We start from the raw sequence: 121,896 nt of genomic DNA on the forward strand, positions 1-121,896 counted from the left end.
ATTACCTCACTAGTTTTTATTGGATCTAGATTTTACACGTAAATGGGTCTATTATGGTTGATATGGATCGAGTATTCGCTTTTTTTAGGTATTTACTCATTTCTGCTTTTAAAATCCTTTGCCCTATATAACAGATATTCTACTCAGATCCAGTGCATCCGTTACCCTATGTAAGAGATAATCTACTCAGATCCAGTGCAGGTTCACCAACTTGAATAAAATGAATCGGGTTGTTTGGATATAGAACTCTAACCCATACTATAATTCCAATTTGTCAATTGTTTTCTAACTTGAATTGGACTTGGGCTGGATCTTGGTGTATCCAACTTTTCACTTGAGGGTAGGGGTGGGCAACAACCCGCTAGGCCCACGGGCTGGCCCAGCCCGACCTGCTATGTGCAAGACTTGGGCCTTCATTTTAGACCCAACCCCAGCCTGATCCAAATGTATATATTCAAGGGCTATCCTAACCCACTTAGGGCCATTAGTCTAACGGACTGGCCGCTGGCCGAACATTCGACAATGGGCCGGCTCAAACAGGGTCTAGGCATGGCCCGGCAATTGATGGGCTGGGTTTGACTAGGCCCAGCCCAGTCACCCACCTGGTTCATTAGCGGACTGGACTGGCCCATGGACCAGCCATAATTGATAGGCCCGGCTTGAGGAGGCCCAGCCCAGTCAACGGCCTGGTTCATCAGTGGGCCGGGCAGTTACCTACCCCTACTTGAAGGCATTTGTGTCATGTGACATGGGCAGCCCGAACACCCTCGTCTGGGAAGCAAGAGTCAGAACTCCCCCCCCCCCCCCCCCCCCCCCCCTTTCTGGGACAAAATGCATGAGGCTGGACATTTTTCGTCCCCACTCCATGCGTTCATAATGTGGAGGGGGAGAAGGACGCACTCTTCCCAGTGGGGCGAGTTTGTCCGCTCATTCAAACACCATGGGCTACTGCATTCAGGACTTTCGACAAAAGCAGGACCCAAGCGTTACTTGTGTCCTACTTTGGCAAGACACCCATGTCCCACGTTTGATCCGAAATGCGAGATATCCATTCTTGGCAGGAAGCAATCGTTCTGATAGCCAATAAAACGTGCCCTATATTCCATTGGATCTTACAAAGGGAACGCCTAGCACGTATACCTTTATATATGGGTTTCTACATCCATGTGTAATGTGGAATGGGTTCCACTTGAACTGACTAAAAGGTTTTATTAGATTTCTTAAAAAGCATGGTTGGCAAGCTCGCCAGTTTAACTCAATTTTTTTTTTTTTTGAAAAGCAAGCTGGGGTTAGGCAGACTCCTACCAGTTATACAACTATACCATTGGGTTTTGAACCTGCAACGTCCCAACACAAGGTGACTTACACTAGCTGCTCCTACCAGACAAGCGGAACCCCAGTTGGTCCAACTCAAGACTTTGCCAAGGATCCAATCGGTCCCTGATCAAGGGACTAGGTTGGGGACATGGGAAAGAGAAACCTAAGTTTTTTTCCAGGTTATCTAAAAAATGTGGAAAAGACTAGAGAACCTTGCTTAATGAGAGATGAAGAGAGTTTACGCAAGCTAAATGATGGCAAAGCTCTGGTGGAGGTTTGTTTAGCAAGCATTTTAGAGCCGAGGGGATAGCGTAGTTGGAACGGGCAGTTAGGGTTCAATTCTCGTGGGCGTTATTTCCCTTGCGTAAGCCGAAGCCAGTGGCTCCCTGAGGTGAACGGGTGGTTCAGCAGATGATGAACAATGCCTTAGAAGTGAGAATTAATAGGCATCTGTTTGATCTGAATTCAGTGGATTTCTATTTCAAGTTTGAGAAGTGTGTTTGGACCTCGAAAGAGCGCGTCTACACTCCGATGCACCTTGAGAAACTTGGGGACCTTGGTCATGATCCGTAGGATAGGAAGCTGGGTTTACGCTTCCGGATTGGTTTTCCTGTCATTTTGAAATATTGATGTAACTGGTAGGGGTCTGCCTAACCCCACTTGAAAAGCAAGTTATATGTTCCCTCCGGAACACACATGTGTGTGTTCTCGGGTCTGAATGAGTACCACATATGTAAGCACGTGGGGCTCATTTCTTCGTGTGTGTCAGCATCACTTAGCATCAGAGTCTGGTGCGTTTGCAAAGACTTAAGTACCCTTTCTTGCATTAGCGTCATAAAATGATGTTTCAAGTAAAGGACAAAAATGTTCTCCCTCCAGAAAGGGTTAAAATCATCATCGTTTTGCCCTAAAGAGTAAACTTCTCTGCTTTAACAAGAGCTCCTCGCAATATGTCGCCCTAAACGTTCTGGATCCCCTTTTGGTGATGCACCATCTGTTGTAACAGGAGCTCCGATTGATGACACACCATTTGTCGTCGGAGCACCTTTTGTTGTCGTCTGCTGTCGTCGGAGCACAATTTGTCGTTGTTTGTTGTTGCCAGAGCACCCTTTGTCATTGTTGTCGTCTATTATTGCTAGAGCACCCTTTGTCGTCGTTTGTTCATGAGAAATAGTTGAACTACCAGAAAAATCAACATTTTGTCTATTGTTCATCATGATACGAGGGTACAAACATCGAACTGAGTAGACAGAGAATAGTGATTTACAGCAGAGATAATAATGACAACGTCAAACTGAGTAGAGTAGCAATTTATAATAGAAATCAGATAAGCGATTAACGATTTACAGTAGAAATCAAATCAGAGAGTAGCGATTTATAATAGAAATCAGATAAGAGGGTAGCGATTTACAATAGAAATCAGATAAGAGAGTAGCGATTTATAGTAGAAATCTCAAATCAGAGAGTAGTGATTTACAATAAAAATCAGGTCAAAGAGTAGTGATTTACAATAGAAATCAAATCAAAAAGTAGTGATTTACAGTAGAAATCAGATAAGAGAGTAGCGATTTACAGTAGAAATCAAAACAGAGAGTAACGATTTACAGTAGAAATCAGATGAGAGAATAGTGATTTACAGTATAAATCAACTCAGAGAGTAGCGATTTATAATAAAAACCAGATAAGTGAGTAGCGATTTACAGTAGAAATCATATCAGAGAGTAGCGATTTACAGTAGAAATCAAATCAAAGAGTAACGATTTACAGTAGAAATCAGATCAAAGAGTAGCGATTTACAGTAGAAATCAAATCAGAGAATAGTGATTTATAGTACAAATCAGATTTTTACTGTAAATCGATATTCTCTGATTTGATTTCTACTATAAATCGCTACTCTCTGATGTGATTTCTACTGTAAATCGCTACTCTTTGATTTGATTTCTACTGTAAATCGCTACTCTTTGATTTGATTTCTACTGTAAATCACTACTCTCTTATCTGATTTTTATTGTAAATCGCTACTCTTATATCTGATTTTTACTGTAAATCGTTATTCTCTAATTTGATTTCTACTGTAAATCACTTTTTTCAACAGAGAGAGAATAAAAAAAAAACACGGCCACTCAGAGAGAAATCTTATTGCTCTTTTCAACAGTTACAAGAGAGAAAGAAAATAAAGAATTTATAAAAGGCAAGGGCGACAACCCTAAACCTAAACAAGTTGGGTCTGATTCATAAGAAACCGAGTCTCAAACATAAGCCCAAAAAATATTCTTCCGGAGGGGCGCTGCCAAGGATAAGGATATGCATTCATTAAAGCAAGAATCATTCCAAACTACATGGATCAAGGCTCGTAGTGATTACTGAGGTGCACTCCAACAACCTTGAATCTCTTGTTATTCTTTCAATAAAAAACAGAGCAACATATGAGCCCATCATTGTATTGGAAATTGTAGTACTCCATCAACTTCTAGTCCCAAAAATATAAACCCTAGGGTAGATCTAAAAATTACTCACTTATTATTTGTGAATGATGTTCTTCACTTCTGCAATCTTGTTGAGGATTAAGTACGTGTTGTTAAACATATCTTGGCTGATTTTGAGAAGGTGGCAGAGATGAAAATCAACAATGAAAAACTTGTTATAGTCTCACTAAATATTAAACATGCTTTAGTAGAAAGAGTTGCAACTGTTTCTGGTTGGCAGTCTTCCCTTGAAATACTTGGGATTACCACTTTGCCATTGTCTATTAAAATCCTATTTGTGCCAATTGTTGGTTGAAAAAAACTAACATCGTATGGACTCATAGAAAACTAAGATGTTCTCTTATGCTGGAAGGGTATTGTTGATCCAGAATACTCTTTCAAGTATCTCTATTTTTTTGTTGTCTTTTAAGCTCCCAAAGAAAGTTATTGACCAATTAGAATCCCTATTCAGGAATTTCCTCTAGCAGGACTTAGTCTGGAAAAAATCACATCTAGCTTCTTGGGAATTGCTTTGAAAACCAAAGGGAGAAGGAGGTACGGGACCCGCGTCGGGGGGAGCCCCCAGACCCCCCTTTTTGCAAGGGCAAAGACTTTGAATCAGGCTCCACAACTCATCAGGTAGGAACGAGAAGGCGGTCATGTGTTGTAACACAAGCTAAAAACAAAGGCGAAACGTGCAAATCTATTTATGGTGAGCGAGAGGACATTTTCATCCAACACATATCTATCTTATCGGAGGATATTTCTATCAAAATCATATCTACCTTTTTTATATGTTATTTTATTATAAAGTCATCGTGGGCAACATTGGCATATGAATTATTGTGGATCCCAAGATATTCCTCCGTACACACAAGAACACGCGAATTTGTGTTTCGGGGAGAACACACACCACCTCCAGCTTGCCATTCCAATAAAAGAAAGTTTACACAAAGTGTTTAACGTAGCAACAAGGAGAAACACTAAATTTTGGGGTGCTCTTAAAGGTTTAGAGATGCATACTGACATACAACATTAGGTTTTGAAATAGCAGAAACCTCTAAGAAAGGAGACTGGATCCTGTAAAATGTTGGGTGAAATTAGCAATCTCACCAAGCGTTTACAACCCCAAACCCCACCACTTGTACTTGTAGTTCAGTACAAGTGAGACCCACAGAGGGGTGGGGTTTGTGATTGTAAATGTTGGGTGAGACCCAGCGTTTTACAGGATCCGCTCTCCCAAGAAAGATCAACCCCGAAAACAGTCTGATGTTGTTTCAAATGTATTTTATTTTGGGTTGTTGTTGTAATATGTTGCATCTTCAAGATGCATTATATGGACATGATACAACTTCTTGTATTGAACCATAATTTTTTTTTAAAGGCAAGCTGTGGTTAGGCATACCCCTCACCAGTTATTATTCATAGTACCTTTGGGTTTTGAACCTGCAACTTCCCACCACAAGGAGATGTGCACTGACAGCTCCTGCAACCACGCGGAGCCCCAGTTGGTTGTATTTAACCATAGTTATCAAAAAACAAAATGGATACGGAACTAGAAGCTTATGAAATACTAAAAGTAAACACATAAAAAGTAATATGAAACGAGAATATAAAAGTAAATAAGAAACTATATGAAAACTAGGGGAGGGTGTTGTGTGTTCTCCCCTGAAGACGCATTGTTTTCTACCGTGTGTGTTCGGGGATCCGAATAAGCACCATGTATATAAGCACGTGGGGCTTGTATTTCTATGTGTGTCGACATCACTTAGCATCGGAGTCCGGTGTGGTTGCAAAGACTTAAGTACCCTTTCTTGCTATTCTCGCCATGAAACGACGGTTCAAGAAAAAAATAAAAATGTCCTCCATTCAAAAAAAGGAAAACGGCGGTTCGAGAAAAGGATAAAAATGTCCTCCATCCATAAAGTCGAGGATGATGTTAACTCTTCAAAGTCCAAATAGTGAAACGAATCTGAAGCTCTCTCTCTTTCTTTTTCGTTTGAACTTTTCATTGTCATCTTCTTCTTCTTCCTTTTCCGTGAAACACTGTAAAACTCTCTCTCTCTCTCTCTCTCTCTCTCTCTCTCTCTCTCTCTCTCTCTCTCTCTCTCTCTCTCTCTCTCTCTCTCTAGAGAAGAAATTAAGGGAGGCAAAGAGCCGGCGATCTGATGGTGATCATCGTCCTCTTCCTGATAGCAGTGACCGGAATGCTGCCCTCGTCCAGTGGGCAACCGACTACGGCGGCCCCTCCGTCACCTTCGAGGGACACTTACAACAGAATCTTCCTCCAGTACACCTACAACAGAGTCTTTCAAAGTACAATCTGTCTACCCCTACGTCGGCAATACTTTCGATCAGGGCTATGCCTTCTAGGCCACCCTAACGCTGCTCAACACGGGTGTTCGCGCCCTCAAGTCCTGGCAGGCATTCGTCGGGTTCTCGCACCATGTTCTCCGACAGAACCCACCTCCCAGCCAATGTCGGGAATGACACGTTCCTCTCTGGCTTCCCCGTCATGGACCTCAAAACTCCCATCGGGACGGCTGGCGACTACAGCTTGATCACAGCGAAGATTGTGCTCAAGGAGGCGGAGTTCGGCATCGCGATTTACGATTTACACACAATAGCGATTTACGAAAATCGTATAGAAAAAAAAAGGAATTGCTAAATCGAGTAGCGATTTACGAAAATTGCGTAGCAAAAAAAAACAATCGCTAAATCGCGTTGCAAAAAAAAGGCAAATCGCAACGTGGTTTTTGTAAATCGTGTAGCGAAAAAAAAAAGAAATTTTGTCCTTTTCTAGAATCGTCGTTTCATGACACCAATGGCGGGAAAGTGTGTTACGAAAACCATGAGTAAGAAACAATTGAAGGAAACAATAAACAAGAACGATCAAACAAAACACAACGACACACAGATTTATGTGAAAAAACCTCCCCTCAAATCCGAGAAGAAGTAAAAAGCCATGGCCCCCCAGAGAAAAAACTTTATTGTTCTTTTTCGACAGTTATAAGAGGGAAAGAAAAGAAATAATTTATACAAGGCCCCAAAAAAATTTCTTTTGGGGGGCACTGCCCCCCTGAGACACTCGCCAGAGGCGGCCCCCCTTAGACCCTTGCCCGTTGAACGTGCAGCAGGACACGCGCCGGGGGGAGCCCTCGAACCCCCTCTCCTGTAAGGGCAAAAACCCTTAATCAGGCTTCACAACTCATCAAGTTGAATCATGCTACAGTCAATGTGCAGGTCAGTTAGCGTTTGTGTGACAAGAAACACATCTGATAGGATGTGACAAGAAACGCTAGTGGGATAAGAGATAATCGAACCTAAAATTGTGTGCATTCCTTTCCTTCAACACTGCCCACCCTGTAAAATAGGTCCAACAATGCCAAACAAACTTCCGGAGCCTCGCAAACTGTCCGGTGTGTTATTCACCATCAATGTGTACACATGTAAGAGGGCATTACTCCCCAAAGACATCAATATCTATTTCTAGAGCTTGCTCCAATCAAATTTTACATCAGTAATGAAAATTAGTGTAGCTGAAAGAAAAAAACATTTCAAAATTGCACATTATACTTGTCTGCTTTGGTTATTCGGGTGCAAAATGCACCAAACAATGGTGAAGGTTGAACAATACACAAGCATGAGTCTCAATCCAATCACTTTTGGAAAACCCCTGCCGAATTCATAAGCCAATCTAGTCATATATATAGTCGGAACCTCATCCCGGGTCTATTGAGTATGGACCAAGGCCTTTCACCTTGACAAGTCATTTTTGTTTACTTAATAAATTTTTAATATGGTATTTTTTATAGGCAAATTTATTATGGTAAGTTACCTATAATCTTCCACCCTAGGGATGGCAGTGGATCGGGGGAAACGGGGATGGAGGCGGGGATGAAGGTTAAAATTCATCCCCGTGCGGGGATGGAGGCGGGGATGGACTGGCACGTCCCCCCGCCCCACCCCATCCCCGCCCCGCCCCGCCCCGCCCCATCCCCGTCCCGACCCCGCCCCGCCCCGACCCCGCCCCGCCCCATCCCCGGCCCCGACCCATCCCCGCCCCCAACCCTTTATATTTTTCGCTTAATGTTTACTAACCCTAACTCCCTAACCTTGGAGCCGCCGAGCCGGGCCGTCGCCTCTTCCCCTTCCCCATCTCATCTGCATTATCATTGGAGCTGGGCCGTTGCCGACCATCGTTTGCCGACACCGACCACCCCATCTCATCTGCATTATCGTTGGAGCCGGGTCGTCGCCGACCACCGTTTGCCGACACCGACCACCGTTGGCCGACACCATCTCTCCCTCCTTCCATCTCTGCCACTGACGTGAGCCTCCTCTGTGGTGCCATCTCCTCCCTCTTTTTTTTTCCTTTCCTGCTTTGATGATTTAAACGCTCTGCGCGTTCGCCCTCTTTGCCCTATTGCAACTGTTTCATTGAACCCTTTTGAGAAGAAGTCAGACGAGGGTAGGTTTTTTTAAGGTTTGAAAATCGATAATCTACAATATTCAATCTGAAATTTTCAGCAAAAAATGCGATCCAAGTATCGTTTTTTATCAAATCGACTATGCTAAACATGTCTGATATGGTATTAGGTGTGTGAAAACTCCCTGAAATCCTCTGCTTGCTCACGGGTAGGCTCCCTGAAAGTAATGTGTGACTATTGCTCACAAGGGCGGGGCGGGGGCGGGGACGGGGACGAGACGGGGACGGGACGGGGACGGGGCGGGGACGGGGATTAGAATGTTGAGACGGGGCGGGGGTGGAGGTTCAAAGTCACCCCCGTCACGGGGGTGGACCGGGGATGAAGGTTACATTTTAGAGGCGGGGCGGGGGTGGAAACCTTGTCCCCCGCACCGCCCCGCCCCGCCCCACTGCCATCCCTATTCCACCCCCAATCTTTTGAGTTATATTACACATGCCTAGGGATACAAACGGGTCTGACAGATTTTGGACTTGGACCTGACCCTACTCCCACCATGTAGTCAGATGTGGAAAGCAAGTGCCCGGATTTGGATCCAATATAAGGTATATATGCTTCAGGTCTTCTTAGATCTAGACTTGATTTTTTTTATCAAGCCCTAATGCTTTAGCGGGCATTTGTGTGCAACAGCAGAAGACTCTCTTGGGTTAAACCACCACGTTGGTGGTGGTTACCCACGAAGTGGGTAACGTTTCCCCACATAAAGTGCTCCTTCCGTTAAACCCATCACCGAATAAGAGGGGGAACGGTTGTTCAACCGCTCTCATTCGGTGATTATAAGAAGGAGGTTTCATGAGCAACCTCATACGGGAGAAAAACGGTGTGGAAAAATCAAAACTGTGTATACAGTGAAAAACACAATAAAAGAGGGAATAGGGTCGACTCACTGGTGGCATTCGGAGGCATGAGCTTGTGGTGGCTGCAGACCGGCTGAGTTGAAGGAAACCCCTCTCCGGCAACATCCTCCGCTCTTCGGCAATGGTCGTCTTAGGTATGCATTCTGTATGTTTTGCTTTTGCAGGAGCTATGTATCGGCTGGTGGTTGAGGTGCCGGCGACTCCGGACCGACGGTGAACTTCCCTCAACAATTTTCCCCTCTTTTACTGTGTTTTTCACTGTTTTTTTTTTTAGGTAAGCTAGTGTCGGCGACTGGCTGCAGAATCGCCCCACGACGATCTGCTATGCCTGACGGCCAGAGCACACCCCGCAGCGGATGCGGTTGTGGGCCCATAACCCATTATTACATAGGCGAAAAATATTTTGTCACCTTTATTGATGACTATTCTCGGTATATGTATCTCTACTTGATCTTTGAAAAATCTGATGTTTTTTAGATGTTTAAGGAATTTAAGAAAGAAGTAGAGAAACAAGCCGATAAGGTTATTAAGATAGTCAGGTCTGATAAAGGTGGCGAATATTATAGTAGATTTACTGAGATTGGGCAAAGGGAATGACCATTAGCGTGATTTCTCAAAGAGAAAGGCATTGGGCCTCAATATACCATGTCTGGTAGTGCTTATCAGAATGGTGTAGCTGAAAGGAGAAATCGTACGCTTTAAGAAATGGTCAGAGCCATGTTGAATTATTCAACACTTCCCATAAAGTTGTGGGGTGAAGCCTTAAGGACTGTTGTGCATATTTTGAATAAGGTTCCTACGAAATCTATACCTAAAACTCCTTATGAGCTGTGGACGAGTAGAAAACCATCACTGTCTTATATGCACATATGGGGATGTCCTGCAGAGGCTAAATTGTATAACTCCCACATTAAAGCCTTTGATCCAAAAACAACCAGTGGATATTTCATTGGTTATCCAGAAAGATCAAAAGGGTACAGGTTTTATTGCCCATCTCACTCACCACAGATTGTTGAAACGAATAAGGCAAGATTCCTAGAAGATGGTTCAGTAGGATTAAGTGCACTTCAAAACCTTGGTTTTGAGGAAGTACATGATCCAGTTTCATCACCTGTTAAGGAAAATATCGAAAGATATCACATTGTTATTCCTAATGATGGTGTGGTTGATCATTCGATTGTTAATGCACAAATTCAAAGTGAACCTATTGTGGACAATGCGAAAGAGCACAAAATGATCAGGTTCAATCTGAGCCTGAGGAACGACCTGTTTGGAGATCCACAAGGATTAAGAGATCTGCCATACATCCTGATTATGTGGTATACCTTCAGGAGCCTGGTAATTTCACAGATATGGATGATGACCCGTTGACTTTTATGGAAGTTGTTGAAAGCAAACAATCTTCGCACTGGATAGAAGCCATGAAAGAAGAGTTAGACTCTGTGGCTAAAAATCAAGTGTGGGATCTTGTCATGTTACCTAAAGGAGTAAAGCCCGTAGGGTGTAAATGGGTCTTTAAGACCAAGAATAACTCCAAAGGTAACATAGAAAGACATAAAGCAAGATTGGTTGCTAAAGGATTCACCCAGATGAAGGGCATTGACTATAATGAGACATTTTCTTTTGTCTCAACTAAAGAGTCAATGAGGATAATTTTGGCCCTCGTAGCTCATTATGACTTAGAGCTACATCAGATAGATGTGAAAACAGCGTTCCTCAATGGGGATCTGAATGAAGAGTTATACATGGAACAACCTCTTGGTTTCTCTGAAGATGATCATTTTGTTTGCAAGCTTAACAAATCAATATATGGACTTAAATAGGCCTCCTGACAGTGGTATATTAAGTTTTCCCAATTCATTGTGACTTTCGGGTTTACAGAAAACATTATTGATCCATGTATATACCTTAAGGAAAGTGGGAGTAAGTTCATTATATTGATGTTGTATGTGGATGATATCTTACTTGCAACCAACGATATAAAGTTGCTTTCAGAGACAAAACAGTTTCTTGCATCATATTTTGATATGAAAGACATGGGTGAGGTTGCTTATGTTCTTGGCATTGAGATTCGTCGAGACAGAGCAAAAGGTATTTTAGGCCTCTCCCAGAGATCCTATATAGATAATGTGTTAAAGCGATATGGGATGGAGAATTGTTCTCCTAGTTCTACACCTATATCAAAAGGTGACAAGTTGAGCCTAAAGGATTGTCCACAGAACGATATTGACAAAGTACAGATGAGTGATTATCCATATGCATTAGTTGTTGGCAGCTTGCAGTACACGTAGACATGTTCTCGACCAGATATTTCTTTTGCAGTAGGGGTACTTGGCAGATTTCAGTCTAACCCAAGTTTACCCCATTGGAAGGCTGCCAAGAAAGTCTTGCGGTACTTGCAAGAGACAAAAGACTATATGTTAATATATCATAAAGTTGATCACCTCGAGGTCATTGGTTATTCAGATGCGGATTTAGGAGGATGCCTTGATAGTAGAAAGTCTACTACGGGGTATGTCTTCTTACTTGCTGAGGGCGCGATCTCTTGGAGGAGTGGAAAGCAAATGTTCATTGTTGCCCACACCATGGAAGCAGAATTCATAGTATTGTACGAGACTACTTCGCAGGCTATATGGTTAAAGAACTTCATATCACAGTTAAAGGTGGTCGATTTCATTGGGAAGCCACTGAAGGTCTACTATGATAATGAAGTTGCGGTGTCCTTTTCGAACAACAACAAAAGTACTACATCATGTAAGCATATGGAATTGAAGTATTTTGTTGTTAAAGAAAGGACGGAGAATCATTTAGTGCATATTGTTAATATTGCTACCAAAGATATGATCGTTGATCCTCTTACTAAAGGGCTAGCACCAGGATTATATTTCGAACATGTAATGAGGATGGGATTGTTACTCTTTTTGACATATGCACATAAATAAAGTGATCACTTTCAGCCTTTTGATTCTCATTATGGTTGTTGTTAATCTCATAAGGATTAGAGATTCAACTAAGAACCTATAGAATAGAATAAAAATGTCATTTTATTCATCAAGTTATTCCCATAAGGTTTTCTGGTTAAAGGGTTTATCGTCGGAACAAGTGGGAGAATGTTGGGTTAAACTGCCACGTTGGTGGTGGTTACCCACGATGTGGGTAACGTTTCCCCACATAAAGTGATCCTTTCGTTAAACCCATCACTGAATAAAAGGAAGAACGGTTGTTCAACGGTTCTCATTCGGTGATTATAAGAAGGAGGTTTCATGAGCAACCTCATACAAGAGAAAAACAGTGTGGAAAAATCAAAACTGTGTATACAGTGAAAAACACAGTAAAAGAGGGAATATGGTCGACTCACCGGTGGCATTCGGAGGTTTGCGCTTGTGGTGGCTGCAGACCGGCTAAGTTGAAGGAAACCCCTCTCCGGCAACATCCTCCGCCCTCCGGCAATGGCTGCCTCAGGTATGCATTATGTATGTTTTGCTTTTGCAGGAGCTCTGTACCGACTGGTGGCTGAGGCGCCAGCGACTCCGGACCGATGGTGAACTCCCCCCAACAGACTCCTCTCAAGGGTTTCTGCGGAGTCTTCTTCCACTCAAATAGAAACGGACTCCCCCCTCCAAAATAGTCAGATTCCACTTCCGATTTTTATGGAAGTTTTCATCCAATAATCATTATTCGCATCTTCAGACTCTCAAGCACCTACCAAACTCCTGTGAAGTAGAAGACGAAAGTGAAACCTGGTAGAGTAGCTTTCTTCTGCTTTAGACTTTTGAAGTGGTCATCTTTCCTCATACAGGGAAAACAGTCAAAACCCTAAAAGGTCTGCTTCTACCTGAGCCGCGCCCCCTGAGCTCTATCAAGAGGGGAGGGCGTAGAGAGTTGAGAAGTTGTGCAACAAGTGAGAAGAGGAAACCTTGATAGTCAAAGGCAAGCACCATATTCAGGTTTTGTTTTAGAGAAAGAGGTCGTGCCCTCTGAGCTTTATCAAGAGCGGAGGGCGTAGAGAGTTGAGAAGTTGTGCAACAAGTGAGAAGAGGAAACCTTGATAGTCAAAGGCAAGCATTAGATTCAGGTTTTGTTTTAGAGAAAGAGATCGCGCCCCCTTAGCTCTATCAAGAGCGGAGGGCGTAGAGAGTTGAGAAGTTGTGGAACAAGTGAGAAGAGGAAACCTTGATAGTCAAAGGCAATCACCGGATTTTTTTAGAGAAAGAGTTTGTCAACACGTTGAAAACGACCCTCTCTGTCTGTTGGAAAATACAGGACAGTATTTGCGCACCATAGTGGGCCAACAAAAATACTATGTACTTTGTGTGTTTTCGCAAAAACCCTGTTGTTTTCGTGGCACGCAAACGTGCCCTTAGGAGGTGGAGGCTCAACGTTCTGCCGTATAGCCCACCCCAAGCGATTATATCCCCTTGGTCACGCCCCCCTTACCCATTAAGGAGTGTCGCTTTGGCTATAAGGCTAGGGACACACACTCTTGTGTCTTGAGCTCACCCGCCTAGCCAGATGTGTGGAGCCCTTGTGGGCCATCCAAATCAGAATTTGGTTTTGAAAAATTATATAGTTATATAAGATCAGACTCGGGTTAGAGTTGGATACATGGATTTTCCAATATAAAGTGATAAAAGACAGGAGCAGCTGAGCTGGGGATGGATGGATTTGAGTTATGTTCATGTCTTAATTCTGAAAGCCATATATGACTCAATCAGGTTTAAGCCATACTAGACTAGCAAATTGAGTTGTGAATTTTGTCATAATATTTAACTATAATTATATTTAAGAACCTATATTTCATAGATAAATACTTTTTTTGCTCTTAAAACTAGGGAGGGTAGTGGATCGTTGGGAAACAGGGCCCCGCCTCGACCCGTTTGGACCGGGGATGGAGGACATGAAATGGGGATGGAGGTTAAAATCAAAACCCATGTGGGGGTGGAGGCGAGGATGGACTTACGCTTTCCCCTGCCCCGCCTTGCCCTATCTTCGATTCCCGTTAGTAAAATGCTAAAATACTCTTTAAAGATGGCAATGGACCGAGGGGAAACGGGGTCCGCCCCGCATTACCCTATTTGGGATGGGGATCAAGGCGGGGATGCAGGTTAAAATCAAAACCCGTGCAGGGATGAAGGCGGGGATGGAGGGCAGAATTTTTAGACAAGGCGGTGGTGGAGACATTGTCCTCCGCCCCGCCCCGGTCCACTGTCATCTCTACTTAAAACATGCAAAACAATCATTGTTATCTAGTGCATAGATGATTACCAACGGGCTTTAATTATGGATGTAAGTTAAATATATGGTCGCCCCTTCATCTTCATTGGGTTATTTAAAAAGGGTGAGGGTGGGATTATTTAAAGAGGCGTGAGGGTTGTGATTCAAACACAAAACCTCTTGGGTAAGACACCTTTTTTTGCTTTGTTTATCAACAAAAAGTGTGGATGACCTTAATTAAATGCCTTGTAAAACTACATCAACCAAGCTTAATCAATCTCAAACACTTGATCAAGCTTGTTTCATTTATATTCATTAACAAGCTTAAGTTCTTGCGCAACCTCAGATTATTTACCTAGTTGAACGAGTCCAAGCTGGGTTTAAACAAGCTGAGCTTCAACTAGCTCGGCTTGTTGTATACCTTTGTATTGGGGAGTGTGATTTTTTTAGTTTTCCATGTTGCCATTTGAAGTTGAAAAGAAACTTACCTGCTTTTTTTTTCAAAGGCTGACCCTACTGCAACATCCCAACACAAGGTGACATGTACTAGCTGCTCCTACCAGTCAAAAAATGATTGTATTGTACATCAAAATTGATGCATTTTCAAAAATGCCCCATAATTTACCAAATCTGGTGAATGAACAATTTTGTATGTACCCAAAAAATTTTGGGCGCTTTTACCCTTCACATACGCGAATATTTTATTTTTGCGCTACATGACACTAAAATAATACACTCATGAAACTCATCAATAAAATCGCATATGAGGTTGTGATATTCTAAAAAATATTATAAAATTCTAAAAAATTCTGAAACGTGTGACGAATATCGAGCAACCATATACAAAAATCATAAAATTTGTGAAAGTTGAAATTTCACTAGAGGGGGTGAATAGTGAAATTTGTTGCAGATCGATAATATAAAAAATAAGACAATTAGGCACAACACAATAAACACATGATTTATATTGGTTCGGCTGAGTTATTGACCTACATCCAGTCCCCAAGTAAAACATTTGAGCCTTTCACTATAGAATCTGTGTTACGGGATAAATAGTACAACACCCTTTTTCTCAGAGGTCTACTTCTCTCAACAGAGAAGGAAAACACTCTCTTCCTCGGAGGTCTACTTCTCTCAACAGAATAGGGAAACACCCTTTTCCTCAAAGGTCTACTTCTCTCAACAGAATAGGGAAACACCCTCTTCCTCAGAGGTCTACTTCTCTCAACAGAGAAGGGATACAACAACAAACAGAAAGTTACAACACTTTCCTATATAACCTTCAGAATGATATGCAGAGTATGAATGCACGTATGAAGATTCTCTCAAAATGTTCTCTCTTTTGAAAATAGGCCGAATAATCTTTAGGAGAACAGAATGTTCTTTTTTTTTTCTTCACACACTTGATTCTTTTGTCAGAGAGCTTTTCTCTTTCTTTTTCTAAGCTTTTTTTCAGTGTGTCGAGTAAGAATATTTCTCTTTGAAAGCTTACAAGTATGTTGTCTTGAAATATTGTTTGTTTGTATATATAGATCTTAAAAAAGTAGTCGTTGCTTTCTAAAATGCTTTGAAAAAATTATCCTTTTGTGATGTGAGATGTCAGGTCATCTCAAAAATATTTTTTATGGGAAAAGGTGTGAAATGATATGTGTACTATATATTGCTTTTCAGAAATTGTCATTCCATAACTTAAATACTTGTTAATTAATAAATGTTTGGTGTATTTAATTAATGATAGTTTCTTCAAGTCGTCATTTCTAAATTAAATAGTTTGATGTACAATATACGTTGGTGTATTTAAAAATAAAATTTAATTTATTATGGGTCTTTTCTCAAATAAATGTCTTATAGTACATTGAACATTGAAGTATTTAGAAATATAATTTATATTGTAATTTATCTTTACTCAATTGAATGTTTTGTAATACATTGAACGTTGAAGTATTTAAAAATATAATTTATATTCTAATTTGTCTTTACTCAATTAAATGATTTATAGTACATTAATTGTTTTATTACAAATCATCACTTCTTTGTTTAAATGTATGTAAGTACAATAAATGCTTGTTTAGTACTTTATTTTACAAATGATCATTTCTTAAGTAAATGCTTTTGAAGTATCATTTAATGCTTACTAAAAGAATGATGACTTCAAATATAAGTTGTCACTTTTTGAGTGAGTGTTTTTGAAATTGTATTTAATGCTTAAAGAAATAAATGGTCATTTCTTAAACTAATTGTTTTGTTCAACAATAAATATTTGTATATAAAATAATATTTATTTTCTCAAATAGTCATTTCTCAAATGATTGATATGAAGTACAATAAATGTTTGAGTAATACTTATATTATAAATAGTCATTTCTTAAATAAATGATTGTATATTATGAACCAATACATCTTTTCACAATTTGTCTTTTCTTATATAAATGTTTATGCATTATGAACCAAAATTTCTTACGTAAATGTTTGTGTATTATGAGCCAATATTTTTTATCTTTTCTTACATAAATGCTTTTGAAATCATGAGCTTTTATATCTTGTCAAATTATCTTTTTCATAAATGTTTGTAAGAAGTACAATTAATGCTTTTAGGAAGTACAATTATTTGTTTCAAAAAGGTATTTTTGAAATACAATGTACATATCGTATCTTTTTATGAAAGCTTGACTTTTTGTAAATGAATGGCTTGTATGATTTTAAAGCATATAGTCTAATATGAAATATGCATGTTTCTGAAGGTTCTGTTACATATGACTCTAAAGAAAAAAAAATCTTCATCTTGAAGTAGCTCATCTTCTTGGATAATCTTTAATGCATCTCTTTGGCTCATCAAGCTTTTTCTTCAGAGTAGTATGATTGCATCAAATTGTTGCACTTGATCAAGTTGTCTTCACTCTTCTTAAGTGAAATAACCTTGCATTAAATACACGTTAAATACATAGCACATCATATCCAGTCATAAAATAAGATATCCAGTTTCAACTATGAAAGCATATCATATTTATCATATCTCATGAAAGCATATCACATATTTATCATGTATCATATATATGCATCATGAAAGCATATCATATTTATCATGTATCATCAAAACATAGTTTCTCATCAAAAGTCTCATAATCGCAAAATTACAGACGAGTATTGCAAGGCACATTGCAAAAATCTATTCAAGTGTCGCAAAAGTTTGTACCTTGTGAAATTTCTCGTTCACACATGTATTATGAAATTATGTTTTCTTGTGGTTTTTTGTCTCATATAAATGTGTGTTTACATTTTTTTTTCTCATTTGTATATGAAAAGAGCGATAACCCTAATACTTCTCCCTCTAAAACCCAACCCTTATGGGGATTCTCGTGAAAGTTGTTCATTGCATCCCGTGTAAGGCTGTGGTATCCTTCTCCTATACTTCCCTAGTTTGCTATTAAAGTGAGTTTCATACAATGTATCTGTTGTTTTGTTGTTACTTTTTCTTTACAATATAGTTTTCTTTTTTTTTTATTTAGTTGTGGTTATGGGCTTATTGTGTATCTTTCATTTTTATGGATGTTACCCTATGTAAATATATAATATTTGTCACCAAATTTATCATTTAGGGTTTGTGATTTTTAGGGATTTTCTCATATAGTTACTTATTTTTATTCATTGATTGTCAATATTCAGTGGTTTTGTCAATATTTATCTATGTTTGATTGGGGTTAGGGTTGATTATGCAAAAACATTCAATTAGTTAGATGTTATTGGGTTTTACTTTATACAAGTATTGAATAGGGGTTGTGTGGGTATTGTAGTTTATTATGGGTTGTTGGTTTTCAAAGTTGTTAACTGAGTGATACATTGTTTGAAATGATATTTATAAATTACTATAGCATTGAGCATCTCCTTTGAAGATTTATAATCGTCTCTAAAAATAACTATTATGAGAAATTTCTAGCATTAATGTCTTGTAAAATCGGATATATGAATGAGTTAATGGTCCTCTAGTATAAGTGCACTCCAAAATTAGATGGTAAAGATATATGAATACATCTCTTGGATGATGATGATGTCAAGTCAATATTATATAAGGGCAACATTTACATTGTTGTTAGTAAAGCTATACGAATTGACAATGTTTCTGAAGTTAAACAAGAAGTTGGAGGATGCATAGTTAAACATCAAGTAGGAGTCTAAAGTGATATATAGGACGTGATCGAAAATGATGTACAAGAATGTAATGATGAAAATCTTTTGAATGATGTGCATCAATCTCAGACACCAGCTATTGAGCTCACTCCTTTAGTGAACATCTCAATGTTCCCAACCGTTAATGATGAGAGGATCACTGCAAACGATGTAAAATCCCTTGGACAAACAAGTGGCGATGATCTTTATCACAGGATGTTGTATGACACCCAACCTTCTAATGCAAATAAAAAATGTAGGTAAAGGTTGATGGTCTTTCTAATTTATGTTTGAACTGAAGGTGTTATTGTTTTAGTTAATCTTGAAAGTTGGGAAGGCATGCATATTGTATTTTTTGAAGCAAAAAGGGTCACAAATATGGTGATTTTTAATTTACTTTATGCAGTCAATCAGTCATTTTATGCTAGCAGTGATGACGGTCATAGTGCAGAATCAGATGACTGAGTCAAACTCAGAAATGATAGAGGATGACCAAATTAGTGACAATTTGGAACAAGTACTGGTGGGTGAGAACGATGCGCTAATGACATTTGGGAAGTCAAACCCTCGGCTCTCAGTGAATGAAGAGAAATTAAAAATAATTGATGCAGAGGCTTCTCAGTTGTATCATGAGTTGCGTAACGAAAAACTTAACAAATGCAAACAATCTCAGTACATATCAACAGAGTCAAATAATCACAAAATTGCTTGTGACAAAAGGTTTACTGGTATTAAGCAATGTCACAAGTTTTTGAGAGATCATGTGGTTAGGAATAACTTTAAAACAAATTTTTTGAAGAGTTGTAGTAACATAGTCATTGTCGTATATATGAGAAAGAACCCACGAACTATGGTAGATTGCATCTGAAAGATTCATTGCACAAAAAGACACAGAGCAACACTCTTTAAATTGAAGAAGTATGAAAATGACCATACATGTGGTGGATCAGTAGACAACCTTGTGGCATGAAAAGTGTCTTCCAAGTAGATTTCATGTATTATTCACAGATGTTTGTATGATAACCCAAACACAACTTTAAGAAAAAATATGGATGATCTCAGACGCGATGTCGGTGTAGAGATTTACAAACAAGCATGATGTGAATGTGAATTGACTAGGTTGATGTATATGGTTCATTCGAGGAGTCTTCCAAGATGCTTCTCTCTTATTATTATCATTTGATGATGGCTAACCCTGGATTGGTACCGTTCAATGAGATTGATACAAACAATAGATTTAAGTACATGTGCCTATCCTTTCGGTCATGCATCAATGTGTTTGTTAAATGATGCCCACTACTTTTTATGGTAGATGACACTTTTTTAAAAGTAAAAAACATGTGTATTTTGTTGTTTGCCCACATAATTGATGCTTCCAGTTATATGTTTATTGTAGCATTTGGAATGATAGATAAGGAGTCAAATAAGTCATAAAAATAGTTTTGGGGGCATGTGAATAACCAAATAGATATCTATGATGATGATAAGTCTAAGGCTAAACAACAGTTGACAGTTATCTCAGATAGACATGAAGGGCTTTTGTATGTTGTCCCTCGCACATGATGTAACTGTCATTATGTATATTTCATGGAGCACTTAACTAATAACTTTTTGAAGAAATTTGGTGCACCACTAAGTGTATACTAGTGGTACATTGTCAAAGCACCCATGAGACGACAATATCATTTTTATATTTCAAAGATTCGTAAGCAAAGTAAAAGAGCATATGAATATGTTGTTGATAAAATAAAATAGATACATTGGGCTAGCATTCATTTTCACCCTAGAAGGTACAAGAGCTTAACCTCTAATATAACAGAGTGCTTAAATTAATGATTTTTTTCCATACGTGACAAGCCCTTAATCACACTTATTGAGAAGCTTCATCTAGTGTTTATAAAACTTTATGAAAAAAAAGACTAACAAGAAGAAAATGACTGGTATTATGGTGCCTGAGGTAATTACAAAGATTAAAGAGCATCATATAGAAGCACAAACGCGATGCATGCAAGTAGTGTATTGCTTCCACCATCATTATGAAGCCTATGACCGAAGTCATGGCTATTGTGATGATCTTGAGAGTATGAAATGTTGTTGTAAAGAGTGCCAGTGTAATACCTCAGATTTTCAGAACCAATACTAATTAACATATCACACTTTTTTTAATGCATCGAAAAGATGACGGTTTGTCGTCGGTTTGGAAAATGTCAGCCAGGTCATAGTTATGTATCCAACATTATATTTGAACTTTAAGCAAACCAAAACATTTTATTTACAAGTCTTTATTACAAAACGGTACTGCTTGGTAAAACAATACTACAAAAATAGAGTCTACATAAGTCAAAATCTGGTGAAACCCTGAATCTTGACATCGCTCTGCTCTGCACCTCGCACAACAAGTCAACTACCTAGATTCTTCAAAAACAATGTCAGTATTGTACAAGACTGGTAGGAAAGCATTTCAGTTCCAACAAGTATAATATGATAAAATACAATTTGTCATTCAAGGGCCACAGTTGAAAACATCCATTTCAGATTGTAGCTAGTCTTCATGAATTAGCGTAGTATCGTTCGTTGGTACCCTTGTATCAAAGCATGAGCTCATTGAGCTCATCTTAACCATGTAAACACAACTTGGGTCTTTTACCTATTCAATCCAATAGTGTTCCCAGATAAATGTCTTATATAAGGCGATGCATGATTGACACTAACATACATCCATTCATTCATTAATTCGTTAGTGAACCTGTAATTAATGCACTTTTTTTAATATTCAACTATATCACCCATAGTACTTGGGGGAAAATTTAACTTCAATATCAGATGAAACATCCAGGCGTCTATTATGCTATGTATTGTTGTGCCCTGATACCTTAATGGCTCTACCCGTAGCGGAATGACAAATTTTGCCAAAAGAACCCACGCTAGGCCATTTCGGATGTATCATGCTACAACAATAATTAGGGTCTATCGCCTAGGACAAATGGATAGTCAGGCCTCCTAACTTTCGAGTAATGGGAGACCGCTGAACAGTTTGGTCCATAATAATATGTTACTCAAATGGTACCATCATCGTCTCCATGATGAGCGTAAGTCATGAAGGGGTTCAACGACATAATCTTTATTATAGAAACGTTGAATGCCTCATAGGTAACTAATACATCATGCACGAAAGACAATATAAACCCAACCTACTCAGTCAGTTCCAATGCACAAGCCTTATCTCAGGTGGGCAGTGACTATCGTTACATTTGTTTACATTCATGCAAATATCGCCCTCAAGACCTTTGACCTTCATGAGAGTTTCACCCATTCGGGTGGATAACCATCTTTGGCACAATGACACTTATGAGTACCATTCTTAAAATGGTGGATCACATAAGCATGCATATAATGCGATCATCTTTCATCGATGGCTCTGGCGTTATTAGCCATTACAAAATCAAACAAAACAAACGCAACATGACCATTGATAAGTATGATACCTTTTCGATAAGGTCGTCATTGGAAATTTGTTTGGTCATTGTGGCATAAACACGAGCCACTATTGGTTTCTGCTTTGTCTTTGGTGGTAGCGGCCGCTAGGATGGAGGACATTGTTGCAGTTGTTGGGAGGGTCTGACTGATCCAATATTCTTTTGTTGATCATCTGCGACCTTCTTACGATATTTTTTTAAAAAATGTCCTTGCTTGCCGCAATATAGGCAACCACTTGTATTGCAGGGACAAGCATGTCAGGGGTGATGTGCGTTATACCTCGGGCAACTAAAGTTGAACTATTGGTGAGGCTAATCGGCTCTCTGCTTTAACGGTGTCTTATTCGCCGGTGAATTAAAGTTCTTTCCATGAAACTTTCTCTTATTGAAGGGTGGTTGTGATTCTTGCCAGGGGACATCTTGTTGTTTCCCTCATTCCCAATAGGTTTCTTGCCTACGATCCCCTTGGATTGTTTTCAGTCCTTGCTCAGTGTGGTCGTTGATGCTACAACAACCTAGAATGCATGTAGCATACTTGTTAGTATATGAGACCACAATATGTTCTTTAATCCTCAAACATATTTGGCTGCCCTCTTCTGTTCAGTTTTGAATAATGTAGGGCAATATCGTTCAAGGTTTTGAAACTTGGTAGTATAGTCAATTAGACTCACACTGCCTTGTCCCAACTTCAGGAATTGTATTTTTGTCTTGTTTTTGGAGTGTAGAGGAAAATAGTTATCATGGAAGTTCCTTCAAAAATTCTCTATGAGATTACCTCAATCCTCAAAAACTATATTAGTTTGGTGGTGTCGCACCACTTTTGTGCATTGTCCTTAAGACGATAGGTGTCAAAAGTCAGAAGCTCATTTGAAATGTGTGTTCTGTCTCTTTGATTCAGCTTTCTCGAAGCTCTCAATCAGCTTTGCCTGCAAACACCGATGCATCAAGTTTGAGAATTTTTTTTTAAGTAATTCCTCTTATGTTCTCATTGTGAGGTGGGACTTATGCCTGCCTTGTTTCTCGTATTGTTGTAGCTGGGTTGTTGAGGGTTTTCAAGAGAACCCTCTGAGTATTAGACTCCTTGCTGGTACGTTCCTCCTTCCTAAGGGAGCCATTATTCTATTTTAAAAGTACAACCAACTCAGGTTATTTCCTTTTATCATGTATATCAAGACAAGAAGGATATAGACTTGAAAGAAGTACTTACAGTAAGATGCCGCAAGCATGGCAGATCTTGAATCAGGTTTCCCAGACTTACACTCTTATACCAATTTTGTAACACCTCATATTTTCAAAACCAATACTAGTTAAAATATCATACTTTTTTTAAATACATCAAAAAGACGACGATTGGTAATCCATTTAGAAAATGTTGGGTGGGTCATAATTATGTATCCAACAATATACTCAAACTTTAAGCAAACCAAAACATTTTATTTACATGTCTTTATTACAAAATTGCACCGCTTGGTAAAGCAAACAAAAGCAAAGTTTACGTAAATCGCAGTCTGGTGAAACCCTGAATCTTGATGTCGCTCTGCTCCGCACCTTGAACAACAGGTCAGCTACCTGAATTCTCAAAGAATGGGTTCAGTATCGTACCAAACTAGTAGAAAAGCATTCCAATTCCAATAAGTATAATATGCTAAAACACAATTTGTCATTCAAGGAACGCAGTTAAAGACATCCATTTTGGATTATAGCTTAAGTCTTTGCGACTTAGCGTAGTATCATTCGCAGGTATCCCTATATTGAAGCACGAGCTCCTCGAGATCATCTTAACCATGTGAACACAACTTGGGTCTTTTCCTTATTTGTCCCAATAGTGTACCGAGATAAATGTCTTACTTAAGAAGATGCATGATTAACACTAACGCACATCCATTCATTCATTTGTCAGTGAACCTATAACTATTGCATTGTTTTGATGTTTAACTAGATCATCCTTAATACACAGGGAAAATTAACTTCGGCATCAGACGAAGCATCTAGGTGTCTTTTATGCTATGTATTTTTGTGCCCAAATACCTAAATGACTCTGCCCATAGCGAGGCGACCGATTTTGCCGAGAAAACCTACGCTAGGTTGTTTTGGATGCATCATGCTACTACAATAGTTGGGGTCTATCGCCTAGGACAAATGGATAGCTCGACCACCTAACCTCTGAGTGACGTGAGACCGCTGAACAATTCAGTCTACAATAATATATGTCACTCGAGTGGTACCACCATCATCTCCACGATGAGCGTAAGTCATGAAAGGGATCGATGACATAATCTTGATTATAGAAACGTCGAGTGTCTCATAGGCAACCGGTGCATCATGCACGAAGGGCAATATAAACTCAACTCCACTCAGTCAGTTCTAAAGCATGAGCCTTATCTCGTGTGGGTAGCGACTATCATTACGTTTGTTTATATACATGTGAATATCGCTCTCGACACCTTTGGCCATCACGAGCAATAGGAATCCTCACACAATCACCATCGTCCCAGTCATGCATTACCCACTGCACTACATCGAGAACAATCAACTACGATAATATGGTAGTGGTTGGTGATTCTCTAGAAAGAAAAACAAAGAAAATGGTTGGAGATATGGTGGCAGCCCTCAATGACTAGTATGGTGTTGCAATGATTGATAAGAAAATCAACATGTATAGGTGAAGGAGTTTTGCAGTGCAAATTCTTCTATAAAGCTTTGCCATGCACTTGCTAGCAAAAATAGGCTATTGAGTGCATTTCAGGCACAATAATTTTCTCTTTTTCTTGCAGTGACTTTTCCTTGAGAAGATAAGATTAATTTACCAAGAAATCTTAATTTCCTTGCGAAGATAAGATATTATGATTTCATGTTGTGTTGGTAAATTTATGCAAGTATCTGCCCCCTATCCCCTTTCCTTCTTCACTACGTAGACCTGCATGCATTGGGTTTCACTCATCCCTTATGTCATCCTGATCATCATAGTTCATCTGGGTCTCATTGATGAAGTTGTTTTGATCAAATTTAAACCTACAGATATATTCAACAGTTAATATTATAAGAATCGACCATTTGATTGTGTTTTTTGATAAAAAAAATATGATTTTTTAAATCAACAAATTTTGATGTTTTAAGTCATTGATGTTGGATTGCCAAAAAAAACTTGCACATAGGTAAAATTCTAGCGATTCAAAATAATGATATTCACTGAATAAACTATATAGATCACATTTATGGGGTCATATTTAACTAAAACAACTTTTCTTTGTGAGTCTATAAAGTAATGTTTATCTTCTTTTCTTTCTTCTAATATAAACTAATCAGTAAACATTAAACTTCATACCAAATTCTCGAATTGCCTATACATCGAGATGGGACACGCACATGCTTAGAGCTTGATTGTGTGTTGTATATGTTCTGTGAATGTGATAAGGTATACACTTACATAACATAAAATTCAAACTGCACAACTACCTTAAAATTGATTTATGTTGTAGATCCTTATTCATGTAAACTGAGACAATTATCACTATGTTCTTTGGGAGATGAATATGGAAGCAAAAGAGTTAAGGTTATACAATTTGATAGGGACTATATAATATGTTGATAGGAACATCATAAATATGCTACACAATATTATTACCTATCCAATATTGTGCTTCTTTTGTTCAAGTACTCATTCAGTTTAATATTGTGTTTCAGGTTAGTTTTATAAATATGGATTTGTTATGATATTTACGCATAATGGTCAACCACTGTTGTGCAAGACATTCCTAAGCAATCAAAATGATAATTACTTTTGTACATGTTTGTTAACTTATTTTGTACATGTTTGTTCACTTGGTATATGAATGTTACATGCATGATTATGAAATATATATATTTTTTGTATATGCAATACTTGAGATTAGGCAAACTATTAAATTTTACACAGGTACACCATGTTGTTGATCATATTTTGTTTTGTTTTCTGTGATATTTGTCTCATGTTTACTGGGTGAAATTTTTCATGATCATATAACTACATTTAGGCATCAAATGATAAAGTATATAATTGTGAAATGAAAATCGTCTGTGAGGAGTGGAAGAAAATGAAGGTTGAGTTTGTGGCAATGAATGTTGATGATTCGTCTAAGCTGGATGATGTAAAGACGATATCAGACAATGAGGTGCATGATGCCGATGAGAGTTTACAAGAGCTATGGACACTCATGGGTACTCTTTGGTGATGGTTGTGTATATAATGACTTTGTAATATTAACATAATAAACAATGAAAATTTTTATGTAGATAACTATACAAATTTTAGACTATAAATGTGGATAGGGTATTATGTATTGACTATAGATGTAAACAATTAACAAATTTGGTTCTTGTTTTATTAGGAGAATGAATTATGTATATGATAGGGACCGAAGCTATTTTATTTTTGTTTATTGAGTAGAATTAATTGTATATATATTAGGTTATTGATTTGTTTATGTGTTGTGTATATAACAGGTGTTTGATTTGTATATGAGAATAAATTATGTATATAACATGAAAACATGTTTGTTTGATCTTGTCATTTTTTTTATATGTGTTGTTTATATAACTAGTGATCGATTTATTTATAAGGATCAATTGTGTATAATGTATATATAACAAAGAACAAACATGTGTTTGTAATTGATGATTCTTCGTATTAAGAAGGAAATCTTGTAAGGTGTATGCAAATTCTGCATCATGAAGGAATTTCACAATGAATATTTGCCAAAACATTAGCTTGAATGTCGTCGAAAGTTCATCAGATTGGGGACCACACAAACTCTTAGGTTTCAAAAATAGAGCATCCATATGCAAATGGGGGTTGAGAAACAAAGCATTATTCTTTCACAAAATTAAGTTGTTCATACATTACATTCATTCCATTTTTTTACAAAATAAAGTCACTCATATATTATATTCATTTCATTCTTTCACAAATATGTTGTTTCTCATGCCTCTTTGATAGAGAGAAAACATAGTATGTGCAGTGGTACCTCTATCATTGATTATACACTCTGTGTTGTTCTTGTGATTTTTTCTATATCACCCATACCATGTGATCAAATGCGAGATACGTCGACTCTGTGTTGATGGGGGCTATCACAGTTCGTTAAAGGGAATGCCCCCTATTGATTCTACATCATCATTTTTCATGATGGGAATGTGCTTTCAGATGATCAACTACAACACTCAAGAATAACTTGCAAACTTTTGGGTTCCTATCTCACCCATACCATAAGATGCACGTACCGAAAAACCTCATTGTTGAGGATTTTCGTCTATGGTGGCACTTTTGATGCTTGGCTCTGAAAAAATGACCATAATTTTTAAGTGATTGAAGACCACAAAAAAATAAGTTTATGTGAAACCCTAGTTGTGCTTTTATATTATGCTTGTATGAAAATCCGAAAATCAAAAAAGAAATTTCGCAAGAAAAAGGAATTTCGCAATACCAGTGTGATGTGAATAAAAACTTTTGCAATATCATACCTTCACAATTTTGTTGTAATTTCGTAAATTAGGGACTTACACAACACTCAAAGGTATTTTTGCAACACGACGTGTGATACTCATCGCAATTTCAAAATATTAGACTTTCACAAATATTTTAGAATTTTGCAATATTTCATGTGATACTCATCTGCAATTTCACGATTATCAAACTTTCACAAATTTTTTTATTTTCGCAGGTGGTCACGTGATACTCGTCATGAGTTTCACAAATTTTTTATTTTATTTTTATTAGACGGGTCCCAAAAAAACTTGTTGGCTCATCCATTGATTTTTTTGCTTGATAAGAATTTGATTCTAAGTTTTTTGTTTTAATTAGTATAATAGATGATGTTTATTAGTGTTTAGGTTATTTATTTATTTTTTATTAGCACGAATGTTTAATTAGGGGTTTCGTTTAGGTTCTTAAAAAGCCTGATTGTTTTTTATTTTGTTTTTTCAAATGACATGAATATTTAGTTAGGTATATCTATATTTTTTTTAATCAATGTTACATGATTCCATGAATGCATTCTTGATTTTGGTTGGAATTTTGTAGGGCTTTTGCTTTGTTTTTTAATAGCATACTTGTAAATGATGTTTGTTAAGGTTTAGGGTTTTAATTTGAGTTTTTCATTATGGCACAACTGTTTAGTTATGGTTTTAGTCTTTTAGTATTTTTTTTGTATTTTATTTTGCAATTACCATTATGCATGAATCCATTAATAATGATTTTTTATTTTGGTTAAAATATTAAGATGTTTTTTTTATCAAATAGCATAAGTGCATAATCTATGATGTTTTTAGGAATTAAGTGTTTGATTTGATTTTGTAAATGTCATGAATGTAATTATGGTTTTAGGATTTTTAAGTGTTTTTATTTTTTAATTAGTATTAAGCATGAATCCATGAATAATGAATGCTTGATTTTGGTTAGAATATTAATATTTTTTATCAATTAGCATAGATAAAAGATATTTGATTTTTGTTAGGATTTAGGTTTTTGATTTGCATTATTTCAAACAATATAAATGCCTAATTAGGGTTTTGATCATTTTTTTTTGTTTTTTCTGTTCAATTAGCAATAATATTAATAATTATACATTGATTTTTACTAGGATTTTAGGGTTTTCTTTGTCTGTTTTTCAATTAGCATTAATCATGATTTCTTGTTTGTTTTTATTTTAGGGTAATTGCGATCACTGTCTTGTATCCACCCCCCACCCCTGGTTGAGTGCATTTTTTTTTTAAAAGTCAAAGATTATGGTTGTCATATTTGTAGTAAAACATAGTAATAGAAGCTTAAAACAGGAAAATCAGAAAGCTAAGTTCTCGTGAGAAATTGAACATTTGATTTTCATAGTAGATATAAACATAAATATCAGGATAAATGTGTGATATTTTAGTCTAATTGGCCGTTTTAAACTGCAACTATCATGTTCTTTCATGATATTTTTAAAATATCGTCAATATTTGTCACCACGGTTCTAATGGACCCTGGCTAATCGATGGATTGGATTTTATCTATTATAACTGACTAAATCTGACTTTCGTTTAGCTGGATTCAGTAAGCCAAAACCATATCCAATTATAATCACATTTGTATATGGCTTTGCATTTCGCTACAGCAACTGAACAGATGCCCGAATTTGATGGATATCCGTATTTGGTTACATGTAAAAATTTAGATATGGTATGGTTTTTTTCTTCATCCGGATTCCAACTCAACTCCACATCGGACCTGAATCCGAACCTCGGCTACATGCTGATATCGGTCAAGTAAGACTCTGGTGGGCTTAGGGCTGTCAATGGGTAGGGTTTGTACCAGGTACCCAATCCAAATTTTCAGGTATGAGCATAAAAAGAGCAAATCCAAATAATACCCGGGTCGACCTGAGCAATATGCAGGCCGGGTGGGTTATGATTTTCTTCAGGTACCCGACCTGACCTGACCATCCCTACCCAAGTGTTTTATATGCATTTTAAGTAAAAGTAAATTTCAGAAATTATACGGATCTGGGTTTGAGATTTCATTTTCGTGATCCAACAAAACCCGAACCGGATACTTTCTTATTTGAGCGGGTTTGGGTACACCCTGATGGGTCGAGTACCCGACCCGTTAAAAGCCGTGGACTAAACTTACTGATCCCGGGCGTTTTTCGTGTAATTTTCAAGAAAGAGTAGGGCCATTATAGGCAATAAATTAACTATAAAGCCACTGTCAATTTCGGCCTGCAATTGTTCCTGGAACAGAACGCTCTACGATTTCCCACAAAACCCCAAAATTCCCAGATTTCCCACCAAATTCCCGCAATATCCTGCAATTCTCCTTTCCTCCTTCCCATTTCTCGCTGTCGAGCTGTTCCCGCTTCCTGAGATTAACCCATATCTCCAATTCTCGAACGGATGCGTTTTCCCTCCGATTTTTGAGACTCGAAGCCACCACAAATCCTGGTATTTCTCTGGTTCGGTGCCCGAATTCGAGCGTGAATCGCGTTTGCGTAATTGGGATTTCTATAGAATTCGATTCCGGCATGATTTCCAGTGGCCGTTTCGTCGTTTGATCTGAGGGATCTTCTATTTGGGTTCCCATGGCTCGTCGAGACCAGGGGCCGAACATGGAGGTGTTCGATGCGTATTTCCGGCGGGCGGATTTGGATCAAGATGGGAGGATTAGCGGGAATGAGGCGGTCGCATTTTTTCAGGGATCAAATCTGCCCAAACAAGTCCTCGCGCAGGTAGGTTTCGCAAAAATTTCTTGATCTTCACTTAGTGCTTTTGTGTTCTTTTTCGGTTTCGATTTCATTTCGTTAGGGATCGATTTTCAATTTGAACTTTCATGGAGTCATTAGGTTTGTCTGTAAACCATGAATTGTAGATTGCTCTCTCTCTCTCTCTCGCTCTGTGTATATATATATATATATATATATATATATATATATATATATATATATATATATATATATATATATATATATATATATATATATATATATATATATATATATCTATCTTACGAAGTAATTTTGAGCTACTATACGTAGTTCATTGAGTAAATTGGATTGCGGTTTATTTTCCTTCTCATTTTGGTGATGAGTTAGATCCGATTGAAGATGCTATATTGGGTTGATTAGTTTCGAGGATTTTTTCTTTTGGAATTTGAGTTCATAGGTATGTCTAGATTTTGGTTTTTATAGGCGGGATTTAGGTGGAGGGAGTAGTTGTTGTGGTGTTTATGACTAGAAGGCGATTCTTTGTTGATGTGATCTGTTGTTCAATCTTCAAGATTTTCAGTGCATGACATTGCCAAGTTGAGCTCAGGGAACTGTCAAAGCACTACGCAGGCTACAATTCAGATCATCTCCATGAATTATTGCTGTTGAGTTGCATGATGAGATCTTGGTGTTAACTTATGGATCTTGAGATAATAATTAGTATTTTTAGAAGTTCTTGAATCTTGATTGCAGTATCTAGATGGTTTCATTTAACAACTATGGTCTGTGATCCCTAGTTTTTTAATTTAGTAGGACACATTTGGTTCTTAAATTTAGCGTGGTATAGCCAACCACAGATCTTCATCCCATGGATCAGGCTTGGACATTGGCTTTCATCTCTCCCCAAACTGGACTGGAGCACACCTCTGAGGAGTATATTCGGGATCACTCTCACATAATGAATGGTACTACTAGTTTTATGTTATCCTGCAGAAGCAAAATCAATTCAGCGAGTATACTATAATAATGGTGATAACATTATTCTTTATCAAGGTAAAATTGTTGTATGTAATAGATTACCAAGAACAATAGGTAAAAGAGATTTCCACCCAAGGTTTAATAGTTGGTCTGTTCTCATCTTAGGTAAAATCCATCTTCTTGAGATAGGAATGAACAAGAACAAATAAGCTTTAGCTAATGTAATGAGAGGACTAATTGTTGTTTCAAACTTCCAAAGTCTTCACTAGCTTTATTTTTGTTTTTGAAAAGTTCAGTCATTGGTATATATGGAATACAAAGATTCCACCACCTCCAGTCGCCAATGCATAAGGATGCTGCCGAAAAGAATGGAATGCTGCTTCTTGCTACACAATAGAAACCTTCCATGCTGCTTCATTGGCACTTTTTCACCTTCTCTTCACTCTGGATAGGAGCGCTAGACATGAGGAAGGAGCAGGCAAAGCGTGTCGTTCATAGTGGAAAGAAAGAGAGACCACCATGCATATGTGTGGTTCCATGGGCAAACATAAATTGGGTTAATTGTAGATATGGGAGGGAGACATTTAGATTTATGTACCAATATTATCATTCTTCTTATTTATGAGTGGTATTTTCAAACTAGTTATATGTATGCCACATAGATATGGCTGTGGATATGGGAATATGGCAATTTTATTGAAGTTTCCCACATGACTGGTATATAAGTGGACATGAAACGTAAGTCAAAATGGAGTATCAACTGTGTCACGGGTTAATATACTTACAATGTATGGGAGTAATGTTAATACAAATAATTAATGTATAGGTAGTTATCAATGTTGAAATATGTTATAGACATACATATCTACATGCCTGTTACCTAAACCTGTTCATTCTTCTAGTTCTGCTAATGGCTGCTAAACTGAGTGGTTAAGCTAGAGGAATTGCATGGGAGCTGTCTTGTGTGCTTTGGTTATAGTTTCGACAGATGGTGTTATTTACACTAATATTCTTATGAGGTTTCCTGTATACAACAAGAAGAGTAAGAAATTTATGCTTTTCTATGACCGATTTTATGATATTCTGATGATGCAGGTAGTGGTTTTGAGCCATGAGTTTCTGTATTTTGATGCCTCTGGATTAATCCTCTGTTTTTTCTGTATCTTTAAACCAAAAAGGATCTCGTCCTTTGACATAGGACTAGTTCCATCCTATGTCAATCCTAGCGATCCAGCTGAAGCATCTGGGTGGCTAGGATCAGTCCACATCCAAGTGAAAATGTGGACCAATCCTGTAACGACCCCAAACTGACCCTAAAAAAAATGCGGTTTTTTTTAAACATTGCGAAAAATATCCTAGCGACCTGGGGCACATTACAAATTTAATGTACACAACCGAACAATAACTCCAGACATAATATAAATCAAGTCATGAACTGAAATTGAATTTATTTAAATCAAATAATTTACATTGAGGGTTCACATAGTTCCCCAAAAACAAAAACTCTCGAATACATAAGAACCCTGACCACTAGATTGTAATTCTCGATCCCTTCAGCAAGCTGGTCCCTCCATCATTTTGCTTCTGTACCTGAAAAAGATTTTTAAAAACAGTGTAAGAACCGAAGTTCTCGTACGAGACCCTCTCAAAATCCAATAGTAAGAAAAATTAACATAGATTAAATCAAACATAAGTTTAAAAGGCTCAACAAACATCATACATTCAGAACAAACTTATAATCTAAGCAGTTTAAATAACACAACCATCAATTTCATGCTACATTAAACATTTAGGGATCCATAAATCAGTGCAACATGATGAATAACTTTTTAAGTTTAATTATCAGTATTTCTTTTGCATGTATGTCCTTATTTAATGTACACAATTAAGTTTCATCTTTTATAAGACTCGCTGTTACAAAAGCCAGGTCAAATTCTCGAGGTCCAAGGCAGTCCCCAGCTGTATTTAAAATACAATTTGTATTTTATTAACTAGGTCCTACACTGTAAGAAGCAGAAGCTCACAAACGAAACTTCAAAAAGAAGCTCACAAATGATCTTTCACAATGAACACAATGGTTCATACAACACTTACAAAAACCGAAATACTCAAAAGAGTGCGCACACAAAAAAGTGAAAAATATTTCTTATTAAAGTGGGATAAAGCCCATATTTATAATGCTCATAATAGGGAGCCAAGAGGGAGTCATTGGACTCCCAACGACTCTTAATAGAGCCGTTGGTTGTCCAACAACGCTAATGAAATAAGTGCTTTTTGACTTGGTCAAAAAGCACTAAAGTCCAAAAAATAAAAAAGACAACTTAATCTTAATTATAAACTAACTAGAGTGTGCAACTAGAATAACTAACTAAATATATTACAAATGTTTATTACATTTTAACACTCCCCCTCAAACTTACAGTTGAATAACAAAAAATTTGTCTAAGAGAGTGAAATCGAGGAGCAGTGAGAGGTTTGGTAAAGAAATCTGCCAGTTGATATTCTGAGGTAACATATGTTAGATCAATGGTGCCATGAAAGAACTCCTCTCGTATGTAGTGACAATCCATTTCGATATGCTTGATGCGTTCGTGGAATGTCTTGTTGCTGACAATATAAATCAAACTTTTGTTATCATAGCATAGTCTTGATGCTCTTGCACTTTCAACACCATGTCATGAAGCAGACGCCTTAGCTAGACTACTTCTATAGTGGTTGCAACGCTCTGTATTCGGCTTCAGTTGACGCGCGAGAGACTTTTTGTTGCTTCTTATATCTCCATGAATTCAATGATTCACCTAAAAACACATAAAATCCAGTAGTTGAGTGTCGATCATTGGGATCACCTCCCCAATCTGCATTGGTATAAACAATTAAATCAAAGGAGAAAGAAACAAATAAAAAGTCTTCAAAAAATTAAAGTTTTGATATATCGAATAATGCATAACGCAACTTCCATATGAACAGTGGTAGGAGCATGCTGAAATTGACTTGCTGTGTGGACGACATATGCAATGTCAGGTCTGGTAATAGAGAGGTAAGATAGTGCCCCAACAAGTTGTCTGTAAGGTGTTGGATTTTCATGAGGTTCTCCATTATCAATCTTTATTTTGATGTTTACAACTTCAGGAGTGTCGACCTTCTTTTTGTCCATGATACCAGACCTGCCAATAATATCCAAGGCAAATTTAGACTGGGTCAACAAATAGCGTCTGGAAGAATAAACAACTTCTATGCCAAGGGAAAAATTTAAAAAACCCAAATCACTCATTTCAAAATGTGTTTTGAGAAATTTTTTAATGTTAGCAACTCCCTGCTTGTCACTTCCAGTGATGATCATGTCGTCTACATAGAGAAAAAGAATGATGATACCTGCATTAGAATTCTTAACAAATGATGCAGTGTAAGTAAGACAAAATTGAAAACTAAAATCAATCATAACTTGGCTAAATTTATCATACTAAGCCTTTGTGACTTGCTTAAGTCCATATAAAACTTTGTTTAATCGAAGAGCCTTTCCTTTGGGAATATTAGTACCAGGTGGTGGTTCCATATATACTTCTTCAACTAGGTTCTCATTGAGGAATGCGTTTTTAACATCCATTTGATGTATATGCCATTTCTTTGAAGATGCTAGGGCTATCAGGATCCTAACTGTGGTCATTCTAGCAACTGGATTAAATGTTTTTTCATAATCTATTCCATATTCTTGGGAATAACCTTTGGCAACTAAACGAGCCTTAAACCTTTCAAGAGTGCCATCACTCTTGGTTTTTACTTTGTACACCCACCTACATCTGATAGGATTTTTTTCGGATGAAAGATCTTGGATAGTCCAAGTATTTGCTTTTTCTAAGGCTCCTAATTCTACTGACATTGCTTTGACCCATTGAGATTGTTCTCTTGTTGTATCATAGTTAGAGGGTTCTATATAAGAATGTATTAATGCAATATAGGCTTGATACTTTGGTGAAAAAGACTCGTACGAACAAATTTTTTGGGAACTTTAGAGACTTTCGATGACTTTCTAGTGGGTACTTGTTCCTGTTCTTTAGTGTATTTTTCAAGAGCATAAGGTGTCTCTAAATTACCTCGCCTAGATTACTGAATGCAATCAGAAGGATTAAGAGCTTCTAAATTTGTCATATCGAGTTATTCTTATGGATTTGTTGCGATATCATCTTCAACAATTTTTGGAACTAGATCCAATAGAAAAGAATATTCATCTATTTCCTTAGAGTTCACGTTTTCAAAAAAACTTTCTTTTTCCAGAAATGATACATTCTTTAAGCCGTATAATTTTCTAGTTTTGAGATCAAAGCATCTATAACCTTTTTGGTGACTTGCATATCCTAAAAAAGCACATGAAATAGTACGAGGAGAGAATTTATCATTTTTGTTTGAAAAAACAAAACATTTGCACCCAAAAAGTCTTAACCTGGAGTAATCTGGGATTTGTTTAAAAAGTTTTTCAACCGGAGATATATTGTTTAAAGAAGATGATGACATCCTGTTGATAAAGATAAACTGCGGTTAACGTGACTTTGGCCCAAAAACCTTTGGTGCATGATGTGTGATCAGTAAGGTTCTTGTTGTTTGTATGATGTGCCTATGCTTTCTTTCTGCTAACCCATTTTGTTGAGGAGTATACGAGCATGATTTTTGATGTATAATGCCATGCAAGTTTAAATAATTCTTAAATTCTTTGGACAAAAATTCTCCCCCTGAATCAGTGCGAAAAATTGAAATATCATCTTTGAATTGATTTTTAACTAACTGATGAAATATTTGAAAGTGTGAAAAGACTTCAGATTTGTGTTTAAAAAAATAGATCCAAGTGTGTCTTGTGAAATCATCTACGAAAATTACATAATAAATGAAGCCATCTTCTGAGCTAATAGGCGCAGGGCCCCACACATCTGAGTGTATTAATTCTAGTAGTCGAGAAGAGACAAAGGCTCTCTCTTGAAATGGTAGTCTTTTCATTTTGCCTAGAATACACTTTTTACATTTAAAGGTCTCAAAATTACAAAAAAATTTCATCTTTGGAAATAACTGGAGCTTGGATACACTAGGGTATCCAAGTCTCGTGTGCCATAAGTCTAAGTCAACTTTTTGAACACTACAACATAATGTATTCTCAGGTATATCCAAAAAATCCATGTAGTACATGCCTCCTTCTCTATGGCCTTCCCCAATCAGCTTCCCTAACTGGTGATCTTGCACTCGACATTCACGAGAGGAGAAGGAAACATTACACCCATGGTCAGTTAATTGTGAAACAGATAAAATGTTTAAATTGAATTTAGGAATATATCTAACTTGTGAAATACAAAACCTTTTAGAGTTTTCAAAATTTCCTATTCCTTTAATTTCAAGAGATATTCCATCTGTAGTAAAAACATTTGACTCATTTGAGTTATGACATTTACATAAAACATTAATATTTGGGGTCATATGAAAAGAAGCACCTGAGTCAAGAAGCCAAAAAAATTTACCTTGATCTGAGGTGCTAATGGAAGAAACCACGGCTCCGGTAGAGGAAGATGCCCCCTTGAGCAATGGTTGAAGTGCCTCCACTAGTTGTGCTAGAGACATGCTTCCAATAGAAGATTCATTGGATTCTTGTGGAGGTCCGATAGAGGCAACCTTCTTTTCATATGGTTTCTTTAGTTTTGGACAATAAGTTTTTACATGTCCTGACTTACGATAGTAGTAACAAATTACCTTTTTTCTTCTCAAAATCATTTTCGTCATTTGTTCTTCCATAGTTTGGAGGTTTGTAAGTGCGAACATGATTCCCCGGTCTAGATACGGCTAGAACAGAGTCATCATCACTTTTGACAATTCTACTTTTGAGCCGATTTTTCTCCATGCTCAATTCTTCTATTATATCTTCAATTGAAGAAACCTTTTCTCGATGAAGAAGAATGGACTTGGTAGCTTCAAAATCTGATCTTAGTCCATTGACAAATTGAAAAAAGTGCTCCGCATTCATTTGATTTTAGCGGAGTTCTATGTCTTGTGGACAATGCCACTTTGATTCGAGAAAAGCTAACTCTTCACGTAACTCGAACAAACCATTATAGTATTCTTTAATGGTTTTGTTCCCTTGAACCATATTCCGAACTTGATGTTGTAGATTGCATACATGTGCAATATCTTTGAGAGAATACATTCTCTTAAGATAGTGATGCAGAGCAGGTCCGGAACGTCCCAAACGTCACATACCCAACAACACACGTCTTTCTGGGTCTGGACCTGAGACCCGGATCCAGCCAACCCCCCCCCTTTAAATAGGCTGCCTAGGGTTTCGTGAAAGGGGAGACATGATTAAAGCTTCAACAGCCTGTTTTGATATTGTTTTCTTTCCTGCAGTTTTCCTTTTGGTTCCTTTATTACGCTCATTGTTATTACTCTGTTTCTATTTCTTTATTTGTTATTTTCTCTGTCATGTCAGTTTCCTTTTGCTTTTTGCAATGTCTTATTTCCCTGTACGCAGACTATTGAATTGGAAAAAGCTTGCCCTGCTTCTTTTGCTTCAACTACACGTTCTTACTGCATTTTCATTTCTTCCGTCAGTTTCGTTACTTTGCTGTTAGTCGTGGTTTTCCATTTCACTTCATGCATTAGGAAGATCATCCAGCATCAATCCATAACAGGACAACACCAACTTCCTCCCTGTATTCGTAGCCCTCAGCGTCAACCCCAGCGTGTACACTTTGACATCGGGAGAGGCAGCCAACGCCTGTTCCACTAGCAGATCTGAGTCGATTTCTCACCGCATCAAAGGACGTCAACACAACACCCATTAACGTGAAGCACCAATGTCAACCCATAGCGTGACAACGGTGGTTCACTCGCTGATTAAGGAGCTATCACATCGGCACCCATTAGCGTGGGCATCGATTCTTTTCTCCTCGAGGCTCCCACGTTGCATCAAATGGTATCAGAGCCCAGCCCCTCTTCCTTCGTCAGCGGCATGACGCAAGAAGTGAGTAATGGTCCTATGAACGGAAAGGCGCGAGAAGAGATCATGAAGCGGCTACTCAAGTTGACAGAAATGCAGGAAGATATGCTATGCCTAGAAAGGGAGGTAGCCGGTCTGTCGAAGCGCATGGATGGGGTCGAAGCACGGATGGATGCGCTAAAATCCAAGGTGGTGATGCACCCAACGTCCACGTTGAAAGCGAGTGGTGGATTGGGCGTCGATGTTGTTGGCCTTCCGAGTGCGGTGGCATTCGACCCATGCCCAACAAACCTATAACTGTCAGCTGTGCCACCGGAGTTCATCGAAGCGAGCCTGCAGAGGGATGCCGATTGCACGATGCTCCAGCAAGAGGCACATGCAATGTTTGATAACCAGGCTGAGAGTCACCTTTTGCATCAACAATTGTTTCAACCATTCAGTGAACAACAACAACGACATTTGCAAAGCGATAATGAGCCATTTCATCCTGCAAGTAGTCAACAACCACAATTGTCCTTTTTGTCTGCCTTATGCCAAAAGCCTCTCTTTGGCGATTCAAATGGTAAAGAAACTGGAGTGAAACCAGAGAATTGCACTCGTGACTACCAGAATGCCTAGTTTGGTGCTAACATTGATTCCCAGTCACTAATACTCCCTAATGCTGTTTCAAACCTTGCGATCGCTGGAGGCCATGTTGACATGTCCGCCATGCAATTTACTACTTCTGGGTTCCGGAATCCTATGCTAAGTGGTTATGGTTGTCTTGTAGATTCACAAGGCATTCTCCAAAATTCGGGACTTAACCCACTTGACCAAACATTTGTGAAGGTTTACAAATTTGGCTGTGTTGGCCGATCACTAGACATTGCTCGGTTTAGCTGCTACAATGAGCTTTTGAATCCGTTTGGGATTATTTTTGGGGACGAGATCCGGGGATTTCTCTATGGACGACCCCTAAGACCGCGTGCTGGAGGAACAAAAATTCAGCTTGTGCCTCCATGGGGTGTCATAGCAGATAGTATAGATGGTCAATTTCCAAACCAATATACAGGCTTTTATTTGGAGACGTCCAGGAATATCGATACATGTTGCCTATCGTCAATGTGTCTGATTTATATGCATACCGTAGTGACAAGTCGTCAGAGCCGACTTCTTTCCAACCCGGGGAGAATGATGCAGAGCAGGTCCGGAACGTCCCATATGTCACATACCCAACAACACACGTCTGTCTGGGTCCGGACCCGAGACCCGGATCCAGCCAACCCCCCCCCCCCCCTTTAAATAGGCTGCTTAGGGTTTTGTGAGAGGGGAGACATGATTAAAGCTTCAACAACCTATTTTGATATTGTTTTCTTTCTTGCAGTTTTCCTTTTGGTTCCTTCATTACGCTCATTGTTATTACTCTGTTTCTATTTCTTTATTTGTTATTTTCTCTGTCATGTCAGTTTCCTTTTGCTTTCTGCAGTGTCCTATTTCCTTGTATGCAGACTATTGAATTGGAAAAAGCTTGCCATGCTTCTTTTGCTTCAACCGCACGTTCTTACTGCATTTTGATTTCTTCCGTCAGTTTCATTACTTTGCTGTTAGTCGTGGTTTTCCATTTCACTTCATGCATTAGGAAGATCATCCAACATCAATCCATAACAGGACAACACCAACTTCCTCCCTGCATTCGTAGCCCTCAGCGTCAACCCCAACGTGTACATTGACATCAGGAGAGGCAGCCAATGCCTGTTCCACTAGCAGATCTGCGTCGATTTCTCATCACATAAGAACACTAAGTTCTTAGTGAGAAACACTTGCACAAAGGCACAATAAGAACACTTTCAACAAATGTGCACAAAGGCGCACATTCAAGAGAACCCAAATTTACAAAGGCATAAAAAATATAAATCTTTATTGAAGAAGTAAGAGAGCTTTGACTCAAAGCTTGAGAAATACAATGGGTTCAACCCCTATTTATAATACACGAGGAGACCTTGGAGGGGCTCCACATATAGACGTTGGAGCCCCTCCAACGGTCACAATTGTGACCGTTGGAGGGGCCCAACGTCTATTGTGTGGGCCCCCAATGGTTAAAAAGAATAAAAAAGAAAAAGGAAAAAATAAAGAAGAAAATAAAATAAAATAAAATAAAATTACAATCATATTCTTAAAGTGAATATGCGTAAAAATTGGAAATGACCTATTTACCCTTATCGGGTATTATATATATATATATATATATATATATATATATATATATATATGGACTTTATATTTTAACCGCATTATCTAAGCTTATTCATTGGCTGTGATTGTGTCTGTTGGTATTTCTTACTTTTGTTTTATTGACAGGCATTGCTGGAAGGAATCGTTTTAATGCCACAAACATGTTTTTAATAACATTCATTAGTTCTGAATAAAAAATAAAATCTGTATTTTGGCTTGGTTTCAAATGGGAATATGATCATGCTATTCTGATTGTTTTATAAGTGTCTTCTTGTTTATATGAATAGGCATCCTTTTTCTTTCCATCAAACTTCATTTAGATGTAACTTTAATTTCTTTAAACTGTAACCATCACTTTTTCTAAATGATCTCCTGTTTACTGTATTTACTGGTGCTCTGCAGATATGGATGCATGCAGATCAGAACCGGACAGGTTTCCTAGGTCGTCTAGAGTTCTATAATGCTTTGAGGCTTGTGACAGTGGCACAAAGTGGGAGAGAATTAACTCCAGACATAGTTAAGGCAGCTTTGTTTGGTCCAGCTGCAGCTAAAATTCCTGCACCACAGATAAATCCTGTTCCTGCACCCACGCCTCAGATGAATGCTGTTGCACCATCTGCAATGCAGATGAATCCTGTTGGGCCACCTGCACTCCAGATGAATACTGTCACACAGCCAGTGCCTCAGATGAGTTCTGGAGCACCACCTGCAACTCAAAATCCTGCCTTCCGAGGACCACAACCAACAAGTGTTCTGAGCCAACAGTTTGCTCCATCCCTTGATAATCAATTTATGAGACCTCCAGCTACGCAGGTATCTCCACTTCCAATGCAAGGAATTAATCAAGGAGTCCCTCCAGGTAATGTGATGGGATCACGCCTTCCAAACTCAAATATATCAGCTGATTGGCTTGGTAATAGGACAGTCAATACATCAACAGGGGTTGGTTCACAGGTTCTTAATAGAGGAGGTGTAGCTTCCAGTGCATCTATGGATTCATTAACTTCTATAACACCATCAATCCTTCCAAAACCATCTCAAGATACAACATTGTCTACTATTCAGGCTGTCACTAAAGATTCTAAAGGTATTGTTTCTGGAAATGGTTTGTCTTCGGACTCAATCTTTGGAGGCAATATGTTTTCTGCCACCCCATCTCAACCTAAGCAAGAGATTGTCCCATCACCTATATTTTCTGTGTCCAACATTTTAAATTCATCTGCCATTGTTCCAGTAACTTCTGGGTCCCAATCTTCAGCAAAGCAGGGCCTTGACACAATTCAGGGCTCTTTGACCAAGCCACCTACTGGTGGCCAGCTCCAGCGAGCTTCATCGTTGATCAAGCAGAGCCAATTTGATTCACCACAAGCTACTCCAGTATTACCTGGACCTGTAAATTCAGTCGGATTTGCTGCTTCTGCAGCCAGTCAGGTGCAGCCTCCTTGGCCAAGAATAACCCAGTCTGACATTCAGAGGTACAATGCCATCTTTGTTGAGGTAGATACAGATCGTGATGGGAAAATCACTGGTGAGCAAGCTCGGAATCTTTTTCTCAGTTGGAGGTTGCCCAGAGGTAGGAAGTGTTTTTTCACAATTGTTATTTTCTTCTTTTCTTTTGTAAATACTGTGAAAATGTCTTCAAAGAGACAACATATACAAGAACACTAAGTTCTTAGTGAGAAACACTTGCACAAAGGAACAACACATTCAAGAGATCACAAAATGCACAAGGCATAAAGAATATTAATCTTTATTGAGAAAGTGAGAGCTTTTGCTAAAAGCTTAGGAAATACAAAGGGGTTCACCCCTATTTATAATACAAGAAGAAGGAGACCTTGAAGGGGCTCCATATAGACGTTGGAGCCCCTCCAACGGTTATAATTCAATTGTGACCGTTGGAGGGGCCCAACGTCTATATGGTGGGCTCCCCAATGACTCAAAAAGGTGAAAAAGAAAAAAGAATAAGAAAAAGGAAAAAGGGAAAAAAATACAAGGACAAAATTACATACATATTCCAAGGGAAATATGCGTAAAATAGGAAATGGCAGTTTTACCCTTATAGGGTATTACAATATATATATATATATATATATATATATATATATACAACAACAACAACAACTACGCCTTCATCCCAAAACAATTGGGGTCAGCGATATGAACCAAAAAAGAAATTCATTTTGGGTCTTCCACATGAATCCTTTTCCTCCAATCATTTCTATCCAATGCCATGTCCTCGGTGAGGTTCAAAGCATTCATATCCTTTCCTATCATCTCCATCCAAGTCTTCCTAGGCCTACCCCGACCTCTTTTAACTAATATATTTTCCCATTTCTCCAACCTTCTAACTGGAGCATCATTAGGCCTTCGCTGAATATGTCCAAACCACCGTAAACGATTCTCTCGCATCTTATTTTCAATGGGTGCAACACCTACCTTCTTACGTATCTCCTCGTTCCGAATCTTATCTTTTATTGTATTTCCGCACATCCATCTAAGCATCCGCATCTCAGCTACACTCATTTTTTGAATATGATGTCTCTTGGCAGCCCAACATTCCGTACCATATAGTAAAGCGGGTCTAATAGTCGTCCTATAAAACTTTCCCTTCAACCGCAATGGCATTCTACGATCGCACAGCACTCCAGTTGCACTTTTCCATTTCATCCACCCAACCTTTATCCTATGATTTACATCTCCATCAATTTCTCCATACTTTTGAATGATGGATCCCAAATATTTGAAATAATCATTCACCGGTATTTCTTGCTCACCAAGCTTCACTACACTCCCATCACTACTTCGTATATATATATATATATATATATATATATATATATATATATATATATATATATATATATATATATATATATATATATATATATATATATATATATATATAGGATACATTTTAACATCCCTCCTCAAACTTACGTTGTAATGATCAAAGGTTTGCCAAGAAGAAAATTGAATCTAGGGGAACGGAGCACCTTAGTGAAAAAGTCCACTAGTTGGTATTCTGATGTCACATAAGGTAGATCAATTACATTCTTTAGATATTCTTCTCTAACATAGTGGCAGTCCATCTCGATATGCTTCGTGCTTTCATAAAATGTGTGATTCTTTGCAATATATATGTTGAGAAACTGTGACCGTATATAGGCATATGTATTTAAGGGTAGTATGGTAATCATTTAATAGGTCAGGTGCATTATCGTAAATTAGTTATTTCTGTCTACTCTCTCTATTTAAGAGAGATTAGACCTAATGAGATTTCAACGAGTCTTCTTTTCTCCCTCTCTCTTTTTCTTTTTCTGGTTTTCTTAAAACCCTAGCCGACGTCAACATGGTATCAGAGCAGGACGTAGCTGGGCGTCTGATCTGATCGTCCCATCCTCCTCGTGCAGAAAACACAGATCGGGATGGTCGGCGATCGTTCACAGCGTCTACAGCAGAGATCGCCGTGCGTCTATAGAGATCGTTGAGAGCGTCTACAATCGATATCGCCCTTCGTGTATGAGTACGCCTGTTTTAAAATTTGACGTCAGACCCAAACTGCAGTCTGGATCACATCTTTCGTATGGTGACCAAACTGCTTTGGATCTGACGTCAGATCGTGTCGATGGTGGTAGTGTGGATGTCGAATAAGTCTACAAGTTCCGTCATGAACCAGTTGCGTCACGATCTTGGTATCGTCTAAGGTAGTAGCCGTGGAGTAGATCAGATCTGATTCGTATTATTCATATATGAAATTGGTCATGGTATGCAGCCTATCGCAATTGTTGTGGATGGTTAGGTAAGGTTCAATACGAGTTGGGTATTTAAGTTTGGGATCTGAACAACGTGTAGCAGGCGTGGGTCGTGTATATCAGATTTTTTTTTTAATCTGGTATAGTCGGTTTCATAAGTTGGTACTTGGTGTGCACATCAGATCCGGGTTTTTCAGTAGGTGACATTTGAATGTGGTCGTACCTACGTGTTGAATCAATCCCATTATCTTATCCCATGGTTGAAACACAGAAGTCAGACACGAAGACCAAAACAGTGGCTAATTATAAAGCCTTTGCAAATCCCTTTTCATATGGATCATCGGTAAAGCTGGATGAGACTAACTATGCTAGATGGTCTCGTACGTTCATGATGTCTGTCTCAGGGCATCGTAGAAAACATATTTTGTTAGAAAATGAGCCTAAAGACAAAACTGAAAAGTATGCTACATGGGAAGAGGACAATGATATCGTCATGTCCTGGATTATGAATAGTGTGCAACCTCACATAGCCGACGAACTTATTTATTACACCACCGCAAAACAAATGTGGGATAATTTGCAGGATACCTACTCTCAAGAAACTAATGTAAGTCGTATTCTTCAAGTAGAGTAGAAAATCTATCAATTGCAGCAAGGAGAACAAACTCTAGCCCAATACTATGCCTCTGTGAAGGCAACTTTTGAGGGACTAAATGCACATAGACCATGGTGTTGTAACAAACATAAACTACACCAGGAGCACACCATGGTTGCACGGTTCCTTGTTGGCTTGTCAGCTGAATTCTCAGTTGCGAAAGTTTAGATGTTGACAGGCTCAGATGTTCCCACTCTTGCTGAGGCATATAATCGTCTAAGTAGGCTTGCCATGTCCCTTCCTTCATCTCAATCGGAATCACAAACCTCTGCTATGTCTGCCTCCTATGGTCGAGGCCGAGGTTTTCTTCCCAATACACGAGGTTGTGGACGTGGTCGAGGCACAGGAGGATGAGGCAAGCTACAATGTACCTACTGCGGGAGATTTGGGCATTTAGAAGACAGATGATTTGACAAGAATGGGCGACCTCCCACACCTTTCAGCTAAAGTTGTTCCTACGACTCAAGTTGCCAAACCCGAGTCTCCCGTTGTTCCTCCTAGTGATTCTGTTACACTTACTCATGTTGAGTATGATGATTTGTTGGCACATCGTCCGTCTAGTTCCCCCGTGACTGATGTTGCATGTTCTACAGGTGATGGATTATCTTGTCAAGTAGTAGGTGGATTATTGATTCATGGGCATCTAGACATTTGTGCGAAAATAAATGTGATTTTTCTTTTTTGAATAGTGTTGCTAACCATAAAAAGGTAGTTTTTGCTGATGGAAGTTCCACTCCCATTGTTGGCCAGGGAAATATCTCCATCTCCCCTACTCTTCAGTTATCAAATGTTCTCCATGCCCCCTCATTACCTTAAAATTTGTTATCTGTTAGTCGTGTTGCAAAATAATTGAATTGTAGAGTAATATTTGATCCTGTCTGTTGCACTTTTTAGGACTTGCTGATGGGGAAGACGATTGGTGGAGGCTATGAGGAAGGTGGAGTCTATTATCTACATCAACCAGTTGGCTCGGTTCATTCGGTAGTTGAATCCCCATCTAGTCTGCTGCTTTGGCATCATCGTCTTGGTTATCTCCTGTTGCTTAAATTGCGTCGAGTTATTCCTCATCTTTCGCTGTCCACTACTCTGCTGTGTGAAGCATGTCAGCTTGGGAAGCATCATAGGAGTTCATTTCTGTCTAGTCAGAGTCCTTCAAGTCAAAATTTGTTTGATCTTCTTCATGTTGATATTTGGAGTCCAAGTAAAATTCCTAGTCGTTCTAAGTGTCGTTATTATTTAGTTATTGTAGATGATTTTTTCAGATTATCTTGGGTATTCTTGTCAAAAACTAGGGCTTAGGCCCCATTATTCTTAAATTCTTGATTATTGAAATAAAAACTCGGTTTAATTCTTGCGTCAAAGTTGTTCGTACTGACAATGCTCTCGAATTCAAATCCTCTAAATTATTATAATTTTACAAAAATCTGGGAATTCAACCTCAGACCTCTTGTCCTCATACCTCACAACAGAATGGAGTCGCGGAGCGCAAGCATAGACACATCCTAAATGTTGCCCGTTGCCTCATGATCCAGTCTAATATGCCTGCGTCTTACTGGAGAGATGCGGTTCTAATTGCGGGATACCTAATCAACCGTATGCCTTCAACTTTTGTGGGGGATCATATTCCTATTCAAATTCTTAGTCCTGAAGCTCCTCTTTTCCCTATCTCTCCAAAGGTGTTTGGCTGGGGGTGCTTTGTTCATAAACTTGGTCCCAACCAAGATAAATTGTCACCCCAATCTATAAAATATGTTTTTGTTGGATATCCCAACCCCCAAAAAGGATATCGTTGTTATGATCCCATATCCTAGAGAGAGTATGTCAGTGCGGATGTTTCATTTTTTGAGTCTATCTCATATTTTTCTAGTACTTCTCCACGGTTACATGCTAGTCAAGGTAATTCCTTTCCTCTTCCTGTTCCTCCTTTTCCATGAGAGTCTGTCTGTCTTGAGCCTCGTGTTCCAAATCCGACTCCGTCTCGTTACAAAAATCCTCCTATGGTGTACACACATCGAGCTCCACCCAACTCTATGCATTTGCCACCAACTTCTCCAGAGGTGGGTGTTCCTGACGAACCTATTGTTGATGGTGATTTACCTATTGCTCTTCGAAAAGGAAAAAGACAATGTACACTTCATCCCATTTCTCAGTTTGTTTCCGAGGCAAGACTTGGTGTAAATATGAAAAATTTTGTATTAGCATTATCTGCGACATCAGTTCCTCTCAATCATCATCAAGCTCTTCTGGACCCCAAATGGGCGAAGGCCATGCAGGATGAAATGGATGCACTGCTTTCTTGGAGAACATGGGACTTAGTTGATCCTCTGCATGAGGCTGATATTGTTGGTTGTAAATGGGTCTATACTATTAAGTATAACTCAGATGAATCGATTGAAAGGTTCGAAGCTCGCCTAGTAGCTAAAGGCTATACTCAAACTTATGGTGTAGACTTCTTTGAAACATTCTCTCCTGTTGCTCGTCTTGGGACTATTCGTCTAGTTTTATCAGTCGCAGTGCATTGGTTGGTCTCTATGTCAGCTTGATGTGAAAAATGCCTTTCTATATGGAGACTTGGAGGAGACAGTTTACAGGCATCAGCCTCTGGGGTTTGAAGTTCAGGGGGAGTGTCAGAAGGTATACAAGTTGAACAAGGCAATCTATGGTCTCAATCAGAATCCTCGTGCGTGGTTCTCCAAGCTGACTGAGGTCATATCAGCGTTTGGGTTTGCCCGATCTGCCTCTGACCACTCTCTTTTTATTATGAAAACTTGTATAGGGATTGTGGTTATGATAGTATATGTTGATGACATTGTAGTCACAGGCAACAGTGAAAAAGACATTTTTGAGACAAAGTCCCATCTTCAGAAACACTTTATGACTAAGGATTTGGGACCATTAAGATATTTCTTAGGTATAGAGGTTGCAAGGAGTAAAGAAGGTTTGGTGCTATCACAACGGAAATATGTCTTGGACCTGCTAAAGGAGACATGGATGTTAGGTGCTAAACCTGTAAGGATTCCTATGGATCCTAAGGCTCATCTGTTTGATGAAAAATCAGAGTATGTGGACAGTAGCAGTTATCGCTCCTTAGTTGACAAGTTATTATATGTGACTGTAACTAGACCTGCCATATCTTTAGCTGTGAGCAAGATAAGTCAGTTTATGGACAAACCTACAACGGCCCACTGAGAGGTTGTAATGATGATTCTTAAATATCTAAAGTTCTCTCCTGGAAAAGGACTATGGTTTAAACAAAATCCTTCTTTGGATGTTACTGCCTATTCAGATGCAAATTATGCTGGATTGGTTGTTGATAGAAAGTCGACAACCAAATTTTGTGTGTTTGTTGGAGGGAATCTAGTTACTTGGAGAAGTAAGAAACAAACTATTCTTCCCAGGTCGAGCGCTGAGTCAGAGTATCAGGCTATGGCCCAAACTGCTGCAGAGATGATGTGGATTAAATCTGTGTTGACTGATCTCTAAGTGAAAGTCTCATTACCTATGGAGATGATATGTGATAATAGAGCTGCTACTTATATTGCTAATAACCCAGTGTTTCATGAATGGACAAAACATATTAAGGTTGATTGTCACTATGTACGTGACCTGGTCCAGACTGGGTACATTTGTAGCAAGCACATAACTTCAGAGAACCAAGTTGCTGATGTCTTCACAAAACCCCTAGCTAGTTCAAATTTTTCAAAATGTTGTGACAGGCTGAGCATTATTGATATATATGCTCCAGCTTGAGGGGGAGTGTTGAGAAACGGTATGATAATCATTTAATAGGTCAGGTGCATTATTGTAAAATAGTTATTTCTGTCTAATCTCTCTATTTAAGAGAGATTATACCTAATGAGATTTCAACGAGTCTTCTTTTCTCCCTCTCTCTCTCTTTCTTTTTTCTTTTTCTGGTTTTCTTAAAACCCTAGCCGACGTCAACAATATATATATATATATTGAACTTTTGTTGTCATAGCATAGCTTGGTAGGTCTTTGAACACAAACTCCTATATCTTCTAATAACCACTGAATCCAAACAATTTTTATGGTTGTAGTTGCCATGGCTCGGTACTGAATCTCCGTAGAAGATAGGAACACCTTCTGTTGTTTCTTACATCTCGATGAAACCAAAGATTCACCTAAAAAATACAAAAACCAGTGCTGGAGTGACGATTATTTGGGTCACCTCCCCAATCAGAGTCAATTTAAGCAATTAAATTTAACTCAGAAGATGAAGATAGAAACACTCCCTATTATGGACCCTTTCACATGTCTGATAATCCGAAGAACAACTCATATGAACTAATGTAGGGGCATGTTGAAATTAGCTTGCAAAATGTACTGCATGAGAGATATCTGCATAAGAGATATCTGGTCTGGTGATGCTAAGATACATCAATGTGAAAAGAAGTCGTTATTTGGGTCTTGGACCCAAGTCGGGTCTGTGCAGGACCAGACCCGACTTCTGTACTGGATCAGATCAAGATCCAATTATTGAAAGTGTTGTAATTATGCTTGTTGTTAGAGGGTATTTTTGTACCCTAAAATTATGTATTAGTTAAATACTCAAAACCTAATACAATGAAAACACATTAAAGCCTTTTTAACGTGTTTTCCTTGCAGACTCTTCTCCCAATATCTCGTTCCTTCTTTCCTGCACAAGTGAGCGTGGAGATCTTCATAATTTAACATGGTATCAGTGCGGTGTTAAAGTTGGGCCTGAGATTGCTTTCCAGAAAGAATGTCCAAGGAGAAGTCAAGAAAATATCTCCACTTCAACCCTGATTTTTGCGTGCGTCTTCTTCCTGCTTTCTTTTTTGTTTCAGTTCTGGTAAGGGCGTTAACATCTCCTTCTTTTCTCTTCTTCACATTTGATTAGACGTCAGTGTCTCCTCCTCTTCTCTTCTTTAGACTGATTCTCTCAGAATCAGTTAATCGATTCCAAAACTATCAAAAACAAAAAACAAAAAAAAGGGCTGCCGCCTATCTAGACTCTTTTTCTTAACCAAAAGGGATTCTCGTTTTGGATTTCTCGACATGAAGAGACGTAGATCAGTTTCCTACACTCGATCTGGATATTCTACTTGCTGAAATTAATATTTGTGGTATTTTCATCTGCATAATCCTTTATTTCGAAATATTCATATTCCTGTTTCACGGTTTTACTTAATCTGGAACTAATTCTATGTATCACATTATTGTGTTGTTTCAGTCTGAATATTCTACTCTCTAAAGTCAATATTGTGTTGTCTCAATCTGCAATACCTTTTATCTTGAAGTATTCATAACCCTGTTTCACGTTTTCACTTAATCTGGAATCGATTCAATGTTGATATTCAGTTTTTGATCAATTGTTTTTTTCTGATTATACCCGAATATAATATATTTGTCATACTATAAAAAAAAAGGGATAGAATATTCAAGTGACTGATTTCTTTGTTTGGTCTAGGAATTTCTCTTCTTTCCTTTTCCACAATCTTTTCAAATGGACTCATCTTTCCCACAGTCAGGCCTTTCCTCTAATTTTCTTAGCCAATTGGTCTCTGAAAAGCTGAATAATTCTAACCTCTTGACTTGGAAAGGGCAGATTGTTCCTTTTATAAGGAGCCAGGATCTCTCTGGTCATCTGGATGGACCAGTCTCACCCCCTCCAGAGTTCACTTCGTAGGAAAAGACGGACAATAAAGGGGCACAATCTATTGTTCTTCTAAAAAAATCCAGATTATGTTGCTAGGGTGAAAAGCGATCAAGCATTAGTAGCATACATCATCTCAACACTCTCACAGGAAGTTATTGTAGCCATTCTCGATGATTGTTCAGTCAAAGAGCTATGGGACAAGCTAGTTTAGACATATTCGTAGATCTCTGAAGCGAGAATTTCAAATGTTGAAGAAAGATTCGATGTCTATTATGGAGTACCTGAATAAAATGAAAGGCATCACAGATCAACTGGCTATTGTGGGATGTCTCGTCAGTGATAAAGACAAGGTGCAACAAACCTTGAGTGGCTTGGGGCCAGACTATCATGTTCTGGCAACGTCTTTGTTGTGTCTCCCAGAGCTTCCAAAATTTGAAGATCTTTGTGTAAAGCTACTGCAGTATGAAATGACCCTAAAAGGGTTTTTTCAGGACACCCATGTGCATTCAGGAACTCAAGATGTGCTGGCCATGAGGCTGACTTATGATAGAGGTAGAGGAGAAAATTCTTTTCGACGAAGGACAGGAGAAGGGAGAAATGCCTTTGGGGGTCATGGTCTACTTCCAACGCCCAATATACAGGGACAAAAGCCCATTCCCACTTGCTTCCTATGAAATAAGAAAGGGCATATTAAAGCAAATTGTTGATTCAACCCTCAAAATAAGAGAAAACCCCACAAACAGAGGCTAAGAGGGATGGAGAAGTAAATGAGTTGCTATTGGCAGGCTTGAATATAAAACAAAATGATAAAGGCATTTGGTACGTAGACTTCAGAGCAGCGACCCACGTCTCGGGTGATGCGAGTAAGCTCTTGAATCTTACTCCTTATGTTGGTAAGAATGGCAGTCACAGGAGATGGTTCTCATCACTCCATCTCACATATTGAAAATGCCATTATACCCATGTCCAAGTCTCCTCTTAATCTTTCAAATGTTATTCATGCTCCTAATATTCAGAAGAACATTGTTTCTGTCTCAAAACTTGTTGATGATGTTAATGTCTCAGTTGAATTTACTCCCTTTTCTGTTTAAGTCAAGGATCTTCGCACGAGGGAGACATTCGTTGAGGGAAAGAGACGAGGCAACATGTACATTTTCCAAGAAGATCCCTCCTCTGTTCATTCTGCCTGTTCTATTATGCAGCGTCATCAACATCCATCATTTGTTTCTTTCGAATATGTGTTTGCCATCTCTGAATGTAATAAGCCAACTCTTTGGCATAGTCGTTTGAGTCATTATGGTCGTCATTTTATTGAAAAACTTGTCTTGAATAATTTCATTCCTAAGTCCAATCTGAGTTTAGAAGGTAGTGATATAAAGTGTCCTAATTGTCATTTATGTAAGAGTCGTGTTTTGCCTTTCAATTCAATTAATAAGAGAGCTTCAAGGCCCTTTGAGGTCACATGTTCTGATGTCTGGGGTCTTGCCCCAATTGCTTCTGTTTCTGGTAGTAAATATTACCTTATTTTCATTGATAGTTATTCACAGTATACTTTGGATGTTTTTTATGAAACACAAATCAGAAGTTTTTGGATTGTTTTAAAAATTTCATTCCTTTGTCAAAAATGATTTCTCTACCAACATTCTCAATTTCCAATGTGATGGAGGAGGTGAATTCTTTTCTAGTGATTTTGTTGGTTTCCTTCAACATAATGGGATAAAGAGAAGAGTGTCTTGCCCACATACACCTCAACAAAATGGGATTACTGAGAAGAATCGTCAACATATTTTTGAGAGTGCAATGAGCATGATGCACGGGAGTAATCTCCCTATCACCCTATGGACAAAAGTTTTCCACTCCACAATCCATGTGATTAATCGATTTCCCATGACCATTTTAGAAAATAAGTCACCACTTTTCTCTCTATTTGGCATGCATCCCGACCATTATCAATTACGTGTGTTTGGATATGTTTGCTATGTTCATGTTGATAGCTCATTGAGACATAAGTTTCATGACAAAGCCTTAAAGTGCAGGTTTGTGGGATATGCTGAAGACTACAAGGGGTATAGGTGCTATGATCCATTGAGCAAACACGTCAAAATATCAAGAAATGTCATTTTTGACGAGATGAATTTTGAACTGCTAATCCAAGTCTTTATGTTGCTAATTCAAGTCCCAGTGTTGATGTGTACTATCCATGGTTAAATTCAGAACTCTTCTCCAATGCTAGGGAAGATTGTCCTACAAATTGCAGCCAGATGGAGATATGTGAGGAATCAACGGATGCATCCCAACCAGAAGAGGTTACCACACAAGGGGTGTTGTATATGATAAATTTGCTAATAAACTGACGTGATCTGCAGAAAGTGTGAGAAAAGAAGGGGAAGAGAAGAGGTTTCAGAAATCGGCAGTCAATCTTTCTTATTGTTGCACTAGTGTTTCATTAGTCTTAATAGGGTTACAAAGATCTTTTTACAAGGACAAAAGTGCCCCTTGTTAGTAACACATGTTACATTATAACACAACTAAAGCAAAACTCGTGAATGGATATGGATCCTTTATCGGATCCATATCCAATCCATATTTCACATTCTAATACCCTCCCTCAAGTTGTGCATGGGGTTGAACCATGTGCAACTTGTTCTTCAGATACCAGAAGCGGTGACTTGTAAGACCTTTTGTAAACATATCGGCAACTTGGTCTTCTAAAGGCACATAAACTGGTTCAATCTCTTTGTCGGCTATCTTTTGTCTGATGAAATGTTGATCGATTTCAATATGTTTAGCCCGACTGTGATGAACATGATTGAATGCAATTTGTATAGCACTTCTATTATCACACATAAGTGTCAAATTTGAGATATCCTCTTCCATCTCTGTAAGAAGATGCCTAATCCAGGTCACTTCTGCTGTGATAGCTGCCATAGATCTATACTCTGTCTCTGTGCTAGATCTTGCCACAACCTTCTGTTTTCTGCTATTCCATGAGACAAGATTTCTCCCAATGAAAACACAGTATCCTGAAACAGACCTCTCATCTGGATCCCCTGCCCAGTCTGCATCTATATAGGCTAGTATGTCATGTTTTAGTGATTTTCATGAACATTGAGTATATGTGAGTCCATCACCCACCGTTCCTTTTAGATAGCGAAGGATGCGTTTGACAACATCCATGTGACCAGTCTTTGGTTCATGCATGAATTGAGATAATTGATTGACAGAATACACAATGTCTGGTCTAGTGAAGGTAAGGTATTGTAGCATACCTACTAAACTTCGATACTTGACTGCATCAGGATATAACTCACCATCACAAATACTGAGCCTTTGGTTAACAACACTGGGTGTGGGTAGAGGTTTACAATCTGTCATTCCTGCTTTAGCCAGAAGATCAAGAGTGTATTTATGTTGAGTTAATGACATTTTATCACCTTGTCTGTCTACCTCTACTCCAAGAAAATATCTCAGCTCCCCAAGGTCTTTCATTTTGAACCGCATACTCAATAGAACTTTAATTTGCGGAATGTGGTATGGAGCATTACCAGTGATAACAATATCATCAACATATATGAGTAAGAAAACCATAGTGTCACCGTTCCTATATATGAACAGAGAATGGTCAAGTTGGGAACGAAAGAAACCATGTTTATGGATTTTTAAGGAAAAACTTTCAAACCATGACCTAGAAGCTTGCTTCAATCCATACAAAGCTCTAGTTAACTTGCATACATATTCTTTTGGGCTTCCCTCTGCATAACCTTGAGGCTGCTCCATATAGACCTCTTCCTTTAAGTCCCCATGAAGGAATGCATTCTTAACATCAAGCTGACTGAGAATCCACCCATGTTCAATTGCCAGGCCAAGTATAATGTGAATAGTTCCCATTTTCACTACTGGGATGAATGTCTCATCATAATCCTGACCATATTCTTGAGTGAAACCCTTGGCCACAAGACGCGCCTTGTACCGTTCAATGCTACCATCCGGTTTATATTTAATTTTATAAACCCATTTGGAACCAACAACATTTTTGTCTAGAGGACGGCCAACTATCTCCCATGTTCGACACTCATGAAGTGCCTCGATCTCCTCATTCATCGCTTCAATCCATTTGTTGGATTGGATAGCTTGATGAAAACCAAGTGGTTCATCATGTTTTTCAATATGGGATAGAAAAATCTGAAAGTCCATAGAAAAGTTGTCATAACTAACCCATTTTTCAATAGGATGCCTTATCCTGCCTGATCTTCTTGGTGCTTCTCTGTCATTAGACAATGCAATGTGTTCTTCAGCAGGTACATTCGTTTGCTCTCTAGATCTCCTGGTATACACATTTCCTTTGTATCTCAGACACTCTGCTGGTGATGTATTATCTGAAACTGTCTCACCATGTATGCTTTCAGGAGACAGAACAGTACGCTCGGCAACATGTGAAATAAGTTCAGCACTAAGCCATGGATCATACCAATTATCAACTGCACCAGTAGGTTCACGATTGACCTCCGCTTCTTTTCCCATAAAATTATTTTCATCAAAAAAAACATTTCTGGAAATTCTAATCTTCTTACTGGCAGGATCATAGCATCTGTAACCCTTGTGTTCATCTGCATAACCTGCAAATTGGCATATAGAGGCTTTGTCCTGGAATTTAGTCCTCATGGATTTGTTAATATGAACATAACATGTGCATCCAAAAACTCGTAACTCATTATAATCGGGATGTGCACCAAAGAGAACATAATAGGGAGATTGATTTTCAAGAATAGGCATAGGAAGACGGTTTATCACATGAGTGGCAGTGTGAAAAGCTTCAGTCCAAAGACTAATGGGTAAGTTACTCCCATGCATCATACTCATTGCACTTTCTACAATATGTCTGTGTTTACGTTCAACAATTCCATTTTGTTGTGGAGTGTACGGGCAAGAAACTCTACGATGCATCCCATTATCTTGGAGAAAATCTAAAAATTCTTTGGAGGAATACTCACCACCTCCATCACATTGGAGAATTTGGATATTTTGAGAGAATTGATTTTTAACATAGGCATGAAAGTGACGAAAAATGGAAAAGACCTCTGATTTGTGTTTCATAAAGAATATCCAGGTAAAACGAGAGAAACTGTCAATAAAGGATACATAATATTTACTTCCAGAAGAGGAAGGATTAGGAGCTGGGCCCCAAACATCTGAACATATTATCTCAAAAGGTATAGAAGCTCTTTTATTTATTTGATGAAAATGAAGTACATGACTTTTGCAGACCTGACAACTGGGACATATTTTATTCCTCAATGAAGGTGAAGTAGACTCCGAAAGAAGACCATTGGACACTAACTTTTCAATAAAGACTTGACTACAATGACCAAGACGAGAATGCCAGAGATCTGACTTATTACACTTGGATGTACTTAGGACACTTTTGGAGACGAGATCAGACTGGGGCTTCAGGACACTGGAGGCTGGATCTTCATTAAAGACATACATGTCTCCACGTCGCTCTCCTTTAGCGAACATCTCCTTCGTTTGAAGATCCTTGACAAAGACAGAAGTAGGAGTAAATTTCACAGAAGAATTGGTAGAAGCAACAAGCTTGGAAACATATACAATATTTTTCTTTATATTTGGTGCATGAACAACATCAGATAAAGGAATAGATGACTTAGACAAAGGAATGACGACATTGCCTATGTTTGAAATAGGGTGGTGAGTCCCATCTCCGGTTACAATATTAGATTTTCCAAAATAGGGAGTCAGAGTAGAGAACTTACCTGCATTACCAGTGACATGGGTTGCTGCCCCAAAGTCAACATACCATATTCCATCATCATTTTGCTTCAGATTCAAGTTGGCCATAGCAGATAGAAGGAGATCCTTAGCATCTTCACTGACTCGAAATGTACCTGCAGTTTTTGATATACCAACATTTCTGGCGTTTTGCATTCTATTCCGATTTTGTGGGTTGAACCAACAGTTGACCTTGATATGACCTCGCTTGTTGCACTGAAAGCATGTGGGAATATTCTTTGAAAAATTGACATTAGAATTTGGTGTAGGTAGAATCCCACGTCCACCCTGGATTGGATTTCCCTTGCCTCTGCCACGTCCTCCTCATGCACGATCAGCTATCACCCCTGTGGCAAGAACCTCATGCGTAGATGGTTGTCCTGTTGAAGCTTCAGACATGCTTTTCAGTGTCATCTCATACTGAAAAAGTTTGGCGCGTAATTCCTCAAAGGAGAGCAACGTAAGCAAACATAATAAGGATGTAACAAGAACATGATATTCTGATCCCAGGGCATTCAGTGTTTGCTGCACCTTTTCTTTATCTGAGACTGGATATCCAACCATAGCTAATTGATCTGTGATGCTTTTGACTTGATTTAAGAATTCAATAATGCTCATTACACCCTTTTTTAACATTTGAAATTCACGTTTAAGAAACAACACTTTAGCCTCTGATATCTGAGAGTAGGTCTGAGCTAAAGCATCCCACAAAACCTTAGAGGTGCAATCATCAGGAATAGAGATCAAGACTTCTTGTGACAATGTGGAGGTGATGTATGCGACGAGTGCCTGATCACGCTTCATCCAAGCAACAAAAACAGGGTTGTGAATAATATTTGGCAATCCTCCATCCTCTTTGGCTTCGATTATGATAAATTCTGGAGGCATTGGAGTCGATCCATCCAAGTGACTTGAAAGATCTTGACTCCGAATGAAAGGGACAATCTGTCTCTTCCAAGTCAAATAGTTGTTGGTAGTTAACTTTTCTGACACTAACTGCCCTAAGAAACTGGAAGAGAGACCTGAATTCCCTGAAGAATCCATTGATAGAATAAAAGGCTAACAAAGAATTAAGATAAATGAAAATAAGTAGGTCGAAGGAAATGGATTTGAGAATGACACCAGTATTGAACTTGACTTTATGGGGCTGAAAGTGCCGAAGGACAAAGATAGAATAGCAGATCTGTAGGGATTTCAGATCTGCGAGGAATAGAAGAGGCTTAAATCAGACAATGATCTTTAGAAATGGGAGAAAGAACTGATGGCAGATCTGTCGCCACTTTTAGATTTGCGACAGTGAGGGAAGAAGGATAAGCAAAGATTATAAATTTGAAAGTATTTCAGATTTACAAGGTAATAACAGAGAGAGAAGGAGGAAAAACAAAGGTTGCGTGACCTACCAACTTTCACGCTAAAAGGGATATTTTCTGAAAGTATTTCAGATTTGCAGGACAATGGAAGAAAAGAAACAGATCGACATTTAAAGAAATGTAAATAACAGAAAAAAAGGAGGAAAACCTTGCGTGACCTACCAACTTTCACGCAAAAAGGAATGACCAGACAGGTACGTGATTTGGAAGACTGTTCACGCTGACCAGCAAGAAAGGAGGCACGTGATTTGGAAGACTGTTCACGCTGAAAAGGGGGCTATGTGAAATAGAGGAAAGGAGGTTTCAGATCTGTCGGAAGTTGTTCACGATCTGTCAGAAGTTGTTCACGTTGAGCAGCCTGCTTTCAAATCTACGAACTGCCAGCTTTTTCACGCTGACCAGGCACGAGCCTTATGTATTCATCACCCAGAGGATTAACCCTGCTCTGATACCATGATAAATCTGCTAATAAACTGACGTGATCTGCACAAAGTGTGAGAAAAGGAGGGGAAGAGAAGAGGTTTCAGAAATCGGCAGTCAATCTTTCTTATTGCTGCACTAGTGTTTCATTAGTCTTAATAGGGTTACAAAGATCTTTTTACAAGGACAAAAGTGCCCCTTGTTAGTAACACATGTTACATTATAACACAACTAAAGCAAAACTCGTGAATGGATATGGATCCTTTATCGGATCCATATCCAATCCATATTTCACATTCTAATAGTATACACCCGGCGAGAGAAAGATCCCTCATCCATCCCTTGCACAGATATTGGTCCTTCTACTCTCGCTCCACAGATGTTGGACATCAGAAGATCCACCCGGGTCCGACATCCGCTTGACAGGTGGGTAAGCTATAAAATTTTTTCATTAGATTTTCAATTGTTCCTAACGAGCATAAATAAAGAGGATGAGCCTCTCACATTTTATCAAGTTGCAAGTTCTAGAAGATGGATTGAAGCAATGAATGAAGAAATGGAAGCCTTACATGAATGTAGTACATGGGAAGTTGTGCCTAGACCGCTAAATAGAAATGTGGTTGGGTCGAAGTGGGTGTATAAGATAAAATATAAACCAGATGAGAGCATTGAAAGGTATAAAACTTAGACTTGTAGCCAAAGGATTCACACAAGAACAAGGACAGGACTTTGATGAAACTTTCAGTCCTGTTGTTAAGATGGGGACCATTCGTATTGTGTTGAGTCTAGCCATTAAACATGGATGAACGTTAAGCCAGTTAGATGTAAAAAATGCCTTTTTACATGGGAACCTAAAAGAGGAAGTCTATATGAAACAACCCACTAGGTATGTAAAACAAGATGCATACAATCAGTATGTATGCAAGTTGAAAAAAACACTCTATGGATTGAAACAAGCTTCTCGGTCTTGGTTCGAGAGTTTTTCGTTTGAAATACAGAAGCACAGTTTTCTCTCGGTCTCTTCTAGATCGCTCATTATTCATCCACAATGAACGAGATGTCACCACTCTTCTATTGATATACGTAGATGATATCATTATCACAAGGAACTGCAGAAATCATATTGAAGAAGTAAAAAAGTTATTAAATCAGAGATTCAAAATGAAAGATCTAGGAGATCTGCAATATTTTCTTAGGGTGGAAGTTGATAAGACGTGTGATGTACTTACTCTTACTCAACACAAAAACAGGGAGGCCAGGGCAGAGGGCAACTTAGACGTTTGCACGCACTCCTCAGAGACAAGTTCTTTCACAGGACGTACAAAATATCCTTATGACTACTTTCAATCAGATGAACTTGCGCCAAAATGATGAAGGTATATTGTATATTGATTCAGGGGCAGCATCACATGTTACTTCTGATGCAGGTAAATTTTCTCACTTGACTCCTTACACTGGAAATGACACTATAGTCATAGGAGATGGATCTCACCACCCTATCTCTCACACTGGAAATGTCTCCCTTTCTTTGCCTGAATCTCAATTACCCTTGTCAAATGTCTTACTCACACCTACTATTCAAAAGAATATTCTATCTGTGTCTAAATTAGTTGATGAAACAAATTCTTCCGTTGAATTTACTCCTTCTGTATATCTTAAGGATCTTCACACCAAGAAGACGCTCGCTAAAGGTGAACGGCGCGGGAACATGTATGTCTTTGAAGAATCTCATGTGCCTTTGAAGACGTCGTCTTCCGTAGCCGTGGCTTCTTCAGCTTTTTCCTTTCCAACATTTTTTAGTCGATCCACAGATCATAGTTCTTCATCTAGAGTCTTGAAACTTAATAAGCCAGACTTATGGCATCTTCGTTTGGGTCATTGTAGTCAAGTTTTTCTTGACAAGTTGTCTGCTAAAGGTCTAATACCCGCAGTCAGTTTAGAGTCAAAATGTCCAAGTTGTCATTTATGCAAAAGTCATGTACTTCCTTTTCATAGTATCAATAAAAGAGCAACAAAGTCTTTTGAGATTATATGCTCAGATGTTTGGGGTCCTGCGCCCATTGCCTCTCTTTTTGGATCTCGATACTATGTACTCTTTCTTGATTCTTACACTCGTTTTAGTTGGATTTACTTCATGAAAAACAAACATGAAGTTTTCAAGTTGTTCAAACAGTTTCATGCACTAGTCCAAAACCAATTCAATACCAATGTTGTATATTTCCAGTGTGATGGGGGGGGGAGAATACATATCCCATGATTTTAGTGAATATTTGAAGGAGCATGGCATTACACGTAACATTTCTTGCCCTCATACCCCCTCAACAAAATGGAGTAGCTGAGAGAAAACACAGGCATATTGTTGAGACAGCCTTGAGCATGATGCACATTGTGGGTATTCCCTTCTCTTTGGACCGAAGCTTTCCATACAGTTGTTTACGTTATCAACAGGTTGCCCATGACCATCCTTGAAGATAATTCTCCGTATTTTGTTCTTTATAATTGTCATCCATCATATGAAGAACTACATCCTTTTGGTTGTGTATGTTATGTTCACATTGATCATTCATTGAGAAATAAGTTTCAAGACAGAGCTGTACAATGCAAGTTTCTTGGGTATGCAGATGACTATAAGGGATACAGGTGTTATGATCCTCATACAGGCAAAATTCGGGTATCTAGAAATGTTGTTTTTGATGATGAAAATTTTGACACTCTGGGTTCGTCTTCCACAGATACACAGGACAATTATGATCCTTGGCTCAGTGACTCACTTTTATATGACTCGTTGCCTTATGAGGATTCATCTTCATTGACAGACAACGAACCCTATACTTCCGATGTGGAACTGCATATGGAAGACATTCCTCCTACAACAACATCCACACGTTTTTCTGGTCTTGTTTATTCTCGTAGAGCTCATCCAGTCAATGATGAGACTCCTGTACGACGTTCCACTCGGATTAGACATCCTATAAATCGCTGGGTAAGTTATAACAATTTCTCTTTGGATTTTCAAACATTTCTAACCAGAGTGTCCAAAGAAACAAAACCTTCCTCTTTTCATGAGGTTGTACATTCCCGTGCCTGGGTAGAGGCGATGAATGAGGAAATGGAAGCATTACATGAATGCGATACATGGGAAATCGTACCAAGGCCAGATAACAAGAATGTTGTAGGATCCAAATGGGTGTACAAGATCAAGCATAAACCGGATGGCAGTGTTGAGCGCTATAAGGCTCGTCTGGTCGCACGAGGCTTCACACAACAGTATGGGCAAGACTACGATGAAACGTTCAGCCCAATAGTAAAATTGGGCACCGTCAGGATTATCATTGCATTGGCATTACAACATGGATGGTCACTCAGTCAACTTGATGTTAAAAATGCTTTTCTACGTGGTGAACTAAAGGAAGAAGTTTACATGGAGCAGCCACCTGGTTATAGTATGCATGATTCATCCAATTGGGTATGTAAACTTCGACGCTCTCTTTATGGCTTGAAACAAGCTTCTCGATCTTGGTTTGAGAGTTTTTCCACGGAGATCCAGCATCATGGGTTCACTAAAAGTGTTCTAGATCATTCATTGTTTATATTCAAAAGTGATTCAGCTATTGTTTGGTACTTATATATGTTGATGACATCATTATTACCGGGAATGATGAGATTCCCATATCTTGGGTTAAGTCTATGCTGATGGCTAAATTCAAGATGAAAGACTTGGGTCCCTTGCGATATTTTTGGGGTGTGGAAGTTGATAGTCGACATGAGACTATTACATTGAGCCAACATAAGTACACCATTGATATTTTACTTGCTACAGGGATGGAGAATTGTAAACCAATTAGCACACCTTGCCTTCTAAATCATAAGCTAAGTGCTAAGGAAGGCACTACTTATCATGATCCTACTTTGTATCGTCGAGTTGTAGGGATGTTACAATACTTAACATTCACTAGGCCTGACATAGCATACTCTGTCAATTATGCATGCTCCTACAGATGTACATATGGAAGGAGTAAAAAGGATCATTCGGTATTTAAAGGGTACGATTGGAGATGGCTTGATGTACACCAAGGACACAACTTATATGTTAGGGCATCAACTATTCACCTACACAGACGCGGACGGGGCTGGTGATCCTGACGAGCGCAGATCAGTTTCGGGGTATTGCATTCTTATCGGCAATAATATTATAACATGGAGTAGCAAGAAGCAAAAGGCAGTGGCGCGATCTAGTACTGAAGCAGAGTATCGTGCAATGGCAGCAGGAACAACCGATGTTACATGGGTGAGACATCTACTGCAAGAATTACAAGAACCAATCTCGTTCTCTATGCTTCTTTGCAATAATCAGAATGCTATTAATATTGCCTTCAATCCCATCCTTCATTGTCGCACGAAGCATATCGAGATCGATCAACACTTTGTTAGGCAAAAGGTGGAAGAAAAAGAAATTGAACCTGCATATGTTCGGTCAGATATGCAAGTTGCTGACATCTTTACCAAGGGATTATCCACTCATCAGTTTTGGGCACTCAAAGACAAGTTGAGCATGATCAAAGACCATACTCAACTTGAGGGAGGCTGTTAGTTTTGGATCATGGATCCGACCCGCACCACATTCCAAGGATCCATCTTGGGATGCATGGGCGGTGGCATGTTTGTAATTTATTTTTATTTCTTGTGTAAAGTCATACCCTGTACAACACTTATAAATATAAGTAAAAGAGGGAAAACCCTATTGCCGCCGACTTCTCTCTTCTATCTCCTCTCTCCTCTCTCTTTACCTCACCTTTAACACTTGCAGGTCAATATTTCTGACACCTCATTATTTAGAGAATACCAAAATCAAGACTTAAGTAAAACTTTAATAAGAAAAACTTTAAGAGGTCGACTTATTTTAACACAAACCAGAGGGTTTTTTGTAGGAAAAAAACTTTACCTTTAGGCACATTCATACCCAGAGGAGAATCCATATAAACCTCTTCACGTAGATCTCCATTTAAGAAAGTATTCTTAACATTCATTTGATATATGTTCTATTTTTTAATAGATGCATTTGTAATTAGGAGTCTAACAGTAACCATTCGCGCGATCGGGGAAAATTTTTCATCGTAATCAATACCATATTTTTTTACTATACTCCTTGACGACAAGACGAGTTTACATCTCTCAAGAGACTCGTCACTCTTAGTATTGACTTTGAAAACCCACCTACATCTTATTGTTTTCTTTTCTTTAGGCAAATCTTGGAATTCTCAAGTTTTGGCTTTCCTAAGAGCTCTAAGTTCATTATCCATTGCATCTCTCCACTCTAACATTTTCTTGGCTTCTTCAAAACTTTTAGGTTCAAATCTAGGAGGGTTTCTTCTGGTTCTCTTGGTTCTACGAGGATTATTTGTTAAAGAAGATTCACTATATATTTTTTATTATACTTCTAAAATTGTTTCTATCTCTATGTGTATAGGTGATAGGGTTACTAGACGTTCTTTCTGCTATAGGATGATCAATAGATTGATAAGGAAAGTTATTATTTTTATCTATATTTTCATTATCTCTAGAATCATCATATACAAGTTCATCATCACTAGAAATATCATCATCTCTAGATAATAACTCAAACAAAAAAGAGTATTTCATCTTCTCTTTATGAGTTTCACATTCTTCAAAACCATTAACATTTTCTAAGAAAGTCACATTCCTATAAACATATAGTTTACCATTCTTAACATCATAGCATCTAAAACCTTTTTGAGTTTCAGAATACCCAAGAAATGCATAAGGAATATCTTTTGATGAGAGTTTGTCATTTTTATCGGTAAGAACAAAATATTTGCATCCAAATATTCTCAACCTATTGTAATCGGGTTCCTTTTGGTATAAAATTTCAAAAGGTGAAATTTTATTTAGATTTTTTGAAGGAAGCCAATTTATGAGATAAACGGAGGCACGAGCCATCTCAACCCAAAATCTTTTAGGAATATTTTGAGAAATAAGCAAAGTTCTAGTGGTTTTAATAATATGCTTATGTTTCCTTTCGGTTAGACCATTTTGTTAAGGTGTTTTTGAACAAGATCTTTGATGAACTATTCTATGAATTTCAAGATAATTTTTAAAATCATTTGAAAGATACTATCATCTGGAATCGGTCCTAAATTTTTTTAAGTTACTATTAAAATTATTTTTAATTATCATATGATATATCTTAAATGATGCAAAGACTTCATGTTTATGCTTAAGAAAATATATCCAACAAAATCTAGAATAATCATATACAAAAATAACATACTATGCAAATCCTCCTTTAGATATAACGGGTGCCTGTCCCCATACATCCGAGTGCACAAGCTCAAAGGGTTTGTTTCCAAACATAGATATTTGTTCAAAAGGCAAGCTTCTTATTTTTTCAAAAATGCAACAATTACAAGTGAAGTTACTTTTACAAAGATCCTTAGCAAAATGCAAATAAGAAAGCTTGACGATATTATGATGTCCAAGTCTTTTATGCCAAACATTTATATCTTTATATTAGATAATATTACAAAAAAAATTGGAATTTGTAGAAACTCCATATAGTAGAGATCTCTTTTTCTAGAGCCTTCCCCAATCAACTTTCCAGACTGACAATCTTGTACCCAACATTTATTTGATGAGAACTTAATATCACATCCATGATCCGAGAGTTGAGAAACCGAAAGCAAGTTTAAATTTAATTTTGGTATAAATCTAACTTTTGGAATAGAAAAATTTTGTTTTTCAAAGTTTCCAACTCTTTTGATTTCAAGAGAAGCACCATTAGCGGTTGAAACAAATGATGAAAAAACATTTTTTGAATATTCGGAAAGTGCAAAAAAATTGGGAGTCATATGAAAGGAGACACCTAAATCTAAAAGCCAAGAGATCTTACCGGGAGGAGATGACGTAGCGACACCGAAAATAGATTCTTTGAGTAGGGGTTGAAGAGCCTTTATGATTTGACTTAAAGACAAAGCCCAATTGTAAGAAGTAGATAGATTCTCCTTGTAGATGAAAAACTAATAGAAAACTCAGAAATGAGAGAGAGAGAGAGAGAGAGAGAGAGAGATCAAAAACTTGATTAGGTCTAATCTTCTTTAGTCTAAATAGAGATTAGCCAAAAGATTAAATTTACATTTGGGTCCCTCATTATTTATAAAATACCAAAATAGCCTTAAGAATAAATAAACTTTAAAGTGGTTGACTTATCTTAACACTCCCCCTCAAGTTGGAGCATAAATATCAATCATGCTCAGTTTGCCGCAATATTTTGAGAAACTGGACCTGGCAAGAGGCTTTGTAAAAATATCTGCAACTTGATCCTCAAAGATTACATGCTTGGTAGAGATATGACCAGCTTGAAGGATATCTCTTATGTAGTGGCAGTCAACTTCAATATGTTTTGTCCTCTCATGAAATATCGGATTATTGGCTATATATGGAGCTAGCTGCCTTGTTATCACACATCATCACCATAGAAGATGAAACCTTTACTTGAAGATCAGTCAGCACAGTTCGAACCCACATTAATTCAGTTGCCGTTTGGGTCATAGCCCTATATTCTGATTCGACACTTGACCTAGCAACCACGGTTTGCTTCTTGCTTCTCCAAGAAATTAAGTTACCTCCCACAAATACACAGAATCTTGTGGTAGATTTCCTATCCTCTACTGACCCAGCATAATGAGCATCAGAGTAAGCAACTACCTCTAGGGTACCCCCTTTCTTGAATAATAACCCTTTTCCAGGAGAAGATTTTAAGTACCTGAGTATCATCATTGTAGCATTCCAGTGTACCTCAGTCGGTTTGTCCATGAATTGGCTGACATTGCTTACAGCCAGAGCAATATCAGGTCTAGTCACTATCACATATAGTAACTTCCCTACCAATGAGTGATAGCTCCTGCTATCAACAGGTTTTGACCCCTCGTCCAATAAATGAACTTTGTGATCCATGATAGTATTTGCTGGTTTAGCTCCCAACATTCCTGTCTCTTTTAATAAATCAAGAACATACTTTCGTTGAGACAAAACCACACTCTCACTGCCCCTGGCCACTTCAATGCCCAGAAAGTATCTAAGAGAACCCAGGTCTTTTGTAACAAAATATTTTTGAAGATGAGCCTTTGTAGCTGCAATCTCTTTCATGTTATCTCAAGGGCATGCGGTTGATCAAATAGCAAGCTGTGGTAACCGCATCACCCCAATATGAAGCAGGAATATTGGATTGAATCATAAGGGTGCGGGCTACATCAAGGAGATGTCTGTGTTTTCGCTCAGCCACTCCATTTTGTTGGAAAGTATAGGCACAAGTGGTTTAAGGTTGAATGCCACGGTCTTGATAAAATTGTAACAGAGCTTTGGTTTTAAACTCAAGGGCATTATCAGTGCGGATAATCTTGACAACGGATTCAAACTGAGTTTTTATTTCAATAACCAATGATTTGAGGATATTAGGAACTTCAGATCTTTCTTTTATTAAGAACACCCAAGACAACTTAGAAAAATCATAGACAATAACAAGATAATAACGACATTGGGTCCTGGTAGGAATCTTACTAGGACCCCATACATCTGCGTGAAGAAGTTCAAAGACTTTATGACTGGACTGACTAAAAGGAAACAAACTCCTATGATGCTTGCCAACTGACATGCTTCACACTAGAATGATGTAGTAGACGAAATTTGAGGAATGACACAACGAAGCTTCGACAATAAAGGATGTTCGAGACACTGATGCCACTGAACATGACTCGATGAATAATCGACTACAGCATAAATATTTTCCACAGGGTGATGTAGATAGTAGACTCCATTTTCTTCATAACCTCCACCAATCTTCTTTCCCGTTAGCAAATCCTGAAAATGACAACACACATGATCAAATATCACTCTACAATTTAGCTCTTTTGTAAGGCAACTAACTGAGAGTAAACTTTAAGGAAATGAAGGAACATGAAGGACATTGTTCAACTGCAAGGAAGAAGATATAGAAACATTTCCTTGACCAATAATCGGGGAGGAACTTCCAATGTGCAGTAATAGCCTTCAGATTTGAAAATTTTTTAGAGTTTCCACATAGATGTCTAGATGCACCAGAGTCAATAATCCACTTACTATCATGGGGAGAAAGAAGCTCTGATATTGAGTAGGCCACACTAGCTACAAGAGAAGAGAAACTTGAAGGACGATGAGTGACCAGTTCATCATATTCTACATGACTAAGAGTGATATAATCACTGGGAGAATTGGTTTCATTCGCTACCTCTAGTTTTGTAACATTAGCTTTGGGAACATTAGGCTTTAATGAAGAAAAGGCAGGTCGTCCATGTAACGACCCCAACTCCACCCCTTTTTGGAAATGCAATTTTTTTTTTTTTATATATATACAGAAACCTTCCCAAGGATCTGGGGTCCTCACAGTTCCACTTCCATTGGATATCCCATCACCACAATGTACTGACAATCATTATCAATGAGTAGTAACACCAACCATTTATTTATGAACCGAAGTAAATTGTTATTACCATTCTTTATACAACCAAAGAGTACAAGAACTGAAGAGAACAATGGAGTCAAAAACAAAAATAAAATCCCTCTGCCACTGCCGAACTATCTAACCCAAAATGTGAACCTCGTCCATCCATAGTGAACAGCTCATCTCTCACTGCTCTCCATTTCCTGTAAAACCAACGAAGTAGAAGGGTCAGAACAGAATTCTGAGCACTACTATTTCAAGGAAATTAGGTGAGACAAAGATCATGAATAAGATTTCATATGTTGGTTTGAGTGAGTGCAGATACAACCAACATGCAACATCCAATCATGCATAAGTGTAACAAATCGTTCAGACTCACGGCTAAAGGACAGTAAGACAGTAACACATAGCAATAACAAAACATTTCAACATGCTTTTAAGAAATGAATTGCATACATTTACCATATCATGACTAGAGATCATTTCAATTGATGCATGACTTAGTGCACAGAAGAAAAATGCATGGCTTCCTTATTATCTTATATTTAAGTTTGAGTTTTCTTTCCATATGCATGACCTTATTTAATGCATACAACTTTAAGTTTCTCTTTGAAATTTCCATCGCCCGCGGATACACCAAACGGGTAAAAACCCCGAGGTCAAGTAGGTTCCCAGGGTAGATTAGCACGCAAATTGGTATTTTATTACTGGGTCCCAACCTAGCCCTCGACCGAGTCACCCTCGGAACATTAGACCTCTACATCTAATGTCGGTGACACAAAGGACACCCCACGCCCACAAGTGTCACTTCCTTAGTACCAACGAACTCACAGCTGTGACCAACACCACCACTCCCGGGTAAAATGGTGGACTCTCCCTAAAACCGTGGCCAGGAGAAAGAACCTCCATATCGGGTTCTGGGGACCAAATTCACGCACACGAAGTTTTTGTATCCTCACAGTCTCCCCAGGACTGGAAACTCTAAGATCTCCATTCTCCAGATGGAAGACCTCAGATCAAAAGTTACACTGTTCTTTATTATGTTTTTATTTAATTCAGTTCTAAATTTTGCAACACCCTATGCAAAAGTGAAGTGTAAAACTCGCATACACCCATGCGAGAACTCATATGGGACTCCCGCCCAAGGATAACATGTGAACAGTGTAGTAGTGTGCCACCATCTTACGTTGTGTAAGTGATGCAGCCAATGTGGAAACAAAACCAACTTTCTTAATAAAGTGCACAAATTACCACACCATATGCATGTGCTATCCATGTACAAGTGTCTCTATGACACCACCTACCTCTTATGCATTCATCCATCGTTCATAAATTCATGATAACAATCTATGCATGATATCACATTTTAAAACCCACATTGATCCATATATGCACATGAGGGCATTAACCGATACATACTTCCATGTAACATGCCACATATTTCAACAAGCATTCATGATTAACACAAACAGCAGTATACTAACCAAGCTCACATTTAAATATCATGAAATGAAATGCTATCATTCATCCATCCATCAGAATTGTGTAAATCCCAGCACCTACTATGAGAAGTAGTTTGGCTTGCCACACTCGGCCTTTCGTCCTACTGTCTAAGTGGTCCACCCTACTTAGACTGCTGGCTGGACTAGCTAGATTAGATCATCCAGCACATCCCCTGAGCATGTTACTGCACACACACTATCATAAAAAGAAAGAAAAGAAACAAACAGTCTATTCCCCTACGGCTGGTGGTCTATATAACAAAGAAAACACCATTAGCAGCCGACTATGGAGAGACAGTAGTAGCATTTAGAAAAAAAATGCTAATAATGGCAGCCATCGGTACCCATTGAATGTATCCAACGGGTCAGGCTGCTGTCATGCCTGTTACAACATCTGTGCAACCCTTGTACCCAACCTTTTCTATTATAGGATAACAGATTTGACACAGCAACTATAATCCTCCATTGTTTTCTCTAAATTTCAAGAATACAATATGCAAATTCAGACACAGCAGATTCTCACGCATGTAGAAATAGCAAGATTTAATTTCATCGTATTAATAGCAAGAAACATGATCTAAATACACCCTCAACTTCATCGAATTTTTTCCTGCTTTTAAACTACCATTCCCACGTTATATTCTGAGCAAATAATTTCAGGTAAGCCAAAGAAATTATCATATTATGCATACTGGAATTTACTACAAATCAGGGCACACTAAATATGGCAACCCACCTCTAGCTCAACACACTCATACACCCCCAGCCTGTGCTCATCGATTCCCAGGCTAAAGAACCCCCAAATCCGGGGTATTCCCAGCAAGAACTGGGCTGCCGTAACCGGCTGTCTTTGCCCTCCACCGATCCCATGTCGGCCAAATTAGAACCCTTAGGATTTAGGGTTGGACCAGCATCATTTCCCAACCCAGACCGCTACCCATAAACCCCCTTTCCCTTTTTGTTTCTTGAAAGAAAACACTAGTAATAGTCCGAAATCCTATTCCCATACCCTCTCTCTCCTCAAACCCTCATACAAGATCGAACCCACGCTCGATCCCTCACCCATATCCAGGAATAGCCATACCTTTTTACGGTGATTTTCCGCGGCTGGAGGCTTCCGTCGTGAAGAGGTGCAGGCTAATGGTGTTTCCCCCCCTACAGCCGTGAAGGAAGATCCTCGCAAGAGCCTTGACGGGGGCGGATGGTCGAAGCTCCTGTCGTGAAGGGCTCCTACCTCCACTGTGCGCACCAATCGTGAGAGGAAGGGAGACCGAGGGGGAGGAAATTGAAAGCTTGACTGAGGGGATTCCCCTCCTCTTTTATGCCGAGCTCCCCCTTTCCACCTCCTTCCGAGAAAAGAGGGGTTGGTTACGTTCTGCGTAACCCCCCTTTCACCCTCTCGACTTCTTGAAATGCAAGAATCGTGCTTGAGGCACGATTCTTGATTTTTATTTCATAAGGCTCGCACTCGGGTCCGGGTCCAAACCCTGCGACCCGCAACACCCGATCCAACATATGCTTGGATCCGGGTCTTTCTGGGCTAACAGATCCTCAGTTGGATCCTTGCGGGTCCAACTGTGGATCCGACCCTAATACCTAAGTATTTACCCAATTAAATTTATTATAAAAATCTAAATTTAACACCCATTTATTGATTCCTTCATGGGTCCGGATATCGGGTCCTGGACCCAAATCGATTAAGTATACCTATTTCTTCCGGATATTACAGTCCATGTTTATCCCAACACCGATCTTCTAAATGTCCTGATTTTCCGCTAAAGGTACATTGGAGTTTACCTCTACCTCCCCATACCTCTTTCACGACCTCTTCCTCTAACATTTAGAGTATTTCCTCATCCATAACTAGATGGAACAACTAAAACAGATGACTGAGATGCAGGTTGAGATTGTGGAAGAGAGATGGCATGTCTACTCAATCGATTGTATGCATCAGTAAGAGTAGGAACATCTGACCCGATCAACATTTGAACTTTTGCACCTGAGAACTCTGATGATAGACCTGTGAGGAAACGAGCAACCATGGTCTGTTCTTGATGATCCTTCTGTTTTGAGCAGCATAGAGGCCTATGAGCATTCATTCTTTCAAAGGATGCCTTGACAGAGGCATAATACTGGGCTAATGATTGGTCACCTTGCTGTAGATTATATATTTCCTGTTCAACTTGGAGAATACGACTCACATTAGTCTCTTGAGAGTACGTATCTCGAAGATTGTCCCACATCTGTTTAGCTGTATTGTAATAAATTAGGCCATCTGCAATATGGGGTTCAATGCTATTCATGATCCATGACATAACAATGTCATTATCTTCCTCCCAAGTAATGTATTTTCCTATTTTATCATTTGGTTCATATTCCAAGAGAATATGCTTTCTACGATGTCCAGACACCGACATCATAAACGTTCTGAACCACCTTGCATAGTTGGTTTCATTTAATTTCACGGAAGAACCGTAGGAGAAAGGATTTGCGAAGGCTTTATATTCCTCAATAGTCTCATTCTTGTAATCAGATTTTGGAACTTCACCCGTAATGAATAACACTAACTCAGGAGTCACAACCAATATCGCTGCTGCAAAAAACGTCCACGTATACAAAAAAAATTGTCACAGTTTGTAAATCTGATAGACTACAAAAAAAAATCATTCGGATTTGCTCTCCAATCCACTGAGAAATCAGATTTGAGTGCTTCAAGAACTCACGATCTGCTCCACACTATGCAGATCCAGGACTATTTAATAATTTTTTTTTATCTTCACGACAACCAGGTCCATGATCAGATATGAACGAACCAAAAATAAAAGTATGCAGGTCCACGATTGAAAAGTATATTTAATCTTCACCACACCCAGATCTGAACCAGCCAGAGCATATGATTAGATTAAAAAAATAGTATGCAGATCCACGACAATAGGCTACATTTAATCTTTACCAAAAAAAGTTTGTCAAATCTGACCGTCACCCACTTCACGACTTTAGCACAACACCCATACCTGTATCCACCCAATCTGGTCGACAGAGACACATAGTTCCACTGCGACTTTTAGATTTGATTACAGATCTGAGTCATGACTCTTGTCAGACCTCAGATTTGTTATAGATTTGTACCACTCATTCTTCAAAAAAAAAATTAAATCAAACACACCTTTAGATCTAATCCCCTTCACGCAATCTAATACCCTTCACTTGAGCTTTAGCGCAGAACCTGAGATCATGTTCCAAGGTCGACGACTTTGATACCATGTAGATGAAAAACTAATAGAATACTCAAAAATGAGAGAGAGAGAGAAAGAAAGAGAGAAAGGGAAAGACGTCAAAAACTTGATTAGATCTAATCTCCTTTAGTTTAAATAGAGATTAGCCAAAAGAGTAAATTTACATTTAGGTCTCTCATTATTTATAAAATACCAAAACAACCTTAAGAATAAATAAACTTTAAAGTGGTCGACATATCTTAACACTCCTCTTTTTGTGGTTGAAACGTGGTAGACATAGCGACCTTCTTTTTCTACTTAAGACAAACTGACTTGATATGTCCCTGTTCTTTACAAAAATGACATAATTTTTCCATACTCCCTTCCTTGATTCCATCTGCTATTTTGTCCTCTTTCTTCCCTTACTCCTTGATTTTGATTAAAATGAGGAGGCTTACATGTTTTTAAATTGCTTTCTGGCCTAGAGATGACATAAGCACCTTCATTTTCATCTTTACTTGAAGGCATGGCAAGAACACTTGGGTTTGATTTACTCATTCTCAAACGAGTCTCTTCTCCACTTAATTTGTTTAGAACGTCTTCAAGAGGAGGAAAAGTAAAAGAAGATAGGATAGAAGATCTGTTTTGTTCGAATTCGGGTCAGTCCATTCAAAAAATTAAAGAATCGATCTTCTTCCAATTGTTTGTGGCAAAGCTCAATGGCTTCTCCATTCCACTTTGGTTCAAGCATAGCAAACTCGTCTCAAATAGAAGACAATTTGGTGAAATATTCTCTAATGGTCATTTCGCCTTGTTAGAGAGTCAAAGCTCTCTTTTGGAGATAATACTTGTGGGATAAATCTCTTGAGGTATACATCCTCTCAAGATATTCCCACACTTGAGATGCTCTTTTAAATTTTAAAATATTTGCATTGATTTTAGTCTCAACTTAAGAAAAAATCCATGATAGGATTTTGTAATTTTTCATCTCTCATTCTTCATGCTTTTTGCTATATTCTTCAAGTACTTTGGCTCTTTCTTCTCCATCAAGATCGTAATTTTTGGCTCTGGTTCCAGTATAGAACCTTGGATGTACCCCCAAAATCCCTTACCTTTGATGTGGGCTTCCATATTACCGGCCCAAACATGATAGTTTGACCCATTAAGTTTGAAACTAAGAGAAAAATGAAAATCTTTTTTCGCCATACTAGAAGCTTATATGAGAGACTTCAAGAGTAGAAGCACTTACCACAACTAGTCTTTAAGGCTTACTTGATGTGGTGTGCTTCACTAGGAATTAGTCATAGGAGCTCTCCACTCCAAAATATAAGAGTGAAGAATGAGCATGATTTTCGAGGTGGCCACCGAGATGAGGCAAATCACGAACTATTCTTTTAGAGACCTTGCTTTGATACCATGTGAAAATGTCTTCAAAGAGACAATATACACAAGAACACTAAGTTCTTAGTGAGAAACACGTGCACAAAGGCACAATATGAACACTTACAACAAATGTGCACAAAGGCACAATATATTCAAGAGATTACAAAATGCACAAAGGCATAAAGAATATTAATCTTTATTGAGAAAGTGAAAGAGCTTTTGCTAAAAGCTTAGGAAATATAAAGGGGTTCACCTCTATTTATAATACAAGAAGAAGAAGACCTTGGAGGGGCTCCATATAGATGTTGGTGTGAAAATATCTCAAAAAGGAGATAAAGTGTGCTATAAGCACACCACCACCAATGTGCACAAATGCACAAGAACACTTAGAACAAATGTACACAAAGATACAATAAAGAAACACAAATGCACAAAGGCATACAAAATATAAAGAATTTGTATTGAGAAGAATGGAGAATAAAAGCTCCAAGAAGTGAGAAATACAAAGGGGGATCTCTCCTATTTATAAGAGGAAATGAGCCTTGGAGGGGCTCCACTAGCTGTTGGAGCCCCTCCAACGGTTAGAATTCTAACCGTTGGAGGGGCCCAACAGCTAGTGTTGAGCCCCCTCCAAGTTGACCTTAGTCAACGAAAAATAAAAGAACAAAAAAAGAAAATGAAAAGAAAAGAAAAGAAACTAAAAATATTACAACATATTCATAATTATGAATATGCGCAAAAAGGGGGGAAATGACTATAATACCCTTGTGGGTTTTACAAAAAGATATTTACATATATCTAAAGATGTATATATATATATATATATATATATATATATATATATATATATATATGTGTGTGTGTGTGTGTGTGTGTGTGTGTGTGTGTATGTATCCCTCTTTAGGTATATGTATATATATATATATATATGCGCAAAAAGGGGGGAAATGACTATAATACCCTTGTGGGTTTTACAAAAAGATATTTACATATATCTAAAGATGTATACATATATATATATATATATGTGTGTGTGTGTGTGTATGTATCCCTCTTTAGGTATATGTATATATATATATATATATATATATATATATATATATATATATATATATATATATATATATATATAAGAGATGCATTTTAACACCCTCCCTCAAACTTAGGGCGCAATGACTGAAAGTTTGCAAAGGAGAAAGTTGAATCTGGGTGAGCAAAGCGCTTTGGTGAAGAAATCTGCCAATTGATATTTTGAAGTCACATAAGGAAGGTCGATGACTTTTTGTAGTTATGCTTCTCTAACATAATGACAATCCATCTCAATATGCTTTGTTCGCTCATGAAAAGTGTGATTTTTAGCAATATAGATTGCACTCTTATTATCACAACACAACTTTGTGGGTCCTTCGATTTGAATTCTCATGTCTTGCAGCAACTGATGAATCCAGACAATCTCCATAGTTGTAGAAGTCATATCTCGATATTCTGCTTCAGTGGATGATAAGAACACCTTCTGTTTTTTCTCGCATCTCCATGAGACCAGTGATTCTCTTAAAAAAATACAAAAACCTATGGTGGAGTGACTGTTATTTGGGTCACCTCAACAATCAGAGTTAGTATATGCAATTAAATTTAATTCAGAAGATGAGGAAAGAAAAACTCCCTTGTTTAAAGTTCCCTTTATGTATCTGACAACTCAGAGAACGACACTTATATGGACGGATGTAGGAGCATGCTGAAATTGGCTTGCAGTATGCACGGCATGAGAGATGTCTGGCCTTGTGATGCTAAGATACATTAGAGACCCCACAAGTTGCCGGTAGGGAGTAGGATCCTCCAAAGGTGTCCCATCATTGATCTTCAATTTTGATCCCACAATTTTAGGGGTCTCATAGATTTTATCGTCAGTAATACCTGATCTGTCAAGAATCGCACATGCGAGTTTAGTTTGAGATAAAAAATAGCCTCTATGAGAGTAGGCTATCTCGATACCAAGAAAGTAAGTCAGATACCCCAAGTCTGACATTTCAAACCTTTCTTTTAAAGTGGTTTTAATGTTTCTGATGCCCTTTATGTCACTACCTGTTATCAACATATCATCAACATACAACAGTAAAATCACAATTCCTACACCAGACTTTTTGACAAACAGAGCAATGTCAGTGTAGCATGAGGGAAGACCATTTTAAACCATTACTTTATTAAATCGATCATACCAAGCCTTAGGAGCTTGTTTTAAACCATAAAGCACTTTTTGCAAACGAAGGACTTTTCTCTTTGGTACGTCCATACCAGGAGGAGCATCCATGTAGACTTCTTCATTAAGATCCTCATTTAAAAAGGCATTTTTAACATCCATTTGGTAAATGTTTTATTTTTTAATAATTGCAATGGTGATCAAACATTTTACAGTAACTATTCGTGCAACGGGGGCAAAGGTTTCTTCGTAATCGATGCCGTATTCTTGACTATATCCTTTTGCGATAAGGCGGATTTTATATCTTTCGAGAGTGCCATCAGTCTTGGTTTTGGCTTTAAAAACCCATCTACATCCTATTGTTTTCTTTCCTTTTTGAAGACATTGAAAAACCCAAGTTTTGGCTTTGTTGAGGGCTTTAAGTTCGTTGTCCATGGCATCCCTCCACTCTATCATTTCCTTAGCTTCCTCAAAATTTCTAGGTTCTTGATATGAGTGAATGGCACTAAGACATGCTCTATGCTTTGGAGAAAAAGACTCATAAGATATAAATCTAAAAGGATTTTTCCTAGATCTTTCAGTTCTTCGAGATAGGTTGAAAGGTTCACTAGGGTCACTGTATTTCTCTATTGCACTTCTAAAAGTACTTTTATCTCTATGTGTATAGGTAATTGGTTCAATTATTATTTATTCTTCATGTTGAATGGTTTGAGGAATACTTTCACTTATATCCTCATTCTCATTCAATTCTTCATCGCTAAAAAAATCTCCATTTCTAGATAATAGTTCAAACAAGAAAGAGTAATCGACATTATCTTCATGAGTTTTGTGTTCTTCAAAACCACTCATGTTTTCTAAAAATGTTACGTTTCTTGAAACATATAGTTTATCATTTTTAATATCATAACACCTAAAACCTTTTTGTGTTTCCGAACATCCCAAAAATGCACAAGGAATAGCTTTGGGAGATAGTTTATCATTCTTGTCGGTGAGAACAAAACATTTACAACAAAAAATTCTTAACCTATTGTAATCAGGTTTTTTTTTGTACAAGGTTTCATATGGATATATTTGATTCAAATTTTTGGATGGAAGTCGATTTATGAGATAAACAGATGCAAGGGCCGCTTCGGCACAAAATCTTTTTGGAATTTTTTGAGAAATGAGCAAAGTCCTTGTAGTTTCAATTATATGTCTATGTTTTCGTTCGGCCAACCCATTTTGTTAAGGAGTTTTGGGGCAAGACCTTTGATGAACAATCCCATTATTTTCAATATAACCTTTGAAATCATTTGAGAGATATTCTCCCCCGGATTCGGTTCTAAGAATTTGTAATTTACTATTGAATTGATTTTGTATTATCATATGAAAAACCTTAAAAGTATAGAAAACCTCATGTTTATGTTTGAGAAAGTATATCCAACTATATCTTGAGAAATCATTCACATAAATAACATAATACGAAAAACCTCTCTTAGACACAACGAGTGCCGGTCCCCAAACATCCGAATGCACAATTTCAAAAGGCTTAGTTGAAAACATAGTTCTTTGTCCAAAAGGTAAGCTTCTCATTTTACCAAGAAAAAAATCATTACAATTGAAGTTGTCTTTACATAATATTTCAACAAAATGTAAATAAAAAAGCTTGACAATATTTGGATGCCCAAGGCGTTTATGCCAAACATTTATGTCTTTATGTTGGGCAACATTACAAAAAGAGGGTTTGGGAATTTGAAGAAATTCCATAAGGTAAAGATCTCCCTTCCTAGAGCCTTTCCCAATCAACTTTCCGGACCGATGATCCTGTATCCAACATTTATTTGATGAGAATTTGATATCACACCCATGATCCGATAGTTGAGAGATGAAAAGCAAATTTAAATTTAGTTTTGGTATAAATCTAACTTTAGGAATAGAAAAACCTTGTCTTTCAAAATCACTAATTCCTTTTATTTCAAGAGAAGCCCCGTTCGCGGTAGAGACAAAAGAGGGTGACAAATTTTTTGAGTATTTAAAAAGTGTAAAAACATTTAGAGTCATATGAAAGGATGCACCCGAGTCTAAGAGCCAAAGAAACTTACTTGGAGGAGAGAAAGTGGTCATGGCGGCTTCGAAAACGGATCCCTTGAGGAGTGGTTGAAGAGCTTCCATGATTTGATTGAGAGACAAAGTAGCATTGTTGGAAGTTGATGGTCCTTCCTCCTTGGTTGGTTGGAAAGTAGTAGACATAGCCACCATCTTCTTCCATTTATGGCATACCGGTTTAATGTGCTCTGGTTCTTTGCAAAAGTGGCATATGATTTTACTATAATTTCTTCTTCCATAATGCCCACCATTTTCTCTTCCTCCTTGATTTTTGTTGAAATGAGGGGGTTTATAGGTTTTAACATTATTCCCCGGTCTTGAGAAAACCTAAGCACCCTCATCCTCATCCTTAGAGGGAACGACCAACACACTTAGATTGGTTTTATTCATTCCCAATCTAGTTTCTTCTCCACTTAGTTTGGTAAGCACATCTTCCAACGAAGGAGAAAAGAAAAAAGACAAGAGAGAGGATCTAGTTTGTTCGAACTCGGGTTTAAGCCCATTTAAAAAATTAAAGAAATGATCCTCTTCTAATTGTTTGGCCCTCAATTCAATAGCCTCTCCACTTCATTTAGGTTCTTGGAAAGCAAGTTCATCCCAAATAGTGGATAGCTCGACAAAATACTCTCTAACGGACATTTCTTTTTCTTGAAGGGTTAAAGCCTTCTTTTGGAGATAGTATTTATGGGACAAATCTCTTGAAGTATACATTCTTTCAAGATATTCTCATACTTGATATGCCTTTTTGAACTTTAGTATGTTGGCATTAATTTTGGTCTCAACCGAAGAGAAGAACCATGAGAGTATTTTGTAATTTTTCATTTCCCACTCTTCATGCTTCTTATTGTAATCTTCAAAAGCCTTTTCTCTTTCTTCTCCCTCAAGAACCTTGTTCTCCCCTTTCTCAAAGATAGTAAATTTAGGTTCAGGTTCGAGAATAGTTCCTTGAACATATCTCCAAAGACCCTTTCCTTTTATATGGGCCTCCATATTCCCGGCCCATACATGATAATTCGCTCCATTTAATTTGAAGCTAAGAGAGAAGTGCGAATCCTTTTCACCCATTAGAGAGGATACAAAGAGAAATAAATGCGTACCACAATGCGAAATGAGTTCCTACTTAATGTAGGAGGCTTCTAAAATATTGAATGAAGAACCGAGTCTTCACTCCAACCACCACAACTTAATGACACACTTCGAGGTAGGCATTGCACCCATTGAAAATAAGATGAGAGAATCGTTTACGGTGGTTTGGACATATTCGGCGAAGGCCTAATGATGCTCCGGTTAGAAGGATGGAGAAATGGAAAAATATATTAGTTAAAAGAGGTCGGGGTAGGCCTAGGAAGATTTGGATGGAGATGATAGGAAAGGATGGCATTGGATAGAAATGATTGGAGGAGAAGGATTCATGTGGAAGACCCAGAATAATTTTCTTTTTTGGTTCATATTGCCGACCCCAATTGTTTTGGGATGAAGGCGTAGTTGTTTTTTTTTTCTTTTCCTTTGAGCCTAGCTCTGATACCATGTGAAAATATCTCAAAAAGGAGATAAAGTGTGCTATAAGCACACCACCACCAATGTGCACAAATGCACAAGAACACTTAGAACAAATGTACACAAAGATACAATAAAGAAACGCAAATGCACAAAGGCATACAAAATATAAAGAATTTGTATTGAGAAGAATGGAGAATAAAAGCTCCAAGAAGTGAGAAATACAAAGGGGGATCTCTCCTATTTATAAGAGGAAATGAGCCTTGGAGGGGCTCAACACTAGCTGTTGGAGCCCCTCCAACTGTTAGAATTCTAACCGTTGGAGGGGCCCAACAGCTAGTGTTGAGCCCCCTCCAAGTTGACCTTAGTCAACGAAAAAAAGAACAAAAAAAGAAAATGAAAAGAAAAGAAAAAAAGTAAAAATATTACAACATATTCATAATTATGAATATGCGCAAAAAGGGGGGAAATGACTATAATACCCTTGTGGGCTTTACAAAAAGATATTTACATATATCTAAAGATGTATACATATACATATATATAACATATATATATATATGTATATGTATCCCTCTTTATATATATATATATATATATATATATATATATATATATATATATATATATATATATATATATATATATATATATATATAAGAGATACATTTTAACAGTTGGAGCCCCTCCAAGGAGGGGTCCAACGTCTATATGGTGCCCCCCCCCCCCACACCCCAGTGACTCAAAAAGGTGAAAAAGGAAAAAATACAAGGACAAAATTACATACATATTCCAAGGGAAATATGCATAAAATAGGAAATAACAGTTTTACCCTTATAGGTTATTACAAGAAATATTTATAGATGCATATATATATATATATATATATAGGATACATTTTAACAAATACTTGGTCAGAAAATATACTACTGAGAGTGTGTTAAATTTCATGCAGAAAAGTAGGCAGTGTAATGCCACAACCAGAATGTACACAACATTTCTACCTTGTTTAAGTCAAGATACCTATTTCTGATTCGTCTTGCATGTCATGGACCTTATACAGCTTCTTCCAAATTCTTTTAGCAATGGGATGCATATGCTGTACTTTGGCCTTGTTTGTTTGTGCATAATAAATGTAATTCTATTTTTTTTCAGGAATAAATATTTGCATTAGAGCTAGTTGTATCAACATCCATTTTCTTTATGCTTATTTCATGTTTGTTTCATGTTCTGCCAGAGGTTTTGAAGCAGGTGTGGGACTTATCTGATCAGGACAATGATAGCATGCTTTCATTGAAAGAATTCTGTACTGCATTGTATTTGATGGAGCGGTACAGAGAAGGCTGTCCTCTTCCAGCTGTACTTCCAAATAGTGTAAAGTTTGATGAAGCACTCTTGCCTGCTAGGCAACATGCCGGTACTTTTGGTGGTGCAGCCTGGCGACCCACATATGGTTTGTTTCATGGTTCTTGCATATGCTCTTTTCTTTTTTGTATAATTTGTGATTATTTATACATTTTCTACATGAGATAATTTATCAGGTTTAGGCAGATCCTTTTTTGAAATTTTCTTTTATCTTCGATTACTTTTTCTTTTAGTTTTTGTCCTTTATTTTTAATGTCCGTTATGTTTTTCTACTCTTTATTGGCTGAACCTGAGGATTAATTCTTCCATGTAGGTGTCCCCCAGCAAATGGTTTCTGGAGCACATCCTGTTGTTCCTGCAACCGGACTAAAGGCAACAGGACAACATCAGATGCCTCCTCCAAGTGATGGAGCTAATGGGGCACAACCTTTACAGCTGAAATCTAAAGTTCCAGTGTTAGAGAAGCATCTTGTGAACCAACTCAGCTCAGAGGAGCAAAATACATTGAACTCCAAATTCAAGGAGGCTACAGAGTCTGAGAAGAAGGTTCTTCTTTTGTCCTTTTGTTTATTTGAATTTCATGGTTGCCTTTTTCATCTAATTGTGCTAGGGACCATGACCTGTGTTAAGATTAAGAGGTTTTAAGTTTAAGTTTTCTTAAACTAGAGGTTATTTGATATTTAGTGTTTAATGAGGGACTTGTGTGTAAATTTTTACATTGGCCTCTCTCTATTTAACATAGAGATTAGCCCTAATCATATTAACGAGTTCTCTCAGCCGATCTCTCTCTCTCTCTCTCTCTCTCCTCTCGTCTGCCTCGGCTCGGGTTCTCCTTATTCAAGTCGTGACATGGTATCAGAGTCGTGAATCTCGGGAGCCTGAAAACGTGATTGTTCTACATCAAATCGTAAACAGGTGTGGTTTTTTTTTTCTAATTGCATAGATCTGATCACAGATCTGATGTCTGACTCACGTCATGACATATATCTGTAATCAGATCTACAGATCGATTGCGGCTGGGAGTTACGGAAGAGCAGGCGTGCTTTTATGTGTCGTGGAAAGTTTTTTTTTCTTCTCAGGTGTGATTTCTGTGCAATAGTAGCAGCCTGTTATTCAGTTTTTTTTGTCATTTCTGTGTCGTGGAAGCAACAGTCGTGATTCCTGTTTTTCGTGAATTTTTTTAGCAGCCGTAACATGTGTGCCGTGGAAGCAGCATGTTAATATTATTTTTTTTTTGTGTCGTGGAAGCAGCAGGCATGATTCCCTGCTTTGTGGAAAGTTTTTTTTGTGGGAAGCTTTTATTTACTGTTGTGGGATTTATGTGTTGAGTACAGGTGCTAAAATCTGACCATGAACAAGTCGTCATGTTGGACGTTGTTCTGGCTTTCTCAAATCTATATTTATGAGCTGTTTTACCAATTGTATCTGACGTGAGTTGAATAGTCAGGTGCGGTCGTGGTATTGGCTGATGCGTGATTGTGAAACACGCTACTTTCTGTGTCAATTGTAGCCTCTCGTGAGTTTTATTTCTGGTGTGGCAAATTTTGTGTAGTCGTGGACTTGACTGACGTGTGATTATAAATCACGCTATTCAAGTGTGTGAATATGATTTTTTGTGGCAGCTGCAATAACATCAAATATTCAGTATGGGTGAAACTTCGAAATGTGATTCCAAAATTGAACATATTGGGGAGTATAAGGCTTTTGCAAATCCCTTCTCATATGGTTCTTCTGTAAGGTTGAATGAAACTAACTATGCCAGGTGGTCAAGAACTTTTATGATGTCGGTATCTGGACATCGTAGAAAACATATTTTGTTGGAAGATGAACCCAATGAAAAGGTGGGAAAATACGTTACTTGGGACGAAGATAATGACATCGTTATGTCATGGATCATGAATAGTGTCGAACCCCATATTGTAGATGGTTTAATTTACTATAATATAACCAAACAGATGTGGGACAATCTTCGAGATACGTACTCACAAGAGACTAATGTGAGTCGTATCCTGCAAGTCGAACATGAGATATATAATTTGCAGCAAGGAGATCAGACCTTGGCCCAGTACTATGCCTTCGTCAAAGTTGCGTTTGAAAGACTCAATGCTCACAGGCCTCTTTGTTATTCGAAGCAAAAGGATCATCAAGAACTGACTATGGTTGCTCGGTTTCTTACAGGTTTATCTTCAGAATTCTCTGTTGCAAAAGTCTAAATGTTGACTGGATCAGATGTACCTACTCTTGCTGATGCATACAATCGTCTGAGTAGACTTGTGATCTCTCTTCCACAATCTCATCCTGTGTCCCAGTCATCTGCTCTAGCTGTCTCATCTGGTTATGGGCGTGAAAATATTCAGAATATCAGAGGACGAGGTCATGGGAGAGGTATGGGAGGCAGAGGAAAACTTCAATGTACATTATGTGGAAAATCTGGACATTTAGAAGATCGTTGCTGGGATAAACATGGTCGGCCAACCTCTTCTTCATCAAAGTCATATGCTCCAAAAGAAAATGTTACTACACTAGAGGCAACAAATGTATATGATAATACCTCTGCAAGTGACAGTATCACCCTCAGTCGAGCAGAATATGATGAGCTGATAGCTCTTCGCCCTTCGAGTTCCACCTCTCCTGTAGCCGGTGTTGCCTACTCAACAGGGAATCATCTTTATCTGAATGATAGTAAATAGATTATTGACTCTGGTGCATCCAAACATTTGTGTGGAAATTCGCTTGTCTTTTCAGATCTAAAGGATATTATTGTTCATCGAGGAGTCTCATTAGCCAATGGGAGTTCCTCACCGGTTGTTGGTCAGGGAAATATTTCTATATCCTCCACCTTACAGTTGAAAAATGTTTTTCATGCTCCCAACTTTCCTTAAAGTTTACTCTCTGTTAGTTGCCTTACAAAAGAATTAAACTGTAGAGTGATATTTGATCTGATGGGTTGTCATTTTCAGGATTTGCTGACGGGAAAGAAGATTGGCGGAGGCTATGAAGAAAATGGAGTCTACTACCTACATCATCCAGTGGGTAATGTTTATGCTGCAGTGGAACACTCATACAGTCCTGTTCAGTGGCATCATCGTCTTGGTCATCCTTCATTGTCAAAGCTTCGTTATGTCTTTCATCAAATTCCTTCTACTACATCATTTCAGTGTGAAGCATCATCGAAGTTCGTTCCCTTCGAGTCAGAGTCAGTCTAGTCATAAAGTTTTTGAACTTCTTCATGCAGATGTATGGGGTCCTAGTAAGATTCCTACTAGGACTCAGTGTTGATATTATCTTGTTATTGTTGATGATTTTTCTAAGTTGTCATGGGTGTTTTTAATAAAAGAACGATCTGAAGTTTCAAGTATTATCAAATCCTTAATTCTTGAAATAAAAACTCAGTTTGAATCTGTTGTCAAGATTGTTCGCACTGATAATGCTCTTGAGTTTAAATCAAAAGTTCTATTACAATTTTACCAAGATCATGACATTCAACCCCAAACTACCTGTGCCTATTCATCTCAACAAAATGGGGTGGCTGAGCGAAAACACCGGCACCTACTTGATGTTGCCCGAACCCTTATGATTCAATCCAATGTTCCTGCGTTATATTGGGGTGATGCGATTATCACTGCTTGTTATCTGATCAACTGCATGCCTTCATCTTCTATGGGTGATCAAATTCCATTACATATCCTAAAACCTAATGCCCCACTCTTCTCTTTCTCAAAAAAAATATTTGGATGTGTTTGTTTTTTACACAAACTTGGCCCTGACCCGATATTATGATTCTATTTCTCGCCGAGAGTATGTCAGTACGGATTTATCTTTCTTGGAATCCATTCCATATTACTCTAGTTCCCTGCTGCAGGTTGATCCAGCTGAGTCTTTTCCATTACCTATACCTCTTTTTCCTTTGGAATCTGTGCCCTCATTTCCGAACCAAACTTCATCCTCTTCACGATTTAATAATCCTCCATTGTTTTATGTGCGTAGAGCTCCACCTCCGTAAGTGCCTTCATCCTCTTCTTCTCCTGAGGTAAGTACTACTGACAATAGTGATCTTCATGATGATGATAACAGGACTATCGCTCTACGAAAGGGGACACAACAATGTACCTTATATCCCATATCTCATTTTGTCTCCGATGTCAGAATTGGAAATCAGATGAAAACTTTTATTTCAGCCTTATCTGCTGCAACTATTCCTCTGAACTATCAACAGGCAGAGCTAGATGACCGGTGGAAGCTGGCTATGCAAGAAGAAATGAATGCTTTATTGTCTCAGCATACATGGGATTTAGTTGATTCCCCAGTGGATGCTGACATTGTTGGATGCAAATGGGTATATACAATAAAGTACAAATCGGATGGTTCTATCGAAAGGTACAAGGCCAAATTAGTAGCAAAAGGGTATACTCAGACTTATGGTATTGATTTCTTTGAAACCTTTTCTCTTGTTGCACGGATGAGCACCATTCGTCTTGTTCTCTCAGTAGTTGTTCATCATGGTTGGAGCTTGTGTCAATTAGATGTGAAAAATACATTTCTATATGGGGATCTATCTGAGACAGTTTACATGCAACAACCTCCAGGATTTGGGGTTGAGGGGGAGTGTCAGAAGGTGTGTAGATTGAGAAAGACGATTTATGGCTTGAAACAAAGTCCACGTGCATGGTTTCAAAAGTTATTTGAAGTGATGTCACACTTTGACTTTAATAGGTCAGCGGCAGATCATACACTATTTATCAAGAAAGCATAGTTGTTATGGTGGTATATGTGGATGACATCATTCTTACAGGAGATGATGTGAAAGATATTGAAGCCACAAAGGCTCATCTTCAAAAACACTTTGTTACAAAAGACCTTGGTTCACTTAGATATTTTCTGGGTATAGAAGTTGCCAGGAGCCGTGAAGGGATGGTTTTGTCTCAACGGAAGTATGTTCTTGACTTATTAAAGGAAACTGAAATGTTGGGAGCTAAACCAACAAATATTCCCATGGATCATAAAGTTTAGTTGTTTGAAGAAGGGTCAAAATCGGTTGATAGCAAAAGCTATCGCTCACTAGTAGGGAAGCTACTTTATGTAACTGTGACCAGGTCGGATATTGCTTTAGCAGTAAGCAAAGTTAGCCAATTTATGAACAAACCAACTGGAGGTACACTGGAATGCAGCTATAATGATTCTCAGGTATTTAAAATCTTCTCCTGGAAAAGAGTTATTATTCAGGAAAGGTGGAACTCTGGAGATAGTGGTCTACTCTGATGCTGACTATGCAAGATCTGTAGTGGATAGAAAATCTACCACAGGATTCTGTGTGTTTTTGGAAGACAACTTAATTTCATGGAGAAGTAAGAAGCAAAATGTGGTTTCTAGGTCGAGTGCAGAATCAGAACATAGGGCTATGGCCCAAACAACTGCTGAATTAATGTGAGTTTGTACTGTTCTTCATGATATTCAGGTGAAGGTTTCCTCTCATATGACCATGATGTGTGATAACAAGACTGCCACATATATAGCGAACAATCATGTCTTTCATGAGAGAACAAAGCACATTGAGGTTGATTGCCACTATGTAAGAGATATGGTTCAAGCTGGTCATATCACTACCAAATATCTAAAGTCGGAGGACCAAGTTGCAGATATGTTTACAAAGCCTCTTGCTAGACCAAATTTCTCAAAATGTTATGACAAGCTAAGCATGATTGATATCTATGCTCCCGCTTGAGGGGGAATGGTGAGATTAAGAGGTTTTAAGTTTAAGTTTTCTTAAACTAGAGGTTATTTGATATTTAGTGTTTAATGAGGGACTTGTGTGTAAATTTTTACATTGGCCTCTCTCTATTTAATATAGAGATTAGCCCTAATCATATTAACGAGTTCTCTCTCTCTCTCTCTCTCACTCATCTCGTCTGCCTCGGCTCGGGTGCTCCTTATTCAAGTCGCGACAACCTAAATAATCTATGAGCCTCACTCGATGCATTCTATTAGGGATTTCAATGATGGGGTTGCCGAAGTAAATTTTTCAGTAAGTTATCTTGGTATTTTTTTGTGGTTTGGCAGCGATCGAGTTATGCCCTTTTTCCCTTGTGTTTTGATAACTGAAGATCAAGAGATGAGAAAAAGATGCATGTTGATTCAACTGGTTTGCTTTTGGCAATGAAAAAATTCTTCTACTTTATGAATGGTCAAGGCTGATGGTTGAAAATTAAGAAAATAGATCTTTAAATCTGATGATTAGATAATTATTTCTGAAGCAAAAGAATGGAGGGAGTCTGCCAGATAACAAGGATCCATCCTATTGAATAAATGCTGATTCTTACAAATAAAAATGGAGGACTGTTGTACAAGCCAATAGGAGATAGTCATGTGTTCAGATAGCTGCATTACAAGGATCAAAAGGTTTCCAGCTTTGGAGTTTCTTTTATGAACAGTATGAAGAACTTGCCATCCAAAGATGTGATATCTGAGAGCTGATATCATTTCTGATACCATCAACGCTACAAAGGACAGATGGGTTGAATTGGGAATGAAGAGCTTTGGACCCAAAAAATGTTCTTGAACTGATATAATCAACACTCATTTCAGAACCTTTGGCATGGCTAGACATTGTGAGGACTCTTCTTGAATTGCCACATATTGATTGTAGCACCACACAATGAAAGGAACAGAGCCAGAATCATAATCAGTGGAAATCTGCCAGGTTCATGTTGCCCAAATCCTATATTTCCTCAATAATCAAAATCGGACTGTTTCTGCAGAAGCTGTTAAGCATCATTTTCATAGCATGGATAGAAACGAAGAACTAAAACTAAATTCATTTAGGGCATCCGATAGTTCACTACTTAGTTTTGTAGGTAGGTTGCACAGTAGCACCTAAAGGATCCAATTCCAAACACAAAATTGTGTCCAGAAGGACCAGAACAAATGCTCTCACAGTGGTGTGGGGTCGTTGCAGTCTGGATTTGAGTTATTCTATTACCTCAGAATTGTATTTGACTGAATGTAGGCTTCTGTGGTTTTATCTTTCGAACCTTCACTATGAGACGATCAGAATTGCCTTTCCTGTTCTTTTAGAATTTTGTCTGTAGTCCAGGAGCTGTGGCATTTCTGTTTGGACCATTTTCATCTGCTATTAACCAACTTCAGGAATTTAGCCTTCCCTATGCTGTGTTAAGGGAATGTCTTCCATTTCTTTTTATGAAACAAGTTTTTGATTCTTGCGAAAAGCAATCATGTAACTTTTCAAAATTTCCATGAAATAATCTGCTGCTATGATCAATGACTAAATCATACATTAATAACATCGAAGGGGACTTTTGGTATCTCTGGATTCTGAGTATTACCTTACAAGAAGCTTGTTCAAGATCACTTCTGAGGTTCTTGTGCATATTCTCAAAAAGTTGTTTTGATGCTTATTTTATGTGATCAAGGGGCTTCATTGAAGATGCAAAATCTTGGAGGGATTACTGATGGTCAAGTGGCTCTTCACTCCATAGGGCAAGAAATCTTAAAATACCTTCATCCTCAAATTCCTTGGTCCAAGCAATTAACAGGCTATATGGAGGCATTTTACTACTTCCTATGGGAAAATGAGAATTGTGGTGGTTAGTATAAATTGATTTGGGCATATATTTCTACATTCACTTTTAAGGGCAGTTAGTAAGCCTATCGAGGTCTACAACATGCTCCCCTGTTCTCTCTTTGCAATTTGACATCTTTGATGCAGCTCCCTGCAAAATTTATTGACATTTAAATCAGACAAATAGTAAGAGCCAAAAGTTTATGTTTGGGGTGTAATGAAAAGAGGCGGAAGCACCAATAGGGCAAAAAGTCACTCCTTAAGAGTGACTACAAGAGCCAAGAACACAAACACCAAATGTGCACACACAAAACTCACAAATATAGAAAATGACTTAAAGTCATAAGTTGGATTTATTGAAGAAAGGAAGAGAAGGGTGTAAAAACCCATACATTTACAAGGGGGAACCTCCTCTTTATATAGAGGAGGGAAGCACTAAAGAGGACCCATAAAGGGGGCTCCCTTCTAGTCGTTGGGAGCCCCAACGGTCATAAATATGACTGTTGGGGCCCCAACGACTAGATGGGTGGGGCCCCTTTATGATTCCAAAAAGCAAAAAGACAAAAACTAAAAAGGAAAAAGAAAAAGGGAAAAAGGAGAAAAAGGTAAAAAAGAAAAAGGTACATTTGGAATTACCAAAACACCCCTATCGGGTTTTTGGTTTATACAAAACAAGAAAAAACTATATAATTATGTATATATACATATATACGTATATATACTTATATATATACTAATGTATATATATATATATATAAGTATATGTATATATATATATATATTTATATATACATAATTTAACACGCCCCCTCAAACTTTACGGGGAGAAGACCGAAAGTTTGCCAAGAAGAAACATGAATCGTGGAGTTGGGAGCGCCTTGGTGAAGAAGTCAGCTAGTTGATACTCTGAAGTGACATATGGCAACGTGATGGTCCCTTTGAGATATTCGTCTCGAACATAATGGCAATCCATTTCGATATGCTTGGTCCGCTCATGAAAGGTGTGATTGCTGGAAATGTATATCGCACTCTTGTTATCACAACAGAGCTTGGTGGGAGTGGAAATGTGAACGCCCATGTCACCAAGAAGACTTCTGAGCCAAACAATCTCCATAGTTGTCATCACCATAGCCCGATATTCAGCTTCAGTAGATGATAAGGAGACCTTCTGCTGCTTCTTGCATCTCCACGAGATGAGAGATTCACCTAAAAAAATGCAAAGACCCGTAATTGAGATCCGATCATTGGGATTTCCTCCCCAGTCAGCATCAGTAAAAGCAGTCAATTCAAGAGATGAGGAAGAGGATAAGAAGAGTCCCTTGGAGATGGTATTTTTGATATATCGCACAATTCTCATTACGGCCGCCATATGAACCGTAGTAGGAGCGTGCTGAAATTGGCTTGCTGCATGAACAACATGAGCTATGTCTGGACGTGTGATGGATAGATAGGTGAGGGATCCAATTAATTGACGGTAGGGGGTTGGATCTTCAAGAAGAACACCATCTTCAAGTCTTTGTTTCGCATTGATAACTTCAGGAGTCTCCACTTTCTTTTCATCAGATATTCTGGATTTGGTACAAATTTCTGCAGCTAACTTCATTTGAGATAAGATGTACCCACGCGCTGAATAAGCCACTTCAATTTCTAAAAAATATCTCAAATAACCAAGGTCAGACATATCAAAAGTATCTTTTAATATAGACTTAACATCAGTTACTCCCTTTTTGTCATTCCCAGTGATGATCATATCATCAACATATAGCAGAAGCATAATAATGGAGTCACCTGTCCTTTTGACAAAAAGAGCAGTGTCAGTATAACAAGAAGAAAAACCTAATTTGATTAATACATTACTAAACCTGTCATACCAAGCTTTAGGAGCTTGCTTAAGTCCATATAAAACCTTTTTTAATTTTAAAACTTTTTCCATTTAAATTCATACCTGGAGGTGGTTCCATATAAACTTCTTCATTTAAATTACCATTCAAGAAAGCATTTTTAACATCAAGTTGAAAGATGAGCCATTTTTTAATAACAGCTATAGCAATAAGGGCTCGAACACTAGTCATTCGAGCAACTGGGGCAAAGGTTTCATCATAGTCTACCCCATACTCTTGGGCATAACCTTTGGCTACTAACCTAGCCTTATACCTTTCTAATGAACCATCACTCTTAGTTTTTACTTTAAACACCCATCTACATCCAATGGGTTTCTTGCCATTGGGAGGATCAATGATTTCCCAAGTTTGTGCCTTTTTAAGGGCATTAAGTTCAAGCTCCATAGCTTCATTCCAATGATCATATTGTTTAGCCTCATTGTAATGAGATGGTTCATGAAAGGAGTGAAGAGCAAGAAGACATGCTCGATAATTAGGGGAAAAAGAGTCATAAGAAATGTTGAGAATAGGTGGTTTTATGTTAAGTAATAGGTGGTTTTATGTTAAGTACTCTTATATTAGAGTCTTTTTGAAATTTTACTCTTATAAGGATTTAGATGTAATTTCTCTTTTTTGCCTCTCTCTATTTAATATAGAGAGAAGCCCTAATCAAGTTTAAGTGATTGAGTTTTCTGTGCAGCCGTCTCTCTCTCTCTCTCTCTCCCTCTCTCTCTCTACACAGGTGGCTGCCCCTGTCTACATGGTATCAGAGCTTGCGATCTCGGGAGCGTGATTTCGAAGAGGACTGATCGTCACCAACGAAAAAAAAAAAATTCCAGACTGCAGAAAAAAATTATATCAGGTTTGCTGTTGCACTAGTGGGAAGATCTGATAACAGATCTGGGATGTTACCCAGATCTGTCGTCAGATCTAAGGATGGATCTTACTCAGATCTGTCGTGATCTCCTGGAGCTGTAAACAGATTTTATCTGTTTTTTTTTGGATTTTTTATCGCCTGGCGTGATTTTTTGGAGCATGATGAGTTCCTGCTGATGCGTGCATGCTGTGATTGACGTGCTGCTATTTGGGTAACGCAGCAGGCTTCTGTGCTGCTGTATCGCAGTCGAGAGTTGTTGGCTGTTCCGGGCTGTTCCTGCCACGCAGCAAGTGTTTGTGATATTGCGTGCCAGCCGAGAGTGTCATATTTTTCTGTGCTGATTGCGTGACTACCGTGATTCTGATTTTTTTTGGCTGCGTGTTATCGAGAAGAGACCAAATGGGTAGGTGAGAAAGCTAAAGTGATAGAACCTTGGGGATATAAGATTTGGTATACAGGAATAAATAGGAATAGGAATGGAGTAGGGATTGTTATGAGTCGTCAGTTTATAGATAATGTAGTTGAGGTCCGTAGGAAGGGTGATAGAATTTTACTTATTAAATTAGTATTAGGTACGGATATTATTAATATTATTAGTGTTTATGCACCTCAAGTAGGTTTAGATGATTCCATTAAGCATCAATTTTGGGAAGATTTAGATGGAGTAGTACAAGAGACATCTTATGGAGAAAAGCTTTTCATCGGCGGTGACCTTAATGGACATGTAGGCATTAGTAGGGATGGATTTGAGAATATCCATGGAGGCTATGGTATAGGAGGAAGAAATGAAAGTGGAGAAAGGATTTTAGATTTTTGTTTGTCCTATGATATGATCTTAGCAAACACTTGGTTTAGGAAGAGGGAGTCTCACCTAGTAACATTTAAAAGTGGGGTTAATACGAGTCAGATAGATTTTTTCCTACTTAGAAAGAGAGATAGGGGTTGTTGCATCGATTGTAAGGTTATACCAGGAGAAAGTGTAGCTACACAACATAGAGTCTTAATTTTAGATCTTAGAATTAGACAATGCCGCAAAAGGGATAGACATAGGATAGATCCTAGAATTAAGTGGTGGGCACTGAAAGGAGCTAAACAAGGAATGTTTGTAGAGCAGGTAGTTAAGGAAGTTGATTGGTGTCTCGAGGAGGATTCAGAATCAATGTGGAATAAGATAGCGGGTGGTATGAGAAAAGTAGCTAAGGAGGTATTGGGTGAGTCTAAAGGCGGTGCACCACTAGGTAAGGATACATCATGGTGGAACGAGGATGTCAAATTAGCTATTAAGGTTAAAAGAGAGTGTTATAGAAATCTAAGTAAGAGTCGTGATAATGAGAATTTGGAGAAGTATATGATAGCAAAGAAGGAAACTAAAAAAGTTGTTCGAAACGCGAGGGCTAAGGTATATAAGGAGGTTTATGACAAGTTGGATACCAAAGAAGGCGAGAAGGATATTTATAGGCTTGCAAAGATGAGAGATAGGAAATCGAAGGATTTGGGTATGGTTAGATGTATCAAAGATGAAACGCAAAGGGTTTTAGTCAAAGATGAGGAGATTAAGGAGAGATGGAAAGATTATTTTGATAAGCTATTTAATGATAGTCATGCTCAAGATCTTGGAGACTTCTCCATTCCTTTTCATGAGATAAATCGTGACTTCATGCGCAAGATTCAAAAGAAAGAAATTGCAGAGGCTTTGAAGAAAATGAAATCAAGAAGGGCAGTTGGCCCAGATGGTATACCTATCGAGGCTTGGAAATGCTTGGGAGAGAAAGGTTTAGAATGGTTGACAAATCTTTTTAACTTGATTTGGCGAACAAATAAGATGCCTAATGAGTGGAGGAAGAGTACTTTGGTGCCTTTATATAAGAATAAGGGTGATATACAAGATTGCACAAACTATCGTGGTATAAAACTCATGAGTCATACTATGAAACTTTGGGAGAGGGTGATTGAGTCTAGGTTGAGGAAGGTTGTCATGATATCGGAGAATCAATTTGGTTTTATGCCTGGAAGATCAACTATGGAAGCTATACATCTTCTTAGACAACTTATTGAAAGATATAGAGAGAGGAACAAAGATTTGCATATGGTTTTTATTGATTTAGAGAAGGCATACGATAGAGTACTTAGGGACGTTCTCTGGTGAACAATGATGAAGAAAGGTGTTTCTCTCAAGTACATTAGTATAATTAAAGATATGTATGAAGGAGTAGTAACCAATGTCCGCACTTGTGGAGGGGTGACAACCAATTTCCCGATAACGGTTGGGTTACATCAAGGATCTGCTTTAAGCCCTTTCCTATTTGCGATAGTGATGGATGAGCTTACGAGATCAATTCAAGAAAATGTACCGTGGTGTATGTTGTTTGCTGATGATATTGTTTTGATTGATGAGTCTAGAGCTGGGGTTAATGCTAAGTTAGAATTATGGAGACAGACATTGGAAGCTAGAGGTTTTAAGTTGAGTAAGAGTAAGACTGAATATATGGAATGTCGGTTTAGTAAGCAACGAAGTAGTGATGGGAGTGTAGTGAAGCTTGGTGAGCAAGATATACCGGTGAATGATTATTTCAAATATTTGGGATCCATCATTCAAAAGTATGGAGAAATTGATGGAGATGTAAATCATAGGATAAAGGTTGGGTGGATGAAATGGAAAAGTGCTACTGGAGTGTTGTGCGATCGTAGAATGCCATTGCGGTTGAAGGGAAAGTTTTATAGGACGACTATTAGACCCGCTTTACTATATGGTACGGAATGTTGGGCTGCCAAGAGACATCATATTCAAAAAATGAGTGTAGCTGAGATGCGGATGCTTAGATGGATGTGTGGAAATACAATAAAAGATAAGATTCGGAACGAAGAGATACGTAAGAAGGTAGGTGTTGCACCCATTGAAAATAAGATGCGAGAGAATCGTTTACGGTGGTTTGGACATATTCGGCGAAGGCCTAATGATGCTCCAGTTAGAAGGTTGGAGAAATGGGAAAATATATTAGTTAAAAGAGGTCGGGGTAGGCCTAGGAAGACTTGGATGGAGATGATAGGAAAGGATATGAATGCTTTGAACCTCACCGAGGACATGGCGTTGGATAGAAATGATTGGAGGAAAAGGATTCATGTGGAAGACCCAAAATGAATTTCTTTTTTGGTTCATATCGCTGACCCCAATTGTTTTGGGATGAAGGCGTAGTTGTTGTTGTTGTTGTTGTATCGAGATATGATTGATCTATTTAATTGTTTGAAGACTGATTGTCAATTATGCTCTATATGTTTTGGAAACAGCAGTTGTCGTATTCGTATGCTTTGCAACTGAATAGTATTGTTGGTCGTGGTGTGTTTGGGTGCAGCAATGGTCTTAACTCCCTGCTGGGGTGAGTTGTGTTTCGTGCTGTATTAGTTTCAGCTATACATTTGTCGTGGAAGCAGCAGGAGTGATTACCTGCTGGTTGTGGACTGTTTTGTGGAAACAGCAGGGCTGCTTTCTTATAGTGGTGGAAAACTCTACTTAAATACTTGTTGTTCTAGAGAACAGTATGGCTGAAAGTTCGAAATATGATTCGAAAATGGAACAGATTGGGGAGTATAAGGATTTTGCCAACCCCTTCTCATATGGCTCTTCCGTTAGGTTGAATGAAACCAACTATGCCAGATGGTCCAGAACTTTTATGATGTCGGTATCTGGACATCGTCGAAAACACATTTTGTTGGAAGGCGAACCCATTGAAAAGTTGGGAAAATATGTTACTTGGGATGAAGATAATGACATAGTTATGTCATGGATCATGAATAGTGTTGAACCCCATATTGCAGATGGATTGATCTACTATAATTCAGCAAAACTGATGTGGGACAATCTTTGTGATACATACTCACAAGAAACGAATGTGAGTCGTATCCTGCAAGTCGAACAAGAAATATATAATTTACAACAGGGAAATCAGACCTTGGCCCAGTATTATGCTTTTGTCAAAGCTGCGTTTGAAAGACTTAATGCTCACAGGCCTCTTTGTTGCTCGAAGCAAAAGGATCATCAAGAACAAACCATGGTTGCTCGTTTTCTTACAGGGCTTTCTTCAGATTTTTCTGTTGCAAAAGTTCAAATGTTGACTGGATCAGATGTTCCCACTCTTGCTGATGCTTATAATCGTCTGAGTAGACTTGCGATCTCTCTGCCACAGTCTCAGCCTATAACTCAGTCATCTGCTCTTGTTGTCCCATCTAGTTATGGGCGTGGAAATATTCAGAATATCAGAGGACGAGGACGTGGACGTGGTATGGGAGGCAGAGGAAAGCTTCAATGTACATTCTGTGGAAAATCTGGACATTTAGAAGATCGTTGCTGGGATAAGCATGGTCGGCCAACATCTTCTTCATCAAAGTCATATACTCCTAAAGCAAATGTGACTACTCTCGAGGCAACAAATGTATAAGAGAATATCGCTGAAAATGAAAGTAGTATCACCCTTAGTCGTGCAGAATATGATGAGCTGATAGCTCTTCGACCTCCTGTAGCTGGTGTTGCATATTCAACCGGAAATCATCTTCATCCGACTGATAGTAAGTGGGTTATTGACTCTGGTGCTTCCAGACATTTGTGTGGAAATTCACATGTTTTTTCAGATCTTAAGGATGTTAAGGCTCAGCTTGGAGTCTCCTTAGCCGATGGGAGCTCCTCCCCGGTTGCTGGTCAAGGAAATATTTCTATATCCTCCTCATTACAGTTGAATAATGTTCTTCATGCCCCAAACTTTCCTCAAAGTTTACTCTCTGTTAGTTGCCTTATAAAAGAAAAAAACTGTAGAGTGATTTTTTATCAAATGGGTTGTCATTTTCAGGATTTGCTGACGGGGAAGAAGATTGGTGGAGGCTATGAAGAAAATGGAATTTACTACCTACATCATCCAATAGGTTCTGTTAATGCTGCAGTGGAACATTCATTCAGTCCTGTTCAGTGGCATCGTCGTCTTAGTCATCCTTCATTGTCAAAACTTCGGTCGGTCTTTCCTCAGATTCCTTCCACCACATCATTTCAGTGTGAAGCATGTCAGTTGGGCAAGCATCATCGAAGTTCGTTCCCTTCTAGTCAGAGTCAGTCTAGTAATAAATTGTTTGAACTTCTTCATGCAGATGTATGGGGTCCTAGTAAGATTCCTACTAGGACTCAGTGTCGTTATTATCTTGTTATTGTTGATGATTTCTCTAAGTTATCATGGGTTTTTTTTGATAAAAGAACGATCTGAAGTTCCAAGTCTTATTAAATCCCTAATTCTTGAAATAAAAGCTCAGTTTGAATCTATTGTCAAGATTGTTCGCACTGATAATGCTCTCGAGTTTAAATCAAAAGGTCTGTTACAATTTTACCAAGATCATGGCATCCAACCACAAACTTCCTGTGCCTATTCATCTCAACAAAATGGGGTGGCTGAGCGAAAACATCGGCACCTCCTTGATGTTGCCAGGACCATTATGATTCAATCTAATGTTCCTGCGTTATACTGGGGTGATGCGATTACCACTGCTTGCTATCTGATCAACCGCATGCCTTCGTCTTCTGTGGGTGATCAAATTCCATTACATATCCTCAAACCTAATGCTCCACTTTTTCCTTTATCACCAAAAATATTTGGATGTGTTTATTTTGTGCACAAACTTGGCCCTGACCGTGATAAATTAGCTGCTCAAGCTACAAAATGCATATTTATCGGTTATCCCAAAAATCAAAAGGGCTATCGATGTTATGATCCTACTTCTCGCCGAGAGTATGTCAGTGCGGATGTATCTTTCCTGGAATCCTTTCCATATTACTCCATTTCCGGTTCCCCGCTGCAGGTTGGTCCAACTGAGTCTTTTCCATTACCTATACCTCCTTTTCCTTTGGAATCTGTGCCCTCATTACCAAACCAAACTTCATCCTCTTCCAGATTTAATAATCCACCATTGGTATATGTGCGTAGAGCTCCACTTCCGCAAGAGCCTTCATCTTCTTCTTCTCCTAAGGTAAGTTCTACTGACAATTGTGATCTTCAGGATGATGATAACATGCCTATTGCTCTACGAAAGGGGACAAGACAATGTACCTTATATCCCATATCTCACTTTGTCTCCCATGCCAGAATTGGACATCAGATGAAGTCGTTTATCTCAGCCTTATCTGCTGAAACTATTCCTCTGAACTATCAACAGGCAAAACTTGATACTCGTTGGAAGTTGGCTATGCAAGAAGAAATGACAGCTTTAGTATCTCAGCATACCTGGGATCTAGTTGATTCTCCAGCAGATGCTGACATTGTTGGATGTAAATGGGTATATACAATAAAGTACAAATCTGATGGTTCTATTGAAAGGTACAAGGCCAGATTAGTCGCGAAAGGGTATACTCAGACATATGGAATTGACTTCTTTGAAACTTTTTCTCCTGTTGCACGGATGGGTACCATCCGTCTTGTTCTCTCAGTAGCTGTTCAGCATGGTTGGAACTTGTGTCAATTAGATGTGAAAAATGCATTTCTATATGGGGATCTATCTGAGACCGTTTACATGCAACAACCTCCAGGTTTCGAGGTTGAGGGGGAGTGTCAGAAGGTGTGCAGATTGAGAAAGGCGATTTATGGCTTGAAACAAAGTCCTCGTGCATGGTTTCAAAAGTTGTTTGACGTGATGTCCAGATTTGGCTTTAATAGATCAGCAGCAGATCATACACTTTTTATAAAGAAAACTAGTTCTGGCATAGTTGTTATGGTGGTATATGTGGATGACATCATTCTTATAGGAGATGATGTGAAAGCTATTGAAGCCACAAAGGCTCATCTTCAAAAATACTTTGTTACAAAAGACCTTGGGTCACTCAGGTATTTTCTGGGTATAGAAGTCGCTAGAAGCCGTGAAGGGATGGTTTTGTCTCAACGGAAGTATGTTCTTGACTTATTAAAGGAAACAGGCATGTTGGGAGCTAAACCAACAAATATTCCCATGGACCATAAAGTTCAATTGTTTGAAGAAGGGTCAAAACCAGTTGATAGCAAAAGCTATCGCTCCCTAGTAGGAAAGTTATTATATGTAACTGTTACCAGACCAGATATTGCTTTAGCAGTAAGCAAAGTTAGTCAGTTTATGGATAAACCAATTGAGGTACACTGGAATGCAGCCATAATGATTCTCAGATATCTAAAATCTTCTCCTGGAAAGGGGTTATTGTTCAGGAAAGGTGGAACTCTGGAGATAGTAGCCTATTCTGATGCTGACTATGCTGGATCTGTAGTAGATAGAAAGTCTACCACAGGATTCTGTGTGTTTTTGGGAGACAACTTGATTTCATGGAGAAGTAAGAAACAAAATGTGGTTTCCAGGTCGAGTGCAGAATCAGAATATCGGGCTATGGCCCAAACAGCTGCTGAATTGATATGGGTTCGCACTGTTCTTCATGATCTTCAGGTGAAGGTTTCCTCTCCAATGACCATGATGTGTGATAACAAAGCGGCAACATATATAGCAAACAATCCTGTCTTTCATGAGAGAACAAAGCACATTGAGGTTGATTGTCACTATGTAAGAGATATGATTCAAGCTGAGCATATCACTACAAAATACCTAAAGTCGGAAGACCAAGTTGCAGATATGTTTACAAAGCCTCTTGCTAGGCCAAATTTCTCCAAATGTTGTGACAAGCTGAGCATGATTGATATCTATGCTCCAGCTTGAGGGGGAGTGTTGAGAATAGGTGGTTTTATGTTAAGTAATAGGTGGTTTTATGTTAAGTACTCTTATATTAGAGTCTTTTTGAAATTTTACTCTTATAAGGATTTAGATGTAATTTCTCTTTTTTGCCTCTCTCTATTTAATATAGAGAGAAGCCCTAATCAAGTTTAAGTGATTGAGTTTTCTGTGCAGCCGTCTCTCTCTCTCTCTCTCTCTCTCTCCCTCTCTCTCTCTACACAGGTGGCTGCCCCTGTCTACAAGAAACAAATCTATTTGGAATCTTAGGAATGCGATTTGATCTTCTTTGAGAGGTTTCTTCTATCGACTCATTTTGAGAAAATCTTTCAAGGGCACATGGAGGATTTCTTTCATTCCTTCTAGAGTAGACTTGTATTTGTCTTGAAGCATTTTCTTCTAAGTTTTGATCATTATTTGAATGTTCAACAAGATCTTCATTAAGAAGTTCATTAAGATCAATATGATCATCTATGATGTTTTCTTGAGGTAACAAGTCAAATAAAAAGGAATAGTCAATATCTTCATTTGGTTGATGCGAAAAACCATTTTCTTCTTCGAGGAATGTGACATCTTTTGAGATATAAAGTTTATTATTAAGTATGTCAAAATATCGATATCCTTTTTGTTTTTCGCCATATCCCAAAAAAATACATTCAGGAGAAAGTTTATCATTTTTGCGAGTTAAAACAAAGCATTTGCATCCAAAAATTCTTAATCTTTTATAATCGAGAGACATATTGTAAAGTTTTTCAAATGGAGAAAGATTTTTCAAATAGGATGAATGGATTTTATTGATGAGATATGTTGAAGTTAGAACCGCTTCGGCCCAAAAGGATTTTGGGATATTTTTTGAAATCAACAATGTTCTTGTAGTTTCTATTATATGCCTATGCTTTCTTTCCGCAAGACCATTTTGTTGCGGAGTGTTGGGACAAGAACGTTGATGACAAATTCCATTTTCTTTTAAGTAATTTTGAAAATCATTAGACATATATTCACCTCCCGAATCGGACCTAAGAATAGATAGATTTTCCAAAAATTGATTTTTAACCATTGCATGAAATTCTTTAAAGAACGAAAAAACTTCAGCTTTGCGACTTAAGAAGTATATCCACGTAAATCTAGTGAAGTCATCAATAAAGACCACATAATACGAAAAACCTCCTTTAGATAAAATTGGGGAAGGTCCCCACACATCGGAATGAACAAGTTCAAATGGCCGAGTGGCAAAATAGCTTCTTTGAGGAAACAGAGTAGCTTTAGATTTCCCAAAAATGCAATCTTTACAAGTCATGTGATTGTCTTTACAAGTATTGTTCAAAAAAGGGAAAAGAGACATTTTTACAAAATTTGGATGACCAAGTCTCTCATGCCAAATACCAATACTTTTGTCTTTAACAAGATTGCAAGATGACTTAGATGGAAGCGTCAAAAAGTCCATAAAATAGAGATCACCCCTTCTATGGCCTTGCCCAATCAGCTTCCCTGACTGGAGATCCTGCACAATGCAATCTTTAGGTGAGAAAGAGACTTGACATCCATGGTCGGTGATTTGGGAAACGGAAAAAAGATTTAAATTAATTTTTGGAACAACTCTTACTTTAGGAACAAAAAAGTTTTGAGAATTTTTGAAGTCAAGTGTTCCAATGCTTTCAATTTTTAATGACGTTCCATCGGCCGTTGAAACATAGGAGGACATGGGTTCGGAAAAAACATTGGAAAGGGAGTTTTTATGAGATGTCATATGGAAAGAAGCACCAGAGTCTAGTATCCACATACTTGGAGGTGATGAAGAGTAGGCGATGGCGGCTCCGGATGTTGAAGGAGAAGACTTGAGAAGGTGTTGGAGAACTTCGGAGATATGATTAAGAGTTTCTTTGATATCTCCTTCTTTGGTACTTTCTTCCTTCTTTGGAGAATTTTCTCCAACCGTGGCAACCTTTCCTTTAAGCTTTGGACAAACCGGTCTAATGTGCCCCGGTTCATTACAATAGTGGCATATGATTCTCTTTCTAGGCCCATTGATATTTTTGTTAAAGTGGGGAGGTCTATATGCTTTAACATTTGATCCGGGCCTATTAACGGCCAAAACCTCATCATTCCTAATGCTCAAGCCAAGTCGAGTTTCTTCTTGACATACCTCGGCAAGAGCATCTTCAATAGGTAGGGCTTTGCTTCTATGGAGAAGAGATGCCCTCACTTGTTCAAATTCCGGGCGAAGTCCATGAAGGAATTGAAAAAAATGCTCCTTTTCAATTTGTTCCCTTCTTAGTTCAATGTCTTGTGGAGCAACCCATTTGGGCTCAAGAAGGGCAAGCTCATCCCAAAGAGGGGTTAGAGAGCTAAAATAATCCCGGACACTCATATTCATTTGTTTGGTGGAACGGATTTTTTCTTGACAAAAGAATTGCCGAGCAAGATCCTTTTGGGTATACATACCCTTAAGGAAAAACCAAGCCTCATTGGCTCTTCTAAACTTGGCAATATTGGCACGATTTTTAAGATCTACATTGTTCATAAACCATGCCAAAATTTTGGCATGGTTACTTTCCCAATCCTCGATTTTGGATTGATGTTCATTAATGGCTTTAATGCGTTCATCGCCATCTAAAGCCTTTTCAACTTCATTTTCAATTTTGGTAAGAACAAGAGAGGGTTCGGGAGTAGTCCCCATAACAAAACCCCAAAGTTTCTTACCTCTTAGATGATTCTCCATAGCGGAGGCCCACATGAGATAGTTGGACCCATTTAGCTTGAAAGAGAGCTCCACTTTAGAGTCACGTTCCATCGGCACCAAATATGCTTCCTTTCTTCAAAACTTTGAGAGGCACGCTTTCCAAGATGACAAAAGAAAAGCCCAATCACCAACCGAGCTCTGATACCATGTAATGAAAAGATGCGGAAGCACCAATAGGGCAAAAAGTCACTCCTTAAGAGTGACTACAAGAGCCAAGAACACAAACACCAAATGTGCACACACAAAACTCACAAATATAGAAAATGACTTAAAGTCATAAGTTGGATTTATTGAAGAAAGGAAGAGAAGGGTGTAAAAACCCATACATTTACAAGGGGGAACCTCCTCTTTATATAGAGGAGGGAAGCACTAAAGAGGACCCATAAAGGGGGCTCCCTTCTAGTCGTTGGGAGCCCCAACGGTCATAAATATGACTGTTGGGGCCCCAACGACTAGATGGGTGGGGCCCCTTTATGATTCCAAAAAGCAAAAAGACAAAAACTAAAAAGGAAAAAGAAAAAGGGAAAAAGGAGAAAAAGGTAAAAAAGAAAAAGGTACATTTGGAATTACCAAAACACCCCTATCGGGTTTTTGGTTTATACAAAACAAGAAAAAACTATATAATTATGTATATATACATATATACGTATATATACTTATATATATATATACTAATGTATATATATATAAGTATATGTATATATATTTATATATACATAATTTAACATGGGGCAATAGGTAGAAACCATCATCAGTAACTTGGGATGATATGTAAAAATAGGCATTGCATTGGGTTTCTGAATGACTCTTTTATTGGGATTGTAACTAAAGCATGCGATCCTTTAATCTTTGCCAGTCCTAGTGTCAATCGTTTCATACGCTTTACTATTTAAGTCTGGTGCACCTTTATAGATGACAGGACAACACTGATTAGTGGAATGTTTAGCTGGAACAAGACTGTGAGTCTTTTTGGGTATTGCGGACTTGATCTTGGGTGTCTCTTGAGTTATTCATGTGGATATTGCAAATGGCATGACAAAGTGTCAATAAAGCAAGATTAGAACATAGAGCGATCACTCTTAGTGCCTTTGGTTTTCCTCTTTGTTCTTTTCACAGGGGCGTTTGGTCCCGCTGACAGCGCTGTCCGCGGGACACCCATCGCTGGGGGCCCACCCCTCCCCTCACACCCATGCAAACACGGGACACGTGGATTGCTGGAACGCTGCGTCCCCGTGCCACCTTTTCATTGTTTTTGGCACGCCTCCCCCTCCCTCCGACTGCTCCCTCTCTGCCCATCATCTCTCTCTCTCTCTCTCTCTCTCTCTCTCTCTCTCTCTCTCTCTCTCTCTCTCTTGCAAAAAGGAATGGAGACATATCTCTGTCTCGTCGCCATTGCGGAGAGGAGGAAGGAGATTTGGAACCCTCTGCCGAGGAGAGGCCAAGATTTTCCGGTCGATCGCCCAATCGGTTGCTGATGCAGTGTCTAGGGCCGCATCGACTGTCGCCAGAAGCTCTACCGTCAACTTGCTGGTGAGCTCCAATCCCCCTAGCACCGACTCATCTGATTTTAGTGTTGATGCCTGTAATGGAAAGATTCCATTCCGGTGTTTCTCTGGTAGTGTGTCTCCTCTTTCGAACCCCAGTTGGATTGATGCGTAATAGGAATAAGTTTTTTTTTTCCTTTTTCCTTCTCAAGTTTGTAATTATTGTTTTGATCAGAGAGTATTTTGGTGTATAGAAATGGTGGATTTTGTTGTTATTCGTTTAAATGTAAATACATTTTTTTGGAATGCTTAGATTTTAAGGTTTTTGTTTTTTATTGCCTACTTTTGCTAAGTCTGATTTTTTTATATGCTTAGATTTTAGGGGTTTTGCTATTTTAATTCTCATTTTTGCAATTTATTGTGTGAATGCATGTTAAATCCAATTTTTTTATATGCTTAGATTTTAAGGAGTTTGTATTTTAACCTGTATTTTTGCAATTTATTGTGCGAATGCATGCTAAATCTGAATTATTTTTTGGTATGCTTCGATTTTAAGGTTTTTGCATTTTAATCCCTATTTTTGCATTTTATTTTGCAATTTTTCAATTTCGATATTTGGATTCGATACAATATCTATATCCAAGGTTAAAATCCTGTCAAAACTCTTCCAAACACTATTTTTGGTATTTGAATCCAGTACGAGGCCTATATCTTGGGTTAAAATCCATAATTTTTTGACATATTTTCATAGTTGGATCCAATATGAGACCCATTTGCATGTATATATCCAAATAATATGAATTTCATTTTTTGGTCAAAATACCCAATTTAAACATTTTAGGGTCTTTGGATCCAGTACATGACCCATATTTGGGGTTAAAATCCAGTTTAAATTTGTCTAAACACTAATTTGGTGGAACGGATCGGGTCGTACAATCCAAAATGAAGCTATTCGACCCATATTATATATGTACCCAAGTTGTCCGCAATGATGAATCAAACATGGGACACATAGACAGTAGTGTTCTAAAGTGGTCAATGCAAACACTGGACAAAAACACCTTGTTACTGTCCTGGACAGGGTCAGGACAGTACAAGACAGAACATTGTGCCTTTGTCCAGCGTTGTCTGCAAATCAAGTGGCCCCTTAGAGTCCTCTGTAGCCAGTCTCACTATATGTTTTGTGCTCTTAAAATTATCTTTTACGTATTTTGACAGAAGTGGGAGGCTTTGCTTCCAGCATGCTTTTTATGTTTTAATTGGATAGAGCTATTTTACCCTTTTTGGAGTATTCTCAAAATAAAAAAATTAGCTTTTTGGAGGGTTGCATTATCTGAATTTGTTATATAAACAATTTCTCCTGTTTATTAGATAGAATGTGAGAAGCAATTTTGAGAGAAATTTTAACCCTGAAATCATGAGAAATTTTTAGTACTGGCTGAGGTTTGGATGATTTGAGGGTTAAGGCTATACCATGGCAAGATGCAAACTTAGTCTGTTATACAAGGTTCTATTTACTACGTCTTTTCAGCGTGTGTTTCATGTTCTGCGCATATATGTTTTTGATGAACTAGTTTTTTTGACTGTTAGGTTGAAGAATTGGAGAAGGCGATACTTGATTCTAAGGAGAAGACAGAATTCTATCGGACCAAAATGCAAGAGCTGGTCGGTTATTCTTTTATGCTAATGTTTTATTGGTCCACAATTTCACATGTTATTGAACTATATAGGTGATTTTTTTTCAGAGCATTGGAATCTGGACATTAACTCTTCATTCACTGTGCCAGAAAATCTTCATTCTCCAAACACTATCCTGTTTAGTGTATGGGTCATTCTGCTTGCATTTTTATTTAGTAGAATTAGGTTTGAAGCACAATATGCATTTTCTTGTTTTCTAAATACTGTGCCCCAAGCAGTCCCAAGATAGAAATTGACCTGCAAAAGATTTTTTTTCTTTGACATCTGTATATTCAATATTTTGTTACAGGTTTTATACAAGAGCAAATGTGATAACCGTTTGAATGAAATCACTGAAAGGGCTTCTGCTGATAGGCGCGAGGTAATGCGTTCTTCTTCTCTTGTGTGTGTGTGTGTGATATAGAATTGAGTCGCTTTTGGAAAACAATGGTTGGTTTGTTCTCCCTCATATGGTTTGGATGGTGTTATCAGTGATCAGAATTGAGTGAGTTATGTCAATGAAACAAAAATAAGATCTTGCAAGTTCTTGACATTGAATATTAAATCAAAATTTATAGGATCTTAATTGTTATAACATCTCATGTTAGTGTGACAAGAAACACATTCCTGTTTCTAATATTTTCTAACATCAGACCACAAATCGTAAAGTATATGACACACATATCCCTCTCGCTCTTCCTAATTTCCCCTTCAGTCGAACCTTTTGATTAATTTGGAGTTTTTGTCTCCACTTCATTGTGGAACCTCATCTGATAACATTAATAATTAAACTTAGCTGTTAAATAAGTTGAGATGTCAAACAAGGTTTAAAATACCACAAAATGTCAAAATTGTCACATTTAAATAAGATTCATGAATTTCAAAACTAGATCCTTGTTGAAATGGTGTGGATCCAAATCTAATCCATTCAAGTACCAAAGTGTATGTGTGTGTTGTTCATTTTCATTTTTGAGCTAAGATGACCAAACTTGGCCAGTGTTGAAATGGAAGGTTTAATAAGTGTTGTTTTTGTTAATAAGTGGATCTAGATCCAAACTTGCCCAGTGTCATTATGTGCAGTTCATTCAATTGCCAATTAGTTATAGACGAACACTAGATTTCACCCATCAAGCTATCCAGGAGATAATGAATGTTATGGAAATCACATGACTTCGTTTAAATTGATTTTGACTTTTGAGTTCAAGCAATAACAAGAGTTGATATCACCCATGAGGCTATCCAGGAGATGATGTGTGTTATGGAAACCACATGACTTCATTTGGATTGATTTTGAGTTTGAACAATAATTAGAGTTGGTGTTGGGTCCTAGTACACGTGTGCTCTCATGTTACGGCAAGCTGATTTCCTTGTATGCTAGCTGCAAGACTGCAAGGCAGGTTTCTCGATACCTTTAAACCATTAATTTTTAGTGATGCGCCATCTCATTGTAACTCATTCTATGTTTCCTTGAAATCACAATTATGAGATCTTTATCAATTATCAATGCATAATGGGTGAGTTTGGGGATGTGTTGCCTATCTTAAAACTGGCCTGGCAAGTATTCTTGGTATCAAGAGCTATCATGTGGAACTTACGAATGATCTCATCCTGCAAATATATAGTTAGGAGTTCACAGTATACCTGGAGACCAGGTCATGAATGAAACATGTTAACCTGAACGCCTTCGTGAAATATTACTAATTTTTATCAAATTATCTGCAATGAACAAAGTACAAAAGTCAATGAAAATCATAAGGGATTTTGTGAAAAGTTAGCTTTTGAGTTGATCCCCTTGAATTTTCTATTGTACGGTCAGTTTCTTGCAACATCATCATTTATTGTCTTCATTTAGCTTTGCAGTTTGTTACAGTTGAAGTGCAACAATGCTGCATTATTGGATAAGATAGTAGTGCATATTGTTGTTGACCTCACCTGATTATACAACCATGGTTTTCATTGTGTTGTCACAACTTAATGAATAACTGCTGCATGGTAGTAGTTACATTGTTGTTCCGTTCAGTTTGTCGTTATTCAGGTTACAGGTTCTAAGACTGTGGCTGGTCAGCAACTCTTCATCATTGTAGTTGTCATGATTTACAATATAACTAGTGCACAGCCATTAGAGAGGGAGGAAGGGAGAGAGGGATCGATTAGAACCAAATTTCAGGAAATTCATCCAAACCAGAGTTGTCAGTCGGGGAAGAAGGAGCACAAAGAGAGACAGTTCCAAAATTTTAGGAAGTGGGAAGCGCGGGACGACTTAGAAGCGAACCAGGAATAGTCTCGGAAGCGAACCGGAAGCAACCTAAGAAGCAGCCTAGGAAGCGAGGTGGAAGCGAAAAAAGAGAAAAAAGAAAGAAAAACAAGAAGAAAAAACAAAGAAAAAGGGAAAAAGAAGGGAAAGCGAGCTTCCCATTAATGGGGAAGCGCGCTTTCTAATTTTTTGGCGCTTTTCAGCACGTTTCAGAAGCACCATGTTTCGCGCTTCCGAAACGCACGCTTCGGGGAAGCGTGCTTCCCCAGGTCCTATGGCGCTTCCGGTAACCCTGATCCAAACACCAATCTCCGTCGATGCATTAAGCAACACAAGAGGGTTACTCAAGCTATACCTTTCATAAGGAAACAAATTTTATGCTAGATGGAGATATTATAGTGGCAGGGTATCTGTTTGGATTTGCTTATTGTTCCAAGTATCAGCATAGGCTAATCCCTTCCACTTGACATCCACAGGAACCTAACTGGGCCTATATATGCCGATTTTCCTTTCTTCCTCCCATCCATTGCCCTTCCTTTCACCCTCACAGCAAACCAACTCCTTAAATGTAAACTCTCTCCATCCAAACTTCACCACATTTAACACCTCCTTGTTTCACACATCCCAACAGTGTCCCTATCAAATCTGTTTGGACTGTGACTCACATTGATATGGAAAAAATTTGTTTTTATTAATTCTAGACAGATCATACACATCCAATCTCGATTGTATCTGGTAAACATCTAAAATTACCTAAAAGCACAAGTATGCTGTTGTCACTTCTAGTTTAACTTCAATCATCTTAAACTAGAAATATGCAGGTTCAGGAAAGTTTCTTTAGCTTGAGGTATAGCCTCGTGTACTATCTTGCAGACCAAGCCCCATTTTCAGCAATCCCTTTTACCAAGAGATGAAAGGAGGGAACAAAGCAGGCTCTTTCAACGCCTATTTTGAGAGAAGGGATTGTTCTCCCTCTCGTGGAATTTATGCAGGAGGCGTAAGGTCTGGCTTTGTACCAGATGCAGGCACTTTCTTTGCATAAACGTTGGGACAGTTGAAGTAACAGGGTAAACTCCTTAATACCCAGCAGCTTGCTATAAAGACTGGATAATCCATTTGAACAACTGGTAGATATCCATACTATTGGTGATCTCTATAAAATGCATCTGTTGTGAGCTATATTACCTGTACACTCCTGCCAGTTGCTCTGCTTTTGTCCAACACATGGTGACATTGTCACCATAAATGGCACTTGTTGATGATCCAGTTTTTAGTTCATTTAATGTTCTTTGTAGGATTTAAGTTTTTTTGAATTTTATCCTACTTACTATGGTTAATTTTGTTATTTTAGAGATTATGGGGTTTTTGGAGTGACTAGATGTACATTTAAGAGATTATGGGCTTTCTGGACCACACATACATTTAGAGGTGATGGATTTTTGGAGTGACTAGACATCTTAGTTCCTGATATGTTGTTTGAACGTGAGCTTGGGAGACAGTCATTTGGAACAGCTAAGCCACTGTCTGCTACATCCTGTTATTAGCACTATTTGAACCATGACCAAAGTACACTCACACAAAACCACATTAGATTTGGGCCCAATTTGTTGATCATTTTTTTCCCTGCTATCAGGCTAAAGGCCTAACAATGGAAGCAGTGTTATGTTTGCTATAAGAATTTAGAATCCACTAACACACTGGATTCTCCTACTTATCACTACTTTGCTGGAATCTGCAGATTAATGCAAGACAATTGGACACAAAATGAAGCTGCCTAGCACTTCATAGTCTTCATGTGTAATGTGAAGTGGTAAAGTTGGTCGGTAGCTTGGGGTTATGGCTACAAGTCATTCAGTGATTGCTATGGTTGAAAAAAAAAAATAAGACATTTTAGAGATGTGGAGATGACTTGGCATCCAATCACTTCCACACCCAGGTGGCGAGCTGCCTATAGCATCCCTCTCTATGCGCTAATAGCAAAAATTTTGGGATCCAATTGGCTTTTGTATTAATTCTCATGAATGTTGCTATTGGCTTTGCTTATGTTTTCCTTGTTAAAATATGTGTATTATCGTCATTTGTAATCTCGTATATATTTATATTCATATATATATAGATATATATACATATATATATATATGTATATGTATATCTATATATATATGAATATAAATATATATTCGTTATTCACCCAAAAGGGTATTTCTGTAAATTCCTGTTTTGCGCATATTCCACTTTGGAATATTGCTTGTAACTTTCCATTTTTATTCATATATATATATAGATATATATACATATATATATATATGTATATGTATATCTATATATATATGAATATAAATATATATTCGTTATTCACCCAAAAGGGTATTTCTGTAAATTCCTGTTTTGCGCATATTCCACTTTGGAATATTGCTTGTAACTTTCCATTTTTATTTTTTATTTTTCTTCTTTTTTCCCTTTTTAATTTTCGGCTTTTGTGCCACATAGGGAGGCTCCCCAAAGAGTCGTTGGGGAGCCTCCAACGGTCACATATGTGACCGTTGGGGGCTCCCAACGACTCTCTTGGGAGCCCCCTTTGTGGCTCCTTTTCTTGCTTATAAATAGGGGCTCTTCCCTTTGTATTTTTACACTTCTTAAGGGAGCTCTTGCTCCATTGTAATGGGGTTTTTACCCCTTCTCCATTATTTCTTCAATGATATGCAACTTATGACTTTATGTCATATTTTCCCTTTTTATGGGTTTTATGTGTTAGCACATTATGTGCTTGTGTTGTTTCCCTTTAATGGGTATATTTGCACTTCACGTGCATAGGTATGGGTTCATTATTGAACCCAATGTATTTCAAGTCATTTTCTAACATTCCTGTCCTTTTTTTATTTTTTTCAACTTTAATGTGGGGCTTTTTGCTGGGCTAGGAAATTATATGTATCTACGAATGCTTTCTAGTGTTTGTAATTGTTCATAGGCACTCTGATGCTAGATGAGAAGCTAGTGGTATAATATAGAGAATAACATTGACAGTGGAACCAATCCTAACTTTCATGTGCATGTGTGTGTGTGAACATGTGCTTGGATGCTTGTGTGGAGAAAATGCTACTTGATAATTCCATTTTTTGAATCTAAAATACATTTGGTAACTATGTCACATAGGTGCGGGTGCAGATACGGGTGTGGGTGCGGCGATGCAGCACTTTAAAAAAACTTGGGTGCGGGTCTGTGGGGAGGGTATATATAAATATAATTTTTAACAATTTAAGTTAACAATTATTAAATAAAAATAATTATCATATCATCAATTTATCATGCATAAATTCATGCAATAAATAAAATTAACAATCTACCATTCATCATGCATAAATTCACCATTTTCATCCTTAAAACCCCAAAAAAATTATTAAAATAAAATTCATAAAAAAAACTGGTCGAACGTAGAACCCAACCCAAGCTTGGGTTCGGTTCTGCTGAACCCAGGTCTGGGTTCGCCAAAGCCGAACCCAACAGGCCTGCCGACCCAGGCCCTGGGTTCACCAGAATCGAACCCATCCAGCCTGGGTTCAGTTTTGCTGAACCAAGGCCTGCTGGGTTTGGCCCTTGCATCAATGAGGGGAGGAGGAGGGAGGAGAAGGAAGAAAGAGAGGAGGAGGCGGCGGCGGAGGGAGGAGGAGAAGGAAGAAGAGAGACAGAAAGAGGAGGACAAGGAAGAAGAAAGAGAGGAGGAGGAGGTAGAGAAGGAAGAAGAAGAAAGGAGGAAGAGAAGGAAGAAGAAGAAAGAGATGAGGAGGAGGTGGAGGACGAAGAAGAGGAGGAACAAAGTGAGAGAGAGACTTACCGTCGCCGCTGTCACCACTGTCGGAAGAGGAGGAATAGTCGTGCCCTAAACAAACCCTCCCCCCGATAGTTTTTTTTAAGTGGACCAAAATGGACTCAGTCAAAGTTGACTGAGCTCGTTTTGGACACATATAACCCTGGGTGCGGGTTGACCGCACCCAGGGTTTATTAACCGCACCTGGTGCGGCAAAAATATACTGCAATACCATACTTCCATTTAGCTATTGGAGTTTATGATGCTCAGTAGCTGCAAATTTCTCATGTTGGCAAATCTGTCTCTTGCAAGAATGAGTACAACAATGAGTCAGTTGAAGTTATGGGATAGTCTTTCTGTATTTTGAGCTTCCCAGGAAGTAGGAACTAGCAAAATTAATTGCACAGTTAGCATTTGGGGCAGAAAGAAAGCTTCAATTTGTCTAGGATATTTGCAAGCTTATGACTGCATGTTGTCAATAAAATATCTACCTCTATCAAAATCTACTCTCTGAAGTGTTGGTTAGTTTTAAAGATCCCTTTTACCTTGGGGCAGAGTTTGTGATACTCCATTTAATCCCTATTTTTTGCTGAAGACTATGAGTGTTTTAGATCGAAATCAAGATCATTGTTCAAGTTCAATTTGTAATTTGCTGAAAAGTTTTTTTTTTTTTCAGAATGATGATCATTCACTTTTTTCTTGATGGGACCCGGTATACTATATTTTACAATTGACCTATGCTTCTATAAGCTATAATTTCAGGTTGAGTCATTAGCAAAGAAATATGAAGAGAAGTATAAGCAAGTTGGTGATGTGGCCTCCAAGTTAACTGCAGATGAGGCTACATTTCGTGACCTCCAGGTGTGTTGCTCTTTGCCTCACTGAACAATCATGGTTCTTGAGAATTGGTTTTTTAGTCATAGATGCTTTCTGATACATTTTATAAAAAATGAATACAATACATTAATTCTTACTAATATCAACACTGCAACTTCCATGCCTTTTATCATTTATCAATGCTTATGTTTGTACTGTAAGTTAAAGTAGTTTTAATTCTAATATAGGAGAGGAAATTGGAAATATACAATGCAATTGTTAAGATGGAACAAGGTGGAAGTGGTGATGGTGTGCTTCAGGTAAACTTTATAACACAGCATTAAATCCTTTAAAGCATTTTCTACTAACCTAGTATATATTAAATGCTGGTTTTTTCAGGGACGTGCAGATCACATACAGTCAGACCTGGAGGGACTGGTTAAAGCTTTGAAAGAACGATGCAAATGCTATGGGTTGCGTGCAAAACCATTTGTCCTAGCAGAGCTTCCATCTGGTATCCCAAGAATTCCTGCTTATTTCATTTCTCTGTTCTAGTTCAGATTTACTTTATATCAATCTTTTATTTGTTGGAAACACATTAAATGCTGGAGACCTTGGTGGAGATAATGTTCCCCAGTTTAAATGTGTCTCATATGTGGATGCAACTATGTGCGTAAGAAAATATTGCAGCCACAAGGCTCTTTGAATAAATGGAAATGATCAACTGCACCTGAGTAAATATGAAGCAGGTTGCAGTATTGTAGCTTGCCAGCTTGGCCTGGCCAACATAGAAGCAAAACTTGCTTTTGGAAGTGGTTCTGATAGAATTTTTTTGTCAAGCTCAAACAAAAAAAAATGTTTTTTCCAGGAAAAAGTCAGGTGAATTTAAGAAAAGAAAAGGAAGAAAATTGGTAAACTGAATCTTTCCTTTCTGGATCAATCAGCAAAATTTTGCAAGAATACTATCATATCAAATGGTTCTGATGAGAAATATTTTGTGAGCTTCTCAAAAACAGAAAATAAAGAAACTTATTCCAGGAAAAAGTCTTAAGTGAATCTAAGAAAAACATTATTAAACAAAATATTCTTTTTCCTGTGTAAACCAGGAAAAATTTGCAAGAATACTATCATATCAACCTGAGAATTTTCATGTTTTCTGGAAGATTCAAAATTCAGATTTTTTTTATGGATTTGTAATTCTTGGAAATTCAAATTGCCAATTTTTGTTACTATGTAATAAAAGAAAAATACATAATGAATAAAGAGTAAGTTATTCATCGTGGTTTGCCAAATTGAGATGTACCACTAATACTAATGAATAGTCAGCTCTGATATTAATCACTGTTGGACTATGTCTGATAATGCTCACAGCTAGCAGAGAGATGGGACTTGGATGAGAGAAATTTGTCTTCTATAGTCTACCCCAAACTACAATTTGGAATTTTTCTTAATGTGCACCGGTTAGAACTGACTTTTCTATATTCCCCTCCAAAGGGCAGTTTGGAACTTATCTTACTGTAAGCTGATCACCCATAAAGTGGTGGTCTTGATGAATATAGTTCATACAATGTCAGGACAGAAGCCTAAGATCCATACTTTGAACCACTGTTACTTCATATAAAGTTCACTCAGACATGCTTGGTTTATTTCTAGGCTGGCAACCTGGAATTCAAGAGGGGGCTGCAGAATGGGACGATGACTGGGATAAATTTGAAGATGAAGGTAAGCTGGCATAAATAAACCTTTTTGTCAAATTTCCCAATGAAAAATCGTCAGTCTTGGTTGGTTCATGAATGTTTTCATTATGTCTTAAAACACTGTTCCATGCTTGTCCATACGTATAAGCACGGTACTCAGAAAAACCTAAGAGGTTTGTTATATACTTCATATTTGGTCAAATGACTGAATTCTTCTATTTTTTCTCCATATAGTGAACCTTGTATTGTGGTAATACTGGGGCATTTTAGTATTTTTATGGATGAGAGCTCTTAGGAGAAAAGAAGCTTTATCTTTTCTTGACAGGTGTTAATGCTAAACTGAAAAACCAATATGATCCCTGCCAGTGCAGGGTAAGTGTGTGATGGAATGACTCGAGCTTTCTGTCAATGCCATCTAAATTGTTGGATTCTGAAGTCTTGCACATTGGAGGATGGAAATTCCTTGTATATTCACGTGATCATGCATGCATATGTACGTGCATCTGTATGTCGGAGTTTGTTGCTTTTAGGTCTGGTCTACATAGATTCATTTACCCTTGGAAGAGAAAGAAGGGTTTGGCCTTTGGGACCAGGGAGGGCCAAAAGTGGTTTGGGATGGCCGTATAATGTAAAGCATAGAAGCACAGTATTTTTGCTCTGTTTTGTTTTCTTCTTTTGTCCTCTGTTCTTGGCACCATTGGAGTAGCCAGTGTTAAAATTCAACATTTAGCAGGGAACTGATTTAATGTGCCCACAATAATCTCTATGATGCCACAAACTGATGTGTTCATGTCAAATCACAAGTTTGATCTTGTGCTTCTTGAACGGAGGAGGGAACTGGAAAGAGATCCATGTGGGAGTGTGGATGACACCTGCATTCATATTTTCTGTCTGAAGAGTGATATTTTTTTGTTCCTTCAGGCTTCACGATTGCACAAGAACTTACAGTTGCAGAGAAAGTAGTGACCAGTGCAAAACCCATACCTCCTAATGTTTGGGATGATACAAACATGAGTGATGAGGGATTCTCTACTGCATCATCATCAAATTTATTTAATTCAGTGGAAAAGCCTTCTAGTACAGGTCGGTATGTCACTGAGGGTGGATCTGCTTATGCTCAAAGTGAAGATGATTCAACAAAAAGTGGACCTTTAAGTCCTTCAGCAAGAAGTGGATTGGGTAGTCCATCTCACGAGTTTTCTGCCTCACAGTATGACAAGAACATTGGGTTCAATTCTTTTGCCAGTGCCAAGGAAAGTCAGAGGTAGGTTGCATCACAGTATGGTATTACACATTGTGTTTCCTCAGTCAAATTAATTTTCACCATTTCCTTAGGACCTTCAAATTGAATGTGCAATCTGAGTTCATATACTACAAATTTTGATGCTTAGGTCTTGAATTGTTCCCCTAAACAGGAGATATCCAAATTATTTTATTTAGTTTGGTCTGTGTTGCACCATGTCGTACAAGGCTTGGCAAGTTTATGATTCACAGCCTGATTTAAACATTAAAGACGATTGGTCCCATATTGCTTGTGTGAGATGATCTATTGTGGCTATCTAGTTTGATAGTCTCAATTTGGCTGAATTTTGGTTCCTGTAATCCAAACATTTTGACTCATACTAGGGCCATGTTGGTGGGGTACTCAGCAGGAAGATAAGGTCTTCACATAATGGAATTGGAATTGATGGTTTCCATCTGTTGCAGTGATCATGGTGCTGGTGAATCTACTCATTCTGGTGACAAGTTTGCTGATGAACCCTCTTGGGGTACAACGTTCAGTGACACGAATGATGATGTTGATTCTGTGTGGGGTTTTAGTGCAATTAGCTCTAAGGTAATCATTCTCTCTGATTGCACCTTTTCTGTTTCCTTTTCATTTCTTTTTTTTTCTGAAAGTGATAACTATGCATGAATATTTGTATTCTTTTGTGGGTTACTTACCTAATTTTTACTGGTTTTGTTGTACCCCTGTTTATCAGTTTGGTACATGAGCAAAAAGTTTCTTTATTTTGGGCCAATTTCCAGTTACCTTGCTGTACCGAGTTACAGGTCTGAAGTGTCCTTGTTTTCTCATCTTCTTAATGAGAAGGGAAAGAACAAAATATGGTTATTTAGAATCTTTTATAAGATGACTTATATGTAGTTAGCATGTATATATTGACATACAAATCATCGTGGGTTTCTTGTGTCATCCATTTTTTTGGCATCTTAATGAGAAGGGCCAGAACCAAAATATGGCGCAAATGCAGTCAAACAGTCATCCAAGTTTCTCTCTCATGTTTATACTCATGTTATTACAGGATCTTGGGCATGAGAAACACAACAAAGACTCTTTCTTTATGTCTGATGATATGGGCTTGAACCCCATAAGAACTGGCTCTCCAGGTCAAAGCAATTTATTTGAAAAGAAAGAGAAGAGCCCATTCTTTGGGGATTCAGTGCCCGGTACACCATTGTTTAATTCAAATTCACCTAGCTACAGTGTAGCTTCCGAGGATCACCAATTTGGCAGCTCTTTCACAAAGTTTGATTCCTTTAGCATTCATGACAATGCTTCTCCTAGACACGAAGGCACCCTTGCTCGGTTTGACTCCATTCGAAGCACTACAGATGCTGGCCATAGCCGTGCTTTCTCATCTTTTGATGACACAGATCTATTTGGGACAACTGGGCCATTCAAATCAGATAACAGTACGTCAAGACGAACTTCTGATAATTGGGGCGCATTTTAGAGGATTCAGCCCTGCTGCTTCTTTTGCTTCGTCTTCTTTTTTTCTCTCATTCTGGGATGGTTACCTGCGTGTGATATAATCTGTATCGATGAACGATGAGTTTGTACCTTTTTTTTTTGTACTTTGTGAAAATATTCTTTTTTTCCTGACTCCATTTTTGTATAAGAATCTCAATTTGTATTGCTTTTTATCTGCAGCATTTGGTCTGAACATATGAATTTATTTGCACCATTCTTCTCATTGAGCTCGACAGACTGGTTTAGATTTTGTATAATTCGCTGTTGCAGTATTGCCACAGTTTTTTTATCAGATAATGTTTGAAGTATGGGTTTGTGTACTTTTGCTCGTTGCATGCAAGTTCTGCATATGCATATTTTTGGATGTGATTTTTGTGCGATGCACATTGACTGTAAGTAAGCTTGTGCTCAATTTGTGTATGTGTGCATGGCTTTACATATTGGTGGCTTTTTCTTGTCATTTAAAGAATGTCGCTGCCAAGCGAGCATTCCTCTAATTTTCCTACAATCATCGACAAGGAATGATTTAGTCTTGCTATAAGCACCATGTGCATCATCGTCATCTCAAAGATGGATGGTAGATCTGATAGATTTAACCGTTGCCTTTGGACCTTTTGCTCTTCAATGTCGATGTATATAGATTTCTTTTTTTCAGAAAGTTAGGCAGAACAATCATTACCTATATCCTTGGAATAAACTCTTTCTTTAGATGCAGGTCTTGGGATTCACATGCGGGTGAACACACACACACACACACACACAGCCACATATGTACATACATCATGTGGGACTTGGTTCCGTGTTGTTACCAAGCTATGTGATGACTGGAAATTGGGGTTTCAGTGTCAGAGGATTCAGTTTCAATTTCTCCTGAACATTCCAGGTGCTTCAAACATGTTTATTTCTTGGCTTAAACCATGTCAAATCTTCATGCTAGTCCTTTTCAATGGGCGTAATCTAAACACGGCTGTATATGTCAAAGATTATAAATTTGTGTGGCCCTCTCTCTCTCTCTCACACACACACACACACATGGTGTTGTTTACATGTCATTTGAATGCAACCAAAATTTCAAGATACTGCTGCTTTGTCCTTGATAGCACCATTGGGTGTATTTTATAATTTTGTATAATGGATCTGAAATTTCTAGTACCCTTGAAGGTTTTTCTTTTTTTCAAATAAATCAAATCATTACCACATCTTAGAATTTGTTAGGCTTAACAAAAAATGATGAAATTTCCGTCACCCATTGATAAGATTTGCACATTATGAACGCATGTGTGGGTTTGTTTGTTCTTGTCTACTTGTCTTGCTTTCCTGCAATGAATTTTATAAGCTCCTATAAGTTGGATTTTCTGTATCTGGCCCTTAAGATTTCCTTTGGCATCAAGCATTATTTTTTTAACAAATAAATCAAGCAATACATCATTTCGCGTGATGATAGTTCATGGCCTTTTATTTTAAGGCTAAAACTATGGAAGTAATAAAATCAGTGTACTAAATTTAGTCGTTTCTTGTAATAATATGTAGGACTTGTTTCGTAGAAAGATTTCAAAATCGTCAGAAAAAGGCAGAAAAAATCCAACTTGCTTAAGATGATTTTAATTTTCTATGATAGAAACGTTTCTAGGCCTCCCAGCCATGAATGTTTAAAATGCGGGCCCGAATAATACCAAGAGAACATTTCAAAAATGGCATGGGCTTTATATTTAATTTGACAAGTAAACTTCACAAGGCACCAAAGCTACATGATTAAGCTACAAAGGCAAACTTCCAAATTCAAAAATAAAATAAGGCTCAAAAACATTACATATTGTTAACAAGACGTGCCTAATGACCAAACCATGGTCAACTATCCAAAGAATAACAAACCCTGCAAATTTCGAAGTTGAGGATTGTGTTGTATGCCATGCTTGATGCTGTAAGTAAATGGTACAATTAAGGAAAAATAAAAGCCCACAAATAATTTTATTAGCACTATGTAACCAAGTAAGGGTTGGGTATCATTGAGTGAGATTGGCATTGCCATTCTGCCAAGGCCAGTATGGTTGGATATCGGACCGTGTAGTTGCAATGGGCTTCAGCTTATACTGTTAGTTATAGCCCCAAAAGCACTGTTAAGCTAGTCAAGGGTAAGCCGCGGGGCGTGAGCTTTCTCACTTTTATTTATGCCTGAAATCGGCTAGCCTGTATCAACAAACGGCAAAGGGGATAAGAGCAAGCTAGCACCAGTGAGATAGCTGGATGATTAGGTTGCACTATCATAACCAAGGGTCTTCTCGGTTCAAATCCCATGGGAGGAGAAGGGAAAAAAAGGTTCAAGTGTGGGCTTAGCTTCTTATGTTGTTGCAAATTTTGGTTGCACTATCATAACCAAGGGTCTTCTCGGTTCAAATCCCATGGGAGGAGAGGGGGAAAAAAGGGTTGAAGTGTGGGCTTAGCTTCTTATGTTGTGGCAAATTTTGTTCTCATCATGCTGGTGAATTGGTATTGGAGCATGTTGTTAATTGTTTGGTAGTTAGCATGATTGTATAAGCAGCTCCTACAATCAGGCAAGTTCCATGAAAACAAGTCATATAAAACACATGGCTGTTGCTTTCCCATAGAGGATGTAGAATTGCAGAAAAAATGGATCTCACCAAGGACAAAGATGCGGAAGCCAGAAACGATACAAGAAGTGGAAGTGAGAATCCAAGGCATTTTAAAATTTATAGGAAGCGAGAAGAAAAATAACAATTTGAAAACGAAACAAGAATAAAAAAGAAGCGATATGAGAACTGAATAGAAATCGAAAAAGAAACAAATAAAATCTGAAAAAAAATGATTATTCTTGAGAATTAAATTTTTGTTAAAATCTAGCAATTATGGTTACCAATTTAGAGAAAGAACATACCAATGAAGGCTCAGCTTGTCTGGTAGGAGCAGCTAGTGCATGTCACCTTGTGTTAAGACGTTGCACATTCAGAACCCAATGGTATTGTATAACTGGTAGGGGTCTGCTTAACCCCAGCTTGCCTTTCAAAAAATAAATTAGAAAAAGAACATGGGAAGTGAGTGAAAGTGTGAGAGGAGGCACATGAGAAAAATATATAGGAAGCATGAACAATAAGTGTGGGAAGCATAGAAGAAGCATAAGAGAATCCAAATTCACATGAAGTTTCAGTATCGTCCCAAGCTAGTTTTTGAAAAAAGTGATTCCCACTCTGAGCTCCAAATATAAGTTGGTAAATACCACTTGAACTGTCTTATTGAATGCATCCCTAGTAGGTAGGTACTCAATAAGACGTTGAAGACACCTATATAAAAGACCTGGGGAGGCCCATATTCCTCTCAAAACAACTCCCAGATCCTGAGTTGGTGGTCCATCACTGAAAATGATTCAAGCAAGCCTTCAAGAAGAGCTTGGTGACTAAAAGCCCTATGTGGGAGTGGTGATGACAGCCGCAATGAAATAGGTGGATTTGGCAACTTCCTCAAAAGGTCGTTTTTGAAATTCACTCATTTATAACATCATCTCCCCTCCCAACACCGCCCTCACCTCCGGCGGATCCCCTCTCAAGACGGTTTGTAGCTCAGTACAAGTGGGACCCAGAGAGGGGTAGGGTTTTTGGTTGTAAACTCTGGGCGTGATCCGCTATCTGACTCCAAGCAATGGAAGCCCTTGGGACACCGCTCCCAACAACGGCTCCCAAACGGTGCAAGAAAGATTTAAACAAGCAACGCCGTGGGTGTAACTTAACAAATGAAGCACTCAAAGCTGCATTTTTATTACTGTTATCAATATCCAACAGCCATCCTTCGAGTATACGCACTTTTAAGAACACAAAGAGAGCTACAAAGGATACAGTAAAAAAGTGGACTAAACTTTTACACCCTGATACCAAAAAATATTTCCATGAGGGAAGAGATAGTCCCAGAGATGGCAAAGACAATGCCCAAAAGCACAATAGTTGCATCCAAAACCATCTCCTTCCAACCTAGGCTTCTCCTAAATGTCAACAAATGGAACAGAGAAGGCAACACAAACCCCAAAAGACAACAAACACTGCTCCCCACCAATGACAAGAAATCAGCAAAGTTTGGCACCAGGAGTGACACCAATGTGGTCACCAAAACCACCAACCACCTCAACCACAAGGAGTACATACCGTCACAGATCCTCCTCTCCATCACCTCATGAACTGGGTTCATCATCAAAGGGAAGGAGAAGAAGAGGTTTATAGCAAGGGCCAACTGCACAAGGTCAGTGCCCAAGCTCTTGCCAAAATTGGTGGTGATGATGTCCTTGGTCATGTCCCCAAATGCAAAGTAACCAAGTGCACCAAATGCTCCATACATCAAAGAGATGAAAGCCATTGAAACAGCTAGCACCTTCCCAAACTTTTCCTTGTTCTCAGTCTCTGACTCCAAGGGCAGAACCATCCCTATCCCCTCAAATGCATAGACAGCCACCCCAAGACCATAGAACACCACACCCCATCCACCATTGAAGGCGTTCAATTCCGGTTTTTTCTCCAAGAAGATGACCAAATCCTTTGCCATCACAGCTCCCATGGCCGAGAGATCGACGACGTCGGCGAAGATACTCAAAGGAGCCAAATGGGTCAGTCTCCGAATCGAATTCACCCCTAATTGGAAGGGGAAAATGCTCCATATGAATACAGATTTCGGCAAGAGACCCAGAATTTTGTGGTGATAATGAGAGAGGAAGATGGAGACCAAAGTGTTCGATATGAAGATGAGGTAGCTTGCGCAGAAAGCGGCTTGGCTGAGCACGATCATCACGTCGACCGCGAGACGTCCCGGCGATCCACAAACGGCGTATCCGAGATCGCCGAAGCTGCTGATCTTCCAGAAGCCCTCGGATTCGAGCTTCCTCCTGGTGTGGACCAGAAGCATCATGCAGTAGTGGGTGAGCAACGCCACAACGAAGATCATGAGGACGCCGGAAACCCATCCGGTCTTCATGAAGGTGTAAGGCAAGCCGAGAACTCCCGCACCAACGATGGCGATGAAGATGTTGGCGAAGGTCTTGGGGATGGACGAGAGTTTCTGGGACTTCTGGAGGAGTGGGGTGTTCTCTCTCGGGAGGGAGAGGTTGTGGGTAGAAGAGCTTGCTTTGTTTGAGAAAACCATCTTGCTATAGGGTCGCAGTTTGATGGTTTTCTTGTGGATCTTTTTGAAGCAGAGGGACTGTGGAACGATTGGAGGAAATATGAAAAGATTTGGGATAACTGATTGGATGCAGAGGGAACTGAGAAGTTTAGATGGTTATCCTTGTTATGGGACACCCATCAATTTGATGGTCTATCAGAGGGTGGTGCAAGAAATTTTTGGGTGCTGAATTCAGGAAATTTTGAAGATGGTGATATAGAAGCAAAGGGTATCAGATGATGATTCTGCTTCTTTTGAGAGATTGTATCTGAAATTCAGGGTCTCGAGATGGATGAATGGTTTTGGGAGAAAAGGGTGATCTTATTGTGTAAGAAATTTATGGTGGGTGGCAGGAATATTCAGAAGAAAAGTTGGAGAGATTGGGAATCAGGATCTTGGGTGGGAGGAACGTTCAGAAGAAAAGTTGGAGGGGAGATTGGGCTTCAGGATCTTGGTTGGGAGAGGGGATGTGTGGGAGATGGGCTAGACAGGGAATGAGGTTGGGTAAGAGATTTTCAGAAATAAAGGGAGGGATGGAACGCAATCTTTCTTGGAGATATGTGTTTGGCAATGGACGGTGCAGTTGTGCCCAGAGTTTTTTTTCCAATTTTATTCTTATTATTTTATTTCACTTATCAAGGATTTTTTTTTTCTATTGGTGACTAATTATTGAGTGTAAAGTTTTGATGATGTCAATGGTTGGTGGTCCTATTGGGCAGGGCGACGCTGGTTAAAGAAAATAAAAAAATCCAAGATT

At 38.4% G+C, this 121,896-nt stretch overlaps 2 protein-coding genes across 4 annotated transcripts; one reads left to right on the plus strand and one right to left on the minus strand.

The window, feature by feature from the left end:
- Positions 1–29,716: 29,716 nt before the first annotated feature.
- LOC149817981 (uncharacterized) lies at positions 29,717–116,205 on the plus strand. 3 transcript variants are annotated; one of them, XM_089986474.1, is made up of 14 exons: positions 29,717–30,217; positions 40,755–41,439; positions 41,587–41,925; positions 80,587–80,802; positions 81,028–81,260; positions 104,575–104,649; positions 104,972–105,043; positions 111,483–111,581; positions 111,785–111,856; positions 111,936–112,050; positions 113,190–113,258; positions 114,155–114,497; positions 114,941–115,070; positions 115,537–116,205. In XM_089986474.1, exons 1-14 carry the CDS (start codon positions 30,071–30,073, stop codon positions 115,966–115,968), a joined length of 3,027 nt encoding a protein of 1,008 aa, XP_089842600.1. In that variant the 5' UTR covers positions 29,717–30,070; the 3' UTR covers positions 115,969–116,205. The 3 variants fall into 3 exon arrangements, with proteins under 3 accessions (XP_089842600.1, XP_089842598.1, XP_089842599.1); XM_089986472.1 differs by having other exon boundaries at positions 29,720–30,217; positions 40,755–41,925; XM_089986473.1 differs by lacking the exon at positions 113,190–113,258 and having other exon boundaries at positions 29,720–30,217; positions 40,755–41,925.
- A 3,513-nt stretch (positions 116,206–119,718) lies between these two features.
- LOC149817982 (amino acid transporter AVT3B-like) lies at positions 119,719–121,663 on the minus strand. Its single transcript, XM_089986464.1, has one exon. The coding sequence runs from the start codon at positions 121,119–121,121 to the stop codon at positions 119,853–119,855; it is 1,269 nt and encodes a 422-aa protein (XP_089842590.1). The 5' UTR covers positions 121,122–121,663; the 3' UTR covers positions 119,719–119,852.
- Between the last annotated feature and the right edge of the window lie 233 nt (positions 121,664–121,896).

The sequence above is a fragment of the Nuphar pumila genome, chromosome 13 (genome assembly GCF_984573655.1).
Source record: "Nuphar pumila chromosome 13, dmNupPumi1.hap1.1, whole genome shotgun sequence".
NCBI classification, from domain to species: Eukaryota; Viridiplantae; Streptophyta; class Magnoliopsida; order Nymphaeales; family Nymphaeaceae; genus Nuphar; species Nuphar pumila.

Bases quoted from the DNA above. Each gene is read 5' to 3' on its own strand.
- LOC149817982 (XM_089986464.1), bottom strand. From the start codon at position 121,121: ATGGTTTTCTCAAACAAAGCAAGCTCTTCTACCCACAACCTCTCCCTC.
- LOC149817981 (XM_089986472.1), top strand. From the start codon at position 30,071: ATGGCTCGTCGAGACCAGGGGCCGAACATGGAGGTGTTCGATGCGTAT. The intron at 30,218-40,754 runs GTAGGTTTCGCA...GGTGCTCTGCAG, and splicing joins CCAAACAAGTCCTCGCGCAG to ATATGGATGCATGCAGATCA. The intron at 114,498-114,940 runs GTAGGTTGCATC...CATCTGTTGCAG, and splicing joins AGTGCCAAGGAAAGTCAGAG to TGATCATGGTGCTGGTGAAT.